Source organism: Hippichthys cyanospilos, chromosome 10, assembly GCF_059441005.1.
Source record: "Hippichthys cyanospilos isolate Australia breed blue-spotted pipefish chromosome 10, RoL_Hcya_1.0, whole genome shotgun sequence".
Classification (NCBI taxonomy): Eukaryota; Metazoa; Chordata; class Actinopteri; order Syngnathiformes; family Syngnathidae; genus Hippichthys; species Hippichthys cyanospilos.
Window position 1 is genome coordinate 7585880 of NC_142378.1, and position 141744 is coordinate 7727623.

The 141744-nt window shown below is 39.7% G+C and overlaps 8 protein-coding genes across 18 annotated transcripts in view; 4 read left to right on the forward strand and 4 right to left on the reverse strand.

Annotated features, from left to right (window-relative positions):
- Nucleotides 1-7198, reverse strand: part of tab3 (TGF-beta activated kinase 1 (MAP3K7) binding protein 3) — an 8833-nt gene extending 1635 nt beyond the window's left edge. For both annotated transcript variants that reach the window (XR_015867006.1, XM_088426050.1), the window contains exons 1-7: nucleotides 7023-7198; nucleotides 6231-6423; nucleotides 4360-5605; nucleotides 2886-3046; nucleotides 2684-2777; nucleotides 1576-1659; nucleotides 1-570 (exon numbers count right to left, since the gene is read on the reverse strand). The exon at nucleotides 1-570 is cut by the window's left edge. Coding sequence is in view for 1 of the 2 variants with exons in the window: in XM_088426050.1 (XP_088282176.1) it covers nucleotides 425-570; nucleotides 1576-1659; nucleotides 2684-2777; nucleotides 2886-3046; nucleotides 4360-5605; nucleotides 6231-6332 (1833 nt within the window). In the remaining variant the exon portion in view is untranslated. The remainder of the gene's footprint in view (nucleotides 571-1575; nucleotides 1660-2683; nucleotides 2778-2885; nucleotides 3047-4359; nucleotides 5606-6230; nucleotides 6424-7022) is intronic.
- A 2684-nt stretch (nucleotides 7199-9882) lies between these two features.
- nexn (nexilin (F actin binding protein)) lies at nucleotides 9883-23486 on the forward strand. Of its 4 annotated transcripts, XM_088426485.1 has the most exons (15): nucleotides 9883-10015; nucleotides 10938-11240; nucleotides 11328-11525; nucleotides 13051-13135; nucleotides 13209-13357; nucleotides 16221-16421; nucleotides 16500-16670; nucleotides 16797-16988; nucleotides 18143-18334; nucleotides 18791-18835; nucleotides 19484-19678; nucleotides 19825-20046; nucleotides 20622-20810; nucleotides 22085-22442; nucleotides 22558-23486. In XM_088426485.1, exons 2-15 carry the CDS (start codon nucleotides 10968-10970, stop codon nucleotides 22569-22571), a joined length of 2484 nt encoding a protein of 827 aa, XP_088282611.1. In that variant the 5' UTR covers nucleotides 9883-10015; nucleotides 10938-10967; the 3' UTR covers nucleotides 22572-23486. The 4 variants fall into 4 exon arrangements, with proteins under 4 accessions (XP_088282611.1, XP_088282610.1, XP_088282612.1 ...); XM_088426484.1 differs by having other exon boundaries at nucleotides 22085-23486; XM_088426486.1 differs by lacking the exon at nucleotides 18791-18835 and having other exon boundaries at nucleotides 22085-23486.
- A 437-nt stretch (nucleotides 23487-23923) lies between these two features.
- Nucleotides 23924-38018, forward strand: mindy4 (MINDY lysine 48 deubiquitinase 4). 3 transcript variants are annotated; one of them, XM_088426430.1, is made up of 19 exons: nucleotides 23924-24185; nucleotides 24476-24595; nucleotides 25118-25205; nucleotides 25329-25347; nucleotides 25419-25674; nucleotides 25740-25933; nucleotides 26005-26057; nucleotides 27021-27127; nucleotides 27201-27317; nucleotides 27398-27489; nucleotides 27650-27751; nucleotides 28273-28336; nucleotides 33417-33482; nucleotides 34268-34335; nucleotides 34447-34510; nucleotides 35389-35550; nucleotides 35938-36118; nucleotides 36858-36930; nucleotides 37183-38018. In XM_088426430.1, the coding sequence occupies exons 1-19, from the start codon at nucleotides 24126-24128 to the stop codon at nucleotides 37229-37231; spliced, it is 1935 nt and encodes a 644-aa protein (XP_088282556.1). In that variant the 5' UTR covers nucleotides 23924-24125; the 3' UTR covers nucleotides 37232-38018. The 3 variants fall into 3 exon arrangements, with proteins under 3 accessions (XP_088282556.1, XP_088282554.1, XP_088282555.1); XM_088426428.1 differs by having other exon boundaries at nucleotides 25118-25347; XM_088426429.1 differs by having other exon boundaries at nucleotides 25118-25347; nucleotides 36022-36118.
- A 7600-nt stretch (nucleotides 38019-45618) lies between these two features.
- On the reverse strand, nucleotides 45619-59074 carry alkal1 (ALK and LTK ligand 1). 2 transcript variants are annotated; one of them, XM_088425944.1, is made up of 6 exons: nucleotides 58485-59074; nucleotides 58093-58365; nucleotides 51579-51632; nucleotides 50985-51065; nucleotides 48936-49006; nucleotides 45619-46116 (listed from the first exon to the last, which is right to left on the reverse strand). In XM_088425944.1, exons 2-5 carry the CDS (start codon nucleotides 58361-58363, stop codon nucleotides 48942-48944), a joined length of 471 nt encoding a protein of 156 aa, XP_088282070.1. In that variant the 5' UTR covers nucleotides 58364-58365; nucleotides 58485-59074; the 3' UTR covers nucleotides 45619-46116; nucleotides 48936-48941. The 2 variants fall into 2 exon arrangements, with proteins under 2 accessions (XP_088282070.1, XP_088282069.1); XM_088425943.1 differs by having other exon boundaries at nucleotides 50985-51068.
- A 1297-nt stretch (nucleotides 59075-60371) lies between these two features.
- Nucleotides 60372-70099, forward strand: LOC148416929 (dynein regulatory complex subunit 11). 2 transcript variants are annotated; one of them, XM_088425807.1, is made up of 20 exons: nucleotides 60372-60394; nucleotides 61230-61293; nucleotides 62148-62475; nucleotides 62558-62677; nucleotides 62889-63068; nucleotides 63158-63229; nucleotides 64617-64822; nucleotides 64902-64986; nucleotides 65055-65144; nucleotides 65228-65303; nucleotides 66180-66286; nucleotides 66357-66434; nucleotides 66526-66590; nucleotides 66734-66816; nucleotides 67111-67218; nucleotides 67299-67498; nucleotides 69060-69146; nucleotides 69242-69419; nucleotides 69515-69753; nucleotides 69843-70099. In XM_088425807.1, the coding sequence occupies exons 2-20, from the start codon at nucleotides 61283-61285 to the stop codon at nucleotides 69957-69959; spliced, it is 2430 nt and encodes an 809-aa protein (XP_088281933.1). In that variant the 5' UTR covers nucleotides 60372-60394; nucleotides 61230-61282; the 3' UTR covers nucleotides 69960-70099. The 2 variants fall into 2 exon arrangements, with proteins under 2 accessions (XP_088281933.1, XP_088281932.1); XM_088425806.1 differs by lacking the exon at nucleotides 60372-60394 and adding an exon at nucleotides 60447-60612.
- Nucleotides 70100-75772: 5673 nt separating this feature from the next.
- Nucleotides 75773-119923, forward strand: obscna (obscurin, cytoskeletal calmodulin and titin-interacting RhoGEF a). Its single transcript, XM_088425546.1, has 82 exons — nucleotides 75773-75812; nucleotides 75890-76156; nucleotides 76307-76468; nucleotides 76551-76655; nucleotides 76822-77088; nucleotides 77580-77849; nucleotides 77948-78214; nucleotides 78299-78562; nucleotides 78636-78902; nucleotides 78981-79250; nucleotides 79339-79605; nucleotides 79749-80015; nucleotides 81435-81707; nucleotides 81785-82048; nucleotides 82114-82380; nucleotides 82854-83120; nucleotides 83219-83488; nucleotides 83623-83889; nucleotides 84014-84289; nucleotides 85298-85564; nucleotides 86353-86619; nucleotides 87271-87537; nucleotides 87726-87992; nucleotides 88933-89199; nucleotides 89810-90076; nucleotides 90149-90415; nucleotides 90881-91150; nucleotides 91676-91954; nucleotides 92154-92411; nucleotides 92484-92750; nucleotides 93244-93510; nucleotides 93575-93841; nucleotides 93919-94185; nucleotides 94285-94551; nucleotides 94758-95024; nucleotides 96031-96297; nucleotides 96389-96655; nucleotides 96742-97008; nucleotides 97093-97359; nucleotides 97449-97715; nucleotides 97850-98116; nucleotides 98591-98857; nucleotides 98965-100998; nucleotides 101722-101889; nucleotides 101962-102074; nucleotides 102638-102838; nucleotides 102943-103025; nucleotides 103107-103280; nucleotides 103410-103569; nucleotides 103665-103766; nucleotides 103840-104004; nucleotides 104104-104262; nucleotides 104346-104523; nucleotides 104623-104736; nucleotides 104811-104978; nucleotides 105072-105174; nucleotides 105736-105865; nucleotides 105968-106073; nucleotides 107941-108046; nucleotides 108401-108519; nucleotides 108604-108716; nucleotides 109593-109761; nucleotides 110041-110128; nucleotides 110199-110399; nucleotides 110492-110552; nucleotides 110638-110715; nucleotides 110818-110990; nucleotides 111061-111087; nucleotides 111184-111336; nucleotides 112111-112156; nucleotides 112245-112322; nucleotides 112408-114091; nucleotides 114182-114298; nucleotides 114371-114493; nucleotides 115344-115511; nucleotides 115581-115686; nucleotides 116051-116290; nucleotides 116400-116623; nucleotides 116706-116720; nucleotides 116932-117028; nucleotides 117532-117681; nucleotides 118413-119923. The coding sequence occupies exons 1-82, from the start codon at nucleotides 75773-75775 to the stop codon at nucleotides 118579-118581; spliced, it is 19407 nt and encodes a 6468-aa protein (XP_088281672.1). The 3' UTR covers nucleotides 118582-119923.
- Nucleotides 119273-126937, reverse strand: guk1b (guanylate kinase 1b). 2 transcript variants are annotated; one of them, XM_088425547.1, is made up of 9 exons: nucleotides 126628-126937; nucleotides 124394-124508; nucleotides 123898-123939; nucleotides 123297-123410; nucleotides 121599-121695; nucleotides 120408-120546; nucleotides 119673-119757; nucleotides 119504-119589; nucleotides 119273-119397 (listed from the first exon to the last, which is right to left on the reverse strand). In XM_088425547.1, exons 2-9 carry the CDS (start codon nucleotides 124503-124505, stop codon nucleotides 119365-119367), a joined length of 708 nt encoding a protein of 235 aa, XP_088281673.1. In that variant the 5' UTR covers nucleotides 124506-124508; nucleotides 126628-126937; the 3' UTR covers nucleotides 119273-119364. The 2 variants fall into 2 exon arrangements, with proteins under 2 accessions (XP_088281673.1, XP_088281674.1); XM_088425548.1 differs by lacking the exon at nucleotides 123297-123410 and having other exon boundaries at nucleotides 126628-126932.
- Nucleotides 126938-127049: 112 nt separating this feature from the next.
- LOC148416932 (E3 ubiquitin-protein ligase RNF220-like) overlaps nucleotides 127050-141744 on the reverse strand; it is a 38396-nt gene continuing 23701 nt past the window's right edge. Inside the window, exons 3-16 of one of the 2 annotated variants that reach the window (XM_088425794.1) lie at nucleotides 137788-137917; nucleotides 135947-135989; nucleotides 135765-135857; nucleotides 134047-134089; nucleotides 133692-133781; nucleotides 131782-131825; nucleotides 131395-131482; nucleotides 130587-130683; nucleotides 129945-130004; nucleotides 129574-129632; nucleotides 129396-129480; nucleotides 128816-128924; nucleotides 127668-127742; nucleotides 127050-127528 (exon numbers count right to left, since the gene is read on the reverse strand). In XM_088425794.1, the coding sequence (XP_088281920.1) occupies nucleotides 127457-127528; nucleotides 127668-127742; nucleotides 128816-128924; nucleotides 129396-129480; nucleotides 129574-129632; nucleotides 129945-130004; nucleotides 130587-130683; nucleotides 131395-131482; nucleotides 131782-131825; nucleotides 133692-133781; nucleotides 134047-134089; nucleotides 135765-135857; nucleotides 135947-135989; nucleotides 137788-137917 (1088 nt within the window). In that variant the 3' untranslated portion in view covers nucleotides 127050-127456. The remainder of the gene's footprint in view (nucleotides 127529-127667; nucleotides 127743-128815; nucleotides 128925-129395; nucleotides 129481-129573; nucleotides 129633-129944; nucleotides 130005-130586; nucleotides 130684-131394; nucleotides 131483-131781; nucleotides 131826-133691; nucleotides 133782-134046; nucleotides 134090-135764; nucleotides 135858-135946; nucleotides 135990-137787; nucleotides 137918-141744) is intronic. The other variant, XM_088425795.1, reaches the window with a different exon arrangement.

The following is a 141744-nucleotide window of genomic DNA, read 5'->3' on the forward strand; positions in this document are numbered from 1 at the left end:
CAATTCCTGGATTTAAGAGCATTTGGAGTTCAGGAATGGACGCGGTTGTGTAAACATGGCAGTCCCTCTTTCTGCGTGGAATGTTTGCAGGAGAACCGCAAGCTCTTCTCACTCCTTGCGTTGACCTTTCACATGCACAGTCTTGAGCTTGTATGTCCTTTTCATTTCATTAGCCATCGGAGTCGCCAACCGCCCTGAAATTGAGTTTTTAAAAATCAAAGTGCACAGGAATAGCAGATAAAAGCAGGACGGGTGGGCGGGGAGGTATGGTGGCTCTTCCTCAGCAGGTAAAAGGGTCCTATATGATTGAGGTGAGATCCTCAGGGCTGGCGGGAAAAAAAAACACCCTGCAGATGCTAGAAGGGTGGACCAAGGGCTGCGTTGGAAACAGGCGGGACCGGGACATGACGGTGCAACATCAAGCTCAGGTGTAGCGCGGCATCTCGCATTGTTCACAGCGGTTGAGAGCAGGATGGTTGAGGAAGGTGCAGCTATCGCAGCTCCACTGGGCACCTTCAAAGTCCTCGTCCCTCTGTGGCCCCGGCACTGGCTTGGGGCAATGGTCCCCTTCTGACATACCGCCCCCCCCAAAAAAAAAGATCTTCAGTATCACAGTAAGTCTTTTTTCTTTTCAGATTAAGAGTAAATGAAATGGAACATGAAGATAGCGTTGAAAAACCGGTTCTGTGACTTTCTTTGCATAACGTTGAATGACATTTTCTTAACAGATGCACAATGTCATTACTGATGTAATAACACAATCCATTTTCTGGGGTTTCCGAATAAAATATATCTAGAGTTACCACTGCAAATGTAGTTGCAATACTTAATTTAGCAGATATGCAAAGCAGCCTTTCTTTCCTTATTTATTTTTTTAACGTAAAATTCAGTTTTTCCGGAACGGAACGTGTTGCAAAAATGCAAAATGTATCTTTTAATCCTTATTGAACTTTCTACAAAGTAAAAATGACTGCAATACACATTGCATTCCATTCATGACTGCTAACAAACAATGGATTAACATGTTGAAGTTTCACATCTAGTCTTGCAACAATTTGCCAACAAATATGTATATCTGTTTTGAGGGTTGCGAAATTTTACAAAATACGGGGAATTCACGGGAATTAACCCATTTGCCAGCAATGATGGCTATCAATTCTTATAAAAATCAATTCTTACTAGGCTGGCAATGAAAATGAGTTGACAGGAATTTATGGGAAAAAAACTAATCATTTATAAAATTGAAGCTTGAACTTCAAACAGACAAATCAAGTACACTCCTCACTCACGTGCACGGCTTACTGCGGGGCTATTGAGGCCCCGCCCCCTTCATTCACCATACCCAGAGAACAAAACCATCAAAGTAACACAGTTGATTTTTTTTCAGTGCGTAAGTATAGGATAAACAAAGGTATAGGAAAGGGGTATCTTTGAATTTCAAATTAGGAATATTTCCAAAACTCCCCCGCTCAACTTCCCATGGAAAATTTCACTTTTGCAACCCTAATCTGGATTAACACAAACCGTTATAAACAAAAGTGGCCAATTTAAGGTTGTGTTTTGCACATGGCTCACCTTTCTTCCCTGGCTTGGGCGGCACCACCGGGCCAGGCTGAATGTTGTCGTAGAAGTTGTTCATCGCTTGTGGATCGAACTTTCCTGTGGATCAAGAAGATTGCCAAGTAATAAACATATACACAGTATAAAGTAAACCTTCATTTTTACAAGCAATGACTAGGTGAGCAATGCAAGGAAGTTAGACAAAAAAATAGACCTGATGTCACTAGTTACACATAGCCAACAAAACCATAAAATCATGAAATGCAATAAGAGGAAAAAAATCTTATTTTCTTTATTCTAATTGATTTTCTTTTGTTCAAAAAAAGGGTATTAACCAAAAACATCCTTATCGTTTGGGCCCTACTTTTTAGTGTTTCATTCACCCATGTGCGGCATTTTCTCCAATCCTTTGATCTTTACATCAAATGTATTTCACTTCAAAGTGAAAGCACCAAAAGAAGACACTAGGGAGCTGAAATTTCACCCTAGCGAGTACAACATATCAAAGTTCAACGTGGCCCGACAGCTTAGTTATCACACTACCAGGAAATGCTACGTTTAAAAAAACTGTGATGCGAAAAAAAATGTTCCAAAAAAGGCCAAAATAAAAGTGTGCCAAATCCATTACACATTTTAGTGCCTGCTATTTGCCATTGAGGCAAATCAAGCCCTAAAATGGCAACATCATGTAATGCTCCCTATAGGTTTAGCGCAACAAACAAGTACCGTGAACAAATGTAGAAAAGTGCTCCTGTCTGTGAGGAAATTAACATGAAGAAATGCATTGAAAAAGCCATTCATCATATTCAGGTGGGTCGCTCTTTACACAAAAAGCTGTGGCTGTTATTTCACCACCCTGTGATTAAAAGAGCATGGAGGGAGTGGTGGCACACATCAACCACACGCTGGCCACTGATCCAGTAAGCAATCACCCGTGGAGCAGATTAATTCTGTTTACGGATCATCGGAACACTTTGAGGATGATGCTTCATCCATCACTTTGGACAAAATTGTCTGCTTCTGGGCTTGGCTGTTTAAACATCAATGCTTCCAAATAAATCAGACTTGTTGTTCAGGGTTATGGGTAGCCTTGCACATTTGGTTTGTGTGCTTGCGCGTGTACCTCTGGACTGCAGCAAATCTGTCTCCTTCAGGGTGCAGTCGATATCAATCTGAAGCTGTCTGTTAAGACTCCGCAATCGAGTCATCTCCTCGGGCTGCGGCAGACAAGAGCGCAAACAGATATTAATTACACACAAACATTCATTATCCGCGTTAGGAAATCTCCTTGAAACACGAGTGGAATAAGGTTGACCGTTGCTCACTCTGGGAATTAAGCTGGTGGAGCTGACTCTTCGGAATCGTCTCTGTATAGCGTCGTATTCCATGCTGTTGACGTCCGACTTGAGCTGCTCCAGTTTCTGCCTCTCCAGGAGCAACTCCTTCTGAAGACGCTCCATCCGGGCTCGCTGATGGAGCAAGAGAGCTTGGAGGGAAACAATTGGATGCGGCGGAGAATTAAAAAGAAAAAGATATTGTCCAAAAAAAACATACTTATATGTGTGATGATCAACCATCATATCACCACCTTTTTAACTCATTCACTGCAATTGACGACTACAGATGTCAAAGATTCATTTGAAATTGGCTGAGTTCATCATCTTTTATAGAGCTGAGTTTAGTTAAACCTCCAAGCTACACTTATTAGGGACACAATAAAACAACAAAATGGTACAACTATGCACTCAAATGGCAATAATGCTGGGTAAGATGATGTGAACGCAAAAAAACGGCTGGAAGGAAAAATTGAACTACTGTAAGTCAGATATGTCAACACAAAAGGAAATCACAAAAATAGAATACAAATGAAAAAAAAAGAAATGGGAAAAAAATCCATACAGAGATGAGTATACAAAGTACAGGTCCAGTGCATTCAGATTCATTGCCAATCAGCACCCACATTAGTGGAAAATTGCTATCAATCAACCATCAAATGAAAAATTGACAGAATAGTTTCTAAAAATAATTCAGTGGCAGCAGGGACATAAAAATAGTAAATTCTGATCTTTGCTATGCTAAAATAGAAAACACACTAATTTGTAGGTCTTGAGTGTTTTTTTCAGGTCAATGTCAATGTTTGGGAAACTTAATTACCAACTAATCTGCATTTGTAGCAATTGTTGGCATTTGTTTCCTGCTAACGAATTTCAATATGCATTCACTATTCACAGGCCGTCTTACACACTCTTCATGAATAGAAGGGGTCAACAGTAAATACAGTAAATATATTGTTTAAAAACAATGTTTTGGGTTCCAAGAATGGGTATGTAGATGAACGGGTGTAATATTTATCACATTTATGCTTAATTTATGTTGCACTATGTTTTTATTTTTTTTAAACAAACTGTGACTTTAGGTTGCGTGTAAAGTGATGACATCCTGCTCGATTCTTTGTGCAACTTCCAACTTTGCAGAATAAGCGTCTCATTAAGTTTTATAATCCAGTATATATATTTAATACATGCATTTTTATGCATGTGTGACATTTAGTACACAGTTATTGTATGGAATGATGTGTAATACATAATGGCATGATTGTTGCCTGTTCCCATTTGTTTCAAAAGTTGAGAGAACATCAAGGTCATCGTTCAAATAATTGGCAAATCTGGCATGAGGCCGATTAATTATGGATGATGTTGGAAGGGCCATAATCGGACGACCTAATCGGACAGCCAATCGGTCAAAGCCTATATAGGGCATACATTAGCAATTTAACAATTGAAACAATTTATCCCATACCTTGAGTGTAGGCATAGTCATCAGAGCCTGAACTTGAACGTCGAGGCATCTGTTGCAACTGACTGGCCACGTTCCCCGGTAGAGCCGAGATGGGCAAGATGGGCGGCGGGGCGGCGCTGCTGGCCCCGTGGTCGACGATGTTGAGCAACGATTCCGCCTCGGCCACGGGAGGCGAACTGGATGGTTTCTGGGCCTGCCCTCCGGGAGACACTTTGATTTTGAGGGTGTAGGCCGACTGACCTGGCTGGGGCGAGGAGGTGGGCCGAGGCCTGATGGGGGGATGATGCGGCAGGTATATCCCGGGGTGGAACGACGATGCTGCCGCAGGCACGGTCATCGAGACACCCTTGGAAGGGGAGCCGGGTGACGTACTGGTGGTCATATAAAGTGCTCCCTGGGGGAGAGGGTTGTGCACGGGGGAGTTGCTGCGGGGCCGTGGTCCCTCCAGGGTAATCTCTATCTGGTTCTTGAGGGGGGTTTTGGGGTGATAGGGCCTGTACACAGGGTTCTGCTGCTGGGCTTGTGGCTGGTGATGGTAGGGCATGCTGGGGAGGGTTGGCGAAGTAATGGGGTGGAAGACATATTGCTGGTGCTGGGATGCTTGCTGCGGTTGGGGTTGATGCTGCGGGGAGCCATAAGGTGAGCCGTAAGTGGGGGTGCTGTAGGGAGACTGCTGATGGTGATAAACGGAAGTGCCCGAGGAGGACCACGGTGACGGCTGAGGGCTCTGGGAGGGTGAGGGTCGAATATAGAGGGTGGTGTTGCTACTGTTAGCATAGTGCCCAGGGGGTATCTGCAGAGCCTGCGGGGCATTGGGTATACTTTGCGAAAGGGTGACCGTGATAGGGTTCATAGTATACCGGGGGATAGGGGAGAACGTTGGGGACATACCCTGAATTGTGGGTGGGGGAGTGGGAGTGCTGGCTGAACGGTTGTGGTCATTGATGAAAAAGGGATTGTAACCCGGAGAGGGAGCCATTGTGGCGGGGGCCGACAGCGGCTCGGGGTAATTGGGTCTTTGGGGGTCAATGTGACTGTCACTTGTGCTGTGAACAAGAGCGCGCCCCCCTCCGGCGCCGCTGCCGTTCGACTTGCCTGCTTCCGAGCCCGGGTAGCCCAGGCTTATGTGCAGCATGTGATTTCGACCCAGGCGGCCTTCCTCTGGGCTGTGATGGAACTCTCCATAGAGGTAGCGATTACTCTCCTGGGCCAGCAGGTAGCAGCAGAGGTCCACGTTGTTGTTGTTCTAAAACAGTAATCAGTAGCAATCTTCATTACGGCATGGAAGAAGGAAATATATAAACCCATTATGGTAAATCATAAAACTGGTACACACTGGTGGGCCATTTGATTAGGTACACCTGCAAAACCAACAATTTTCTCAGAGATAGAGCCACATCTTTTTTTGACACTATTTTGTAAATCAACAACTTTAAAATGTTCTAAATCGTGGAATTGAGGTTTTGCACAAGTAGTAAAATTCTAGATAGGTGGTTTACACGATGTTTGATATCAGAGGTGGAATAACTGATTCAATCAACCCAAAATATATATTTTTATGTCTAAAAGCCCAGACATTCAACGCCAGGTCATTCATTTAGTCACAGCCATTTTTAGACCCTTCTTTTGCCAAGCACTTTTACCAAACAATAAATAAATGTACCTGGGAATAGAATGTCTGGATTCAAAAAATAATCCCAAATAAAATGTTCAATGAGCCCATTCATCTCTGAATTATGGAAAGATGAGTGAGTACATTAATATTGAGGAGAAATTGAGACGTGCCAAAGAAAGATGAATCATGCAAATTTGATCATATATTTTGATGATGATAGATGACTTGTTTACACGTTTTGGGTTTATGCATGTACCTGCAGAAGGCATTGTGACACCACTCCTTCTGGGATCTCGGGAAAGCGTTGCTTGAGGTCCTGCAGGATGTGGTAATCAAGCTGAGAGCCACCCTGAGCCATTCTGACCCAACACACCCGCCAATCCACCGAATCAACGATGCCACAGCCGCAGACACTCAAAAGGCCGATGTCCTCTCATCCCCTAAGGAGGCTGAGAAGGCGAACAAGAGACAAACATTGTCACTGCGACTGCGTGCAGACATCACATTATAAGACCAGTTAGTTGCCTGTCAAATGTTGTGCCACAAGCAGTGAGTCAGCTGAGACTGCAAAGATAAGAGATCTTAGAAAGCCAAAAAACAGGTCTTACATCTTTTTTAGTCTCTAAAAGGAGCATTTCTCCAGTCACATGATCACAAAATTGTCTCAACCCGTACCTATAATTAGCTTGTTTTTTGTTTCACTATATAGTTGCACCAAGCAACTACGACATGCCAAAGCTAGCCAACCGGCTAGTGATCAGCACCAGCTCTTTCGCGTTTAAAAATCAAACAAAAGTGCTGTGGAACTGCTTCGCGCAAATGAATGTTTTCCTGCAACCACATCGGGCGTGATCGGTGGTGCTTTTTTTCCTGAGCAGTTTAAGCAACGCGAATGAGATTAGTCCAAATGGTTTCGTGCTAACGCCCCGGATGCTAATGCTAGCTCGGTGTGTTGCTCAGCTGTCAAATGCTTTGCTTGTTGATAAACTGGCTAAGCTAACGGCTAATACTAGCCAGCGCTGGCTAGTGACTTATTCGTGAAACTTACCATAATTAAAGAGCTTCTCTCGTGTATCGAATCATAGTAGAGTTCCGAGGGCAGTTGTGCAGTCTCGAAAACAATGCAGCGGGTGTTGTCAAAAAATAGTGAAGGCAATACAACTTGTAGTTTCACATTCCACAAGGCCCCTGCCACTGGACTGCATTGCACGCGAGCAAACTATCCTCTCGCGATAATTGATTTTCCCGGACTAGGAAGTTGTTCAAAACGTACGCTGTCAAATTTGCGCATGCGTGATGTGCTTTGCCCATTCATCCAATTATGTAGGGATATTAGAAGTGGAAGAAAGCGTTCACAAGTTAAAGTAAATAACGTAACCTTCAAATCTTTAGCAAATCACTAGTTACTTAAAAAAAAGCAAGTCGAGCCTTCACCACACTTAAAGCAAGTCGTGAGTGATGTCATACAATCTTGCTTGGCCAACAAATATTGCAGTAATATTTTTTCTCCATTACCAGCTATAAAACAACACAATCTATCTCAATGGACACAAATAATTTGCAATCTTGTTACATATTTCGACGTTATAATCTAAAATTTACGTGATCAAATTTGCTCAAGATTGCTGTGTAATTAAACGACATCTCAAGTTTGACACATGATTTAGGGGTTTGAAATTTGGAATCACGAATTCTAGATTTGCACTTGTTTTCAAAGAGAGAACAGTCTACAAATTATGCAAACAATTCCAATACTGCACTACTAACAAGATCTTGAAACTAAGTGATGAGGGAATCACTTTTTAGGACTTCCGCACAGCAAGAACCAAGCAAGTTAAGAAAAGGAAAACTTCTCTTGGACTCTCCACAGCCTGGGCACCACCTTCTCCATCAATTTCCTCAGGTAGGTGCTGTTGAACTACTGTACGAATACCTAAAGACGTTTCACCGGCTTCATCACTTTGACCATTAACTCCCTAAACAATAATTCAAAAATCCATAGTGGCATTTTTCAAATGTTTGCCAATTTGGCACATCTGTGTGACAGCATGATACATTATTTATCAGATATTCTTACTCTACAAGTTTTCAGTGAGTTTAGATGGCACCTGTTGAGTTATTTTTATTCCTGAGTAATTACGTGCCAAGCCCCCTCCCCTCCGTATTTATGTATTTTATAGTGCGTTTGATGACTCATCGAAACTGTGACAGGCACAGATATTTATTAACACGTCTGGTGTGTCCATCCCCAAGAGCCCATGGACGTCTAACCAACTGCGTCATCGAGTATGTATGTGGACTGCTCCACCGTCACAAGATAAAGAAGAAAATGTGGGGCCCGTTGGTGTTGTGCTCTAACAGCTGAGAGGAAGAGCCCAGTCTGACTCAGTTTCGCTGTCCTTACAGTGTTGATTAGTTTCCACAGCTGTGGTGCTATTTAAAGCCGCAGCCTTGTAGACCCTGATGCCCCCTCTGGACTTAAAACAGTGGAAGACGGAGTCAAGCGTGAACTTTCAAACACACTGGGGGAAACCTCAAGAGGTGTGAAAAATACCCCTTTCTTGCTCTCAGGCGGTGCATTAAATTAAAGTCACACCATTTAGTAAGACAGTAATAGAAAAAGATATGATTCATGTTCTCACTGTTGCACCTCTAAGATTTCCCAAAGTACACATTAGCTGAAGGTTTGACCTGCTTGGGGTTTCCGCAAGCCACAGACTCCTAATGAACACAATAAATTAGTACAATAAATGTGTGATGTAAACCATTATTTTAACATACGCTAATAGGTATGCATGCCAAATAAAAACCATTTAACTACCCCACGAAGAAAAACGCTGGGAAAAAAATCCACTATATGGTTGAGCAGGCAGTTAAAGAGTTAATTAGAGTTAAACAGTTAAAGAGTTAATTCATCGACTGATAGTAGTAGTTTCTATATTCTACATCTATCTATCTATCTATCTATCTATCTATCTATCTATCTATCTATATATATATATATATATATATATATATATATATATATATATATATATATATATATATATATATATATATATATATATAAATATATAAAGGGCCAGAATGACAGTCCAGGGGTGTCAAACTCATTTTTATCGTGTGCCACACTGTAGTTATCATTTCTGCCAAATCTCACCAAAATTTTTAAAAGTTGAACACAACTTGCAAGTTTGGTATTTTAGCCAGAAACTTGAAGTCAAATAAACATTTCAAGGGCCACATAAAATGATGTGGCGGACTGGATCTGGCCCCTGGGCCTTGAGTTTGACACCTGTCATAATTGCGTTAAAAATAATAAAGCGTCTGTCACTTTGTAATTTAAAATAACAGGGATGTAAATTGGGGCAGGTCATGTGATCTTCCGGTGAACTGATAAGTGAGGAATCCTGACTTGAACAGGCCAAGTGGAGATAGCAGTGCTTGAGGGTCATACTTTCCAAAACACAACTAGCCACAATGACAATGGGAGGGAGGGGTATCCAAAAAATGTTTAAGTACTGTATAGCAGTTTATACATCTGCTGGAATAGTCTTTATTCAATACTTGCACAACGTCATGGAGTCATTTAAAGTACGTTTCATATTATTATTGATTTGATTACAGTTTGCCCTTTGTGCATCACAAACATTATTTAAATTATTAACCTAAGACGAAACAATGATAATGTAATTATTGATATTAAAAGCATAAACTAATGGGGCGCAAATATGAGAACTTTATATTTTAGGGTCCACGTATTTTTGCAGCTGCGACTTCAGACTGTCGGAACGAACTGTTGTGCGCGTGCACGTGCGCGAGGCAACAGCTGAAACGGGAACGAGCGTGGAATGCGCGTCCACAAGTAAGTCGCTAACTTTTTTTTTTTTTTTATGGAAAATGTACGTCACTAACAGCGGCCGCTACACACCTCACTGCTCTACCGGACTGGACGCCTTCGGCTCCACACGAACTTGTTCCGAGGATTATTTATTTATTTTCTTCTTGGGAAATTAAAAAAAAAAAAACATCCGCTAAGAGGTAATTCTCTATTTTCGTTCCAAGTGTGTTGCAAATAGCTACTGTTCATGTAACGAAAGAAATTAACACAACTTAACTTTAGCACTTAAGTGGAATATAGAAGCCATTCAGCTAGTTACTGAAGGGAACAAAAGTAAACGTGCTAAATTGGATTGAAAACCAGTTATCCAAAGGCAGGTCTTTTTTGTCAAGGGTATTGTATCTTGGTTTACTTGTATTGTATTATTGCTTTTGTAAGTTATCAAAGTATAATAACTCATCTTCCCCATTAAAAAAAATCATGTTTGATTGCATACAATTGTAAAGTTTATATAAAGTCAAAAGGTGGCCCCAGCACACAGCAACAAATAATTTTTGGTTGCTAATTATTGGATTCCTAATAAGTCACTATATGGATAACCATGTGACTAATCCTAAACAATCAGTTATAATAATATCCTAAATAGTATTACTAAACAAACCCCACAATTTGGATGTATGCAATAATGCTTAATTTTCTGTTCATGATAAATGTCATCACACAAAAATCCCCATACTTTGGGACAAGGTATTTGTGGACACCAAAAAATAGTAGCGGTTTTAGCAATGGCTGACTGACTATCCTCAGTCATCTTATTGTCTTGCTCTTAGTCTGGCCATTTTGTCAAGGGCCTGTGGGGCGATATGGGGGTGCTAGTGTGAGCTTTGCGCAAGTGCGTATCATGCATCAGAAATAGCCATGATCACATGTCCTACCCAGCCTCCAAATTGAGCTATAAATAGCAGCTTGTACCATGCTAGTGTAGAAGTCTTCCCCAACATTGTGGGGATTGGGGCAGTTTGCACAAATGGAGCTGTTTTCATGAAAAATAATGCTTGGAAAAAAAAAAATTCTTGTTGTACCAATGAAAATTCTTTTTTGTGTCGCGATTTCATTTTACAGCTCACATTAAAACCAACTTGTGATCCAAACATGGCTGAGGTGGCACAGGTTGAGGCTGTGGTCAACGTGAAAGACGTCCCGAAGAAAAAAGAAAAACACGTTAGCAACGCAGATGGCCAGGAGAATGAGGAGAAGAAAAAACCTAGCGATGCACACGTGAATGGCGTAGAACACAAGGGAAAAGACAAAGCTAGTGGAGATAAGAATAGAAGAAGGAAAAGCGCCAAAGTTGTGGAGGAGGAGCAAGCACCACCTGACACGACTGAAGAAACCAATATGTCTGATGTTATGCTTAAAAAAGAGGTGAGACCTCCATAGAAGTCATTAGCATTCACATTAACCAATCACGTACCCTCAAAAGTTTCTCATCTATCCATTTTTCAACTCCAGAAACTGCTCCGATCCAAAAAACCCGTCGCCAGAAGCTATGTGCCCAACACCAACAAAGAAAAGGGCGACGTGACGGGAAAATTTGAGGCCATGCAGAAAGCCAGGGAGGAACGCAGCAGGCAGAGGAACAGGGACGAGCAACAGAAGAGGAAGGACCAATACATCAAGGAGAGGGAGTGGAACCGCAGGAAGCAGCAGGTCAAAGCCCAATAAGCCTACTAACCTGCCAGTATGACCCGCATGGTGTGATGGATGAAGCACGGCACGCCAACCGGGGCGCCACTCTGCGTGAGACCCTTCACCATATAACACACATTATTTGCTGTTTGTTAACACGGTGATGCGTATTTGTGATGCACTCATGTACTTATATAGTATTATATAGTTCAAATCAGTTATTTTAATGATAGTAATTGTATAAGGGTGTATAAAAGTCACACTACATTTACAGTTTTCAATCTTGTTTCAGGTATAATTCCAGCTCGACCAGGAGTTGACAACCTTTAAATACACAAAAACCTTTATTGACGATCCCCCACATGAAGAAAAAAAAACGCCAAATAAAGTGTTTTATTTCATAAATAATACTTCTAAAATGTCTATGTAAACATTTTATTTGTGAAATTAAAGCCCCACCGAAATTATCCGCCAGTAGTCACCCAAAAATGCAAATCAAAAATGTCATCTCTTTTGTTATAATTTTTTCAAATGTGGATCATAATCGGCATGCATGTTGCAACCGTTTACATTCTGCTACATTTGAGTCTAGTCCTAAGTGCTGGCTGCAACCTTTAGTTTCCATTTAGAAGGAATGTGGTGCTTTTTTTTTTTTTTTTGGAAAATAATTTTTTGGGGAAAGTAATGAATTGTTTTCTAATTATTTTTTGCAAAATAATTAGAAAACAACATTAAAATAAAACATTGTCCATGCTTTCCTTCCTCATACAGGGTTTTCTTGGGTTTAGTTTGGCAAAGAGCTCGCTATATATCATTAGCTGTGGCTGCAGTCGAAGCTGGGTGCTTTGCATTTATGTTTTAGGCTAAAATTGTGCTGCTTCTGTAGAAAACATCTCCCTACAAAAACTCTACCTTTATCAAAGAAAACATTTTGAAATGACATACACCCCCTTATAGGCTTCATGTATCCCCGTTTGAGATCCATTAAACTACTAAAGTATACTTTAATGAAAAGCAACATTTGTGCAAAGAGATGATTGACCCCCAAATAATTTAAGCGAATGAATTGTCTTTCACTCAAGAAGTCGCTATCTGTTTCAAACCTGATAACGCCTGCGGTACGTTACTTGCAAGTTAGTTTAATTGAAGACCAAGTTGTCCATAGATGTCGTATGAACGATTTAAAGCACTTTCACAGACTTAAAAATAAAAGGCCAGGGATTAGGATGTCCCTTTGACACAAGCTGTGGCTGAGATTGTCGGTGGTGAAATAAATGCATTAATGCAGCACACCGGGATGAGAGCGGATTATCAGTGATACTCGAGCAGAAGCGACGTCCATGTCTCCTGCCCTTCTCTAACTGGCCTGGCTGGACACACACAGCAACAGCCCAATCAAAAGCCCCCCTGCAAGTCACATGACTTACTTATTATCAGGGATTAGGCCTCCGTTCTTACGGAGAGCAGCATGGCTCCCGAGCGATCGAGGAGATGATCCCATCTAAAGTGTAAACACTCACCCCTTCTCCAAACTGTCCCTCGACAGATAAAAGAACTTCTTGCTTCCAGCGATGAGGAGGAAGAGGTGAAGCCGGCAAAGGTGGAGAAATCCTACGTCCCCAAAATCACAGGTGGGACGATCGATTGTCAAAAGAAGTGCGATGCGAAAGTATAAGACGTGAGCTTGTGTTCTTGAATCCTCAGGTAGTGTGAAGGGGAAATTTGCTGAAATGGAAAAGCAAAGGCAAGAGGGGGAGAGGAAGAAGATGGAAGGTGAGAGAAAGAGGAGGGAAACACAAGACAACCTGGAAAAAGACAAAATCAAAAGGGAATTGGCAAAGAAAGCAGCTGAGGTAAGGACAAACCGAGAAAGTAGAACTTGTCCAGGTTGGAAAGTAGAATTTACAAAGAATCCTATAACGTCTCTGCTATTTAAAATCACTTTTTATACTCAAACAAAAAATGACTCACGTGGCGTATTTTATAGCCAGTATAGATACAGTAAAAGGACTAATACATTTCCTGGAAAAAAATTCAAATGCTTGTGGGTGTTTGTACCTTCAGACAGTCTGCTGTGGTTATGTAATGGTGTCAGACAGGTGATTACAAGCCATAAAGTGCTATGTCTTAGCCCTCATTGTAGCTCAGGGATACTTTGTCATATATTAGATGACAGTAGTACACAATATTACAAACATGTTCATGAGAATAACTGTAGTAGGCTCTATTGTAAACTATGTGAAGCAATTTCTGGAGAAATGGTGTGTGAAAAGTGAAAACTGAATGAAAATTTATGGAAGCATGTGGAATGATGTGGAATGCTTTGGAAACAGAAAATAATAGAATGATTTTGATCTGTACGTATGGATTGATACTGAACAATGTGGAGTCGTGAAAAGATATTGAACAATGTTGAATTCGGAAGAATCGTGATTTTTTTTCTTTAGAAAATTGGGAAAAACACTTGTAGAAATAATATTGATTTGTTTTTGTTTTGCTTTTATTTATAAATTTGAGGATAACAGCTAGGAATAAATGGAACAGTTTGGAGTTGAAACTCTTGGAATCAGTCAAGAAATGTAGAAATTAAAGGAGAAAAAAAAGATATTTCTGGCTTTTCTTTTGAAAATAATGTGGTAAAAATGAGGTAGCATTTATAAAATTTGAAACATGACAATCGATCAAAATTCGTGAAATTACAGGTAAACGCAAAAAAATTGATTTTAGGTAAAGAATGGTAGGAATGAGCCGATAAGTTGAAAGTTGAAATGGTATGTATTCAAAAAGTAAAATCTAATCAGTAAACTAATGTCGAACGTCTCATGAAACAAATGAAGACTTTGTGGATTTAAAATTTCGACTATTTGGAAAAATTAAATTCATGAATTGACAAAAAAAAACAAAACTGGAAGGTGGGAATTGTAGGAATGTTCAGTATTAAAGTTTGAATGGTAAGACTGCCATGAGTAATGTAGAAGTAGTTCAAGGATGAAAAATGTAGAAATAAGAAAAATGATACTGATAAAAAATGTGCAAATTGTTTGTAAAAGTTGTGAAATGTTTGGTATGAAGGAATTTTAAGAATGCTAAAAATTGCAACGCGACGAAGGGGAACATTTAGAATTTTAAATAGGAACACATTTTTTTAATTCCATTGGGAATTATTATTATTATTATTATTATTATTATTATTATTATTATTATTATTATTCGTATTATTTAGGTGAAATATGTTGAATTTTGCGAAAACTAAAGCCAGTACTAGCCCGGGAAGCATGAATTTTCAGATCTGAAAAAACATCAGAGTTCTTTAATGTGTCACCACGGGACTGTTTTGTGCATCCAGTTTTAGCTTGACCTATTATTGTCTCTTGTGTGTCCTGCTTAAGGTTTGACCTGGTCATTGAGAAACAAGTAGAGCAGCCTTCTGGCAGAGCTGCCAGGTGTAGACAGCATATGACTGGCAACTGTTTCCCACAACTCCTGGTAGCGGGAGACCTCCTTACTGTGCCACCCAAATTAGACCGCGTTATCTTTGACTGACACGTTGCAAATGGCCACACACCGGGTCAACGGATTTGCCCTCTGACTCTAACACTCTTTATGTGACTGACTGGTGGCATTCCTCAACATACGGGAACATTTTGCAAGTTTAAATCATTGTTTCTTATTCAGTGGGAAATTAGTACTAGGCCTACGAGTACTAGCAATATTATGTGACAGCTGTGTCAAAGTGCAAAGTATCTACTCTATTTAAAAATGAGGAAAGGACTAAAGTATGTACTGCTGAATTTCTTTTTAATTTTAGTGCAAATTTGGGTGAACATACAGCCAAAAAAATTGTATCTTAAGGCATTATTTATACTTTACTCTTTCAGGTATTTTCAGCAGTAAAAGGTAGTATTTTTGTCTATGATTAATTTGATAGCTTCATTATTTTTCATGTCCAATTTATACCTTTAAAAACACATTTGAAAATGACATCATGTGTATTAAAGGCTCGAGTAACAACCTTTACTGGCTCAGATTGTCAGTCACATGACCAAACCCAGAAAACAGGTGAGCCTTGATTGATTGTTACCTGAGCCCTGACTACACGTGGTGCCAGTTTTAGTTGACTACAAGTAACAAAATTTATTTTTAAGGTAGTACTATTCATTTTACATGACAAATAATGAAGTTATCAAAACAAGTACAGACAAAATATTAACTTTTTAGGACCAAACATTGCTAAAAAAGCAAAATGTGTTGCTTATAAGTAGGGCTGCAACTCACTATTATATTAATAATCAATACATCTGTCGCTATATCAGTCGATGAATCAAATATTCTATTTTCATCCCTTTATTGAAAAAAACCCCCATAATTGATTCATTTTGTAATCAATTAAGTGTCACTTGTTGGCAAATTTGATTGTTAAGAAGCACACATTTAGAAACAGGCATTTGCTGCAATGTGGGCGTGAACACTTTCTTCCCGACCAATGGGAGTGGTTCATCTCATTGCCTTTAAATTCAGTGCAGGCGAGGCCCTTGGTCTGCACAGCAGAACTACTTCCTCGTAAAAACTCAGGAAAGCAGGTTTTTACATTTGAACTCTTAACGGCTGGGCTAACGAGCCTGACAGAATTCTGAAAAATTAATCACCCAATAAAATAGGTCATTCGATGAATACTTTGATCGACACAGGATTAAAGTTAAAATTTGTGGAATACAGGAAGGAGATGACAGCATCCTGGTGCGTGTGGTGCCCGCGAAGCCATCAAAAACGCCAGGCAAAATCCAAATGAACTTTGAGGACATGGAGAAAAGTCGAGAAGAGGAGTTGAAAAAGTCTGCTGAGGAAGAGAAGAAGAGACGCTACGATGAAAACACACGATCATTCAGGGAGGCCAAGCGGCGCTCCATTGTCCCAGAGGTTAGAACATCAACACAATAATATTCAGGCTTATCTGAGAGAACTAGCTTCAAGTCTTGTCTTTTTTTGTTCTTTTAGGACGAAGAGAAACCTGTGGAGAAGGCGCAGGTGTCTCCAGGAAAGCTGAAGATGACGTTTGAGGAAATGGAGAGGGAAAGGCAAGAACAGAGGAGAAAGCAGGCTGAGGAGGAAGCCAAACGCCGCCTCCTGGAAGAGAAGAAAGCTTTTGAGGAGGCCCGACTGGGAATGGTATCTGCTTCCAAATCAATTATTACTTTTTGCTTTTTCTTGTCCAGGGTCTCATTATGTTGTGGCCAGTGACTCATATAATATATCCCCCACCCCCTGCTTAGTAAGATGTTTGCGCCTTTCCAGGAAGAAGATGAGCAAGGCGCTCACGCGCAATCTCCAGATGACAAGGAAGACGTCCGACCTGGAAAACTGAGGTTGAGCTTTGAAGAACTTGAGAGGCAACGAGTCGAGGAGGAGCGCAAAAAAGCAGAGGAGGAGGCCAAGAGACGAATGGAGGAGGAGAGAAGAGCTTTTGCCGAAGCCAGAAAGAGCATGGTAAGTATTTATTGCAATTGAATACGACTCAAACGTTATCGATTGATTCTCACTCACACCTTAGAACAGTTGTTCCATGTTTGTAGAATTGGACTTCTTTTTGGGAAGATCCTTTCCCCAGTGAATCAAGGTTTCATAAATGCTTGGCTGAGTTTGGTACAGAAGAACCGGACCAACAAGCATCTTTGGAAGCAATTTGAGTAGATATGTCGAGCCAGCTGTAACGTCTCACTTTCATTTTATTCTGCCCCGGGTCTTTCAGCTGGTTTCGTTCGGAGCTGTTTTTGACCACAATTCTTTAGATGCGCCTGCCAAAAATGTTTTTCCGAGCAATAAAATTCAAAGAAATATACAGAGGCTGCTAAGACTTGATCAATTAAGAAATGTGTCCAAGTACTTTAATACATCTGTTAGACCAGTAGTTCTCAAATGGAGGCACATCTGGCGGTACATTTAATTTGAACAGGGTTTCTGCAGTTATCAGCGAATCTATAACGCTTTGTAATATTGTAGCAGCAACAGTACAGTCTTCTTTTCAAATTGAGAGCAAAGTAAATGGAACATGACACCACATAGAGCTAAATTGTGTTATAGCGACTTGCAAAACGTGGTATGGCTTTATTTTGTTTGGTTTTATACAGATGTACATTGTCATTAGTGAGACAATTATCTAAATCAGCAATAAAGCACTTCTGGAGCTGCTAAATGAAATTCACCCAGAGATACCACTCCAAATGTCGTTCCAAAGTTCAATAAATAAGACACAAATGACACATCTTTTATTTATCGTCTTTTTTTTTTCCATGCAAAATTGCTGTGCGCTTTTTAAGGGGGTACTTAGTTGAAAAAATATTTTACGGAGGCTTTATCATTGGATGGAATAAAAAGAGAACCATTGTGCTCGGACAGCGGTTCTCAAACTCTTTTCAATAATATAATCCCAGGTGAAATATTTTTTTTCAGCCAAGTAACCCCTGATTGGCCAAAAAATTGGAATGGGGAAAAAAAAGACCTCAAGCTGTGCCATCCGTGTCTGATTTATTAAACTCTGGAACTACATTTTTAGTGGTATCTCTAGACACATTTATTTCAACTAATACAATAAAATTCAAATTAAGACTTACTGTTTAAGTTTCTCGTCTGCATCGTCACAGCTTGTCGACGAGGATGACGAGGCCCTGATGGCCCTCCTGAACTTGGAGGGCAGCAAACCTGGAAAAATATGTGCAAGTTTTGAAGAGCTGGAACGCCAGAGAAGAGAAGAAGAGCAGAAGAAGGCGGAGGAGGAGGCCAAGAAAAGATTGGAAGAGGAGAAGAGGCTCTTTGCCGAGGCACGCAAAAGCATGGTAAGTTCTGGCTGTGTTTGGAACCGGTCTTTCATTCTTCTCTCGTAAATCACTAAAAAGTTATTGTTACATTGTAGACTTTTCTCTCATCGTTCAGTAAGAGTATTTTTAAGCACTACTTAGGTCTGCTTGCTTTTGCACGATTACAACTACTCACTATCTGGGGCTCTATTTAGTGTTTTGGGAGGGCTTCCAAAAATAAACTATTGGTGTGTTTTGCTGGTACATTCTCATTATGTTTTTTTTTTTATCATAAAGTAAACCATTATCAAGGAAAGAGCAGAGACTTCATTAATTTAATACTAATAAAAACATAACGTGATCACGCTGCAAATTAATACATTTCTCATCCATTCTCACTAACTCTTTTCAAGCAAGTGTTTTTTTTTTTTTTTCTGTTGGGCTGATATGGCCTTCTTTGTATTGCTGCTCCCTTGTCCAAATTATTTCTTTAAGAGCCCCGACCTGGATCATGACAACGCTGCATTTGGAGATGAAACAGTAAGATTTTTCTTCCAAATTTCCAATGCATTTTGACCCTAATAACCAGAAATTTAAAAAATGGGATGATTAGATTCACACTGATATGATTATCATGATTTATATAACGATAATTTCAATATTTACACATGCAGCCATTTGATGCGCTTGTGGTACTTTTGTTACATCATTTCATGTGACTCACGAAAGATTGGAAATATGCAATGCGCACTTTTTTTGAAGTTATCGTTAAAGTATTTTCGAAGGAATTGCTCAATACAGATGCATGTCATTATATTAGAATATTGTAGAGAAGCTGTGTTTTCAGTAGTAGAAATCCTTCAGTCTGTGTTTGTTTTTCAAAGGAGTTAAGAAAGGAGTGTTTGATGCTAAATCTCAATCTTAGTAACAATCTTCCTATTGTACAATCGCCAGTAGATGGCATCAGTGCCCCATTTTAGATGAATATTCAACACTATCTTGTGGATCTTAAAAAATGTCAAAATGCTCTCAAATAGCTGAATGAGGTAATACTGGATCTGGATTTCACTTTTTGAGCGCTTTAAGATATTTTTATTTCAAAATTATCTTTTATCTATGTGATGGCGGGGCAAAATCCGAATAATCAGATGCAGTTGCTCACTTTTTGAATTTTAATAATGTGTGTAGGTTCTCGATGACGATGGTGAATTAGCAAGGACAGAATCGCAGGAAGCGCTTCACCCAGGAAAACTGGAGATGAACTTTGAAGAGCTGCTGAAGGAAAAAGAAGAAGCCGAAAGGAGACGCAAGGCAGAGGAGCGCAAACAGAAACTGGAAAAGGAGAAGCAGGAGTTTGAACAACTTCGACAAGAAATGGGCGAGGTTGGCCGTAATCAGAATTGAAAATATTCACCTACAAACTATATTTTTTCCTCTTTTAATTCCACACATATGCTTGAGTGCTTTGTCACCCCATTATTTTCGTCCAAACATGAGTAGCAAATAAATATTCGTTGTCTATTTGACAGGAAGAAATAAATGAAAGCACCAACATCGTAAACAGTGAATACGAAGAGTTGACCAAGCTCAAGCGGACGGGCTCCATCCAGGCCAAGAACCTGAAGTCCAAGTTTGAGAAGATCAAGCAGCTGACTGACGAGGAGATTCAGAAAAAGATAGACATGGAGCGAGCACGAAGGAAGGCCGCCGATGACGAAATTAAAGAGAGAGAAGCTGAACGCTTCCAGGAGGTAAATATTTGTCCTGTTATTAATTTCACAAATTCACGTTTAATACATGTTTAATATGTCTCCAAAAATGACATGCTCCCGTTCCACACTTAATTCCTTTAAAATGATACAAACATTGACGAAGTGACAGCAGTTTGAATGCTGCCAAAAGGACACAAGAAAGTACCTGAAGGACACAATCTCTTTATTTGTTGTAGAATGACAACAGCTGGATACATTTTTTGTTTTAATCTCTACTAGACAACAACTAATCGATTACCATACTATTCGGTAAATATCTTGATAATGAATTACTCCTTTAGAAACCAATACCTGAATTACTCCTTTAGAAACCAATACCTGGTCAGCTGCATCACCTGTTTTTTTCCAATGAAAGAAGAATCCCTAGAGACCCTCGTCCCTTGTAGGGATTATTTGTATGCTATATTGTGAAAACCAAGCTGCACTGAGTGCATCAGTCAAAACAAGACATACTAACAGATAAAATATAACACTTTATATTCGGGTAGTAGTGCAGTGGCGGTACCATGCAATGGAAATGAGGCATAATAGTTGTCCTGGTTGTTGTTTTTTAGGAGGACGACGAAAGCCAAGAAACTTTGGCAAAAGGTGAGGAGTCTCCATTTAAACAGAAGGTGGACATGCGAGCCAGATTTGAACAAATGGCCAAAGCCAGAGAGGATGAAGAGAAAAGGAGGATAGAGGAGCAGAAGCTACAGAGAATGCAGTTTGAGCAACAGGAGATTGATGCCGCCCTTCAAAAGGTTCCATTTAGAAACTCTATTTATCAAGAATGCTTTGACGCTTTTTTCCCCCTAGAGCTGTCAAAATTAATCGATGAATTGTATGTTCACATTAATCGACAACTATTTTAAAAATCCCATCTTAACAGTGATTCTCAGATTTTTTTTCAATCATATTTTTGTGTGTGTGTGGGGGGGGGGGGGGGGGGCAAAGGCATACAACGCTTTGCAAAGATGCCACTCCAAAACAGAATTTGGCAATATGTTGTCATGTTCCCATTAATTTTCTCTTAATTTGAAAGAACACTATATACTCTTGACTGCATTAAATTTAATTTGCTGATACCTAGTAAAAATCCCACACACCCCATGAAATGCCTTCACGTTACCCCTTTTGAGAACCAATGATCTACATCAATGCCACAAGTTGAAAGGACTATTTATTTCTTTATTTACAGAATGACGTGGTGCATTTGTATAAAACTTAATATGAAGAGGTCACTCTAACACGTTGCTTCATGTTACAATGAATTCACTCTCAATTTGAAAAGTATACTGTTCCTGTCACGGCATTAAAAACCATTCACCTAGATTTGCTTAGACCTGTAGAAACCCTGTTAAAATCTCACACACCCCTGAGGTACCTTCACGTACCCCCAGGGGTACCAGTAGCCCCATTTGAGAACCCCTTGTACTGCATAAATGCCAACAGCAGCTTGCGGCTAATTGCAATGGTTACACTTCTTTAAATACATTTCGGCCCCAACAAAATTGTGTTTATCCTTCAGGGGCACATGTACCCTCACATGCGTACCGTCTTTGAAAAAACAGTTTTATAGCCATTGTTTAACACAAAAAAATCGGAATTCTCAGATTTCAGCCTCTCAGCAATCCTTAATAGCTTTTCATTGATTTTTGCAGTCCTTCATAGAAACAGACTGTTTATTGTTTGTTTAATCAAACTAAGATGTTTCCAAATCTTTTTTTGTGGTCTTTTTAACACATTTACAAACATCTGCTTTTACTCTGGAAAAACAATGATCAAAACAGATCGATTAGCGTTGTGTTGAATGAGTCCCAAGAAGTTTGGTGTAAACATCAATCCCTCATGTAATATTGCTTTATTGATGTTTTTTTTTTTTAATTGCTAACCGCTACCAAATTAACAACAATAATTGGTAAATAAACAGTAATTGAGAAAAATTGTTTTGTAATACACTTTCAAGCAAAGTAAATTTTTGTTTTAAAACTATTCGCTAGTTGACAGCTCTATTTTTTTTAAAATTGAATTGCAGAAAAAGGATGATGACGTAGAGGACGAGGCAAGCATCGTCAATGGCTCCTACGAGGACGACGAAGATCACGCCAGGTCGGGCGCGCCGTGGTTCAAGAAACCTCTGAAGAACCAATCCGTGGTGGACTCTGAGCCCGTTCGCTTCACTGTCAAAATCACCGGAGAGCCCAAACCTGAGGTCACCTGGTGGTTCGAGGGAGAGATGCTCCAGGATTGCGAAGATTATCAGTACATCGAGAGGGGGGAGACATACTGCCTCTACCTTCCCGAGACCTTCCCTGAAGATGAGGGCGAGTACATGTGTAAGGCGGTGAACAGCCGAGGCACGGCGGCGAGCACCTGCATCCTCACCATAGAAAGTAAGACCACCCTGGTGTGACTGCATGCCTGCATGAAACGTTCTTCTGGCAGTACGGCCTCATTTCCAAGTGGACTGCTTCTTCAGGTAACAGCGCCTCTGTCTCTCTTTTACAGCTTATGACTACTAAGGCTCTTCCACCTGCTGGAAACTTTTCCTGTTGTCTCTCTTGATATAATTACATCAAAAACTCATTTGTCCCTCAACAACAGAGGGAGGCAACTGGCAGTATGCTCAGCATTCCTAAGGGAGGCATACACAAAACCACCAAAATGCAAAATGTTTACTTGTTAATTGCTTGTGAAACTACACTCCCCGTTAGAGAGTTAATTTAGTCATAGTAGCTAATAAAATATAGTATGACTTGTGCCAAAATACTGACATGATTCTTGTATAAGTCAATAGTCTAATAGGTTTGCCATGTTGATTTAATTTTCTGTCATAATCCCATGCAATTTAATAAATAATGTGTTTGTGTGTCTCTTTCAACATACCAGCAAATGTTGTTGTGATGCCCCCGGAATTGATAAGGACAAGAATCAGCATTTAAGTATAAATCTATAGCAATGAGTCTCACCAAGGGCATGATGATGACAATGTGAGCATCATTTAAATTACAGGGTTCAGTTCTACAACCATCCACTGTCATGCTCTTTTTGTCATCTTAAGTTATTTTTACATGTAATAATCGTTACATTCGATATGCAGTTGTGCTGGACGGTAGATAACTATTTGATCGTTTGACAATAAAGCAAGCAAAGGCTCACCTTCTTATTTGTCATGCATTGTGAAAGAAAATGTTTTAATAAAATGAACAATAACAGCACTTGGTGTTCTTTATTATATGCATGCAAACTACAGTATACTGTACTCCATACAGGAAAGTCACAGCTAAGATTCAAACCCTGAACCTCAGAATTGTGAAGCAGAGGTGTTCAGCACTTTTCTGCCATGCTACCGTGATTTTAAAAAAAAGGCACAAATCTGAATCAACCCATGTGTATCTTGCCATGGACTTTTTGTACCATTAAAAACTTGAAATTTGGGTGTGAGTGGTCTCATTTATGTGGAGCCCTTTGGGAAACCAAGCAACCATTTTATAGGGAGATAAGCTAAATAAAATAAGCCATTATTTTGTTTTTTTAATTTTTTTTTACAGTATTGATAGGCGTCAAACAAAACATGGTACTGCACTGTACTTGTTAGCTTCATTTTTTAACGTTTTTACGACCGCGGCCATATTATCATCACCATGGTAACGAACGTGAGCGCGCATCAGCCGGAAACAGTCGAGCGCAATCCCTTAAAAACTGCATTCCATTGTTTTGAATGCATTACAGTGCATTAATAATATGTATTAAGATAAGCGGGAACTTTTTAAAGTTTTCCATATCGTATAAAGACGACAGGCGGAAGTGTTTGCGAAGCTGACAAGGACGCGCACGTGCTGTGACGCAGTACGCAAACGTTCGTCACCACAAAACCACGCCTACTAGACTTCTTTTCCGAATGTACGAGAGCGGAGTTTTGTTTTGTATGTTTTTTTTTTCAAATTTGTGAGACCTATTGAATGATGAGCGTGTGTGATTTCGCACTTCACACGGCCCAGTATTAAACGCCAAGCGAGTCGTCTGCCTCTTGTGTGCTATATCGTAGCAAAGCTGGCTCCGTTTTTCCCACAGCGATGGTCATTTGTGTGGAAGAAGTGTCCGCGTCCCTCGTGCGGGAATATCTGAGCAGAAAGGTACATTAGACACCTCCTAGAGACACAAAAAAAGACATTTCTACATCACATATAGCCACCAACGTTAGCCATGCTAAATTGTTGTGATGCTAATTTTAATTCTGCGTTCGCTTGTCTGGGGTTCGGTTCTAATTTGACGTGTCATTAAAAGCTTGGTAACTCAACAAATTAAACGTGGAAGTAGCCGTGATACTGTGTGTTATTTATAGTAAACTGGAGAATTGAATTGACAGTGGGGGATTTTTACGTTATGCATTATTATACGTACACACTGTTCAATTTACGTGCAGGGACTCAAGAGGACGATCGCCTGCATGGATGAAGAGCGTCCACGCACGCAGTCCAGTATCAACAATAGATCTCACTTGAGACAAGTTCTGCACATTGAGGAGCTGTACAGAGCAAACAAGGTATAGACCACAATAACGTGCTGAAATCCTACAATTAGTGACTAGTATAAGCACGTATTTAAACAACTCATCTAGAATTGTGCCACACAAAATCTCGATTTCGCCAGTGAGTACATTTACAAATCGTATTTTTTTAAATGAGGAATAAATTGGAGTCCTAGGACATTTTGCATATTTATACGGGATGTAACACGTTTTACAAACAGCCAAACCATTAATGAATATATTAACATTTCGCAATGTTAGATTCATTCCATTTTCAACTTTGAATACGATTTTTTTTGCACCAGACTTGAGCAAATATCATCAAGGTAGAATAAATTATGCAGGTTAGGTGAGAATTGCATTGTGTCACAAGATTAATGAAAAATCAAGTACAGACATAATCCTCTGCAGGACACTGTGGTGGCAAAAAAAATACAAAGGAATCACACTGACAGATTCCTCTCCATGCACTGCAGAACTGGTAGATTTAGAAGATCATTTGCATCCATCCATATAACGATGTATGTGTCTATACAGGTTCAAAATTCGCCTCTGAGGACGTTACTTGAGATCATTGTAAAACATCACGTTGAAGGTCACAAAGATAAGAAGATGGCCTGTGAAGGTGATGAAAGTGATTCTCCGCAGTCTGCTTTAATTATCAGCCCAATTTGTCATGCTCCTGCGAAAACGGCATCGGAAATAAATGAAAGTTACTCTGAAAATAGCACGATGTCTTTAATTTCAGGTGACCACAGCAAATTAAGGTAAATAATGAAGTTGTTGATTAAGTTTCATGTGTCGTTTGACCAAAAACTAAATGCGAATTCTCTCACAGTTCACAGGACAAAGAAGCGTCCCCCCCTTGTTGGGTGTCACTTGATGAAGAGAGACTCATGAACCAAAGCGAAACCAGCTCATGGTTAAATGCCTCTGCAGAAAATGGCCATTCTAAGATGTCGTCTATGCAAGGTAGTCATCGCCTTATGAGTGAAACTGAAAAGAAGCCTCCCATCAATGAAGTCCTTCAAAGGAGCCGGCCAAATCCACTTAGACGCGGAATGATGACTGGGCCGATAGCCAGCACCCTCCCGGTAACGTCAAATGTTAAATGAATTTTCTAATCGAGACGCATTGATCATGATCACTTTTGTTTTAGGAGTCGACCAAACAAAGGCAGAGTCGAAAAGTGGTCACGCCCCAGCTGCTGCTTAAGAAAGACGAAGAGGCGCACAGGCCGTCTTGGGATGCACTGCCGGGGAACAGTTTACAACAAAAAGTATTCAAATATGAGGCTACAGAAAAAGCAAAGAGCTTGGACAAAGAGGGACAAGGCAGATATGACAGAAAAATGTACATCCCTTCTTTTCAATTGCAGGTTGTTGAACTATTTTCTTTGCTGATAATTCTGTTTTCTTTCTCAGAGTTAAATCTAGGACAGAGCCAAATGTGAAAAAAATGTCTGAGCTGGTGTTAGGTAAGTGTTTGTATCAGTCATTTGTGTTACAGATGAAACATTCTGGGTTCAAATTTTGGCCATAGCGTTGTGTTTGGAATTTGTCTTCTACCCAAGCTAGTGTGGGTATTCTCCAGTAATTTCAGATTGAGGTCAGTGTCAGTATTTTCAGACTCCTGTTTACACTGTAATTTGAAATATAAATAAACAAACAAATACATACTTGGGATGAAATGTCTTGAATAGGTCGACTTATAAATATGTCTTTGGATTTTGATGAGTTAAGTCTATGACCATGCTTTTAGCTCAAATCATCTTCCCCAATTGAAATAAATAGAAATGAAAGCATCTGTTCCCGGCTCCACAAAAAAAAAGATTAATTCTTTTCTAAGAATTATTTTTCCCTTTTTTATTGTATTGTATAGAGAATAAAGATACACAATTATAAGTACAATTTTATATGTCTATATATGTTGTTTCGCCATTTGTGTTCAAGTATCTATTGCTGTTACAAAGCTGGTATTATTTGTTTCCCTTTGTTTGTTTCCTATTTTCTTTGCAATACTGTTTTATGTGTCCCCACAAATCTAAACACGGTATTCTGAATAATATTGTGTTTGTGGGTAATAGTTGAGCAGATTAAGCCACCTGCTTTCAATATTCACAAGAGCACCCATTTTAGAATTATATCGTCTTTTGCCGTCAACTGACATTGACGTCAGTGTCCTCAAGGTCACATTGAAAGTGTCACAAAATGAAACCCAGAAAACCTTCGAGTACTGTCATATAAATAACTCAATTTTTTGCTTACAAATCAAAGCAAGAAAAAAACTTGACTGTGTACTTAACTTTCCCGCCACATTTGAAAAACATGAACATTAAGATGCTAACCTGTCCACAGGTGTGATTGTGATTGGTTAGAAGGATGGATAAAGCTTTTTGATCTGTCATTGCTGATGGCACATTTATTCTTTTTATTTTCAGATGACATTGATGATGAGCTGCCAGAACTTTCCAAAATGTCCTTTGAGAACACCACAACTGCCGCGAACAGCTACGCAATCCGTCCAATGGAGCAACACACTGCCTCGGTTGTTGATTTAACATAAAGGCCGAAGATGCATTCATTCTTTAATGATTTATTTTTGCTTTTGCTCTTTCCAGGAATTGAAATCTGTTCTTCTTGGCTCAAGTCTCAAAATTTTCCCCGTTGAGTGGAGAAATCAGGGTTTCACCTTCTCTGAAACGCATGACCTAAGATATGGAATGGTGCAGAAAAGGGTAGCCATTTCTACTTTTATTGACACAAAATATGTTTGTTTTATGCTGTGTTCTTAATATGTTGTGTGTTTGTTTTCTAGGGTGGTCCTTGTGGGGTTCTGGCTTCCATCCAAGCTTTTGTTCTAAAGAAACTTCTCTTTGAAAACATAGACAGTAATAATACAAGACTACAGTATGTTATTACCCTTCAATATGTTTTATTTTGTTATGCTGTGTTTTAAAAAACTGCTACTCATTTTGTAGCTATTTGCCCTATTGAACTTAAGTATTCGATTACAATGACCCAGAAAAGCTTTTTCTTTTTTTTAACTCATGCAATACTTTGTTCTCAGGGGATTAAGACCGACAAATGCAACCAGAAGAAAATGTCTGGTCTTAGCTATGGCCGAAGTCCTGTGGAGGGCCGGTGAGGAAAAACAAGCCACGGTAGCAATGTAAGAACCTACTTTTTAATTCTCTTTTAGCTAGGGGCTGAAACGAGCAGTGTGATACAGCGTAACAGCTTCACTAGTCTTTCTACTGCAACTATTGGTCCTACTGGATCCTACTGATCAATTTTTAACAAATCATGCTGGTTCAAATGTGTTGTTTCAGCAAACTTTTCTCACAGGCTAAAATTTATGGGGAGAGAGGTAGAAGAATGTAGCGTAGTGTCAAGTTTAAATTTAAGTTAAAAAAAATGTTGATCAAAATTCCTTAAACTTAGTCATTCGTAGTTAAGTGGAAATGTGTTATGTGGTCTTCTGTGATATTTTTCAATTTTACTCAAATTCTTGCTTTTCGATTTAGATTTTATGTTGGATATCCAAATACCAAAAACACTCCATTGCTGCAGCCCTAGTTGCACCAATGCCTACTTTGCAGTATTTGTAATGCAAAGTGGACATTGGTTCTAATGATCTACCACCATTTTAGTCTGAACATGAACTTTTCACAATGTTTTGTTTGAAAACAGAAATTCAGGAAGGATGCTTTTCACTCCAAGTGGACAGTATAAATCTGAAGGAGTGCTTGAAAAGGTAATAACGTGTTTGGGACCATCCCTATACTATTTATGGTAAAACTGACTTTTGAAAGCACAAACATTGGGCATTTTGTTCATTAAAAATATTAGAAATTGTTTATATTAGTTCTTAAAGTGACAATATGTAAGATTTAGACCGTTTTTTATTAAAAATGAATACATTAAATGATCATTACAGAGGGGGGGGGGGGCATGTTATAGCTACGGACAGCCGGAGGAGGAGTGTAATTTGAAGGACAGCAAGTTTAACGCTAACTCATGTCCTTGAAGACCAAATATTATCTCTCCAAATAGAGATCGATGATCGTACTTATTTGCACAAAGAACACGGAGGTCACATTACAAGTGGCCACTGGAGATCCATCTGGAGCCAATTGTTGAAATGTGAATGGCACTTTTGTGGCTAAAACCACCAAAGACGTGTCTTACTGGAGCTTTAAAAAGCGCCAAACTGTCATGGTTTGTTGGGTTGTGGGTTTATTTTGAGGGGTTCTGTTTCTGTTTACGTTTATAGTTCCGGTTTCTGCCCCTGTCGCGTCTGCCTGCGTTAGTTTTGATTTAGTCCACCTGTCTGTTACCTGCGCCTCGTGTCCTCCAATCTGCTCCCTTTGCCTGTTGTCCCTGCCCAGCTGCCATGTGTTAGTTTGATTAGTTTGTGAATGTATTTAAGCCTAGTGTCTGTTACAGCCCGTGTCGGATCATTGTCTCTGTCGTGTCAGGTCATTGTCGTCTTGTAGTCCCGTCTCGTCTCGCCCATCAGTTTCGTGTATTCCTGCCAGCCTGCCCGTAGTGTTTGTTTTCCGTTTTTCCAGCTTGCCTGCGCCCTTAGTTTTTGCCGTTCTGTTTTTCCCGCTTTTTGTTCCCGTTCGTTGTATTAATAAACATGGATTTCATCAACCTCCTGTCCCGACGCTCCCCTGCTTTTGGGTCCTCCGCAACCACGCCGGCGTTCACACCCGCCGTGCACCCCCGTGACAGAATGATCCGACCCGCACAGGACCCAGCGGGAAGTCCGCGTCGGCGGACTCGACGCCGCCGCCCCGCCCGCATCCGTTCTCAGCCCGCCGGTCAGCCCCGTTCCCCCAGTGTGAGACCTCTTGTTTTTTCTTCCGTGTTTCTCCCCTCCGAGTCCGCGTCTGTCCCCGCTTCTGATCCGCCCCCCGCGTCTGTTACTTCCGCGTTTCCCTCGTGTTCCTCCGACCTCCCATACGACACGATTCTGTCCCCGCACGTTTTTTGTAGTTCCGATTTTTCTGATTTGCGTAGTTCACCTTCTGTCCGCACACCCGATCACCCTTCCTCTCCTGCTCGCGCTCCTCACTACACGTTAGAGTCTAATTTTTCCGACATCGAGGATTGCCCTCCCTTCGTCACGTTTCGTTCCAGTACCGGTCCTGATTTTGTTTACCCGCGTCCCTCTTCCGTCAACACTTTTTATCATATTCCGTATTCGAGCCCGTGCACCTCTGATTATGATTTTGATTCAGATTTTGACTATCAGTCCGGCCAGTCCTTTTACAGTTCGTCCGAAGACTCCGATTCAGAGCCCCTATTTGACCGTGACCTTTTCGTGGGCTCCCGGTTGGCATTTCGTGGCCGCCGGTGGAGGGGCCCGCGAAAAGGCCACCGCCCCAGTGACCACCAGAACCCATCTGTTCAGCCTTCCGATCCGTTCCCTCCTGTCTCTGTGTCCCCCTCTTGCCGCGCCCTGCCTACTTCCTCCTGTCCTGTACCACCCTCTCCTTGCACCCTGTCCCAAGCTCCTGTCGCGTCTGTACCACCGGTCTCTGTTCCCCAAACTTCCTGCCGGCGGGCTGAAGCGGCACCCGCCCCTGTCCCAGCGCCAAGGCGGCTACCCGTACCTGTCCCTGCGCCAAGGCGGCTACCTGTCCCTGCGCCAAGGCGGCTACCTGTCCCTGCGCCAAGGCGGCTACCTGTCCCTGCGCCAAGGCGGCTACCTGTCCCTGCGCCAAGGCGGCTACCCGCCCCTGTCCCTGCGCCAAGGCGGCAGACCGCCCCTGTCCCAGCGCCAAGGCGGCAGACCGCCCCTGTCCCAGCGAGCCGGCGCCCGGCCTCTGCGAACCCTGCGAGCCGGTCCCCGGTCTCTGCGAACCCTGCGAGCCGGCCCCCGGCCTCTGTGAACCCTGCGAGCCGGCCCCCGGCCTCTGTGACCCCTGCGAGCCGGTCCCCGGCCTCTGTGACCCCTGCGAGCCGGTCCCCGGCCTCTGTGACCCCTGCGAGCCGGACCCCGGCCTCTGTGACCCCTGCGAGCCGGACCCCGGCCTCTGTGACCCCTGCGAGCCGGACCCCGGCCTCTGTGACCCCTGCGAGCCGGACCCCGGCCTCTGTGACCCCTGCGAGCCGGCGCCCGGCCTCTGTGACCCCTGCGAGCCGGCCCCCGGCCTCTGTGACCCCTGCGAGCCGGCGCCCGGCCTCTGTGACCCCTGCGAGCCGGCCCCCGGCCTCTGTGCACCCTGCGAGCCGGACCCCAGGCTCTGTGAACCCTGCCCGTCTGCCTCCCAAGCCAGTCGCCCGTCTGCCTCCCAAGCCAGTCGCCCGTCTGCCTCCCAAGCCAGTCGCCCGTCTGCCTCCCAAGCCAGTCGCCCGTCTGCCTCCCAAGCCAGTCGCCCGTCTGCCTCCCAAGCCAGTCGCCCGTCTGCCTCCCAAGCCAGTCGCCCGTCTGCCTCCCAAGCCAGTCGCCCGTCTGCCTCCGAAGCCAGTCGCCCGTCTGACTCCAAAGCCAGTCGCCTGTCTGCCTCAGTCATCCCAAGTCAGTCTCCTGGCATCCCCGCCGTTTCTGATTGGCCCCCAGTGGCTGTCTCTGTCCAGCCTGCCGTTCCCAGTGCTGCCAGCCACGGTGCCGCAGCCTCAGCCTGTTGAGCCACCAGCCACGGCGCCTCAGCCTCCTGAGCCGCCAGCCTCTGCGCCGCTGCCTCAGCCTCCTGAGCCACCAGCCACGGCGCCGCAGCCTCAGCCTGTTGAGCCACCAGCCACGGCGCCTCAGCCTCCTGAGCCGCCAGCCTCTGCGCCGCTGCCACAGCCTCCTGAGCCGCCAGCCTCGGCGCGGCAGCCGCAGTCGCCTGAGCTGTCAGCCATGCCACCATTGCCGCAGACGACAGAGATGCCAGACGGTTCCCTGTGGTCGCCCCTGTCCCAGGTCAGTCTTGTGCTCTCACTCGTGTCTGTGGTCTGCACCCAGTGGCTGTTCCCTGATGGCACCCCGACGACGCCTCCGCACCTGCCTGACGGCGTCCAGCCGACGCCTCCGCACCTGCCTGACGGCGTCCAGCCGACGCCTCCGCACCTGCCTGACGGCGTCCAGCCGACTCCTCCGCACCGGCCTGACGGCGTCCAGCCGACGCCTCCGCACCGGCCTGACGGCGTCCAGCCGACGCCTCCGCACCGGCCTGACGGCGTCCAGCCGACGCCTCCGCACCGGCCTGACGGCGTCCAGCCGACGCCTCCGCACCGGCCTGACGGCGTCCAGCCGACGCCTCCGCTCGGGCCTGACTGCGTCCAGCCGACGCCTCCGCTCTGGCCTGACTGCGTCCAGCCGACGTCTCCGCTCTGGCCTGACTGCGTCCAGCCGACGTCTCCGCTCTGGCCTGACTGCGTCCAGCCGACGCCTCCGCTCTCGCCTGACGGCGTCCAGCCGACGTCTCCGCTCTCGCCTGACGCCGCCCTGCTGACGTCTCCGCTCTCGCCTGACGCCCCGCCTGCCGATCTTCAGGGGCAACCGGGATACAAGCCTACCTGGGGTGGCTTGCTGTTCGCCATCGGGCGCCCAGGTCGCCCGCCTGACTCGGCCCGCCGGGCACATCTGCTCTGGCGTCCTGGCCGCCCGCCTGATTCGCCTCGCCGGGCGCCTCTTGTCTGGCGTCCGGGCCGCCCACCTGACTCGGCCCGCCGGGCACATCTGCTCTGGCGTCCTGGCCGCCCGCCTGATTCGCCTCGCCGGGCGCCTCTTGTCTGGCGTCCGGGCCGCCCACCTGATTCGCCCCGCAGGGCACCTTTCGTCTGGCGACCGGGTCGCCCGCCTGACTCGCTCTGGCGACCGGGTCGTCCTCTGGACTTTCCCCCTCGGGTGCATCCCGTTTGGCACCAGGGGTGCCTTTGGACTGTTTTTGTTTTTCTCCTGTGCCCTCCTCCGGTCCCCCTTCCGCCCACCCTGCCTCGGTTTTGGTTGCTTGTCGGTTTGTTTTGGGACGTCTGGGATCCGTCCCTTGAGAGGGGGGTTCTGTCATGGTTTGTTGGGTTGTGGGTTTATTTTGAGGGGTTCTGTTTCTGTTTACGTTTATAGTTCCGGTTTCTGCCCCTGTCGCGTCTGCCTGCGTTAGTTTTGATTTAGTCCACCTGTCTGTTACCTGCGCCTCGTGTCCTCCAATCTGCTCCCTTTGCCTGTTGTCCCTGCCCAGCTGCCATGTGTTAGTTTGATTAGTTTGTGAATGTATTTAAGCCTAGTGTCTGTTACAGCCCGTGTCGGATCATTGTCTCTGTCGTGTCAGGTCATTGTCGTCTTGTAGTCCCGTCTCGTCTCGCCCATCAGTTTCGTGTATTCCTGCCAGCCTGCCCGTAGTGTTTGTTTTCCGTTTTTCCAGCTTGCCTGCGCCCTTAGTTTTTGCCGTTCTGTTTTTCCCGCTTTTTGTTCCCGTTCGTTGTATTAATAAACATGGATTTCATCAACCTCCTGTCCCGACGCTCCCCTGCTTTTGGGTCCTCCGCAACCACGCCGGCGTTCACACCCGCCGTGCACCCCCGTGACACCAAACATGACTTAATGAAAACTCTGTTGTGAAAAGTTGGATATAGTGTTATTTTTGGATCCCTGCAGGCATACTGACAGACATAGGGCGTTCCTGAAGGTGTGGAAGCCAATCTAATCAGAATTTACTCGGGGTAATTCAGTAAAAAACAAAATGAAACAAAAAAACATTGATGAACTAAGTCAAGGGTATTTCATTATCATGTTGTATTCGTAAGTTTACATACGCTTGCAGGATTTGTACGATGTGTACTATTCTTCGGTCAATCAATCCATTTTTTATTAATTTTATTATGTTTCTTTTTTTTTTTAGATAAGCTGTTTTACAGTGGACAGCATTACAAATCTGCAATTGCTACTGGAGCAAAACATTGAGCAGGTGAAACATTTCTTAAGTCATCCAGCTATCTACTTTCTACAGTACTCAAAAGGGTTGCAGGTTGCTATCCCAGCTGATTTTGGGCTGTAAGCAAGGGACATCTTGAACTCATTGCCAGCCAATTGCAGGGCGCACATAGACAAACAATCATTCACGCACCCAATCGCACTTAAGGACAATTTAGTACGTCCAGTAGACCTGCCATGCATGTTTTCGGAATGTGGGAGGAAGCCGGAGTGCCCGAAGAAAACCCATGCGGGCTCGGGGACAACATGCAAACTCCATACTGGAAGGCTGAAGCCAGGTGGATTTGAACTCTGGTCTCTGAACCATGAGGCGGACGTGCTAACCACTGCCCCACCGAGCCGCCGTTTCTTAAGTTATGTCTCCCGTAATTGAGTTCACATTTTTAATTAAAGGTAAATAATGCACTTTTTCATAATTAAAACATTGGTTTCTTACTAAATATAGAAGGTATGAAAACATTATTTTATCAAAAATGATTGTAACTTCAAATAACACACTTTGTTTGCAGAAATACACCTTTTCTTATCATTACAACCACGACAAAGCCAGGGCAAAAAAAAAAAGTCTTTACTTCTTCACCTGACATATACTTTATACACGTACCTTCTGGGCAGTTTAAATTCACCCTTCAGAGGAGGACAGACTCTCCACAGACCCAACTATTGTTATACATTTAATTAAAAGCTCACTCGTCCATAATGTGTTCCTTTCAAATACTGTATACTAATTTACTGTTATCGCTTGCATTATTCATGCAGTTTGAGTCAGGGGAGCTGGGATGTCTGCTGCTCACCCTATCTGCTGTCCTATCTCGATCTATTGATAAGTATGGAAAACTAACATAAGAGTATAAAATACAAAACATAGTATAAAAGTATGCATACTATTTAAAAAAATACATGTTGTTTAAAACTAATAATACGCTGTCTTTTGGCAGACTGAAAGAAGATATGGACGTGGCCACCACCACGCTCATTGGCGCTCATGGCTATTGTACTCAGGTATGACATGATGTGGAATTTTTTGTCCACAAACATACACAGTTTCCTTTTTTTTAACCGCAAATATATCAAACTCAGTTCAATCCGGTATCCATACATAAGGAGTGCCTGATAAGGAGCACTGTTGATTTTTGAGACAGTTAAAGGTTTTTGATTGCACCTCATGAACTGAATAATACAGTTATTAATTCTCATTTTATTCTCCTTAGTCTTTGCCTCAATTTGTATGACTGCTGCACAATGACAATAAAGGAATTTTAGGCTATTGTAATATATTCTAGTCCTCATTAGTGCCTTTCCAGTGACATCTCATGTGTTTAATGATTTGGAAGTTCATTCCCAAGCAAGTGTTTTGTTGTAAACAATCTAAACTTAGTGTGCCAAAATAAATTTGGTGCCTATTAAAGGGTTAATAACAGATCCAAATCAATACCAGTCACCAAACATACACAGTGTTCCCTTAATATTATAATACTTAATAATTTTCCAATGTGGTGCTGTAATATACATTTGCCCTGCAAGGGTCAATAGGAGTCAATTATAAATAAAAATTAAATACATAAATAAGGGCATTAATTCATGTCGTGATTGTTTCTAGTAACATCTTTAACACATGTTTGCTTAATATATGTTTCGAATGGCAGGTCCGGATAATGGTCCGCAAATTTCTCAATGTATATTTAAGAATACTGTATAAGATTATGGGTATTTACGTGTAGTAACGGTTATGTGTAATGGTTATGGTTAGTTCCCATAAAGGTAAAATCAAATATTGTCCATTTGGATGATTGTTTTTGGCCAATGTTTTGACTAATCATCAGTTAGGCCTTATTTATTTGTCTGTTGTTTGTTTAGCTTTTGGTGTTTGTGTTGCCCAGGAGCTTGTGAACCTGCTGCTGGTGGGACGAGCGGTTTCAAACGTCTTTGACGGAGACGTGGAGCTGGACTCGGGCAACGGCAACTCGACGCTGCTCAAGGGAATCAAAGCTCACTCTAATATTGGACTTCTGTCCTTGTTTGAACACTATAACATCTTTAAGGTGAGCTACATTAACTCAACCACCGCCTGTCACGTTGTATGATTTACAAACACAACTACCAAATACTATATTATAAATATAAATATTAAGATACGAGAAATTTGAAAGTCAAAGACCTCACTATTTTTTTGCTTCACTTTTCAAACTGGAAACATTTGCCCTATCATGATCATCTTCAAAGAAAAAAAAGAATTGGCACTGTTATTGTTGGCTCAATGCAATCAAGCAGTGAATGATGCAGGAATGAGAAATTTAAGATTATTCAATTACTGTAATCAGTCAGTGATTGCTGTAATGTTCCCATAAAAGGCTTCCTAAGGGGAGCGCTTTTCAAGCATGACATTATCATCTTCATTTTTTGTTTTTTTTTCATGTCTTTTCTTTCAGGTTGGAGACTATCTGAAGAATCCCCTTTACCCCATTTGGGTTGTGTGCAGTGAGAGCCATTTCAGTGTGCTCTTTGGCCTGCAGGGGGAGCTGTTAACAAATCAGGATAGCGGTGCTGAGTTTGACTTGTACTACTATGACGGATTGGCCAAACAGCAGGAAGAAATCCGGCTCACTGTCTGTGAGTAAACATCTTTATTTTTTCGTTAGTTTTAACATTTTATTAATTTGAACGTGTCCTAAGATACCTGGATCCCCATATGTTTTGTATCTTTATATCTTATAACCCTGACTTTTTTTTCATGGCAAAATAATCTAATAAATCTTCAGTATTTGAAATACTGTTAGCCCCTTCCCAAGTGTACTGGGATCATACCTTGTGGTATGTTTATAATTCAATCTATTAAAATAGGCCAGTCATTCTCAACTTTTTTTCCCGAATGATGTACACTTGTGTTTTATTTCTTTATTTGCCAATTACCCCCTAACCAGCGCAAAACAATTTCTGATAAAAGCAAATAAGAAAGACTTGCTGTGCCATCCGTGTCTGATTAATAAACTGCATTTGTCGTGATATCTCCAGGCATATTTTATTCCGGAAGGTAGATCGCGTAACATCATCTTTTTTGTTTTGGACTCATCTGCTGAATGGCATCGTTAATGACAGTGTACATCCATACAAAACAAAATAAAGATATTTTTGCACAGAAGTCACTATAACACAATTAAGCATCAAGTTGCTTTACTGTACATTCCAATTACTTTGCTCTTAATTAGAAAACAAAGCTGTGCTGTTTTTGCTACGGCATTAAATTAGATTTGATAATACATAAACTCAGTTATTGGAGTGAATCGCATTGTTTTCACAACATCTTTGAAACACAGATGTAAACATTGTTTGAATTTCTTTCTATTTTTAGCCGTTGGTAAAACGGCTTTGACTTGTCAAGATGCTGATCTAATCCCCCCTCTGGACCTCTGCATTCGAACGAGGTGAGCTTCTTTGTATTTGAAGTAATATACACTGTTGTGGATTTTTTTAGGATTTAGGCAAGATCAGTAAAACAGTCTGGAAAACAACTTTTGGGTTTCTTTATATTTGAAGCTTCAAATTGAAACAAGTCTTAACTGAGCAGTCACGTGAAAGAGAAGATACTTAACACTATGGAGGGAGGAGTTATAAGAAGGCAGACTTAGCTGTCAAAATTTCTTACAATTTCATATCATTTATTTTGTCTTTTTCAGGTGGAAAGATGCATTTGTAAGTTGGAATGACACAGAGCCCATTCTCTGAACTCTTGAATGATTTGATAGTGCTTTTCTATAATGAAAAATTCAAATCCATCTATTTTTCATCAGCATGCATTATTAGTTATGCTCATTGGTGCCTGTGTTTTTCCTTTTACTTAATGCCCTGGTTGATCATGTGATGATTCATCATATGAGTGCATAACTCACCCTTACTTGAATGACGTTGTTGATTAGGAAAAAAAAAAAACACAAACTCATCATTTTCAAGTGTTATTAACACTAAGGGGATACAAATGCATATTCATGAATTTATTTCTTTTTTATCAAAAGTATATTATAAAAAAACATGGGCACATATTAACAACCTTTTGTGCCATGAGAAAAACTATCATTCTGTTACGGATTTGATCATTTAATCATGTAAAAAGAAAAAAAACATTTGTTTTAGGGATGTTGAAGTTGACATCAAACTATACAAATGCATTTTTTTTCTCTATTTTTGTAGTTAGGGAGCAGCTTTTAAATATCTTATTTACCTCAGTGGCCTTTAACTGGATTTCTCACGCTCAGATAATTGTTTATAGTTTTCTGTAAAATATGTAAGATATATCTCATCTCTTCAGCATGGTTGGAAAAATGTACATTTTCCCATGTTGTCAATGTCTAATATTTTTTACTTTGTCTTAATATATGTACAACTCATGAACTACATGTATTGAATACAGGAAAGGGAATGACAGATGATACAACTACTCAAAGGGTTTGTTGACGTTTCTGTCATTATTTTCATGTCACTGAAACGCACACTGTAATAAAATGAATAAATCACATGTTGAATTTGCATTTCAATACACACCGATACACCATCTTCAAAACAATAAACAAAAAAAACATCCTGATGCAGTCATACTTGAGATTGTTTCAAATAGAGTAATAAGTAAATACATTGTATAGTAGATGAGTCACTTGTTAAAATAATTTCAACATACATTGAGCAGATCTCTGCGCAAGCTATTGTGATGTGAAGAGCTGTATCAGGAATTCTGTCTTTGCAATTTTCAATCATGCTTCTGATTGACACCATCAGAGAGGGAAAAATGGCTTTTATTTCCTGTACTGGAGATCATCGTGCAAAGTTATGATTAAGACATACAAATCCTTTATATGTATGTATACTATATATAGTGTATTTGTGTGTGTGTGTGTGTGTGTGTGTATATATATATATATGTGTATATATATATATATATATATATATATATATATATATATATATATATATATATATATGTGTATATATATATATATATATATATATATATATATATATATATATATATATATTTTTTTTTTTTTTTTTTTTTTTCTTGAAATAAAATATATATTGTTAGGGGGTGCGGGTAGCAGCTCTTTTTTATCTCATCGGTCTCATACAACATTGTTATTCTTCTTAAATTGTTGATTCTGAAACAGTCTTGTTTTTCACTTGGCAAGGAAATGTTTAACATGATTTTCCTTGCTACAATTGAGAATGTTTCATAATGTTCTAAGAACAATTTAAGAATATCATAGAAACAGTCTTAATTGTTTTACATGTGGCAAGAACATTTTTATGACTTTCCTTGCTTAATGGATTATAAATCACATTAGATTATAGGCCGCAGGGCTCAAATCATGAGAAAAAAGTTACGGCTTATTGTCTAAAATTTATGGTAAATGAAATCACACTTTTCTACACATTCATAACTATAAACATTAAACTCACTCTGCATTATCTTTATAATGAAATATATTATCAAACACTTGAATTGGCTCTCTTTTGACTGTGCAGGCTACTTAACTTGGATGATAGTAGTTCTGTAAAGTCGTTCTTAAAATTTGGATAAGAGTTGTGTTTCCAAAAAGAGAGAAAGAAAATTAATTTACTATGCACAGATGCTGGCTATATGTGTCATTGTGGGGCACACAGAGGGGGTGGTGAGAAGACTTGGTGCCAACACCTCCAGCTCATGGGATCAAAGACGGTGCAGCTGGCACATGCATGCATGTTTCTTTTTTTTTTTTTTTTTCCTCAGTGCACGAGCTTCCTGAGTACATTTGAGATGACAAAAGGTGCTGTTCATGCGTTTCCACTGGAAAAAAAAAACACATTATTTGAAAGTGGTAGTAATGTTGAGTGATTGTTTATTATTGGTGAGTCACGCAGATATTGTGCTAGGAATTATTGAGAAATGCTGTATATCAATAATGGGGCTACGATGACTTTACAGCCATCAAAGCTCTAATGTGATTGCTATAAATAAAAATGTCACGCTCGAGGGAGGCTTTGGGCACTATTAAATTGGATTAAAGTGTTCAGATTTGCCTCAGAATTTCTGGTGCACATTACAGGAAGTGGAATATACGTCATGAGGATCCTTGTTTAGGTTTGAGGTCATATACTGGTGGTAATCTCGCCAGAAACGTTGGCGTGTCAAGTGTTTCAGGAGGAGCCAAAATAGTTGACCAAATTACAAATGTTTGTATGCTTTGGAAGCCATTAAACAGCGAGGTTTATTCATATGAGGAAAGGATTTGATAAACTCAATATAGGGCTGGGCAATGTGGCCCAAAAATAAAATCTCAATTTTCTCCAATCATTCGACACAATTAATCAAAGAAATAAACCCATCAAACATTAATTAAAGATTTGTTTCATTTAAAAAAAATCTTGTAGAAGATATTCAAACAAAAGTATTGAATACTGATCTAAAAATAGATCTAGCGTAAACTTCATATTCATAGCTTGTGGAAAAAAATAAGAAGCTTGTACATAATTTGCTGAACTCATTCAATGCTAGGGACATATTTACACTTTTTTTTTTTTTAAAGATTCCAATCTTAGATATTAACTATCGATTTAATATATAAGTATTTGGAAATGAATGTCCTAAATGTACTTAAGTATCGATTTAATACTTAAATATCTGGGAATGAATGTCCTGACTGTTAAAAACCCTAAAATACGTCAAAGGCATAGTCCATTTATTTTGCCATTTTTAACAGTAAAAAAAAAAAAAAACCATAAAACGAAAAGTGGCTATCCCTTAAAATGCCAAATTTTTGTTGCTTGCACCAATTGTAAGAATGTTGTGTAAATCATCCATTCAGCATTCTTCCACTTTTGTAAGATCTGAACTTAGCTAATTTTCAGATCTTCCATATAAAAAAGGGAAATTATTCAAATTATTTCAATTCATTGCCCAGCTTTAACTCAATATTACTTCACTTGCTTTTTTTTTTTTTTTTTCTTCACAGTGGAGTCTCAAAGCGCTTCATGAATCAGTATGTGGCGCAAAAATACGACTCAAACATAAACAACATGCATGTTTTGCTACTCTGGAGGAAGTACATGGAGCAAAAATGAATGAAAAAAATGCAGCTGTTGTTGATGGGGGCAGGATAAAGATTTGGTGCTGCATGGTGCAGACTGACAGGAAGGAAATGGTTTCTATGGACTATTTATTGCGCTGGTATTTCTCAGTGGTACCAGAGGAGGTTTGATGCTTGTGTGTAATTGTGTTAGAGCCCTCCCACATGCTCTCCCCAGCGCATCTTCTGTCTCCTCTCCCAATCCGGGCAGTTTGTCTCCAGATAAGCGATATCCTCAGATTACCGCCGCGTATCCGTGCCCCGGCCGCACGGAGGGGAAAGGGATCCCAAGTGTGTCCCCATGAGGAGCAAGTTGTATTTTTAGCTGTCTAATCCTTTTATAGCTGGAGCGGAAGCTACCGCTGCTGCCTGCCTATGGTCCCATGTAATGGTCACGTGGCGGAGAAGAGCTTTGATGGAGGTTAAAGTTGAGGACAAAACTTTGGTGATTAAGACTTTTTGGAATGGTTGAGCAGAGTGGTTCGAAACCTTTTTTTCATTGATGTATTACCCGTGAAATATCTTTGCAGCCAAGTACGCCTTCACCAGTGCAAAGCATTTGGGAGTAGAAGTGTCTGATTTGTTCAACTTTAGACCCTTTCGAACTCCATTTGTACTGGTCCACAAAAAAAAAAAAACCTCAAAGTTTCCTCGTTTGGATCATAGAAGAAATTTGCTATCAAAAAGAAATTGCTTCATTATTAATAAATATTTTTCCACAAAAAAAAAGAAATAAAACTCTCAAAGTGTCCTCTTTTGGATCATAGAAGAAATTTGCTGTCAAAAAGAAATTGCTTAATCATTAATAAATCTTTTTCCACAAAAAAAATCAATATAAAGTGTCAGACCTGTTTTTTCAAAAAAAATTGAAAAAATACATTAAATTAAAACAAATAAAAATTTACCTTAATTTCAAAATAAAATATTCTTTAAAAATAATGCAAATAATCGAAATTCAAAGTTAAATACAACAGAACTGAACCTAGAAGGAGTTGAGATACCGCTTAAGGAATCACTTGGCCTACGATATTTGGTTTCATTTCTGTCGGAGTTCTTCCATGTACAAGCCCTAAAATCAAGTTATTTTCTCTTTAATTAACGGAATGAAATAAATTTGCTATGACACTTTCACTACTGATTTTTTTTTAAACAAAAAAAACAAACTTTAGGAATACTTGGAAAATTAATTAAAAAAATTCCCACTTCCATTGATTGGGTTTTATAATAATAATTTAATAATAATAATAATAATAATAATAATAATAATAACAATAAATAAGAACAATAATAATAATAATAATAATAATGATAATAATATAACATACCAGAGAAATAAATATTGTGTCCAAACGCCTACAATATGTAGCAATCTAGTCTACAGTAACACACATATATATGACATATTGTCAATATATTAGCGCAGTACTAGATTTTTAATTCCTGAGAAATTGTCCACCTCAATTTACCTTGTTGACAGTTGGTCCAGCACTGACTCGTTGTGTATGGAAACGTTATTTAATGCCACTAGACCTTCTAGACAAGTGTGAAATGAACTGCTAGGATGCCATTCCACGTTATTGCTACCATTCTTACAACCACTGCGATTTTTTTCAAAGCGGTCCACGAATGTAAGCACATTTCCATGGTTCCTTGACCTGAAGATTTAATCTAACAAAGTTTTAAAAAAAGCCAGCTGGTGATGACACACCAGCATGAGAACCGAGCTGTTGTAATCTTGGGCTGAGCCTTTGTTTTCGTCTTTGCTGTCACTTTTCCGATGTTTGTCTCTAAATAATATTCCTGCCATTCAAAAAAAATACAAATCAAACCCAAGAAAAACAGCGGATAGCCACTGTAACTGTTCCCAAGGCGCCAATCTCAGCACAAGACAGATGAACGGGATGAAAAAGAATGGCATTGTTTTCTTGTTTATGTTGAATTTTTTCAACTTGAGATACTGTGATGACATCATCAAAACTCCCCGCTGACCTTGACTTTCTACCTTTTGGATTGAAAACGCAGCCTTGCTCTGTTCAAATTTTGGAATGCTTCAAAAGCAAACATGCAAGATTATTGATGAGTGAAAACAAGTACTTGGCCCAATTTTAAGACGTTCACTCCCAGTTTTATTAGGTGCGTGTTGATAGGCTTAAAATATGCAATGCGAGATATGTGCCAGTAATTGCGGGGCTCATGAGTGAGGGAAAAAATGTTTCACTTTATCATTATCGTGAATGGGAATGGATTAATGAAACACACGAAAGGGAATAAAGCGATGTGAAATCAAACGCAATCTCTTTAGGACTCATGTTGTTTCAGAAATATTTTTCTTAATATTTTCCCTCCTGTTCTGATGTTTGCAAGGAATAGCAATTATGTAACTGGGTCACGTTGACCTGAGGAGTTTATCTTAGAAATGTGTATAATCCAACTTGATTTTTTTATGGTTTGACCAGTGACTTATGTTTCTTTCTTGAGAACGCGAAAAACTGTCTCTGGGTCAGTATGAAAACTCAGTTTTTGATTGGTAACTCACTCACTCACTCACTCACTCACTCACTCACTCACTCACTCAAATCAATAAAGGTAATACTCAATTCATACACATGCAATACGTTTCTTTCTCAGGAATAGTAATAACATCCCGGGTCAATTCGACCCGGGGTCATGCAAAATTATCGAAAACCTTCCGAAAGCTTTATTTTTCTGTATAATCTTGCAAACTGACAAATCTTTTGATTCCCCTTTTTTCCGCCTCAAAAAAATAGCAACAATGATCTTGGGTCATTTTGACCCAAGATTTACTTCTCCAAAAAGTTGCACAGTTAAAAAAAAAAACAAAACACATTGTAACATGGATTTGTCGATTATACATAAGCAAAGCAGAGGTACTGAAAAACTACTTTAAACATTTGCTTTAACTTTTAAATGGGTCAGTTTGACCCACAACATAAAAACAAGTATTAAATCTCAACAAAAGCTATTTAATTCCTCGATGCCCCCATCTGGGTGGTACTCCCCACATAATATAAATAGCGATTACGAAATAGCGACCTAGGAATATATATAAAAATATATGTTGGTTAGATAGAGCACATTTATTTACACCTTATCTAAATTCATAGCGGGTTTACAAAATGAATAACTACATTTTATTACGACTGGGGAAGTCAAACCCAAACGTTTTCTATACATGAATGTTCTATGCATCCCTACTAGTATATACAGAACATTCTGATAAATTCTGTATTTTTGGTATATGAACAAAGAAGCAAAATCCCCCAAGTTTTTATCTATCAGGTGATGGCAATTTTGCCATTGGCTGTTGCCTGAAAATGACATCAGTTGACCAATAACGACACACTTGTTTTCTGGGTTAGGTCATGTGATGTAAGATGAGCCATAATTGGTCCTTAAAGTTCAAAAGACTGCATTATTTATATTTAAATTCCACTAACACAATATTAGGAGAGCTGTGTGAAAACAATTGGGATTGACTTCCCCTTTAATCGGTGCAGTTTTGTGCAAAGTGACTTCTATTGAACATGAGGTTAGATATTTTAGGTTAATTCTGACACGACCACAGGCAGCGAACACAGCAACCACAACCACATCATTTCTGTTACTTATTCATCTTTTTTATACTTGCCCTCTCAAAAACGTTTTTCCCCTTGTGTTCGTTTTATTATTACATTAATGTTAGAATTATAACATTTGAAATGATTTATTAGGATCGTATATTTTCCTATCACAGAAATCACCTAACGGGGGTGTGTAGACTTTAGTGGCTATTTATCTTGCTACAATTTAGTATCAAGGCGCTCATCCAAGCCACTGATTAATAAATTAATAGACGAAAACGTGTGTCATAATACTTCAGACCGTGCCAATAAAATGTGCTTTATGCTCTTTTTCAAAGCGTTAGCTTAGCCAACTTTCTGCCTAAGCCAAATTGCTCAACCTCCTCTGAACTCTGCCAAAGATAATAACAACACATCTGCCAGCATGTTTGCAGTGAGAATGAGGAGTGGCTATGGTTTGGAGTAACACCTGCAGGTTACTGGAACGGCGCTGACACATAGCAAGTAAAAAATATTTACGCCCATGTTAAAACTTTTACACTTTACCACAATTAAACCCGGATTAAATCAGATCCCTTGTTGAGACCACCGTAAATGGCGTAAAATCCCGCACAAATATCGCAGTGAATTTTCTGCGGTGGAATATCCCTGAGGTAGTGCTGCACAAATTGGAATTGTGCCCAAAGTGTTTGGGAAAATATTCCTTTGATGCTGCGCATAGCTTGGGCGGACCCGTCGGTGTTATGCACAAGATCGAAACATGAATCGCAAGGGCATTTTAGGATTGTTCAACTTGTCGTTCGGATTCAAAACTGTGCGTAGCTTATGTAGCCAGTCCTGGAACTTTTCTGACACAACGTTTCATTCAACCCTTGTATGATGTTAGCGGGACATGTTTTCTGTTTTCATCAAAAGCCATGTTTGCAGTTCAAATAACTTGTAATAAGAATGAAGTAAACGTGTTGAGCATTTTAACAAAGAATGTAATGATTATGTTGTTTCGAAAACCAAAAACTCTTAGTGGGTCCAGCAGAACCACAAACATTGGCTGAGTAGCAAAAATGTTCACACCACACAATGGTTGTAGAATTGCAAGACAATGGCGCCTTGGGATGAATGACTTTACTTAAAGGGCTACTAAACCTGGGTTGCTGTTTTCAACTGTAAAAAGTTGAAAATTTGATGAACATGTGATGTCATTTGAACAAAGCAGACAAATGATGAACTTTTTACAGCTGAAAGTAGCTAAATAAGTTGAACACTAATGGTGCATCAACACATGTAGAGAGGAAATATAATACTCGTAGAAATAAAAACTATATCTGTGAAAAACAGAATAAAAAAAAAACGCTAGGATTTTTGTACTCAACATGAACTTCAGTCCATTTATAATCTCACCTGGATTTCATTTTCAAGAATCTCAATGCAGCGGTTATGCTGTGCTTCAATAGTCTTTATTGTTCAATAGCGCAGTGTTATCAATTCTGTTGTCATTCTGTGTGTTCTCAAAGTGAGCAGTCACTCAAGTGCCAAATCAAAGGTGATGAAGACAAGAAGAGAATAACAAATGGTTCTAATAAAAGGCAGGCTCATAGTTTCACAACAGTAGAGGACTTCAGTCATAAATCGAAAGGGAAAACCCTTTCTCTTCATCATCAAAACCAAAATAATCTGACTGGTGGAAATATTATATACAGTAGACATCTTCCTAAAATGTAAAATATTAAATTATTATTACATACATACATAATTCAATTAATATTACAGAACATGTGTTATCAGAAATGCTGAGGAGAAAAAAACCATGTGAATAGCATAAAATAAACATTATATATATATATATATATATATATATATATATATATATATATATATATAAACTGCTGTGAAATTGAAGGCACTTCCTTGGCAAAACGTTCTTCCATCGCGATGGGACCTGGAGAGGAAAAAGTTAAATCGATTCAAGCATTTCAGTTTAGGCAAAGCCATCATACATTTCGTCATTGTTTTCCTGAGCAAGGAGGGTCATTACTGGTCATTTTTTGCTAATCTTAAATGATGACTAAACTATACGTCACTTAAAAGTGCTCTTTAAGTATGACATAGGTTTGACAGATATCTATAGAAAAATGTGGATGTCTCAACCCCGTTGATTTTCCACTCAATATCACATAAAAGAAATCTAAAAAAAATATATATAAAAAGCAAAGCAGATGAACACTTTAGCAGCAATCACTCACCAATGGCTCTTACAGTAATTACATCCTCTAAAAGCACTTAATTGAGTCACGACAGATTCACAGCTAGACTGCTGTGAATGTAACCTGCCGTTATCATACATTGCTTAAAAAATAGCCAAGTTCTGACTGATTTTTCTTGTTCCTCTAGTGTAAAATATGAGTTCACAGTGAGGTAGCGTTAGCTCTAAAACATAGGTGACAAACTCATACTATACTATTCTATACTATAGCTATCTAACACACTGTCTTCCTAGCTAGCTACTTAGCTAGCTAGCTACTATAGCTATCTAACGCGCTGTCTGCCTAGCCAGCTACTTAGCTAGCTAGTTAGGAAGACAGCTATCAAAGTCTCTCGCTATCTACTTATCTAGTCATTTATTTAAGTATGTAGCATTCTATATATCTAGCTATTTATCTAAATATGTAGCTATCTAAGTACAGTAGCTAAGTCTGGCCTGCCAGCATTGCAAACTATCAAGTTATAGTTGTATTTATTTCTATTAAATTATATTTTTCCCACTGCATTATAAGGTTGCACAAGGTTAGTGATAGACTACGAGAGATTTTGACTTGTGTACAGAGTGGGGTTACATTTCCACAACAGGAAGATTTACTCACACGCTTATCATAAATCACGGACAATGCTACCAAAGAAAGTTGTTAGACAAATCAATGATATTTCATTATTATAATAATCAGATTGTCTATGATGTGAGCTAATAACAGTTAATACGTATTTTTTATTTATCATTATATTCATAAAAAAAATACAAGTTCCCACAAAATTCAATATACTTGTGGGATAGTTTCACCTCAGTGGCCTCAGATAATATGACATGTTTGGCTCTGCTGAACTTTTGACCACATTAAAATTAATCAAACTTTCTGGGTTGGTGAAAAGTTAAAGCTGTCTATTCTTTTGTTTTCTTGTGTTTCCTACACCGTAAAATATATTAGTCTTCCTGTCTGCAGCCAAGGCTACAGAACACATTAGAATTGTATTTCTTTTTTGTCTTGTTATAAAATAGGAATTTAGTGCTGAATCACTGGTTAACAACATCACCCAGCACCCAGTTGGAAATCATTTTAAAAATCCTTTTAGTGTGTGCTAGTCTGATACATTAATGGATGAATTTTGGTAATATTTACATGGTGTAAAAGACTTGACAATTAAAGATAAGTCTTCTGAGAAGTCTTTCTGATTCCATTTCAGAATCCAAACACTCATGCAAATGTGGAATATAGGAAGGAAGGGGTAAGGAATTACCAAGTTGAACGTGGATCTGATCGCAGACAGGAATTTACATTGAAATCCTATTTAGTATGAGGTTTATTCTGTATATTTGCCATGTTTAAATCGGTTGTGTTTATGTAGGTTCTGATGACATTTTCTTTCCCTTGGACATTGATATCTTTCCATCCCGCGTGGTTTTTGGCTCAGCGATTCAACATTCAATGAATGTTTAGATGGCAGCACGGTCGTCTAGTTTTAAAATGTCTCCCTGACAGACCTCGGGTCTTTGGTTTGAATCCCCGCCTTCGTATCTCTCCGATTTGTGCTCGTTGCGAAATCATGCATTTTCGGTTTATTGAAGACCAAATGGCTTATTGGATTAAATGTGAACGGTTGTTTTGTCTATATCTTCTGGAGATGCAGCCTTTTCACGTGCGTCCATTGTTGTGTCCATTTTGTCTCAGCAAGACAGCAGAAACGAATGTCCACTACAGTGGACAAAAATAAATGGATTGGCAACTAATTCGAGGTATATCCTGTCTCTGGTATAGAAATGGGATGGATGGAAGGACAATTATTTAAGCCTTTGGCAGAAGTCCCCAATCCCGAGGACTCATATTTCATATTTTTTTAAGATTGTTTTGGAATTTGTACTGGGCTGAAAATATGTCTGGTATTCCTGGAAACAAAAAGTTGTGATTGGGAGTGGAGCCAGGCTATTCAGGGCCACACAAAAAAAAAAAAAAAAAATCGCGCTTTGTTTTGGTAAAAACATGTCAACTTTTCTTTATCCGAAGAGATGTATCAATCATTATGCTAAAGAATGCAGTTTTTGAGTGGGTACTCATGTACTTACTTTGGAACAAATATGACCACATTTTGACAGCAAAATCCACAAAAGTTCAGAAATATCTCATAGATCAGAGGTTCTGAACGTTTTCCAATGATATACCTAATTGACTCATTAAACTGGAACTGCATTTGATTCTGCGGCTCTTGAAGAGAGGCTGTCCTAATAAAATAAAGGCATATAAAGTTTTGCAAGGATAATACAATTTAGCTAAAAGTTGCTTCGTGTTCCAATTATTTTGCTCTCTATTTGAAAAGAAGCATGTGCTGTTCCTGTCACGGCATTAAAAAGCAAGTACTTTTACCCGCCCCGTTGTCTCTCTCCCAAGAGGTTACAAATGCAGGAATGCCATTAGTAGTACTTGAACACTTGACCGTTTTCTTATAATAGTTACTTAAGAACATCGAGCCTTTTGTTAAAATGTTACTTACATATATCTATGATTGAGCGCAGAGTGGACTCATTGCTAATCGCGTCAGCAATCTGGCACATCTTTTATAATCTGAAAAACAGAAAGACAAAAAACATTAGTAAAAAGCACATTTAAAGCTGACATTTATAAACCAAGTAATCACAAAGATTTCCATAATTAATCACGATTAATCGCATTTGTCAGATATTTACTATTATCTCCTCTCTCTAGCTAGCTAGCTATCACTCTAACTAGCAAGAAAACTACCTAGCTATAGTGGCTGAATTTTTATTTTCCTTTCCTATCTATCTATCTATCTATCTATCTATCTATCTATCTATCTATCTATCTATCTATCTATCTATCTATCTATCTATCTATCTATCTATCTATCTATCTATCTATCTATCTATCTATCTATCTATCTATCTATCTATCTATCTATCTATCTATCTATCTATCTATCTATCTATCTATCTATCTATCTATCTATCTATCTATCTATCTATCTATCTATCTATCTATCTATCTATCTATCTATCTATCTATCTATCTATCTATCGTATATACAGTGCATTTATATGGTTTGATAGGTCTGCTACTATCTTATATCGATGGCTTTATTTCTTGAAAGCTTCTTTACATGAAAAATTTCCACAAATGTTCACCAAGTGAGCCCATGTTTACACGGCATACCTCAAAACCGCCAAACACTTTAAAAATGACGCAAAATGCCTTCCCCTTTCCTAGCAAAAGACGTGATCAGTAAATAGCAGTGAAATCAGTATGAACTTTTTCCACAAAAACCTAAATACATTGATTGTGATGTAACAATGGCCTGCAGCAAAGCTTCTAAGGACATAATATTTTGCACTATATGATATTTTGTACGTCTTCCTCATATGTATAGTCTTTTCACTCAATCTACTCTGTAATAAGCTCAGAATGGAAGTCTTATCATTTATTAGTGGTTCATTATTACTGCCCTTATTTCTCTATTCCTATTTTTTTCGTTTATCTGTTTTATTGCCTACCTTATTATTTGCTCGATTATGGAATGTAGTCTTCTCGGGAAAGTGAACAGAATAAGAGTTTCATTGTGCGGTATTGCTATACGTATGTCAATAAAACTCTTGAATTTTGATATGACCACTGCACATATGTTTGTTTTATAAATTCAACCTTCCACTTTTGCCTTGTCTTACACCCTAAATGGCCTTTAACAGAGTTAAAGTTTTAGTCACAGACTTTTTCCAAATGTTTTATGCTTCTCTTTCATAGAAATTAGGGTCAAACACACAAAAGTGTGTAATTTATCATACCCGAATGGCCGCTGAGCACCTCTAAATCTCCGCTCCTAGAATCGCTAATGATAGGTCCAAAACAAGAAACTCTTGTTTAAATAACAAAGCTCTACAGTTGAATGTTCATATGATGATGCGCTGATACCTACGTTTAAATCTATCATGTTCTATTTATTTCAAAATATGACACTTTTGAGCACAAATATTCCCTCATTTTTATGACCAGGGACAATTTGTTCAAAAAAGTACCCTGAGGCTTTTATTCAATGAGACCTTGACTTGACCTCCATCCTGCAACATGTTTCTATAATTTGCTATCTCTTAGAGTTCCAAAAACTTTATCTTGATGTTTTGTGAAGAAAAAAACCCCATCAGCAATGACTTTCAGATGTTATTGCCTTCTTTTTTTCAAATGTAACCATTCAGACAAAAAATGAAACTTTCCGCAAACTACAATTTTGACATCAAAAGTTCCCAATAGGACTTGATCGGCCAATTATGGCTCTTCAAACTCGGGTCAAAAATAATCAGCCAAATGGCTGATATTTTCCCATCATTTTACATATTTACCTTTATGTACTCAGTCTTTAAAAAAAAATACACATTTCTCATTCAAATGACTGAAAGACTAAAACATGTTTTCCTTTTTTCACTGCAAGCCAGTTGAAATAAATGTTGACGTCTATAGCCGTCAATGGCAGTGAATGAGTTAACCAACATCCTATTTTAGGTATGTTGTGCAAAAAAGTGAATGGAATACATACATGCGGGTCTTGAGCAATCTCTTGTGTTGTGATAAAGTCTGTCAAAATGTGTTCTGCATTCCGATGAGAACTTGACTGGTCCTGCTTAAAAGAAAAGGTCTCATCAGCCAAAATGTATCAAGTACTGTATCAAGGCTGCTCAATTTCTTATGAATACAAATATTAACAGCTCACGATCAAGCCTACAGTGAGAGTTTGTTTTTTTTTTCAGAGAAAAAAAAAATGGCACTGTGAACAGGTCAACGGTTCTTATAGATTTACCGAATCGACATTTGCAATCGAAATTTCGTTTAAGCTTACGGATTTTCACACCGCTAATGAAGTCTACCCTGGTCCTGAGACAAATAATCAGCTTAACCCCGTGTCGCTGTTCACTTAAATCTCTCAGCTTCAGACCATGTGCTGTTTCTCTACATTGCTCCCTTATAAGCCTCAAACACAGCAGCTCAACTTTTCTTCCTTAATCATTTTCCAAGTTGGCTAAGAGCAATGCAAATTATTTTGTAAATGCTCCAGGCTATTCTAGCATGAGAAAAGCGCCATTTATGCGCTGCTTGTACTTGCTTGAACCAAACAAAAAGCAAGTTTTCCTACCTGTGAAGTGTTGAATGAACTTGTGTTTCATATTTAGATCTCGAGGAAAAATTTCTGGAAAGGAAAACGAACATTTGTTAGTTTCACTTTTTGTCATGTATTCGTGAGTGATGTCATTACGCTGTCTCCCTATTCCCCCTTCTGCTTAGTGTGGAGGTTGCCTCACATACTAATCACATGCAGCCCTAACATACAAAAAAAAGATGAGGGAAAAAAAAAGGCTTTCAGTTGCAGCCGGCTCCGGAGATTCACTTAAAAAAAACAATTCTAAGAACCTGAGCGTTTGCGACTCAACGACACTTTACAATGTAGGGCAATGAAACCCAGTGACCCATGTTGCCAAGAAAATAATATAATAAGTGTAAACAAGCTTTCCGTTTGGGCTTCAGGGCAGTTCTGATCACACCCTTTAATCCAAACATGTGACATGACCATGACGAAAACAATCTGCGCAATTATAAAATAAAATTACCGCGGGCAAGCTCAATTTCTGTTGTAAGCATTTAAATTATCGGCATTATGGACGATGACTGGTTAGCACATTTGCCTCGTAGTCCGTTTCAAATCTGATCTCTGGGCTTCCTGTGTTGAGTCTGCATGTTCTTTCTTTTTGATTGTGGTTTTTCAATGGCTACTCAGATTTCTTTCGTGCGTTATTATGAAGGAGGGAGGGGTAGTCAAAAACCCACCTGATATGTAAACCGCATGTATAAATCAATTGGAACACGAAACACTTATTTAAGTTGTTTTATAGCAACTCCTTTTCAAAATATTGTATTCTTCATTTTGTTGATATAATGGCACTTTGTCATTAGTGACAATTTTATAGCGGACAGGCTACAAATAAAGCGAATAGTGTTACATGAGTTATGATGTTGTTATAGTTTTTTTTCCCATCCAAAAATGCTTTGTACTGTTTCGGAGTACAGTACTCGCCTAAAAAAAAAAAAAAAAAAAAAAAAAAATCACAAGGTTTGGCAGCCCCAAACTGGGCTAGAAACGTCCATGGTGCCACCCAAGCCATATGTTGTCCCATCAGTCATATTGATCATGTCAGGGCCGCATAAGGAGGATCTTACATTGCAAAGGTGCAACTGGGTGTTGACTTGAACTCCCAAGACGTGTTATAAGTCTTTACAGTGGCCTTTTCGGAGTAATCCACAACATTTCCAGTCGCCTTTGACCGCTCACTGACCCGGTCACTAACATTAATCAGAGAAGGTGCGGCTACTGACCTTGCTTGCTTTGAAATTTTGGGATTAATACAGAGAGCTAAAAATGAAGAAAACAGAATAATGCTTGGGTTTCTCCATGATCTGGTGAGCTGATCAAAGCAAATTAGAAAATGGATAAAAAAAAAAGTTCCAAACTAATCTGTCGTTGAGTTGTTAAATTCTGTTGTGAAATATTATAGGGTCAATTGCCCTGTAGAACTGAATTTTGCGATACTAAGAGTCGATACTGCAACCTCCTGTTTAAGCGGGTCTCTTGTAACACATAGTGCATGCTAACAGGCTAAAGAGCTTACTGCAAGGGAATTTAATGCTCATCAGAATAAATCTGTGCAAGTAGGCATGTGGCCTAACATACATGAGCCCCAACCTCAGGAACATGCTGTACGGAGAGTGTGCCATTAAAATATGGCCACCACAGTCAAATATTTTCATCTGTCTGTAAACTTGATCCAGACTTATTGAAATGAGAAAACAGTTACTTGTCCGGGATGACGGTCAACATCTGATATGCTGGGATTTCGAAACAGTTTTTAACCATAAGATTACATCACTTAAAATCATGATCATAAAACTGTGAATTAAGTGTGACTGCAATGTTGTAAACCGAATTGCAACATCCTTCAGTGATATACAGGCAAAAATATAAAATGAAAATACTGTGCCGTAGTTAGCCACTGTCAAAGTCTATTCTGCAATTCTTGCACAGTATAAAACCGAAAAAAAAGGGATTCGTGTTACAGATGGTTTTTGTGTGTTTAACTTATTGTGACAAGTGGAAAAAAACTTAAGTCCTCAAAGATAATCTTTTGTTTGGACTCTGGGACAAGGATTATTATACCCAGGAAAACTGCTTCAGAAGACATGCAAATACCGAATTACAGGACAAAAAAACAAACAAATCTGGGCTATTCTGTCTCAAACGTCACCCAAAAGTTAATCATTTGAATCTTTGGCTGAAATATGCCTATGAGCCTTGCTCATATGTGTGCTCTGACTGGCTGCTATTAAGTGCACAAAGCCAGTTTCCTTGCGATGGATGGATGGAAAATGAGAGATGATGAATTGATGGATGATGGGTGGATGATTAATGATAAATGGATAGAAAATGAGAGATGATGGATAGATGAAGGGATGTAAAATGAGAGATGATGGATGGATGGATCGATGATGGCTGGATGGAAAATGAGGATGGATGATGGATGATGAATTGATGGATGATGGGTGGATGATTAATGATAAATGGATAGAAAATGAGAGATGATGGATAGATGAAGGGATGAAAAATGAGAGATGATAGATGGATGGAAAATGAGGATGGATGATGGGTGTTGGGTGGATGACGGATGATAAATGGATGGATGATCGATAATGAGAGATGATGGATGCATGAATGGGTGGGTGGAAAATAAGAGATGGAAAATGAGAGATGATAGATGGATGGAAAATGAGGATGGATGATGGGTGTTGGGTGGATGACGGATGATAAATGGATGGATGATCAATAATGAGAGATGATGGATGCATGAATGGGTGGGTGGAAAATAAGAGATGAAGAATGGATGAAGGGATGGATGTAAAATGAGAGATGATGGGTGATAGGTAGGTGATGGATGATAAATGGATGGAAAATGAGATGATGGATGGCTGGATGGAAAATGAGAGCTGATGGATGGATGGAAAATGAGAGATGATAGATTGTTGGTAGATGGGTCGATGATGAATGGAAAATGAGAGATGATGGATTGATGGATGATAAGTGGATGATGGATGGATGGAAAATGAGAGATGATGGATGGATAGAAGAATGCATGGAAGGATGAAAGTCGATGGATAGATGGATGGAAAAAAAACCTTTCCATTTGGACAAGGATGTGAGACCTTTTAAACACGGCAACGATGAAGACTTGAAACTTTAGTTCCTTACAGTAGATTACTTTCTATCAAGGCAGCGCACCATCATCTAATCACATTACTGTTAGATTTCTCCTAGCTCTCTCATTGTGTTCAAAACATCTATCATTGCGTGACCACCGCGCTTTGCTAGCGTCACACGGATCATTTGCTAATATGCTTTATTTTGTATCCTCAAAAGATAAATTCCATCCAGTCAGTGGTCTGAGAAAGGTACTTTTCCAATTGCACGGGCTGATGTGAGACTTTGAGCCGTATGCCTGAGCAACGCCTCTCCAACACCAGCAGACTCACCGGCATGTTGGCGAGAACCTCACCAGCAAACAACGTGCATCATTTCCTTTGAATTAAGTGCACATACTTTACCAATGAGGATTTACCAGCATCTCTCAGGCAATATTCGTTTAAATTTGTTTCATATGAGGACTGAGGACATCATAAGTAGCTTTTGGTGATTGTATGATGGAGAATTGTTATTTGTGACATCATGGTGACCAGCTGAGAACTGTGAGCTTTTGAGGCAGAAATGTGCGTGACAGCAGCTAATCAGTGTCCAGCTATTCCTTCTTTACTTTGGTTTGTAAGTAGAAGAAGTAAACAATGACTAAGCAAGCAGCTAAAGAGTTAGCATTATCTTTTGACGGGTGATTTTTCCGTGCCAATTTTAGAGTTATGATTGATTCATTAATTGATTATTCTGCCATTTTTGTTGATTATTTAATGAACAATGCCCAAATACACACTTTTTTCGTGATATGCTTGTCTAGAACATCAGAAAATCGGCAGAAATGTTGACCATTTTTTCCAAAGTAAAAACAGATTTCCAAAGTAAAATCAGATTTTTGTTTTATTTCAACACAATGATCGGTGTGCTTTAAATGGATGCATTAACATATCTGAGAATATTTCCAGTTGAGAAACTGACAATTTCCGCATTTGATCAATTTTAGGCCTCAAAATTGATGATTGATTCGTTTTTGATTAATTGTTGCATCCCCAGTCAATTGAATTCCTTTGTTGATAAGATTTTGAAGTACCTCTAGTTAGCTTAGTTTTCAGTTCACATGTTTTTAACCCACGTGCAGTTTTTTTTACCATTTTTGGTCAATTTCTTTCTCGTCATTCTGGCAGTATTTTAGCCAAGGGATGACACACTCTTGGTAGTGTGATAAATAAGTGGTCGTGTCATATTTAACTTTGAGATGCTGTCACCATTAGGGTGAAATTTCAGCTCCCCTCTCCCTCTTCTCTCAATGTTTTCCCTTTGGTGTGAAATGCTTTTGATTTTAAGATCAAACGATTAGACAAAATAATGCACAAGGATTAAAGTGGCCATTTAAAATCTTATTAAATGATCACATTTTTGTAATGATTAATATTTTTTTAATGAAAAATTCTACATCTGCACCTATGTAGGGAAAGTTTGGATGATACTCTTTAACAAAGCAAGCTCCAAAGGGGAGGAATTTGGTGTGGAATACATTTGCGTTGACCGCATATAACAGGCTAGGTGTAAGACAAGTCCTCATCTGGACAAATACATTTCGGGAAAAAAGAAACCCAAAGTTCCTCTAGGGCTAAAACTCCGCAGCCACAGGGAGTAGTGGCTGGCCTCCATAGTGTACTCCACCTCACCCCCAAAGAGTGACACAGACCAAATCAAGTGATATATATGTGTTTCGTTGTCACAAAATCAGGTTTATGTCTCCAACAAGGAAAATTGGGATATTCGTATATTCTAATTCTACCCTTAATTCCCTTGAAAACTACAGATAACACGTGGTGGTAGCGCAAAAAATATGACAAAGTTTAAACAGTTTTAATGATGCCAAGTAGAACTCTCTTGTTTTGAAGAAAAACACATTTCATTCATATTTTAAATGTCCAAAGGAATCAGTGCCTTAGGAAAAATATATTGACTCGAAATTCTCAGTAAGTGTTGACTGACCATTGGAAAGTAAATATGAATAGCAGGTGAGAACATTATCTGATAATTTAACACTTTAAAATTCATGGAGGTTGGACATGTAGTTGGGCAAAAAAGATTCTTTAGCCAAAACCCTAAGCAACTTTTCCATGAAGCTTACAATTAATTCCTGAGGTATTGCTGTGTTTTCGTCTTATGTCAAATTGACTGAATAGGAAATTTGATAGAAGATTTTAGTGTCAATTAAAAGATTATTTTTCATTTTGTGTTCCCTAGATGTCCCAAAAAAGTGTTATTATGGATATTATACCTAAAATGCTTTTGACTACATCAGATATCATTACTATTCAATATGTATGAGTCACTTTAAATATGCACTGCTTGCATTATCAATCAATCAATCAATCAATCAAATTTTATTAGGACAGGGAGACAGACTTTCTACTGATTGATTCATATACCACAGTTCATATTTGATTCGAAACAAGCATAACATTGAAATTAATCTCAAAATTTGCACACGGTGTATGTGCTTTTTTTTTTTTGGTCTCCTATTCGATTCAGAATCTAGTTTTGATTTGAAACGTTTTTTGATCAAAAATTATTTGACTCAAATTTAATTACTGAGAGATTAAGCTTCACTCCACTGATGTCATCACACAATTCCATCAGCAAGACAACCGCAAAATGTCTTCTTTTTTTTTTTAATTACATTTATTTAATTTGAAACAAAAGCAGCATGTGGACCACAACTGCTACTCTTTAAATCTAAACGAGGTAAACAAGCATCCTGATTCTTATGTGAATTGATTAGTTGGCACATCCCTAACCTATATATATATATATATATATATATATATATATATATATATATATATATATATATATATATATATATATATAAACTTTCTTATCAGACCTTTTTGTTATTGAAAATAATCCAGCGAGAACACAGCAACAGTCACCATTCATGCTTTCAGATTCCATAATGAATCAGTGAATGAGTCATTCACGCAACGTTTGGCACAGTGACGCGTCTCCTTGATGAATTTATGCTTTCAATCTTCAGTCCCTCTCCATCCGTCACTAAAGCACAGCTGGAATGAGGCTGAAATTTTCCACTCAACCCAGTGGAAATTTTGTCATTATCGCAAATAAAAACATCTGTTTGCCTTCAAGTGCAACAGATCTATTCTTAACTCATTTCATTTGGTACTTAAGATCATTTGGCTCATTGTGGGCAATCGTACTGTATGTACCCTATGAACAAATGAGACGTTATAGTCAATTAAATAAATCAATAATAATAAAGCCAGACTAATTCGGGCTCCTCTAACTTAGATGGGCATTTCCCATGCCGACACTGACAGCTGTCTTCCATACTAAAATGACGGATTATGCTTTGATCATCACATGCTAAAAATAAATCTTATCAGCTTACCTATGAGTTTACTGTTATCCAGCCTGGGAACATACAAAGGCTTTTCCCGGGAGGACAACCTGAGGTCTTGAAGGGACGTGAGGAGTCCCCCACTGCAGCGCCTGGGAATATGTTTGTCCCATTGCTGGCTGTCTCTGATCACCTGTATGATTAAATCCAACAGGGTTCTCCTCTCCTTCTGCTTGACCTCCTTGTTGTCCAAGCACTGGCCCGAGGTGATGAGCAGAAGGAGGAAAGTCAGGAGTATGTTGCATTTCCTCTCCACCTGCATGACTTGGGTCCAAAAACAAACAAAAACAAGCCAATAGTGCATCTCAAAAGCAAACGAATTTGCATGATCAAATCCAGAAAAAAATGTGGGGAAAGTGCGTGGAGTGCAACTACACACTTACTAGAGTTTATTGGACGCAGTTGATTTCCTCAAATGGTTTCAGTCCTGGTGCTGGTTCTGGTCGCGAAGTGATCTTCTTGTTCAGCACCGTCTTCGGAGCAACATTCTTCCGGCTGTATTTATATGTGGAGTAGCGGGCTTCTTGGGGGTAATACAATCGATTTCGTGTGGGTGGCAAAGCAAGGTTGACATCTTTGGTGCCGTTTCATCCCCCGGCGTTCGCTCACTTTAGCACGCTGCGCCCCTCCTTTGCGCACATCACAACTTCAACAACTCGTGCACAAGTTTTTTTTTAAAGGCATCCCCCGTGCGCGACCACTCGACAGAACAACTCCAATCTATTTTACCTCAATAAAAACGACAAATAATAGCCTTCGAAAACTTGTTCGTTTATCATCACCCTATGGAAGAAAGTTGCGAACTGAGAGCAATACGCGTGTGCTTCACTGACCTGTCAACGTGTAGGATGTTTGTGTACCCGCGTCTGCTTGTCTTATGACCGCCTTAGTAGTTTTTTTTTCCCCCCCTGACGGCAAAGCAGCTGCGTGTTTGTGATTTATCGTTTTCAAGAAATGTAATCGTAAGCCTTAAAAAGAGTCATGCGACCCACTGGAAAAAAAATAATGATGCGTTCGTGCTCCGATTTGCAGTACATGCAAACAAATGGTGAAAGAATCCTCTTTTTATTAACTTTTTTTTTCCTATTCACCTGCGGAAAGTTGCTGACTCACTTGTTGCTTGCTTGCCTTACAATAGCGCTGTAAAATGTAATCATCATCATAAATGTGACCACGAAAGAGCAACTGTTCCATGTGGCAACGGATAACAAAAAGTGGAAATTTTTAATTACAAGAATTCCGTAATTAAAGAAAAGGCTTTTTCTTTCTTTTTTTTTTTTTCTTTTTCCCCCCCAATTGCTTCTGCGTATATTCTGGGGATTCACAGCAAGGAACCATGATGAAATCTTTTGGAAAATCTCCTTAGGAAATAAAAACAGATTCTTGGAAAACATACAAATAATATAAAATATTACTTTAATTTCAAGTGTTTGGCTAAAGGAGGGTCTAGAAATGGCTGGTACTAAAAATTGAGTTCTGAAATACTTGATTACTTCGGTATTTAATTAGCTGAAGTAATCAAGTACTTCAGGTGATAAATTCTAAGTTAATTAATTACTTAGGTTATGAGTACAAGATATTTAAGTAGTAACGTCATCGATTACATTAGACACTTAAGGTATGTGGTAACAATTACTGTAGGTAGTAATCTTAACCTTAGTGCCTAAAAGCAACTACTTTCGGTACTAAAGTAATTGATTCGTTGATTGATTAATAACCTTAACCCATTTTTAGACCCACCTTCAGCCAAACACTTCAATTAAAAAAACAAAGGGTGACAAATTGAATGTCTGGGTTCTTGGAAAATTAAAAAAAAAAAGTCAAAATATGTCTTTTGAAATGAACGAGGTAATTGCCATATTGTGGCGAGGCGAAGAAACCACACGTTGCTGTGCTAGTGGAGATATTTACTCTTCGCATGCCATCACAAAACTGATACAACAAAGTCCAAAACAGCAAAGACAAAGCCAACAGGTTCAAAGCATCAAAGGATCATAGCGACATGCCTACTGGGTGAGAGACATGGTCCTAGTGTCCGCCACAATATCATATATTTGTTTTTAGTAAATCAAAATGATTTATATTTCCCAATGTTGGCTTTATTTCTTTAATTTGGACTCTTTTTGGCTTATATTGTAAACGAGAAAGTTCGAAATCTTTTTATTATAGTGACTATTGTATTACGTTCCACTCCAGTTCAGTAGGTGGCAGTATTACGCCTTTATATCACTTGAAACCCCTTCAAATGAAGTATACAAGTTGTTTGCCGTTTCCTTGGCAACTTCAACACGGGGTAAGTGCCTGACTATTGACGTTATAAAGTAACGTCATAAGTAATAGTTAGATTTACTAAATCACGGTTACAATGGCTCTTTGTTGTCATTACGCTTATTATTAGGCAGCCCTTGTGGGTGTTTAACCACGTTTGGAAGAAATTGGCAATGCGTAATCGCTATCATTAACCACAATAATGACGTGCAGTGTTTGTTGGAATTTAGCAGCAGTCACGGTGTAAGTTGGACAAAACACACGTCACAAATTGTTTGCAACGTTACCTCAGCGTAAACGTCACGATAACAAAGTTTGACAAAGAGAATGAAGTCATTAAATATTGAATGTTTTGCCACATTTTCTAAATACAGTATTTTGAAATCCCGGATGACGTAGTGAATTTAAAAAACACGTCGTAGGAAGTCCCGCTTTTAATGATGTTGAACATAAAAAAATATATATATATATTTACAGTGAATGAATAAGAACCACAGAAACTAATTTCTTACACGTCTGATTTCAAATCTAATTATCCAGTCTTCTGTTATGTGAACTAATATGATTCATGTACATTTATATGGTTTCATTCATGATGAAAAACCATAACTACAATGTGTTCCGCACCATAAACGAGTATGAAATCCCTGGCTTTTTTTACATTTTAATTTAAAAATCTCAATAATTTTAGATTTAAATGTGGCCTGTGTTAATGTAGAATCATAATATATCATTATATCTACTGTCATATATTATTCATATATCTAAAAAAGAGTGTAAATCGAATTGTCCCTCTGGGGAACAATTAAATGTTGTTGTTTTCTTCCTCTGATCACAGTTTTTAATTGCTTTTTTTGCAGCTCCCACCCACAGGAGACTTGACTAAGAGTTATTCCACCGTTCCAGAAAAGAAATGTCGCAAAGGTAAAGTTCCCAGTCCTTACATATAAGTCATTTCTGACCCATACTGCCAAGATTAAATACATAACATAACATAACATAACATAACATAACATAACATAACATAACATAACATAACATAACATAACATAACATAACATAACATAAACACTGTTCTTATATATAGACAAATACAAAACTGTACATACTGATTCAATTAAAATATCTTTATATCTATCGAACTTTTCATCATATGGTATTTTAATGACCAATGATATTCATTTATGTGAAGACAATGGTCATGTATTGGTCCTCACAATAATTGGGAAATCAATATGCAACATTTTCTTGGAATAAATCTCAAAATTTCAAATGAATTCTTTTACAACATTCACCTCTTGTGCGCTATTTTAAGAGCTTTGCTCATACTGTCTTCAGAATGGAGCAACACACAATTAAATGTTAATATTTTGGCAATTCGCCTAGTAGAGTAGTGTATAATTTTCCCCTAGCTCCAAGCAATCGTATTGAGTTCAACAAAATCATTTGTGTCAAGTAAATATATTTTTTAACATGACAAGAGACAAATGCATGAAACCGATGACCAACTGAGACCCAGCCAGTTGATCTTTGCCCACTGTAGCGGACTTGTTTTTTTTTTGGTGTGTATCTTTTGACTCATTTGAACCACCCAACTAAGTCCCAGTGCTCTCAGCAGAGGACATCTTGGCCTTTCCAATGATGTCTCATGTGTTTGAATGGGATATCATTTTTTTCGCTGGACACAACAGTGGACACGAGGCTGGGGTCTCAGGAAAATATAATTTTGAAATAATTTTGCCTTTGCACTTTTGATAACGACTGATTTTCCATCCCAGGACATATAACGAACTGTGGGCAGAAGCCCAGGTGGAGTTGAGTCGTTTGTTAGTAGAGGAGATTCCTGTCCAGCCTCTTCCACCCGAAAAGGACCGAGTGGTGTTCTTCCAGAGACTGGCCATGCTGTACGTGCGCTATTTACAGACCTTCAGACAACTCGAGAAAGCCTACGACCAAATTGTGCACCCGCAGAAGAGGCGGCTTATTCTGCACACCCTTGAGGGTGTGATGGGCAGAATCTTAGAGCTGAGAAATGAAATGGTGGACAAGGAGCTCTGCGAGTATCACTACATGGATGATGTCCTGCATGACCTCAAGCTCACACCTGTAAGTTTGATTCCTAGCAGCTAGAGTGAAAAAAAACATTCTTTTAGTTGGAAAGGTGCCACCAATGAACTTCTCTTATTAGGCCGACCTTGAGATTCCCATCCCTCACTATTTTTTGACTGAACGCACCAAAGACAACCAGGAGCAAACGACAATGCTCAAAAATATCCTTAAAACGGTGGAGACTACAGGGATGCAAAAAGTGAGTGAGACGTCCTTCATAAGGAATGTACAACTCAGGGATTCATTAAATAATTATAGTAATGTTTTTTTTTTAACTTATATTTTCAGTGGTGCAAATCATCAACATAACTTTCATGAGACTGTCTCCATAAGTGGATAGTAGATTTTTACCTAATCATCTGTTCACTTGAAGTTAACTTCTATTTTGTCTTTTTCCTCCGGTACTTTAGCAAGTGACAAAGGCCATGAGTCAAGACGAGGCCATCCGAATCATTCAAGTGGCCGAGAGGGCGCGTCAAGGTCGTCTGAGGGCGGCCTTGAATGAAGCCAGCAAAAGATTGAGCAAGATCCCCTTCGCCGAGGCGCCCAGTCCTGCTGACATGGAACGAGCAGCAGTCCGCATCCAGAAGGTTCTTTGTGGTCAAGAGATTGCCCCGAAACGCTTTTGTGTGGTTTCACCAGCTTTGCGCTGAAAGGTCGTGTTGATTTTATTTTGCAGTTTTGGAGGGGCTTTGTTGAGAGGAAGAAGACAAAGGCTGCTCGCATTGAAGATAGTATTTTCCTGGGAATGGTAAGCGAGGAGGATACAGTCTGTTGATTTGTGTCTACTATAGTGGACATTTGTTTTTGATCTATATTTTGACTGTTTCGAGTTACCCTACTAAATCAAAGTGTGTTTGATAGAGGACATCCTGGCACAGCGGCAAATTTGTGAGTTTTAGCAGCGCATAAATGGAGTAAGATGTTCGTTACTACCCTCTACTGGTAATAAAATAATACAACAGCTATAACAAGATTAGTTCCACTGCGTGTCAATTAGCTATAAAGAAAAATAAACTTAACAGCAACAGTAATCTATTTCCCCTGACATTTTTTAGGCTAAAAGTTGCTTGTATAGCATATTCATATCTTGTTCATTTTTTTTCGAATGTTACCGGTATTTTTCACCGTCTTAACTAAACAGTGTCTAGATGGATGGCAATAAATTAATTACACATTAAAGTATTCAATTGCTTCAGGTAATTATGTACTTCATACTTAGGGTAATCAATTACTTTAGCTAGTTAAGTAGGTAATTAAGTACTAAAGGAATAGCTAACCAGTAGTATCATCTATTAGATTCCATTAGTATTTTAATATCTAAAGCAACTTTTATTACTTAAAGTAATAGATTACTTCAATACTTACCTAACTAATTAAAGTACACTACTTATATAAAATAACCAATCACTTTAGTACTTAAATACCTCAATTGATCAATTACTTGATCGATTGAATGATTGACTTTTTAAATTAATTTGTTAAAAAATATAATCAAAAATATGTCTGTGATTGAATGATTTAATTCTAGAAACCTTTTTTTATTTGTTAAAAAAATATAATCACGTGACAACTTTATTTACATACCTTTCAAATTAATTGCTATGAATCTTGCAGTTTGAAATATCATATCATGTTCACTTAAATATGTTGCAACTGTTAAACAAAAACTCAATGTCAATAAAATGGCACTTCAAACAGAAGTTATTGTGGCATTTGTTTTATCTTAACTAATTTAACATATCAAAAATATATGAACAAAAAATTAATCCATTTATGAATGAATGGACACTGGTTGGTATAAGTATAAAAGCGAGACGGTATTTTTCTTTACCTTCCCCTTCCTCAACAGATGTTATCGTTACAATCATGTTTCATCTTAAATAATTTAACATATCAAAAAATATGAAAACATCAAATAGATGCACGAAACGAATTAATGAACCCCGATAAAAGTATAAAAGTATAAATTGAAAAAAGTCCGACTCACCCACTCATACATTTAACTTTGCTGTCTTTCGGGACAAAATGGACACAAGAGTGGACACAAATGAACAGGATATTGCTCTTCCTCTCGAAAGTCACCAAAGCTGCTTTGACGGTCTGTTAATGAATGGTGCCAACATTTTGTATGTGAGACCCCGCATCCAGCATACCAAGCCCCAAGTGAGGCCGTCGTGGCCGCTCACGACAACGAAATGGCCGTACGAAACAGGCAGAGGGAACATGAGACCGACTACCAGAAGTCCGTGACGGAAATCACAAACCACCTTCTGGAGGTAGAGGGACAAGACATCGCCAACAACATGAAAGAACAAATTCGCCAGTGGTTCCTTGAATGTCGGTCAGTTGCAAAGGACGATTCGTGTTGAAATATTTGAGGGACTTGTTGAAGGAGATGTTTTTTTTTTTTTGCCTCTCAGAAATCTAACAGGAGCATTTCCAGAATTTCCAGATGAAGACGAGGGAGGCTCGGCTATCCTTTTTGCTGAAAAGGATTATCAGCAGGTGACACTTTTTTTTGGGGGGTCAAAATATTTGCAGGCATCACATTTGTTTGCTGTCTTTTTTTGTAGTTGGTCAAAGAAATGGAGGAAGAGGAAGATGATGGCAAAAAGAAAAAAGAAGAAAAAAAAGATGACAAAAAAGCCAAGGGGAAGGACGCGGTAATGTCTTGCATTTGTTCATATTAGTCTTCCTAATAGGTTTTCCTGAAAACTATTAACAGTGCACAAAATAAATTCTCCAGGAAGAAGAAGAAGGCTTGGTGATGTTACCTTCAGCTTTTTTGGCGGACTTAGAAATATGCAACAAAACCTATGCTGGTAACTCAATTTAAGATCATTTTTTTGTCAGGCCACTTCATAATGGAAAAGATTAGACCAGTGGTTTTCAATTGGGGGTGATAGTACCCCTAGGGGTACTTCAAGGAGCTTCAGGGGGTACTCCAGATTCTAAATAAAACAAACAAAAAATTAAAAAGTCCTTTAAAAATAATTATTGGATTAATTGTTTCAGTTCACAAAACAAATTTTATGTTCAGTAGGTTATTTAATGTCATTATTGTAAAAACTCTCCCTCCGTACTAGAACGGTTCAACCCTATTTGTCAGTGCGCTCGTTACCTGTCAAGTTACTTGTCAATTTGTTGTTGTGAACAGATCTCTACTATGATCCTAAAAGAAGACATTTTAAATTGAATAATTCTCTGTGGACAAATATTTATTAATAATTATTGGTAAATTGATGATTTATTTTTGTGACGAGATCATTACTGTAATCCTAAAAGAAGACGCTTTATGTTTAGTATTTTTCTGTGGACAAATATTAATTTATATATATTTTTAGAACAGGTCTGATACTTTATAGTGATTATTTTTTTGTGGAAAAAAATGTTAGTAATTAAGTTATTCATTTTTGATAACAGATTTCTTCTATGAACCAAATGTTGACACTATAGGTTGATTATTTATTTGTGGACCAATACTGATAAAGTTTGAAAGGGTTTAAAGATTCATAAACACACACTGATGGCATGTTTTAAGTTTTTTAAACCCAAAAACGCTTTCTACTGGTTAAAGGTTACTTGGCTGAAAAGATATTTCTCAGGGGGTACATCACTAAAAAAAGGTTGAAAACCACTGGATTAGACAATCACTTTTTCCTTTTTTTTTTTTTTTTTAAACATGAATATCCCCACAGATTTTTGGGAAACCCGCACCGAGACTCTAAATTTCAACCAGCGGCATGAGGTGGAGCTCATCAAAGAGGAGAAGAGACCAGATGTTGAGGCACAGATTCGAGTGAAGGTCAATATTTGGGAATGCAAAACATCAACCAAACAAAAATCAAAGATCATATTTATTGCCCCTTCCTCAGGTGGACGAAGAGATGAGAGAGGAACTTGCAGAGTGGAGGCAAGCTGTTGAAAAAACCCCACCAAAAATTTATAAAAAGGTCTCGTAATGTCAGAAGATCCACAAGTCACCGTCGGGAAAACCTGGCCGCCGTTTTTGTATTCCCGCTAACTGTGATACTGTATTTGCAGAAAAAAGCGGGCAAGGGCAAAGGCAAGAAGAAGAAAAAGGGTGAGAAAGATTTGACCCCTGATAGGTGAGACTTATTCAAAAATCAAATATAGAAATAAAAATACACAACTCACAACAAAAAGGACCTGGGATTGAAGTTTGGTCTCTTAAAAAAACGTAAAAATATATCTTTGGGATTGAATGAGTTAACGTAAATTTACGTTCTAGGACTCTTGAGTCTCTGTGTCAGGAACTGGTGGAGGAAGGTTTGTTGAAGCAGGTAGCGCCTGTGCGGATGCGGGACTACCTGGGTAAGTCGTTGTAATCGATGCAAACTTGTCCCAAATTGTCAAATGAATTATTGAAATCTATCATGAATTATCATTTGTAACAATCTAGTACATTTATATACATAGCATATTAGAAATTGATCTTATATGACCGATGATTGTGTTTTTGTTATTCAACAGCATTGTGCTGCCCTCTTGTGGTGTGAAAGTTGATAACGTCAAGCTCATGCTGATTAATTTCTGTTTTCAAATCATAATCTGCAGAAGAGTTTTACTTGAAATTTACGATCCAAGCCATTTCCTTCTGTTTCAAAGGTGACTTCAACTATCTTGGAACCACACTGAGACAGAATGATATTGAACCCATGCCTTCGTTGGCAGATGTGCGGCAACTCCTATCGCTGTATGGAATTCTACCCTTAGGTATATGAATTCACACGAATTCAAAAAACGAATTGATTAGAAGGTGTTCATGGCCTGTGTGTGTGCGTGTGTTTTTTCAGGCTCACGTGTAGTCCATGAAAAGTCCCCCCTGATAAAAGCCATTTTACTAGCAGGCCCAGCAGGGGTTGGGAAGAAGATGTTGGTCCACGCTATCTGCCGAGAAACCGGCGCCACCCTATTTGACCTTTCACCTGTCAACATTGCTGGAAAGTATCCAGGCAAGAGTGGCCTCGCTATGATGCTCCACATGGTTTTTAAGGTAACACGGCACTCAGAAAAATTCATATTTTGTCTATTATTTGATCATTATTTTTCATTCACGATTAATACCTTTCAAAACACATTTTCCACTTGCTGTCCACTGGAAGTGACATCACATTTGCTCAAGGGTCAGGTAACAACCAATCACGGCTCAGCAATTTTCTGAGCTTGGTCACCCATTTTTGTCCATGTCAGGGGAGAGTCCATTTTGCCACATGTCAACTGAAAATGACAAATGGCTCACTTGTTCTTTGACTTTGGTCATGTAACGTTGGCAAGCTGAGCCGTGATTGGTTGCTACCGAAGCCCTCAGCACCCGTGGTCATTTTTGATTGACAGAACATAGAAAATATGTTTTTTCATCATTCAGTAAAAAGGGATCTTTATTGTCTATACTTATTGACAGTGAATGAGTTAAATGTTTTTTTTTTTCCTGAAATTGAAAGATTGTCAGTTATTTACTGTAAGGAATTCATTTTTAATGTTCTATTAATGTCAGCTACATATTTCGACATTCTTATTCACCACCAGTCCAGTAAATAATGACGTTGGACATATATAACCGTCAACGGTAGTGAATGAGTTGAAAATATTGTACGTGAATAAAAATAATGAAAAACAAGCTTGTTATCAAGTTAATTAGAAAAAATATTGACATTTTTATGACTGAAAATGGTGAAATTGGTTTAACATTTCTTCATTGGCATGAAAACATTGATGGAAATATTTGTTGAATAAATCATGCTAACCGGAATGTCCGGAAAAATAGAAAGAGGGCCACAGCATTTTTATTTTTACTTATGAAACATGGTAAAAAAAAAACAATCAAGGAAGCAATTACACATTGTTCATGCAAAGTAAAAAAAAAAAAAAACTGCTACGTCAAAGGTTTTGGTTTAGGGTGGTGGCAAATTAGAATTTTTTTTTTATTACACTTCTAATGCTGTCCACCATCAAAATATTTTATTACTTTTTCAAATAGCAATGCGGTCCCTGTCAAAATATATTTTTAGTGTATGCTGTAGACCTCAAAAATGTGGTTGATGGGCCACAAATAGCCCCTCGGCCGTAGTTTGGTTACCTCTGGTTTAGCTATCTCACAGTAGGCACCTTTTGCCCATCTTGGTATTTTGTCAGTCAAATTTATGATGCTTAATTACTTGAAATACCTTTTAATTTTGAATTGAATTTGAATTTAGACTTAATAACTTGAGTTTCTTGACTTTGCAACACTTTGATTACCACAGACATGAAGAGACGTCAGTGGGAACCTTATTGAAATGACTTGAACTGTTTTTTTTTTTTTAAATGTAGATTCTGGTTTGGTCATTAAGCTAGGAAAATTAAAAAAAAAAAAGATATCCAAATTCTCATAAAATAAAGGCTGATATCAATGAGATAACATGTTAGACTTCATTTGAGTTAGATTTTTTTTTTGTGACACCAGTCCTGGAAGTTATCTGACACACCCCATCCATAGTGTCTGAAAATAATTCTTGTTTTAAAATGTTTCATTTCACCCCCCAAAAGTGAGTCCTTACGTGATCATTTTCACACAGGTCGCACGATTGATGCAACCGTCAGTGATATGGATCGACGGAGCGGAAAAAATGTTCTACAAGAAAGTTCCCAAGGATGAAAAACCGGTATGTCTGATGAATTAAAAAAAAAAGTTGAGTGCCGCATATAATAAATTCACCCGGCATTTCCAACTAAAAAAAATCACTCGACGCATGTCCAGTTAGATCCTAAACGCTTGAAGAAAGATTTGCCCAAATCACTCAAGCTGATCAAAGAAGATGATCGCGTTCTCGTAATTGGAACAAGTAGAGATCCCATTCCTGCGGACATCAAATCGCTGTGTAAGACTTACTCAAAAGTCATCCTCATCCCAAGACCCGATTATGGCTCCAGATACGGTAAAAAAAAAAAAAAAAAAAAAGCCCATTTGATGACTAAAACTTGACAAGCGTGTTCATTTCCAAATGTTTGTATCAACATGAAATGATTTCAGTTTTGTGGAAGCAACTGATCCAAAAACACGGAGGCAAAATAACGTCGGCGTTGGACCTCAGCTCCCTGTCAAAAATTTCAGACGGCTACACCCCAGGTCACATGATCCAGGCAATCCAGCAAGTGATTACCAAGAGACGACTCCTTTTGCAAGAAAAGCGGCCTATGACTGCGATTGAGTTTGTGGCGCCGTTAGCCAAGTTCAGTCCCGTCTTTCAGAGTGAGGAAGAGGCCTTGAAAGTACGCTGGAATGCTTGCTTCTTTTTAATGCAGTGTTTATTATTTGGGAAAATATCTTAAATTTGTGTGTGTTGCGTGTGTGTGTCCAGAAATGGTATGCAAAAACTCCCTTGGGAAAAAAGCGGAGTAAAGCTGCTGCCGAGAGGGAAGAGGCAAAACAGGCGGAAGCCAAAGCGCAAGCTGCACCCAAGAAAAAAAAGAAGTAAAATGCGTTGGAAACAAGTGTATTGTGGTTATTATACATATAAGAATATGGCTATGAAGATCTTCCTTCAAATAAATATGAATTTTTAGGACTGTCCTGATCATTTTTTTTTTTTTTTTTGCACCTGTGTCCGAGATATCGAGTCCCGATCTAATTCCTTGGCAATGCATTAAGAAAAAAAATGTATTCAAATTGTCTTTTTAATTAAAAAAAAAAGTTTATCCCTTGTGTGTATTTGGTCAAATCTTCAGATCTTTATATCAAAGGCATTTCACATCAAAAGTACAGCATTGAAAAAAGACACGAGAGCTGAAATTTCACCCAATTGACTTTTAAAATTTAACATGGCATGACTACTTACCACACTAATAAGAGTGTTCCATCCTTTCAACTAGAATACGAAAATAACCCCAAAATGGTCAAATTATTACACAAAACATTTTGTAAGGGCACTGTAGCAGTGGTTTGAACCAAATAGACGAAAACATTTTAACCTTTCCACACTGTTATTTACCTGTGTACTTTTCTAGCCCTATATACAAGTAAACAAGTCACTTGTTTACTTAGCTTTAGCAAGTTTAGCAAGTCACTTAGCTTTTTTGCTGAAAGACAACTGCAGTTTTGATATTTTGGCCACTAGAGGGTAGCAATGTCACAATAATACTCCCCAAAAATGATGCTGAGCAAGAGTACCGTTCGAAGTTTGATTACGCCCGCAAATTCTTTTTTTTACCTCATTATTTACAATATTCATGGTTTTCAGTTTAATACTCAAGATATTGGCATTATGTATAATTAACGTAAGTAGTCGTTATGCAAAAATGTGTGCAATTTTCAAAAATGTAGCTTGGCGTTCCTCGCGTGATCTCTATAATGCAAAGCTGTTAGTCATGCTAATGCTGAAAGTGTTTTCCTCTATTTCCTCATCTCTGATTACCTAAATAGCTCACCAGCGAGCTCTGATCTGATCATTTGAATCAGGTGTGTTGCAAAAAAAACAAACAAAAAAAAACCTTGGCAAACACGGAGTACAAAGCCGCAGATTGGAAGTTGACTTCCGGGTTACAAATACAGTCACCAAATTAGGTCGTTTTTAATAAGAAATCGATTTTTCTCTGTGCCAAAGGTAACGTATACAAACATGTTATTATTAACCGTAAAGTTTAAAATGACATAAAATGGACTGTTAAATATTTTGAGTTCCTCTCAAATCAAAGTTTCCAAATTTTGACCTCAACTGTACATGAATTCAAATGAAATGGGATGTAGGCAGTTTAGAGAGTTTAAACAACTGGTTAAGTATTTTAACTAGTTTTCAGCTTGTGAGATGTGCTGTAATTAGACATGCAGGACTGTTGACATGCCTTAAGTCAAGGGCATCTAATGTTATTCCGCAGCTGCCAGCTATGGCACAGCAACGTAGTTTTTATCACACCTACAGGAAATAACTTTTAGTTTTAGGGTCGGATGGGTTATCAATTAAAACGCACCATTTTTTCTCTAAAATATTGTGTTCACTTGGTATTATGTCTAGATCTAAGTTTTAAAGTTTAAAGTTTTTTTTCTTCATCATTCAGCTGCAATATATAGTAGGAGAAAACAAAACAAACCTATCTGCAAATGAACCTTTGAGAGAAATGCTCTGGTGGAACTTTGGCAAGCAAGACCGGTTTGTAGGCCACCATTCCAGCCTTGCTGACGACAAGTTGTTTTTTTGTGCCACAGCAGGACTCTGCGGAGATTACCGTGTCGATAGAGTTTCACTGGATTAAGGAGTGCTCACGACCACATGGAGCTGTCCATCAAACCCAGCAAACACAATGCCGGCCTGTCTTGTGTTTGTGTTCTGTCTGCTTGTTCAAATTAGAATACGGATATTTAAATAGGCGTAAAGCTCACTTATTAAATTGGAGGCCTGTTGAGGTTTTATTCTTCTAATCCTGGGCATCATATTGAGGTTAATCTTGTCCATCCTACGGACAGAATGAAACATGTGAACGTTGTTTGTTTTTTTTTTTCTTTTTCTGATGACGCAGTGAAACGTGAGCTCATAATTGCTTAATCTCTTTATGACCTTTCAACTGTGACGGTGGAGGAGGTTCCCAGAGGGGTGGCGTTTATTTTGAGCTGTCAAATAAGATACTTAGGACAATGACTGATTGTTTCAATTCAAACAAAGCAAAACACAGTTGTAAGCATGTCATTTTTGATCTGCATTCACTGATTAGGACTACAACCAACGAATAATAGACTTATTCACAGGTGTCAAACTTAAGATCCGGCCTTCAACATAAATGCTGATTTGACTTGAAATTTCTGGCTAAAATACCAAACTTGCAATTTGTCTTTGATTTAAAAAAACAAAACAAAAAAACAACAGCCATTTTTTTTGTTATTGTTGCCAATCTCTTTAACCGTTTTTACCGGCGTCTGATTTCAAAACTAGCTAAGTGTGTGAAAAACACACTTAAAATTTAATTTGACCTTACATTCGTTTCGGCCCTCTGACACAAACTATAAATACAATGTGGGCCACAATAAAAATGAGTTTGATACCCCTGGCCTAATTGATTAATCTATTATATTTTCAATTAATTGCACAAAAACCTTTTACTTTGCATATGTTTAATAGAAAAGAAAACATTATTTCATTTAAAAGAAATCACAAATTATGATTACGTCAGAAAATAGCAAAAAAATGGCAAAAAAACATTAAAATTGATTTTATAGTAAAAAGCAGATATTTAATTTTGAATCAACACAAAAAAAAATCAGTCCACTTTCATGGAGGATGACTGAAATCAGACAGTATTTATTTTTGAGAAACAAATTCTTGGCATCGGCTTTTAACCCTTGTGCGGTATTTTATCCAATCCCTTGATCTCTGCATCAAAGGCATTTCTCATCAAAAGTACAACATTAAAAGAAGACACTAGGGAGCTGAAAATTCACCCTGATGGTGACAACATGTCAAAGCTCAACATGGCATGACCACTCAGTTATCACAGGAGTGTGCCATCTATACCTTACTGTTAGACTGACATGGAAGAAAATGACCAGGTAAAGAAATGAATGAAAAGCACAATAAAAACGGTAAATCTTTGTGCGGATGCGGACGGAATCAGTTGAGTGTTAGCAGCCAGAGGAGTGGTTTACAGCAGCTTTTGTTAGCCGAGGTTGTACTACATTATTTTCATTAAAAGAACCAAGCAGACCGAACCAATGTCTAAATCCATCCGTGTTCACAAACAGGTGCATTAAGATGAGATTTATTCTGCGATAAGAATTCTTCAAGTGCTCCGGTTTGTGTTATTTACCCATGTTATCTTTTTTTGACATAGGTGCTTTTAATCTGGAAGGCCACTCTCTACTTCTTGTTTACGTTCTTTGTTCATCTTATACAATAACTTTTAGCGGTGTTTATGTTTACCAAAGTTGTTACATTCTCGGTTTCGAGAAAAGGACTCGCATACTGACCGAACATTCGAGTCCATCCTTGTACACTCGCAGGGCCATTAAGACATTTATTTTGTGTTAAGAATTCTTCAAGCGCTTCAGTTTTTAATGATCAGCTAAATCTTACTTTGAAAACGCGTCGCTCGTTACGCCGTCCACGTAATCTGAACCAAGCATTATTTATTTTCCCAAACCACGATGAGCCGCAACATAAAGATGAAAGAGCCACTTTCGGCTCCGGAGCCGCAGGTTGCAGACCCCTTCTCTGGAACATTTGAAATAAGTGGTATAAAATTAATAAGCGGAAATGAATTGCGGCTGTATTCAGTTCATCATCTTGCGGAGAGGATAAGCACGGTGTCAAAGTAATGTCCCGTTATCTGATAATGACTACATTTTGATTGATTGCGCCGATTGTATCGATCCCGGTCACATCCAGCTTCACACGATCGAAGCTATCTTTGCCTGCATACTGACAGAGAGCTATTTGGAGGTCAGTATGTGGGGAGGGATGTGTCAGCTGTTCACTAAATCGCTCCATCACAGCGGCAACGGAGGAGAAAAAAAAAGTCGCGGAGGCTGTCACCTTCGAGTAGTGCGACTCATATAACCAATGAATGCATGCTGACTTTGTTAATATAGCGGACTTTGGTGAATAAGATGTTTGTTGTGATTTCAGTTACATCATGCCCAGCCACAGTATGAGGATGGATTTCTCTTAGAATACATCAGAGTTAAAGGTGCGTACATCACTGCTGGTGTTTTGTTTCTTGGCATGTGTCTTGACATATTTCCATACCAAAAGGGAGGGAGCGAGTCTATTAATATTAAAAGATGAACATTTTACGGCGGCGTATTTATTTTTGAATTATAAAGACACTCTCGGATGAGATTTGTCTAGTGATGTTTGGCCTAAGTTGAGCTAAATCGAATCGGAATCCAGTGGTTTGTCGTATCGAGACTTCTAACGTCCCGGTCTTATGCGTAGTAGTAAACAAGCTCCAATTTCTTAGGTTTGATAACTGTCATTTCTCATTTGGTCTCATTCTATTTATTTTTTTTAAGTTTCTCTTTCCTCAATTGAGGACATTCAGTCTGGTAGAGACAGCATCACAGCTGAGTCTATATTAGTAGTGATGAGCTAAGTCAAGCGAGGTGACAGAGATTAAAGTGCCCGTCATTACCGGGGAGGTCGAGCATGCCGCGGCGGGAATCCACCGTACCGCTGAAATGCCATGTGGACTGACTTTTACACGACCATCTTGGACTTTCTAACATTCTTAGCATTCATTCGTAGAGTCGATGTCACAAGTTTCAGACTTCTCCATTTCAACCAAAAAAAAACCCAAAAACAATGGATTTTTAAAAATTAACCCTCCTTTTAATGTTGTCGGTCAAACTGACCCATTTGAAAGTTATAATCTATGTTGAATGTAGTTTTTCAGTGCAGACGTTCCTCTGCTTGGCTTATGTATCGTAAACATACCCTTTAAAACGGCATTTGCAACTTTTTGACAAACAAAACCAGGGTCAATTGGACCCAAAAATGTTATTGTTGTGTGAAGGTGAAAAAAGAGAAATCGCATGCACACCAAAAATTCCTGAGACTTTTGGTAAAGAAAGAAAGAAAGAAAGAAAGAAAGAAAGAAAGAAAGAACGCATGAGCATGAGAATGGACAATGACTGTGGATCATTTTCAGCATGTTAGCATGAATGAACAAATGGCGAGCTTTTACTTATAATTCAGTGGTTATCGTAGCTGTTTGCAGTTTAACAAATATAATTTGAATCGGTGAATATCAATTTATTTTGCAATATGACTGCGGACATGCACAGTAAACTTAGATAAGATCCAACAATACACAATATTGACCCAGAAGCAAAGATTACGTCTATAAATTTTTGCTGTATCCGCTCCAGAGCTTTTTCAAGATGGACATGTTGGTGATTGATATTTGACTTGACACATGACGTAACAAAATATTTATTGATGTGGTTTTATGTACAATATGCCTGCTCTTGTATATTTGCATAAGGTAACTGATAGGCACTTGGCAACAACTTTTATGTATTTAGCGTTAGCATAGCATTTTTCATAATTATTTTTCTAGTGAATTTTGTTACAGATCCAGTTTTGGATCTCACCAAAGTAGATTCTGTTCATCGGGTGCTCCTTATCAAAAAAAGACCCGTGGAAATGCACAATCTAAAAGTGTAAACAATGTTGGCTAGTTCAGCTAAAGGCAAAAATAAAGAGTGAATTTAGTAGCTGCCCTGTTATCTAGAGACTTACCTGTAGCTCACATTTCTTTCCAGTGTTGGAAGAAACAGAACAAAGCCACTGAAATTGCAAGAAACATGGCTGACAATATACCAGGAGGAATAGTAGCAGCTGCAAGTAAGTTCTTCATTCAATTCAATTGCCCTCATTGATCATTGAGTACATAAATAAATCTTTTCATCTTCATGGTTCAGAGCACCGGTTGCAGGTGATCAGAGGCTTGGTTGACGTGGAAGTATCCGAGTGCGAGAGCTGCTCCTTTGAGGTGACCCTCAACTTATCATACATCGAAGGAGTTTGGAGCAGGGACGGGATGCGGCTCAAGTCCAAGCCCAACTGTCGCATCAGCGCACATGGGAAGACGCATTCGCTCATTTTAAATAGAGTGGCGTTGGCAGACGTGGGCCTGATCTCGTTCCAGGCAAACGGAATTCAGACCTCGGGTAGACTCACTGTTAAAGGTAGGCTAGGATGACCCCGTGACACGTAGTCAAATCTTGAGAATTGGGTTTAATTTGGTATGCTTCATTGAGGCAGGGACCAATTATGAAAACATCATTTTTTTTAGTAGAGTAATTCTTATGACATTTTCTTTCTCAATTTCCTACCAGCTAGGGACATCCGCATCGTCCGGGAACTGGAAGATGTTGATACTATGGAACGTCAGGCCGTCAGCTTCTCGTGTGAAGTAAATCAAGTGGATGTGGACGGTCGGTGGTACAGAGATGACTGTCGGATCCGACCAGGAGACAACATTAAGATCAGACATCAGGGTAAATCGGCCCATTAAATAAATAATGTCATGGAAAAATATTTGTTAACATGCGATTCTTTGTGGTCTGAAACCGGTTTCAGGAAAAACCCACACCCTCTCTTTTAAGTCGGTCAGGCCAGAGCACGCTGGAGAAATCCGATTCACTGCGGAACGCGTCTCGTCGTATGCGACTCTTACAGTTAAAGGTAAGATTGTTTGTGGCTAAAAATTGGACCATTTGGTCACAAGAATATTAAACTTACCCAGAAGTACAATACATTGCATAAATAACCATTACGGCGCTTTTCTGTTAGAGATGATGTTTGTAATTTCCCTAAAGTGCTTGACTGAGCCTGTGCTTCTAATCGTCAGAGCTACCAGTCCAAATAGTGCGTCCTCTGAGAGTCAAGATAGCCATGTATCACCATCGAGGCCTGCTGGAGTGCCAGGTTTCTCGAGCCAATGCTCAAGTCAAGTGGTACAAGAACAAGAAGGAACTTGTGTCCAGCAAAAAGTATCAACTTGTCAGCCAAGACGTTTATAGGCAGCTCACCATTGACGACGTGTGCTCCTCGGACGAAGACACCTACACCTGCGACACAGGAGATGACAAAACCAGTTGTCAGCTTTTAGTTGAGGGTGAGATATGCACGGGCACTGTATTCACAACATTTATTATAAGGTTGCGAGTGTATAGACGTCTGTTTTTATACACCGGGCTTCTTGTGCTTTAGTTGTTGGGAGTTGGAAAACAACAGTCAATCATACCCTAAGGTTGACACTGGTTGGCTGACATTGTGTTTGGCATAACCTGATAGGCTCCCGTTGTGGGTGAGAAAGCAGAAGGAAGCTGTTAATGGAAATACATGTGAGAGTTGTCGGTCCGATGAATGGTAAATTCAACTTAAGATAAAAACACCCCAATGGTACCTTTGATGAAAGTATTGATATGCATTTCCGTTAGAGGAGCTTGCTTACCACAGAAGCAGCTCGAGTTTAGCTTACCACATCAATACAAAGCATCAAGCTGCAGCCAAAGCTTACAATAGCAACAGACGCTAGTGCAACGAGTCATCTCGTTCTATATGCCAATAACATAAACATACTATTGGTTGTGACTGTCCATGCAGAGCAGGCTATGAGCATTGTTCGGGGCATGAGCTCAGTAGAAGTGACAGAACCAGAGCCAGCTCTCTTCCAAGTGGAGACCAGCCTGAAGTCAGGAAGGCCGCCCAGATGGACCCTGAATGGGAATGTGTTGGAGCCTAGCGAAAAGGTGGATATGTACCGGGAGGGTACCATCCACAGCCTCTGCCTCATCTCCACGGACAGCTCCATGTCGGGGCCTGTGGTTTTTGTCGCTGGAAAAAGCCGTTCTTCTGCTGAGCTTACGGTAAAAGGTGGGTGGAACCGGCCCTCCCCCGAGCACATCCTCCCTGCGATCATCAAAAGGCTGGCGGTATCACTTTCATTTAGTAAACTATATCTCTCCCTGTAGAGCGGCCCCTCCAAGTTGTTCGCAATTTGGAGGATGTGGAAGCCAAGGAGAACAGCTCTGTCACTCTGAACTGTGAGTTCGCCCCCTCCCCCAGGGTGGTGAGGTGGTTTAAAGGTCGTACGGCTCTGAAGACTTCAAATAAGTACAGCATGAGGAGAGATAGGAAACGCGCAGAGCTGACGATCCATGGCTTGGTCGGGATGGATGCAGGGCAGTATCGCTGCGTGGCGGGGGGCTCAGAGAGCATTGCGCACGTTAAAGTCGAAGGTATGTAGGTTAAGTATGATACATTGAGCTGAGAGCTGATATGTATGCGCCCCTTGTGTTGGACTCACTCTTTTTTTGTCTTAGTGCGAAAGCTGAAGCTGGTGAAACACCTTGAACCAGTGGAACTTGAAGAGGACGGCGTGGCCACTTTCGCTTGCGAGCTCAACTATGTGGTTGCCAACGTCGAGTGGCTCCTCAACAATGTCCGCCTCTATTCCAATGCCATATACAGGATCCAACACATGGGTACCATGCATAGCCTCATTATTAAGAAGCTGAGACCCCAGCAGAGCAGGGTTACATTTAAAGCTGGCCTTCTTTCGGAAACAACAACTTTAAAGGTCAAAGGTCAGCGGGATTAAGACGTTTTCCGACACTTAGAAATAGTCCCGTTCATGATCTCTACTTCTATCACCTTCAGAGCGTCCCGCGGTCTTTCTTAGACCTCTGGAAGATGTCGTCGGTGAAGAACAAGGGGAGGTCTGCCTCCAGTGTGAAATTTCCAAAGAGTCAGTGGTCCCAGTCTGGAAAAAAAACGGCATCGTCCTGACACCTGATGAAAAACACGAGTTGTGTCAGTATGGAAAGTCCATGGCACTGATCATTCACTGCTTGAGCAAAGATGATGCTGGACACTACATATGTGATCTGGGCACCATCCAGACCAAGGCCAAACTTACTGTACATGGTTGGTTAAAGAGCAGCACAAATCAAATCCCTAGACATTACATACAGTATTTAAATGACTTATTTGATCTATTTACAGATTTATTCATCACTATCACGCAACGCCTGAAGACAACATCTATATTGGAGGGTGAAAGCTGCAATTTTGAATGTCAACTTTCTCACGTTCTTAGTGACGAGCCTCTCTGGACCCTCAACGGTCAAACGGTTGACTCCAATGGCCGCTACCAGGTTATCAACAATGGTCGCAAGTACAAGCTGAGAATTAAAGATGCCATTTTGTCTGACGCTGGAGAAGTGATCTTTACAATTAAAGACTTAAGCTGCAGGACCATGCTCTTTGTCAAAGGTGACTAGCCAGTCAATGCAAAATGATTTTATATATATAAAAAAAAAAAAATGAAATGTGCACCCTAATGTATTTACTGTGATCTCAGAGAGGCCAGTGCATATTTTTAGGGATCTGCTGAATGTCAAGACCGTGCCAGGCGAGGATGCAGAGCTGAGTTGTGAAATCACCAAACCTGAAGTGAGCATCCACTGGCTGAAAAATGGCCACATAATCAGGCAGAGTCACAAATATAAGATGAGTGTGGAAAAGCACCTGGCAAGACTGATAGTCAAGAACACAACAATCAGAGATTCGGGAGAGTACTGCTGCCAGGCCGATGGGGTTGCTTCCCGTGCCAAGCTTGAAGTCAGAGGTAAGTACTTGGATTGTCAAATGTTTCCTCAAAATTGTGAAATTTTTCCTCATGGCATCTCTAATTAAGCATTATATCCTACTCTACAATGCTCCAGGATTGGTAGGATTCACGCACAATCTCTAAAATTGATCTCATTCCAGAATTGCAGCATTCATTTGCAAGGGAGTTAAAGGACACCCAAGCAGAGGAAAAGAGTAAAGTGACCCTGGAGTGCGAGACCAGACAGCCAGCCAAGCAAGTGATCTGGCTGAAGGGAATGATGGAGCTGAGATCTAGTAGGAAGTATGTCATGAGGCAGAAGGGTGTGGTGCTGTCACTCACCATCACTTATCTGGAGAAGCCGGATACAGATATCTACACGTGTGATGTTGGGACCATGCAGAGCCGGGCACAGCTCACTGTGCAGGGTGAGGAAAACACTAAACTCTCAATATAAGCAACAGGAGTTTTGAGCATATGTCTTTTATAAAAGGAGAAGAGTTTGTCTTGTCAGATGGCCTGGTCAGACCGAATTGATCAAACCTGGGCTTGGCTCCTTTGGTTTTTTTAGTCCTTCTATAACAGGAGATGGTTAACAACCTATGTGACTCTGGAATGTACCTTCAGGAAGTATACTTAACTTCCCAGCTAGTCAGGGACTGCCTTTGTTGACCATTGGGACAATTTGGTGTATTGAGGCCTTTAAGCCCAAGAAACAGCAAAGCCAAAACAGACTTTACTGGACAATGTTCAAGAAATTAGGTTGCAACTGACACTTGGACACCGACCTCAAACTCAGGCATTCCAATAAGGAAATTACGCTTTGAAGCAGCGTCAGTATTTTTTAATCTCAGAAAAACAAGAAGATTCTACTGGCTATAATAGATATATTTTACTGTTGACAGAGAAGGAAATGAAGCAGGGATGTTGTTGGCTTTGAGAGTTGAGTGTTGTGGTTCTTAAGATTGGTCTTGAGACTGATTTCAGGACCACTTTTCAAGACTGGTGTTTTTGTCTCAGAATCAAATGCATTTTTACTTGGTCTTTCTCTGTTTCAGACAGGCGGGAGTCAGGATTTGTTTGATCATGAATGAAGTTGTTTCAACAAATAAAACATAACAAAAATCTTTCATTCAACTGTTTCTGAACCAAAATTGCAGGACTCGTTTTTATTGCTAACATAATCCAAAAAATATTACTGGTCATTTTGTTGTGTTTCTTGTGATTCACTTTTGTATATATTAGTCTTTGTCTGATCTTGGTTTTGACCTCTTAAAGACCTACACAGTATGGTTCTTGTCTGGATATCTACCACAAAAATATTGGTCTTTTCTTGATCTGGACCGCCAAAACTCTAGGTCTTGTCTTAGTCTTGGTACTCTCTAGTCTTGATAATTTCTCAGTCTTTGTTGGTTTGACCTTGACTACACCACTATGTGAGGCTGAAGACAGTGATGGCCCCATTCACCGACTTCATGATTGCAAACATTTGTTCCTTTCTCCTTGAAAACATGGCTAAACGATCATGTGATATGAGCATTTTGTAATCAAAGCCAAACTTGTTGCAGGCGGTTGGCAACACATGAAAACCAAGCCACTGAATTATTCAGTATCATTTGTTCAAGTCACTTGCAGCTGGTTTTAGTTTTCTCTGTAAAAAATCACTTATGAAGGTTTGGGTAGCAGCCGAGGAAGACCTCAAAATTTTAGTTCACTTCAGGTCAAAGATATGAAATTCGTATTTAAGCTCATTGTTTACTGTCTCAAACTGAGTTTCTAATTTTTTGGTAACCTCATTAACATGGGAACCCTGTGTGATTTCTTGTCCATTTTTCTTTCCCTGCCAGGCCAGAAGGTTGTGATCCTGGATGAACTGGAGGACATCGAGTGCCTTGAAGGTGACACAGTCACATTCAAGTGTCAAATCTGTCCTAGTGACTACACTGGGGTGAAGTGGTATTTGGACGAGACCCTGCTCTACAATAATCAGCTCAATGAGATCCAGATGCTGACGGGAGGCTACCACACACTGACATTCAGACAGCTGGCCCGCAAAGACACCGGTACCATCTCATTTGCAGCTGGTGACAAACGATCCTATGCCTCACTGTTGGTCAGAGGTGAGGGATTGTCTGATTCTTGTTGTCTCGTTCCATTGCAATTGGTTTTAGTTGTTTTTTCTTGTCGGCATCCCCAGAGAGACGTCCAACTATTTGCAAAGCGCTTGAGGACTGTGAGGCTATCGAAGGAGGGGGTCTAGTTTTATACTGCGTCACCTCAAAGCCATGCCACATCCTTTGGTACAAAGATTGCTGTCTGATGTGGAACTCGTCAAGGTACTTTGCAAGTTGTTCGGGATGTGAAGCTCGGCTGACAATTCGAGAGGTCTGCCAAAGTGATGCTGGGGTGTATGAGTGCAGCGCTGGATCTGTTACAACACGGGCTGTTGTAACCGTCAAAGGTATCAATGGGAATCCTCCATTCAAATGATTCGGTGAAACAATCACTTGAATTTTTTATTTTTAGCTATCCCAGCTGAGTTCACAAAGCCTCTGCAGAATATAGAATCCAGAGAAGGTGAAACTGCTACCCTGACCTGTGAGTATTCACTGCCGGGAGTCCAGGTCCACTGGAAAAAGGGGGTTGAGAGCCTCAGGCCTGGAGAAAAATATATGGTGAAGCAGAAACAGACCATCAATTCACTCATAATCCGATCTTTGAAGCCGGAGGACTCTGGGGAGTACACTTGTCAGTGCAGAGGCCACCAGACTACAGCAAAGCTCAAAGTACAAGGTAAAGCCCTATTCCTGATCTGACTCTATGTAAGTAATGCTTTGCATTGATGCGATAAACTAGTTCAACTACTCTTACATTAATGATCTTCCATTTTCATGTGGTCCGTCTGCTATTGAACATGCCCTAACCCGGCCCTCCCACCCACAACAGGAGCCTGTCAGGTTAAGCCAAACGCAATGACAGCTAATCGGTGTCAAACTTCAGAGGGGCGGTGACCTTTGTTGTCCGAACTCCAAGAACATAAGCACAAGAAGCCCGATACATAAAAATGAGTCCAATCATCATACAAAAAGCATAAAGAAATTAAAAATCGATCAACATGATTAAGAAAAATTGCTTAGCTATGACTGTAATAAAATGAATGCAATTAATCTGTTAGTTTGAGCCACCTACTTATATTGTTCAATGATCATTTCCACTTTTTTCCACTTTCAATGACATACTTTTCTAATTTTATCCTTGATTCCCAGCCATTCCAATTACATTCATCCAGCAACTGAAGAACATACATGCAGAGGAAGGGAGCAATATTGTACTAAGATGTGAACTCTCCAAATCCGGAATACCAATAGAATGGATGAAAGGCCAGGAAGTGTTGAAGAATGGAGTGAAGTACCAAATGAGAAGATGGGAAACAACTCTAGAACTCTTGATATGGAAAGCTCTTCCTGAAGACAGTGGGTTTTACAAGTGTTTATGTGCTGATCAGGTCACATCGGCCACTGTCAAAATCAAAGGTAGCAAAAAAAAAAAAAAAAATCTATTGCCAAAGTACATTTAAATCTTGCTTCATCTTTCATTCATACTATAATCAATATTTCTGGACGGTGCTCAGCTCTGCCGCTGAGCTTCAAGCAGAAACTGCGCAACGTGACCTTCGAGGAGGGCAACACTGCAACCTTACGTTGTGAGCTTTCCAAAGCGTCTCTCTCTGTGGAGTGGAGGAAAAGAGGCGATGAGCTCATCTTGAATGGCGACAAATATCACATTCGCCAGAGGGACACGCTGATTGAACTGCGGATCTTGGATGTGACGCCAGAAGACAGCGACATCTACACCTGCATTTGTGGGAGCATCGAGACCACAGCGACTCTCACTGTCAATGGTTTGTTCATTTGACCCAACTTTTTGCGATAGTCACCCAAATGGTTAATAAACTGTTGTTGAATTACATTTCATTCATATTGTCTGATTAATTGATGCAATAATTGATAGACATTTTTCCAATCCAATTTTTAGCGCTCCCGATCACCTTCAAGCAAAAGCTGAGGAATCTTCAAGTTGAGGAAGGACGTAACATTACGCTGTCTTGTGAGATCTCCAAGCCTGGTGTAGCTGTGGAGTGGAGGCTGGCCGGTGAGCTTCTGGAAGATGGAGAGAAGTACCAGATAAAGCAGAGAGGCTCTGTACTTGAGTTGACCATCAGAGATGCTCGGCCCGAGGACAGTGGTATCTACGCTTGTCTTTGCAGAGACCAGAAGACAAAGGCCACTGTTAAAGTCATTGGTATGATATACAGTCTACGAAGCTTGTTGTGACTCTTGAAACATCCATCCATCGTAATCATCCATCGTAATCATCCATCCATCCACCCGTCCATCTATCCTCCTAACTCTTTGTTTTTGTCCAGCTGTTCCCGCCACTTTTAAGGGGAGTCTGAAAAGCCAGGAGGCAGAAGAGGGCAAAAGTGTGACACTCCGCTGCGAAGTATCAAAAACAGATGCCCTGGTCGAGTGGCAGAAAGATGGACGGATGCTGTCCGAGGAGATGTCGGGAAGGAAATACCAGCTGAAGTTTGAAGGGAAGATAGCAGAGTTGATCATCGTCAATGTTCAAGCAGAAGATGCCGGAAGGTACAGCTGCATTACAGGAGATGAGAAAACGACTGCTGAGCTCAAAGTCAAACGTAAGTATAAATTTTATGTAGGGCTGCACGATCGTTATGATAATTGACTAATCTGATTATTTTGTTGATTTTTTTTTTTTTTTTCTGAAGTTTAAATTTCCATTCCTTCATTCCAAAACCAAACGCTAATTCAAAATAACAGTGAAATGACAAATCAACAGTGAATCAGTTATAGGTTTGATCTGTAATGTCATCCAAAAAAGGTAAAAATGTTTCATTTCTGATTTAGGGATTATTTGCCAATTATTGTTATTTATTTGGATCGTTTAGTGATGAAAAACAATATTCAAGCATTTAATACTACATGAGGGATAGATTATGTATTCACTAACCTTTTTTAAACTGATTCAGTCACTGCTTCGGTCATCGTTTTCCCAAAGTAAAATCGAACATCATATTTTGATTAGACACAAAAGATAAATAACTAAATTTCATGGACTACAAATTTAGAATTAAAATAACTGTTGATAAGATGGAATTTGAAGTTTTTGATTATTTTAGTTCAACAATAGCTGTGACATGTTCAACTATTAAAATAGTTGTCAATTGATCAATTAATTTTGGCAGCTCTAGTTTTTATTCAACACAAAGATTATTTCTATTTACATGGAGAACTACAGAAATAGGGGAATACGTGTGAGAGTTTGAACAATTTTAAGTTAAACTGCATAGGATTAATCCATGGATGTCCAAAATTGGTCTTCAGGGGAAACTACGTTGCATGTTTTTGAAGTTCCCATGCTCCAACACACTTGATTTAAATGATCAGCTCATTCGCAGGCTCAGCAGAAGCCTGACGATCCTGATCATTTGCATCAGGTGTCTTAGAAGGTGCAAATATCAAAAACATGCTGAATAGGGGCCTTCAGGGATCGGGTTTGGACATCTCTGGATTAGTTGATTATCAATAATGTTAACTGGTTAATCATTGGAGTTCTATTGACAAGTCAGTGCATTTCAAGGAAATCATTATGCTATTAACATGAATATGTGTGCTCGGCCAAACAGCACTTCCTGTCACATTCAAACGCGAACTCCAGAATTTGGAGGTGAAGGAAGGCGGCAATGGGATTTTCTGCTGCGAGCTCTCCAAAGCTGGCGCTCCTGTCGAGTGGAGGAAAGGCCGTGTGCTTTTGAGCAGTGGAGGCAAGTATGAGATGAAGCAGGAAGGGCCTTACACCAAGATGATTGTCAACAACGTGCAAGATAGCGACGCTGGGAAATATATTTGCAAGACCAATGACAGCCAGTCAACTGCAGAGTTGTTGGTGCAAGGTGAGTTGACATAAACCTATAAAGTACTATGTTAAAAACTTACCTTTATATGCTCAATAAATCAAGAAGATAATTGTCATCAATAACCCACTAATGTAATCCATACGAAACCAAATAGTTGTGCAAAGTGTTTTCTGTTTTATATCATTTCTTTGCTGCACCACAACTTTAATTTGTTGAGTTTTGTTCAGATGTGTATTGTCAGTCAACAGCACAAAAAGCACAAAATTATCCGTCAGAAGTGCAAGAAATAAAACAGATGACGCATCCTGTCTTCTGATTTTGTCGAATAAAATACCACTACTAATGTAATTGCAAAATTTAATAAATCAGACATGGATGACACTACTGTTTTGAGGCTTTAAAGTGACACTGTGTAAGATTTATACTGTTTTTCATTAAAAATGAATACATTCAATTATACATTTCAAAAACATGCAAATAAATGTGTTCTTATGTTTCAAATATGTAGGTCTTGTTATCATGAAATGATATTACATGGGGGGTGGCACTCCATGTCTGGTATAGCTACTGACAGCAGGCGGAGGAGTGTTTATCGTTTTTATTGCGTTTATTGCATTTACCGTAATGCCCCGGAAGTTCCCACAGAAGCATGCTCTCTCTTTAATCCTCATCCAAAAATCTATTGCGCTATGTTGTGGGTATTTGGCTAAAAAAAATTATTTCACAGGGAGGTATATCATATATAGAGGGTCCAAAATTCCAGGCAGCAACCTGTCCTCAGTTATTCTGGTTCCTTTTTTCTGTAAGACTTTTTCCTGCGACAGGTTTACCTCCACGTTTCACACTCATGCTTGCCAACCAGGAGGTGGTTGAAGGCAACAGCGTGTTTCTGCGCTGTGAGCTTAACAAACCTACCCACTCAGTGGAGTGGAGGAGAGGAGGGCTGCTGTTGAGGCAAGGAGACAAGTTCCAGATGAGAAGGAAGGACTTGCAGCTGGAGATGACTATCAGTGAAGTCTCTCTTGAAGACGCTGGTGAATACGCCTGTATTTGTGGCGAAGAAAGTACTACGGCTTGGATTGCAGTCAATGGTCAGTATATACGAGTGCATCGGACGTTATGTTTTAAAAAATAAAAATTCAAATTGAAGATGAAGCAATTTCTGGAGAAATTGTGTGTGAATGTGGAAAGCAGAATGAAAAACGCAGAAATATGTGGGAAGGTAGGCTGGTATCAGTATAAAAAAATGTATAAAAATATTCTATAAATATGTGTGTGTATATATATATATATAATATATATATATATATATATATATATATATATATATATATATATATATATATATATATATATATATATATATATATATATATATATATATATATATATATATATATATATATACACATGTATATGTGTGTGTGTGTGTTCATCTTTAGGATGAGGAAATGAAAAATCTGGAAGGTAGCTGAAGGACAAAAAAACGAACCATGAAGAATAATATCGGTGAAAAATTTGCAAATTATTGTTACAAATATAGAACCTTTACTATGCGGGATTACAAAACATTGCCAAGTTGAATTGAATGAGGTCAACATTCAAAATGTTAAATATATAACATCAAAACACACAACATTCAACAACTCATGAAAAACAAGTCAAAGCTTCATGATACCTATCAATCACTCATGATATTATAATGTTATACCTCCGGTAATGTATTTTATTTTTCCCTTTAGAACGACCTGTGAAATTCCTTCGTGAACTGAGTAATATTGAAGTGCAAGAGGGCAATGGGGTCACACTCAGCTGCCAGCTGTCCAAAGCAGGGCTAACCGCTCAGTGGATGAAGGGAGACGACGTGCTAACCAACGATGAGCGCTATCAGCTGAAGGAGAGAGGCGCCACGCTGGAGCTGCTCATCAGAAAGAGTCAGCCCGAAGACAGCGGCGTTTACAGCTGCATTTGCGAAGATATTAAAAGCACCGCCACGATCATAATCACTGGTGAGAGACCTTGTGCCTCACGGAATTTATTTTCAATACGATTGCTAGATGAATCAAAAATGAGCTGTACACCACCGGAAACTATAACAAAAATAATAACCACTGATCTGTCCGGGGTTTTTTCGCTAACCTGGCCTTATTATCACCCAACTTGGGCTGACTTGAAGTTTACATTCCCCTTGCCACAGCGATTCCAGTGACGTTCAAGCAAAAGTTGAAAAACCAAGAAACGGTGGAGGAGAGCAGCGTGACGCTCCACTGCGAGCTCTCCAAACCGGGAGTTGCGGTTGAGTGGAGAAAGGATGCTCAGCTCCTGAAGGAGGGAGCCAAATATCAGATGAAACAAGAGGGCAGGATGTGTGAGATGCTAATCACACATTTAACCCTCTCGGATACTGGTGAATACAGCTGCTGTGCCGGTACAGCTGTGACTTCAGCTGATATCAAAGTAAGAGGTAGGCTGCAGTCAAAGTAAATCAAGTTAGGAGAAAAGTCACCCTTTACTTGGTGAGTTTATGTGAAAGCCAAGCATGAGAAATGCTGTTCCACCCCACTATGTACAGTAAATGGATCCAGCATAAGAGCTTTGTCAACGCAAGAAATAGATAACATAAAGGTACTAATAGTCACTTTGATTAGTGAAGAAGCATAGTCCATGCACCTGAAAAAAAAAAGTTTTTCTGAGTAATTTTGAGCATTTTTTTAAATGAATTTTTTATCATTTTTTCCCCCTGTTTTGGGAAGTATTTTTTTCATTAAAATATGTTTGGAAAATGTGAAATGGGCTTATCCAAAAACGAGGAAAAATATTCTGGAAAACAAAAAATATTCCATAAAATAGAAAAAGATATTTCAAAATAGAAAAAATAAATAATCGAAAACAAATCTGCATCAGCTTCTGAAATATTTTGCTGCCCTGTTTTTTGGAATTCATTTAACCCCCCCCACCCCATCAAAATGGAAAGATTTTTGAAAAACAGAAACAAGTTCATCAAAATAAAAAAAAAATCCATTAAAAAGACAAAAAAATTCCAAAAGTGAAACGCAGATAGAAAGAAAAAAAGAGAAAAGGAGGGATAGAAAAAACAAAGAGGAAAAAAAACAGTGAACAATATTCTGGGGGTAAAAAAATAGCCCCAGCTTTAGAAATATTTTGTTGCCCTGTTTTTGGAATTATTATTTTTTTTGTCTATAAAAAAATTACCCAAAAAAATACAAAACAGGGTAAAAATTCTGATCAAGAGAAAAAAAAATCCTTTCATCAAACAGAAAAGTGTTTCTCAAAAAAAAAGAAAAATCTGCATAACATTTTAAAGAACAGCAAAACATTTCAAAACTGTTTTTGGAAATCTGTTTGATTTTCATGTTTTTTATTCATCTATTTTTTTCCCGCAGCCCTTCCCATTACATTTAAGCAAGAAGTTCAGAATTTGGATCTGAAGGAAGGTGACAGTGGAGTTTTCTGCTGTGAGCTGTCCAAACCTGACGCACCGGTGGATTGGAGGAAAGGAAGAGTGATCCTGAAGCCCGGTTACAAATACGAAATGAAACAGGAGGGAACTTTCACCAAACTGTTTGTCAACAATGTAGAAGAGAGTGACGCAGGCAAGTACACTTGCAAAACAAAAGACAGCCAGTCCACTGCTGAGCTCATCGTGAGAGGTGAGTGATCTCACATTTACTATTATGCAGTGTTCCCTCGCCCCTTGCGATTCACGTTCTGCGGCTTCAATACTTTTTTTTTTCCAAATATGGGTCATATAGTGATAATATCATAGATGCAATGTTAACGACATTTTACGTCACTGGTTTACAGCAGCGCCTACCTGATATACTGCAATAACACTCCCGCACTCAGTTTTCTTCAGCCGCAAATAAAGGAACTTTTGTGGTTAAAACTTAAACCACTGCATTGGGAAATCTGCCTCCCTATTTTTTTTTTGTGCTCCAGTTTGGTTGATGTGCGATGGCCACTACCCCAAGGGCAAATTCAGCTCTGGATAGAGGATCTCCCATGTCCCCCGACTATAGCTAAGTCTTTCAATTCGGCAAATGGACGTTGTGGTTTAGTATGGTGGCGAAAGTGGGGATAGGGGCTGCAGAAACTCGGGGAGACTTAGTGGCCGTTCACCACATTCTGGCGCACTGTATATTGTGTATTGTCATGAAAAAAAAAAGGTTGTTTTTCGGTCCCCGTTAATTGCGGAAAACGAGGGAACACTGTAACATGCAAAAGTCAAATCCAGATGTTAACAAAAAAAAATATTTCCAGCACCTCCCATCACATTCAAAACCAAATTAAAGAACCTGCAAGTGGAGGAGGAGAACAGTGTGACGTTAAGATGCGAACTGTCCAGGCCCGGCCTTTCTGTCGAGTGGAGGAAAGGCCAGGAACTGCTGAAGAATAATTTCAAATATCAAATAAGAAATCGAAACAGCGTGATGGAGCTGACCATCAAAAACACTCAACTTGAGGACAGTGGAGTCTACAGCTGTGTGTATGGCGATACCAAGACCGTAGCCAACGTCACTGTTACACGTAAGACATGATCACCGTGTAAGCATCCGTGTCAAGAAAGAATACAAATTTTCTCTATCCCGCACACCACAGCTATCCCCCTCACCTTTAAAACGGGTTTAAAGAACCAGGAGGCAGCAGAGGGAGGCAACGTGACCCTCCGATGTGAACTGTCCAGGACAGGGGTATCTGTCCAGTGGTGGAAGGGTGAGGACCAGCTCCATCATGGCGGGAGGTACCAGATGAGCCTCAAGGGGAACATAGCTGAGATGAGCATCAGAAACATCCTGCCAGAAGATGTCGGGGAGTACAGTTGTGTTTTTGGCGAGCAGAGGACGACGGCTGAAGTAAACGTGAGAGGTATTCAACATTTCCACTTTAATCAGGTGTGTTGGTTGAAGGGAAAAAAACAAAAACAGGCTGGATTGTGGCTCTCGAGGATCGGATTTGGTCACTCCTGACCTTAATGATCTGCATTTATCCTCTAATTTACCTGGAAATAATCAATTACCTGGCATGTATTTTTTTTTACCTGAGTTAAAGCACTCTTTGACAGCAAGAAAAAAAAATGTCTTTTTAAAGTTGTTACCTATACATAAAAGAATATTTCGTTTAAGTAATTTGAGTGTAGACAAAATAATGACATTTTACTGCTGAAAATGGCTAAATAAGTTTAATGCTTACCATATACTATTTACGAAGAATGTCTTAATAATTGAGTAGAATCTATGAGAGCACTATGTCACCATTATGCCATAATTACGATAGTTTAATTGTCGTATCCTCCCAACTGACAAAATATCCTTTTTCCTCCTTTTATGTTAGCGGCAGCATCTGTGTTCTTTGAGAAGGAACTGGAAAGCCAAGCGGTGATGGAGGGCAAGTCTGTGCTGCTGTCATGTGAAGTTTCAAGCGCCAATGTTCCAGTCACTTGGAAGAAAGACAACACTGTCATCGAAGACGGGGGACGACTATGTATTACGAAAAAGGGAGCCATGCATATGCTTGAGATCAAGCAGCTGAACCTGGAAGATGCTGGTGAATACTGTTGCATCACCAGGGGCAAGAGGACCACCGCCAAGTTGATTGTGAGAGGTAAGAATGTCCTCCTATTATGAATGGGATGAGACACAAATCCCACAAGATGAGGTGTCTCATGACATTGTGTCCAAACGAACGAGAGAAGGTGAGACCTGGGCAAATTCATTTTCTTGTGCCCTGAATTAGTGATTGAACATGAGCTTTCGTGACACCGGAATCACTTTGCCATTGAAGAACAGTTTGTTCAGTAGAAAGTCAAGTCACCGTTATTTGCAACATGCGTCCAAAGATTATTTGGTATGATAAGGTTTATTTTGAAACTTTGGTTGGCCTTCACATGACATGGCAGCGTATTTTACTTTCATGCAAAGCACAACACACTGAGCATTCTCTGGTGTTTTCCACTGCACTCGTGGACCTACAACCCAAGTCGTTGTGCTGCACAGGGCCGAAAAATCTCAGGGCGTTCTAATCTCACAAAATCTCGTGGTACGAGATCTCGTCCCATCCCTACCTGCCATATGATACAAATCTCCCACTATATTGCTACAAAGGTATCTTTGTCTTTCTTCTCCACAGAGCGAGTCCGAATCATCACAGAGCTTAAAGACATCACTGTGACGGCGGGCGAGGACGCCATGTTTGTTTGCGAGCTTAGCCACGCCAACGTGAATGAGGGTGTATGGTGGCTGGGCTCCAGTCCGCTGCAGAAGAACGAAATGAACCAGATGACTTGTCAGGGTCGCACACACCGACTTGTTCTCACCATGACGACACCTGAGGAGACGGGCATCGTGGCATTTGTGGTCGGGGAGGAAAGGACTTCAGCAAGTCTTCTGGTGGTACCAAAGCCCAAAGGTGTGGAGAGACGGCTATGTAGTTCTTTGGTTATTTTTTCTTCTTTTAACGTCGGAGAGCAGGAAATCCAATTCCTGTTTGTTTTGTCTTATCGGAAGTAAAAACGAATAGCCCTAAAGGTACCAAGATGGAGATGAAATGTATTTATCAATCACCTTTGTGAGGACTTGTTATTCTTAAGAGATGTTTTAATTTTCAGTTTTGTTTGAGAAGAAGCCTCAAGATGTCCTCATCTTGGAAGGAGAAATTGCTACTTTGTCCTGCACAACCTCTGACTTCACCACCCCAGTCACTTGGCGGCGCAACCACATCCCTCTTCGAAACGGCGAGAAATTTGAGATTCGGAAAGAGGGAAAAGTCAACTTATTGCTCATCCATGCCGTGGAGCCTTCAGATGCTGGAGTTTACTCCTGTGACACAGGCGACGAACAGGCCAGTGCCAAACTTACTGTGAAAGGTAATACAGGAAGTAGTATGGCATCGCCAGATGAAGTTGTGTCCATGAGTGTCGTTTTGTTTTGTTCTCCAGAGCTGCCCCCGTTCTTCCAGGAAGAGTTGCAAAGTGTTGAGACTGAGGAGGGAAGCTCGGCCGTGCTCTACTGCGAGCTGTCCAAATTGGGGCTGCCGGTACAGTGGAAGAGGAACGGTTTGCCGCTTCGGACCGGCAGGAAGTATGAGATGAAGCAAGATGGCTGCTTCCTCCAGCTTCATATCAAGGAGCTGAAACTTGAGGACAGCGGCAGCTACGCATGTCAAGCGGGAAATGCAGAAACGACTGCAATGGTTATGGTCAAAGGTAAAGTCAAGTTCATATTGCATTCAAGTGCATTAACTATAAAGGAAAAAGTATTTTATTACAAAACGTTTTATAAGATTCATCTCTGGGCCAGCGTTAGCATAGTTTTCATTAGTTTGTTTTTACTTGTCACTTTTTTTTTTGGGGGGGGGTAGTTATATTGTGTGATTTCTTTTCAAAGATGTCTTGTTTTACCTACGATTTTAGTTATTTTTGCTGTTTTTTAAAACTCATTCAATTCCAAATACAAATGTATACATTTTAACTGATTCCAAACATTCAATCCCAAGTACTTATTTACAATATTTCTTTTCAAATATGAGGGTAACGTAGGGTCTGAAAATAACTGACGCTGAATAGTCATTGTATCACAAAGACATATACGTCTTTACAGAGTCAAAACATGACAGAACAAGCTGTGTCAAAAGTGAAAGATTACATTTTGTTCTCATTATATTAATATTTTGGTCATTTGTTATCCATTACCACCCAGAGCTCCCACCATTCTTCAAGAAAGATTTGCGAAATGTGCGGATGGATGAGGGAGGTTCAGTTCTTTTCAGCTGCGAGCTGTCTAAACCTGGAGCACCGGTGCAATGGAAGAAAAATGGATTGACTTTGAGAGCCAACAGGAATATTGAAATGAAACAAGATGGCTGCCTGCTCCAGCTTAATATTGTGGATCTCAAACCTGAAGACAGTGGCAGCTACTCATGTCATGTAGCAAGTGTAGAATCAACTGCAACTTTAACAGTGAAAGGTTGGTAGAGTGTCTTCTTACATTTTCTGTTGCTGGCTTCACCCTTGAATGAAATCTTTCCTAGAACTACCACCAATTTTCAAAGAAAACCTACAGAATATCAAGGCTGAGGAGGGAGGTATTGCCTCCTTGTGCTGTAAGGTATCCAAGCCAGACATTGCAATACAATGGAAGAAGAACAAGTCGCCATTAAGAGCCAGCAAAAAGTATGAGATGAAGCAAGATGGTTGCCTCCTCCAGCTCCTCATCAAGGATCTCAAACCTGAGGACAGTGGAAGTTACACGTGCCATGCAGGAAGCATAGAGACCACTGCAACTGTGTCAGTAAAAGGTACCATTTGTGTCTCTTCATTGCTTTTTGTATTTTTGTGTCTGATCCTAATTTTAGGCTGTTATGAACTTCCCCAGAACTGCCTCCATCCTTTGTTACAAAGTTGCAAAATTTCGAGGTGGATGAGGAAGGTTCGATTTCCCTTTTGTGTGAGTTGTCCAAACCTGGAGGGCCGGTGCAATGGATGAAAAACAGGCTGCCTCTTAGGGCCAATAAGAAGTATGTGATGAAACAAGATGGCTGCCTCCTTCAGCTCCAAATCAATGACCTCAGACCTGAGGATAGCGGTAGCTACACATGTGAAGTAGGAAGGTTGGAGACAACTGCAACAGTTTCAGTAAAAGGTGTGTCCCCGCCAAAATCATCATTAATCACTATTGTGTTCTTTCCTATCGACTTGTATTTTAAATATCCATAAGCATATTTGTTTAATCTTTCTCCAGAACGCCCAGTTGCATTCAAAGCTAACTTAGAAAATATGGAGGTAGAGGAAGGAGATACTGCCATGTTGTCATGTGAGCTGTCTAAACCCGGAGTGGCGGTGCAATGGAAAAAGAACAGAGTGTCTTTGAGGGACAACAGAAAATATCAGATGAAACAAGATGGCTGCCTTATCCAACTAGCCATCAAGGACCTCAGACCTGAGGACAGCGGAAGCTACACTTGTCTTGCAGGAAGCGCAGAAACATCTGCAACTGTATCTGTGAGAGGTACCACTTATTTTGTTGACCTGCAAATTTTGTATTTAATAGAAAATTTAACAAATACAGAAATGTGTGCAGTTGAATTTGCTTAATTGCAATATATCTGTGTCATTTTTGTCAATCTGTTATGCTTGTAATGCACAAGGTTGTTTCTTTCTGTTTTAATTCAAAAGCATGCATCTAAACTTGTTCTCTTATATGCCAATTCTCAGAGCTTCCAATATTCTTTAAAGAAAAATTAGAAAATGCAGAGATAGAAGAGGGTGGTTCAACCTCTCTGTGCTGCGAGATATCTAAACCTGGAATGTCAGTGCAATGGAAAAAGAACAGACTTCCTTTGAGGGACAACAGGAAATACGAAATGAAACAAGAGGGTTCCCGTCTACAACTCAACATCAAGGATCTCAAACTTGAGGACAGTGGTAGTTACTCATGTCAAGCTGGAAGTGCAGAGACTACGGCCACGTTGTCGGTGAAAGGTGCATTTATACTGTATATCTTTGGTAGGTGGGTGCCTTGCATTTGGTCCATGGACCTTCAGTTAGGATTTACCTGACCAAAAAAATGATACATAAATGCTATCAATGTTTTGCAAGTTTGGCTCTGACCAATCAATCAAAAATATTGACATCATCAGAGGCCAAAGCTTGTTTATTAAAAAAACAGTCCAGTTGCTGATACATGGAATCGAATCAACCAATACTACTGATTTTGAAGACCTGAGGCAGAGGAGATTTGCTTAGCAGCGCATTGAGACTGAAATCTTTTTGGGTATGATCCCCAGAGCTCCCACCATGGTTTGTGAAAAGTCTACAAAGCATAGAGGCACCTGAAGGAAGTTTAACCTCTCTGTGCTGCGAGCTGTCTAAACCTGGAGTGCCAGTGCAATGGAAAAGGAACAACCTGCCTCTGAGGGCCAACAGGAAATATGAGATGCAACAAGATGGTTGCTTTCTCAAACTCAACATCAAGGATCTTAAACTTGAGGATAGTGCTAGTTACTCGTGTGCAGCAGGAAGTGCAGAAACTACAGCATCTTTGTCAGTGAAAGGTGTGTATGTTTTTTAGTAATCAAGTATTTCACTGTTTCACCTAATATTGTCAGTCATCTTGATGAATTTCCCCAGAGCTGCCACCATTGTTTGTGAAGGACCTACAAAGAACAGAAGTAGATGAGGGAGGCTTAATCTCGCTCTGCTGTGAGTTGTCTAAATCTGGAGTGCCAGTACAATGGAAGAAGAACAAGCTGCCTCTAAGGGCCGGCAGGAAATATGAGATGAAGCAAGACGGCTGCCTTCAGCAGCTCGACATCAAGGATCTCAAACTAGAAGACAGTGGTAGTTATTCGTGTCAAGCAGGAAGTGCAGAGACTGCAGCTACATTGTCGGTGAAAGGTGTGTAAATCATTTAGTAATTGAATATCTCACTCTGTGTCATCTAATTCTTACCAATCATCTTCATGCCATCTCTTGATGATTCCCCCAGAGCTGCCACCATTGTTTGTGAAGAACCTACAAAGTATAGAAGTAGATGAGGGAGTCTCAATCTCTCTGTGCTGTGAGTTGTCTAAACCTGGAGTGCCAGTGCAATGGAAGAAGAACAAGCTGCCTCTACGCTCCAACAGGAAGTATGAGATGAAGCAAGAAGGCTGCCTTCTCCAGCTTAACATTAAGGATCTCAAACTTGAGGACAGTGGTAGTTATTTGTGTCAAGCAGGAAGTGCAGAAACTGCAGCTACATTGTCGGTGAAAGGTGTGTAAATCATTTAGTAATTGAATATCTCACTCTGTGTCATCTAATTCTTACCAATCACCTTCATGCAATCTCTTGATGATTCCCCCAGAGCTGCCACCATTGTTTGTGAAGAACCTACAAAGTAAAGAAGTAGATGAGGGAGCCTCAATCTCTCTGTGCTGTGAGTTGTCTAAACCTGGAGTGCCAGTGCAGTGGAAGAAGAACAAGCTGCCTCTACGCTCCAACAGGAAGTATGAGATGAAGCAAGAAGGCTGCCTTCTCCAGCTTAACATTAAGGATCTCAAACTTGAGGACAGTGGTAGTTATTTGTGTCAAGCTGGAAGTGCAGAAACTACAGCAACTTTGTCAGTGAAAGGTATGGATTTTTTTTTTTAGTGTTTGGGTATTTCATACACTGTCTTGCCAGTCATATTTATGCCATCTCTTGATGAATTCCCCCAGAGCTGCCACCATTGTTTGTGACGAATCTACAAAGTATAGAAGTAGATGAGGGAGGTTCAATCTTGCTCTGCTGTGAGTTGTCTAAACCTGGAGTGCCAGTGCAATGGAAGAAGAACAAGCTGCCTCTAAGGGCCAACAGGAAATATGAGATGAAGCAAGATGGCTGCCTTCACCAGCTCAACATTAAGGATCTCAAACTTGAGGACAGTGGTAGTTATTTGTGTCAAGCAGGAAGTGCAGAAACTACAGCAACTTTGTCAGTGAAAGGTATGTATTTTGTTTTAGTGTTTGGGTATTTCATACACTATCTTGACAGTCATATTTATGCCATCTCTTAATGAATTCCCCCAGAGTTGCCACCATTGTTTGTGACGGACCTACAAAGTATAGAAGTAGATGAGGGAGGTTCAATCTTGCTCTGCTGTGAGTTGTCCAAACCTGGAGTGCCAGTGCAATGGAAGAAGAACAAGCTGCCGCTAAGGGCCAACAGGAAATATGAGATGAAGCAAGATGGCTGCCTTCAGCAGCTCAACATCAAGGATCTCAAACTGGAGGACAGTGGTAGTTATTCGTGTCAAGCAGGAAGTGCAGAAACGTCAGCAGCTTTATCAGTGAAAGGTATGAAAATAATTTAGTAATTGAATATCTCACTCTGTGTCACCCAACTTACCAGTCATCTTCATGCCATCTCTTGATGAATTCCCCAGAGCTGCCGCCATTGTTTGTGAAGGACCTACAAAGTATAGAAGCAGATGAGGGAGGCTCAATCACTCTATGCTGCGAGCTGTCTAAACCAGGAGAACCAGTGCAATGGAAGAAGAACAAGCAGCCTCTGAGGGCAAACAGGAAGTATGAGATAAAACAAGATGGCTGCCTTCTCCAGCTCAACATCAAGGAGCTGAAACCCGAGGACAGTGGTTGCTACACATGTCAAGCAGGGAGTGCAGATACAACCGCAACTGTTTCTGTAAAAAGTGTGTATATTGTTCCAATTTTGTTAGAACTCCCAAAAGTTTTCACCTGACATAAATGGAAATGCCTGCTTTTAAAATGCCATTACCACGGTTTTGTACCGTTATTATTTACTAATATCTGCCTATTTTCGCAGAACTCCCTCCATTGTTTAAGAAAAAGCTACAAAATATAGAGGCAGAGGAGGGAACTACAGTTGTCCTTTCTTGCGAGTTGACAAAACCTGCAGTGTCAACACAATGGAAGAAGAACTCACTTCCATTGAAAGCTAACCAGAAGTATGACATGAAACAAGATGGCTGTTTGCTCCAGCTTCATATCAGGAACCTCCATCCTGAAGACAGCGGAAGCTACACATGTCAAGCAGGAAGTGTGGAGACCACCACAACTGTGTCTGTAAAAGGTGTGTTGAAATTTGTATTGAAGATAGTGGTACTCAAGTGGAGCTTGTATGAGCTTCCTAGTTGGGTACGCAAAAGCACCTCAGGGGCTATGAGAGATTTCAACAGGATTTTTTTAGGTATCAGCCAATCTGATTAAAAGCTTTTTAATACCGTGACAGCAATAATGCTTTTCAAATTAAGACCAAATTAACTGGAACATGAAGCAACACTTTGTATAGTTGGGTTGTTCCTAGTTGGGTACGCAAAAGCACCTCAGGGGCTATGAGAGATTTCAACAGGATTTTTGTAGGTATCAGCCAATCTGATTAAAAGCTTTTTAATACCGTGACAGCAATAATGCTTTTCAAATTAAGACCAAATTAACTGGAACATGAAGCAACACTTTGTGTTCCAAAGTGCCCCGGCAAAGGTTTGTGTGTGCTGCAAGATATTAGTGTTCTTAAGTTTTGACTTCTTTTTCTAATGCATTCCAGAACTGCCTTGCTTTTTCAAGAAAGAATTACAAAATACAGAAACAGAAGTGGGAGCTACAGTAGTCTTATGCTGCGAACTGTCCAAACTTGGAGTTTCAGTACAATGGAAAAAGAACGGTTTGTCACTAATAGCAAACATGAAGTATGCAATGAAGCAGGATGGCAGTGTGCTGCAACTTCACATCAAGGAGCTAAATGCAGAAGATGGTGGAACCTACTCATGTCAAGCAGGAAGTGCAGAAACCACTGCAGTTGTGTCTGTAAAAGGTTGGTACATCTATTTTATACAGTATACTTGAAATAAATGTATAACAGAAAGGTATAATAATGTATTAGCCTGGAATCGCCCCTCACCTTCAAACTCTCCTTTCTAGCACCCAAAACTATTTTACCCAAGGAAGAACCTCCTACGATACTACCACGAACAAGGAGTACCACTCCCAAACCTGAGAATGTGGACCTCCCCGATGCTCACCCGATTCCTCCAGAGCCTAAGAAGAGGACAGTTCGAAAAGCATCAATCACTGCTTTGGAACCGGATGTGGAGCCCATGTTTAACATCAAACAGTCCATACAGTCTTTGCAAATAGAATCTTTAGACCAAAAGGAAATCCAGACTGAAAAATCCATAGAGACACACTTTGACAATGCTCAGAATTCAAACCAGCGGAAGGATAATATGGACCAAGGTGTGGATGACCAGCAAAAACCAGCAATGTTAGCTGAGAAGGAGCATGTGATTGAAAAAGTTGAAATCAAGAAGCCGCGACCAGCAAAGCAGCAGATTGAAGAAGAAGTTAGCAGGACAGGTAGAACTCATGAGGACAATAACGTTGGTCAGCTGAACCAGTTATTTAAATCTCTGGAAACGGATCCAAACCAAAAAGGGAAACCTTGTGAAGAAGGCATAGATGTTGAAAAAACAAATGACTACCCAGAGACAACATTGTGGGAGAGAGTTGAGGTGGAGAAAAGGGCTGTTGAACCATCAGTAACATCACTTGGGAACATAACATTGGAACACAAAGTAAAGTCTACTATTAAAAATGGTGAACTGGAGAAGACGCTTGAGGATGTGAAACCAGCTGTGAGATCAAAAGGAAAACTAGCAGGAGGAAGAGAGCCTACTGAACGTGTCGGTAAAGAAACTGAGGAGGTCATTGCATCATCAAATGCTACAGTCCATGATCCTAGGGCAGGAAATGCACAGCAAAACCACATGAAACAACTCGCGACCATGGAACGTGTGGAGGAGCAAGTGCCATCAAAAGTACCTCAAAGTATAACCACTGAAACGATTCCCCCAAGACCACCTGTGAGATCAAAAAGCAAAACAAGAACAGGAATGGAAAAACACCAATCAAGAGACACTGAGACAGATCAAGATGAGCAACTGATAACACCACCTAAAGATCACCCACCAAAACGGACAGCAAGATCTTTGACGGACGAGGAGCCAAGACTTGGGAAAAAACAATCAGTACCATCAGATGCTGATCTGGCGGAGAACCTGCTTGTCCCCAAACAGCTAATCAAACATCCTGTCAAACCCATGAGGAAAGAACCTCTAACGGACAAAGATCTAGCCCCTGAACCAATGGGAATTAAGGACGAGCAACAAGAAGTGCAAACGGAAGAAATTCCTCTCCTTTACATCTCCGAAGATGAAACATTCTCAGAAGCTTTCGCCGAGATCCCCTTAATCGAACCTGGCAGCTTCCTCGATGAACCCTCAACCCATGCTTACATGCCACCTACCGCTTTCCAGAAGACATTCCAAGATGCTCCACCGGATATTTACCTGAGTGCTGACGACGAACCGCAAACGCAAGACGCTAGCGCCAAGACTCAGACTCCCGGCAAAGGCTACGAAACGGACAACAACGCACGGCCAGTCTTGAAAGAGGTCTTTAAGAACCAGTGTGCAGATATCGATGATACCGTCAGTCTAGTGTGTACCGTCGAAGGACATTTTGACAATGTGCGCTGGCTTAAAAACGGACAACAAGTCTGCGAGGATAAACGACACCGTACCGAGGCCACGGAGAGTGGCGTCTGCTCTCTGGTTATCACTGAACTCACCCCTAATGATAGCGGGATCTACACATGCGAGGTGATCAACAAATTTGGCACCACGTCCTACAATGGAAACCTAACGGTGGTGCCTGCTCAGACGGTCCGCAGGCAAATGCACCCACCTCTTGCCGCAGTCACCCCGCTGCAGTTGGCTCCAAAGACGCCCGAGGAAACAACACAGATTGAAGATCAAACAACTTCAGCGACTGATGCCGATAACTATGTAGAGGATGTAGACGTCTCTTTGTGGGAGGCCTACAACCTGACGGAGAAGCACATGCAGTCGAGCCTGCAACAGAGGAGACCATCGTCTCTCATCGCCACCAGCTCGAGTAATATATACACAGTTCATTCTCCACTCTTCCTCAAATGATTCAAGCCCAGACATGTATTTTTTTAAGTTTTTCTTAAGAGTCCGTCATTCATGGATATTGATATATTCAAATCCCACATTTAATTCCATTTAAAATGATATATAATACGTGGAAGTAGCTTAAAATATCTCAGTTACTGCAATGTGATTGTTGCCAAATTGAAATCCTTGATTTTGAGAAAAACACATTTAAAATCTCGTTGCATTTATCTTTCAACGATGCGCATTGTTTAATAATTCCTCATTTCCATACACTGCGATTGCAATTTGAAAACTTTTGGCAGCTGGTAAATGAAAGTCGAGACCTTAAGGAAGTTGGCTTTGTAAAAATTCTTACATGGACATCTCAGTCAAAAATTTGACGTTTCGCCAATTCACCTCATATATATATATATATATATATATATATATATATATATATATATATATATATATATATACATATATATACAGTGCACATAATAGACAGACAGACAGACAGACTTGGAAAAAACATAGCTGTTTGTTTTTAACCTTTCATATAGGAACAATTTCATTGAACTTTCTTGTACGATCTCTATGAATAATTATTTCACTAGTCTTTTTTTAAGAATGTAAGCACCTGAAATTGAACATCTGGAGTCTTAAAAAAAACTTAATGATCTTTTTGGGATCGAACGAGTTCAATGTCTTTCTCTGACAGTGTCAAGCCCGTCTGATTATGACACCGCACCAGACGTGATGGAACCCGAAGAAATCAAGACCACTCCACCGAGGGAGCATGCTGAGGCAACCGACCAAATGCCTCCAAAGGACCGGGACCAAAACGTTTCTGAGCCCTGCCTTCCTAAGAACCTTTTACAAGTCAAAGGTTAGCAGTGGTCTGCTTCTTTTCAGGTTTCCACCAAGTATACCATTACTTTTATGGGCCTCTCATTCATAGGCACCCAAGAAGTCCAAATGAGGACACCATCTCCTAAACACCACAGGGCCCTCACACCTTTAGCTAGCACTGTCTCTGGATCAGAATCTGAAGGAGAAGAGGATCAACGCGAGGTTTGGGCTTTTGATTTGAAAAAGTGCAATTAGTTCCAACATTGCGAGCGGAGGCCTGTTCCCGGGCAAAAATGCATACAAAAAATTGATACAAGGGATGGGACGAAATCTTAGCATGAGATTAAAACTGCACTAGATTTTTTGTTCCTGCACAGCTTCAGATTTTTTTTCTTTTGGCTGTTTTTGTGTTTGCAATGGAGCAATGGAATACTACAGATTACATGACAGTAAAATACGCTTCCAAACATTATGACAAGCCCAGCTAACTTCAAAATAAATCTTATCGTACCAATGATATCTGGGCAAATAGAATGGGAACACTTACAAATCTTACATTTTATGTTTAATTAAAAAAAATGTTGATTATTAAAAAAAACAAACATCGGTCATTCATAATTAAGTGAAATTGTCTTCTGTGTTTATAATCGTAAAATATTCAATAGCTGCAGCCCTGCAGGAGAAATAAAAGATGCTCTGATTGCTTTTATTTTCAACGATACAGTAAAAAGAAAGATTTGTTTATTGTGAAACCTCTTAACATAATCTCATTTTTATTCCCTTAGACATTCGAAATGTATGTAACCGGAGCTGACTGCAACCCAAACAGTGGAAGCAAGGACAGTTTTTTACTGAAGGAAGGTCAATTTGTAGAGGTTTTAGACTCTGTCCATCCAGACAAATGGCTCATAAGAACCAAACCCACCAAAACCAACCCAGCTCGACAGGGTTGGGTTTGTCCGGCATACCTGGAGAAAAAGAGAAAGGTTCGAGTATATTCTAACAGTTTGTGAAACATTTAAACAGTTAAAGGAGTCTGTTTGGAATCCAGCACTGTTATTTTTTTTTTTGTGTGTTTATTTTCTATCAGGAGGCCTTCACACAATTGCGGGCACCTCAAGAGGATCTTGATGGAATCGGTTCCACAGGAGAAGAGTACAGAAAGGCTTTGAGGTATTTTCATATTGCGAGGCACTGTTAAAATAGTCTGTTATTGAGAAAAAGTGAATTTTCCTTCAAATTTGTGTTTTTTAGCCAACTGATCCAAGGTCTGATTGATGGTGAGGAAGAGTTTGTGAAGGAGATGGGGATGTTTATTTCTCATCCTCTAAATTACTTGGACTCCAGTCGCCATGTTCCTGTCAACATCATCAACCAAAAAGATATCATCTTCAGAAACATAAAGGACTTAGTCCTTCTTCACGAGAAGTAAATACACAAGACTGCCTATGTTTATTAATCACATGCAATAATAAGTCATAAGGAACACAAAAAGAAAACTAGAACATTCTACCGTCATCCTGAGTCTGATTTTGACGTTACGAGCCGCCCTTTCAGGTCCATTCTCCCTGGATTGAGAGCGTGCACCACAGACGATGACGTGGCCATGCATCTGGTCCGTCATTTTGAAGACCTTGAAAAGTATGTTCATTACATGCTGGGGCAAGCGCAAGCAGAGGCCTGCATTGCTGATAAAGCAACTCAACAATATTTCAAAGTAAGCCTTGTCAGCATTACGTTGGATTTCAGTAAACATTTTAATAGACAACAATAAAATTATAACGGGCATTTATTTTTTAAACTAAATTCCAGGAGTTACCAGGATCTGGTAGACCTGAGGATCCGATCATTGATACATTGACCTTCCTCCAAAGACCCGTTGAAAGGATTCAGACATATCAAGCATTGCTTAAGGTCACTTTCCCAAAGTAGCGAAAAATTGTCCACAAGATGTCAACATGGTTTTGAATGTCCATTTCATCTTCAGGAGTTCATTAAGAACAAAGCCAAAAGTGGGCAGAACTGTTGTCTTTTGGAGGATGCCTTCTCCATTGTTTCCTGTCTTCCCTGGAGGTCTGACAACCTCCACCAAGTCTCCCTGATTGAGAACTACCCCGCCTCTTTGACTGCCCTGGGGGAGCCCGTGCGGCAGGTCAGTGCCCATTTTCAAATTTGATCATCAGAAAGTAAGAAAATATCATGATTAAGAAACATTCCGGTTTTCTGTTGTCGTTTTTTGTTTTTCTCTTAGGGATCGTTCACTGTGTGGGATGAAGCTCCAGAAACAAAAAAGTCCTCTAGAGGGCACCAAAGACAAGTCTTTCTATTTAAAGATTGCATTGTACTATGCAAACTGAAAAAAGATGCCAATAAGAACTGTGATACGTACATCTTCAAGAACAAAATGAAGGTAATGAATGATCCACAGTGCTACGATTATATCACGTGTTTACATACAAATATTTCTTAATGTTTTGACTCTGCCAACCGCAGCTGAATGATGTAGAGCTAAAGGAGACAATGGGAGGCGATGAGAAGACTTGGGAGCTGTGGCATGAGCACAGGGGCTCTGCGCGGAAATATACACTGCAGGCCCGCACGCCATTGGCGAAACTTTCCTGGCTCAAAGATTTGAAGGAGCTGCAGCAACGATCCGTGTTGCCCACAAACTGTAAGCCTTTCATAGTAGGATTACGAGAGATCTGTAAATTCCTATTCTTATTAATGTTGTCGTCTTTGCCCGCTATGTTTGCGTCTATCGATCTTTAAGCGCCCCCTGTGTTTAAATCACTGCTGTCGGACTGCTCAGCAAAGCTCGGGCAAACCGTCAAACTGAGCTGCAAGGTTACAGGATTTCCTCAGCCAGCCATCACTTGGTTCAAAGGTCGGAATAATAATGATAATAAAAAAATAAAAGATGACTCGCATTGCATTGGTTCATACATTTCGCCTTCTCAGATGGCCTTGCGTTGGAGGACGACCCTCGGCACATCATCACAGCCGACAGGTCGGGCGCGTGCATTCTGATCTTGGACTGTTTGACTGCAGAAGATTCCGGACAATATGTCTGCTACGCGACCAGCAGCATGGGCAGCGCTGGCACTCTGGCTACTGTTGTAGTGCAGGGTGAGTCCTCTCAAGGATTGCATTTAAATATCGCTTTTTAAATTCATACAACAATGTTCAAACTCCCTGGAATTTAAAATGTTGCTCCCTTAGCCCCGCCCAGATTTGTTAGTCGGCTGGAAAGTACTTGTCTGATGGAGAATGAGGATATCCACTTTACTTGTTCCACTCTCACAACTCCTTTGCCCAGAATAAGGTCAGTATATATTTTTACCACCCCTTTATTGTCATTGTGTAGCTGCTATACAACAATAAACATACAATTGACTAACGGGGGGACAGACAGTATGCCGCGCTCTGTGATCCTACGAGAGAAAGACATGAGCGTGACGAAAAAAGAAAAACAATCTTTGACCGTGCCCCAAACAAGGGCATAGCATAAGGCTGGAAAAATAATCCTCGCACATGCTCCAACCAAAAATACCACATATCTCAAACAACATGGAGATGACTGGGGAAGGGAGAGAACACTTAAGAAATGTTTATGTTTTGACACTTAAATAATGTAAAATATGTCTTTGGGATTGAATGAGTTAAGGAGATGGACAAGAGAAAAATTGCCTTTTCATTTTTTTGATTGGATAGTCTAGATTTACTAACTTTTTTCAAACACTTATCTCTTAATTTTGTTTCAAATTTTGGTCTCAAGACGAGTCAATTTATTCCACAACTGTACAGTATATATCTGTACAGTATAGTCTGCAGAATATCCTGTGTTTGATCTTAATGTATGACATCAACTCTTTTGACTTTGCAGGTGGATGAAAGATGGCAAAGAATTGACTGACAAGCAAAAATATTCAATCTCGAATGACCCTCGAAGTGGAATTTTGTGTCTTACAGTGATCAGTGCCACAGAGGCTGACATTGGCCTGTATGAGTGTGAGGTATGATGCGCTCGTAACCTTAAGTTTGTCTGTCATCTCTACTGTCCCAGATGTCCCCTGAAAGACATAGAAAGTGTTTGTTTTTTTTGATTTTCGCCACAGCTTTCGAACGAGTTTGGTTGTGTCAAGTGCAAGGCCGGACTCTGCCCGTCTTACGTGGCCCCGAATGACTCTGAGGGTGAGCCGGCGCACGACTTGCCACCTAAAGGTATGGCGATTCCATCTATGCAAGGCAATTATGCCGTACAGGAACACATTTCCTCATATAAGAAGGAAGTAAGCACATGCCATCGTTCACAACAGTCCATTTGTGTTCCCATCTTGACAGTCCTGTCCATTCTGTCATGTTTTTTGCATTTTCAGACATTCCGTTTTTTTTTTCTTTTGTCCATTTCATATGATTACATCTGGAGTCGTTTCATACCATTTGCCAGTTTATTAAACCGAATGCCTAATGCCGAATGTCCAATTTGTTCACGCTGCTATTTTAGTCGCCACCAGGGGGCACGCTTCACTAAGAAATGCAATCAGACACATTACTGTTGTGTCGATGCTGTATTCTAACAATCAGAGTGTGGCATTGTTATGCCATATTTCTGCATAAATATCGGATGTTACAAAGTGTGGTCTATACAAAAATAGAAGTTTGTTTTTTGTTCTTTTTTAAACTTTTGTTGCTTGCTCTAGATTTGCCACTGCTAATGTAAAAACATTCTAAAAAATGTTAAATTTGCGCTTCTCTCTGATGGTGTTAATTGTGTCAACTGAGCATTATTTTATTTGAAAAGGCATGTGTTTGATCAACTTTATTTACAGATCCATCTTTTTTTAAATAATTTTGCAAGTGTACCTAATGTTGAGGTTGGTGAGCTTAAAGGGACATACTGTATGTACAGTGACGCTGGCACAAGTGCAGTATAGTACATTGACTCATTCTATCCCAAGGACATAGTTTTATGCTTTTTTAATAGTCCAGACATTCAATACCAGATTTTTAAAAAACTGTTTCATTTATTTATTTTCAATTTTCTTACATATGTTTGGCCAAGGGAAGGTTAAAAAAATGGCTGGTGAATTACTCTCTAATGCAGTGCTTCTCAAATAGTGGTGTGAGCCCCCCTGGCATTTTTAGTTTTCAGGCACTTTGATGCACTTGGTTATTTGTTTTCTGTTTTAGACTAAGCAAAATATGATTGAGAAGCGCTGCTAAAGTAATTGATTACTTTAGTACTTAAGTAACTAAATTAATTCATTATTTTAGATGTCACTTTAGGTACTAAAATAATTAATTACTTTAGGTAATTGTTCTTAAAAAGATTCTATTCTTTTTGTACATAATTGTTAAAACAATTGATTACTTTAGTACATTAGTTGCTCAAATTATTGATTATGTCAGTACTTTAGTATCTAAAGTAATCTCTTCAATACTTGATTACTTAGAAAATCCGATTACTTTAGTTTGTAATTACTATAAGTAATTTATTATTTTATTATTATTTTATTTTAATACTTAATTCATTTAGTACCAGCCCTTTTTTTGACACTTGAAAGAAATTACTGAAAAAAATAAAATATAATTACCTTGTGTTGAATGTCTGGACTCTTTAAAGTATTTCTTTGGGATTGAATGACAAGTATTTACATTTAAATGCTAAATACGAGTTTTGGTATTTGATTCTTTCATTGTCTTCAACCTTCATGTTTTCCATCTTCCCTCTACTAGTCCAAAAGCAGAAGGTTCCTCATGCGGACCGCTCCGTGTAAGTCATCATTGTCACAATAACATGTAACCTTCAGTGTTCCCCTTTTCCCCCTCTCTCGTCAACGCATGCCCGGCTAACGCTTCACCACTACAAATATGAGATGGCCATGTGCTGGGCAGATGTTATCTTACAAGAGTGGGCGCGTCATGCCCATATCTTGTTGATATGGTGGGCATTTTAGTTTCACTAAAGCTTGAAGCCAGCAGGTAAGAGACACACATTATTTTTGTTCTTTGTAATATCAGGTAATGTATGTTTTACTCATGTCTGTTTTAAATCATTACTTTTATTAACAGAATGGTATTTTTCTAGATACAGACTCAGAAGATTGGTCCTCAGCCTTTGTGAAGAAATGGCTTCAAACTGATTTCACCCCCTCCTCTATTTCAAAGGGGCCTTTTCCACCTATTTATGAAGAGTAAGTATACTTTTTTAATGTCAATATAAAACATATTTTCTTGGCAGAGATGTAGCTAGGTCAAAGAAAAGGGATCAGATCACATTTTAAAACAGCTAAATTTAGCAACCCTTGTGCAGTATATTGTGCAATTCTTTAATTTTCACATCATTTCGCATCAATGAGAAAGCATTGAAAGAAGAGACGGGGTAGCTGAAATTTTACCCAGATGGTGACAACATGTCCAATTTGAAGAAGTGTGGTCATTGGCGAGAATACTGTGAATGGTCAAAATACTGCACGAGTCATACGAGAACATACGAATAAGACGCCAGGACTTCAAACATGAACATCTAATTGCTTGTTGGTCTACAGAGCAGAGTGCAGTACTGCAGAGGTTCCTCAGCCTGCACAGCAGCAGCCTCCACGTTACTTGCAGGAGGAAGAAGAAGAAGAACTTTACATTTCAGAGCAAATGCAGGAAATTACAGACGGTGGATCCTTTTTGTCTCTGTTAAAAATTTTGAACAATTATTGTCAAATAGAAAACCTGACACTTGCTTTTCATTCCTGTTCAGTCCCCCCCTTCATTCAAGTACCCCCTGAAGACTTGTGCGTTGAACCAGGCCAACCAGCCACATTTACCGTCATCATTACTGGAAGACCGATACCACAGATACAGTGGTACAAGGTAGGAGCACTGTGGGTGTGAGATTCAGAAAATTCAATAAGAACTCAAGCCTTTTTTTTTTCCCTTCTTTTTGTTTTTTTTGTGGTGGGTCATTTAGTCTGATTTGTTGTTGGGACTAATTGATTCTCAAACTATTTAGCCCCACCATAATTGGCACAATCAATTTCAGACCCTTCTTTTTTTTTTTTTTTTTTTTACCCAAATGTTATGGAGTGTATTAGTTTAATAAATATTGTTTCCACTCTAGAAAACAGTTGGCTAAAATATAGCTATTTATTTCAACCCAGAAATTGGGCCGAGTTCATTTTTTCTGTAATTTATATTGTTTATGTGTATGTCTGTATTTGGTACATGCAGCATCCACTTCAACCTGTGGGCCTGGAAGGGGGCTCCTCCCACCTGTGGTCCCTTCTGGAGGTTTCTGATTTTCCCCTAATTGGGGTTTTTGAGTTTTTCCTTCCTCTTCTGGGAGCTTTGACAGGGGATGCTGTTGTGTACCTTACACTGAAAAGATGTCTCGTACGACTTCTTTTATCAAAAGAGGTCTCCACATGACCTCTTTTCATCTGTGAAGCCCTTTGAGACTTTGGTGATTTAGGGCTATACAAATAAAATTTGATTGATTGATTGATTTTAAAGTACTGTATTTGTTGTCAGGGGTATTTTTTAACCTTTTTTTTTTTAACAGCCAAAGTACAGTTGGGTCAAAAATAATCCAAATCGGCTCAAAACCGGATAAACCCAACTTTTTAAGTTATTCATTTTAACCAAGTTTGTTAGTACTTTTTTTTCCCTACTATTTCTGAGTGTATACCATTACAAATGATTTCCAAACCAAAGTTTCTGATAAGTCCAGTCTATGCTCTCTTATTGGAGGACGGAGAAGAACTTCGAGCCAGTGACCACGTGGAGATCGTTCAGCATGCCGCCCGCTGCTCAGTGACCATCGTGTGTCCAGAAAGTGAAGACAGCGGCATTTACACTTGCTTCTCCTACAATGACTCTGGCCACGTTTCTTGTCAGGCTCAGCTCACAGTGGAGGAAGGTGAGGCGATTTATAACCGCAATAACTATTTTGTCCATTTTTGGGTCATTTTCTTCCACATCATTCTCACAGTATTTCTGCCAAGGAATGGTACACTCATGGTAGTATAATAACTAAGTGGTCGTGCCATGTTGAAATCAGATATTTTTGTCATCATCTGGGTGAATTTTCAGCCCCCTAGTGTTTTCTTTCAATGTTTTCCCTTTGATGTAAAGATTAAAGGATTGGACAAAGTATCACACAAGGGTTACTACAACAGCTGCACTTTGTTCACTTTAGGTCCATTGGGGTCTCAGGAGAGAGAGGTCGAGTTAGGAAAGAGAAGGAAGCTATTCACCGTCTATGATGTGGGTGAAGAAATTGGAAGGTGAGAACCGGTTTCACATCCATATTGTCCCACCATCTCTTAAGATTCATTGGAGTGTCTTCTTCCCTAGGGGAACGTTTGGGGTGGTGAAACGGGTGATCCACAGAGGGACCGGTGAAGTATTTGCTGCCAAATTCTTACCCCTGCGAAGTAGCACTCGTACTCGGGCTTTCCAGGAGAGGGATTTGCTCTCCCGCCTGGCTCATCCCAGGGTGGCTTGTCTACTGGACTTTTTTTGCACTCGGCGCACACTGGTGCTTATTACAGAAATGTATCCTTTCTTTAAAAAAAAAAAAAAATCTCCCATACAATAACCCTTTTGTGTCCCAATCGATGAACTTCTTTAACGTATGCAATCACTAGCTGCTGCTCTCACAGCCTTGTAGACCATCTGTTACTCAGAGGATTGGTCTCAGAAAAGGAGGTAATAGATGGATTTCACATTAAAATTGTCATGCAGTGTATATGTTTCGTGTTAATTTGATGCCCTTCGAATGGCTTTATTTCAGGTACAATCATACATCCAGCAAATCCTCGAAGGAGTTGGACATATTCACAGCATGAATATTTTGCATCTGGATATCAAAGTGAGATTTGTCTTTATTTTCAATACTGACAAAATGACTTGTTTTTGTATCGAAACATATCATGTCTTCATGTCTTTTTTTTTTTTTTGTATAAACACTCAGCCAGAGAATATCCTCATGGTATACCCACCCAGAGATGAAATCAAAATCTGTGACTTTGGCTTCTGCCAGGAAGTAGACACATCCAGACATCAGTACAGCATGTATGGTACACCGGAATTTGTTGCGCCGGAAATTGTTCACCAAGAACCCGTCGGTGTGGGCACAGATATTTGGTGAGTCAAAATCCATTTCAGATAGAAGTACTGTACGTATATTTAACAAACATCTTTCAATCTGTAACAGGTCAGTGGGTGTGATGGCGTATTTATGGTATGGGAAGTATTTGGCCACACAGCATTCTGTACAATAGCATAAAACTAACTATAATATTAATTATGGTTTCTTTTCTATTCCTTCCTTTGGCAGTTTGTTATGTCGTTGCCCTTTTGTGGGTGACACGGACCGTGCTACACTGCTGAGAGTGGGTGAAGGGACCCTCAACTGGGATGCCCCAGATGTCATGAGTCGAAGTCCTGAGGCCCGGGCCTTTCTTCGCAGTCTTCTTCAACCAGACCCTGAGTAGGCCCTGTTCCATCTATAATTGTTATTATTATTATTTACAATGTACTTGTCGACTAAATGATTAAAACGTAGCATTTGCTTCCATAATGCCAAGGGTGTTAATGAGCATGAACTGTAAAAAAATCTGGAGTAAAGCAAACAAAAAAAAATGGAATTTATTTTTTCCACTCAGAAACTCTAAGTTAATTTTACAAGTAGAGTTTTACATGGTATTTTTTTTTAAACCTATTTAACTGACCACCACAGACGTGAAATAATGTAGGAAATGCTAATGAGGAGTGCCATCTGTGCTAATTGACCTCAACTGTTGGGTTGTCTTTTTGTTTTGTTTTTTTTATGTGAATGGGCAGAGAAAAGTTTTGGGAAAATTATATTTTAAAAAAAGAAAACATTAACTATGGTCAGTCAGAATGCTTGAAATTGGCTTTTTTTTTAATGCCTTATGGGAAAAAAACTAAGGGTCGGACCAAAGAGAGGGCCACTCTAAATAATCAAATAAAATTCACTCAATCTCTCCTTGTAAAACATACAAAGAATTTCCGAATGAAAAACGTTTTTTTCCTGCAAAATTTTTTTCTTTTTTTTCATAATGGAATACAGGAGAAAATGCTATGCATTTAAAATGTAGCTTACAAGTACTGTACATGCAAATGTCAAAAATGGGGACTCCAAATTGTTAGTCCTATGCATCTACAAAAAATAATTAGGATTAAAAAAAAAATCACTTTTAAAGTGCAAAATACTATTTAGATTTCTCTTTACTCTGTTTAGGAAGCGTCCATCTGCCTTTGAGTGCTTGAGCCATGAATGGTTCCAGGTGAGACTTAAAATTTTTATATCAAACCCCTTTTTTGTATTTTTCAACTTGACAATAAAAACATAACAAAGTTGATTTTTTTGATCAGGATGAAAATGCAGGGGAAGACACGGATGAAATCAACACAAAGGGTTTAAAGTCTTTCATCTCAAAAAGAAAATGGCAGGTGAGTTGGTGCCTAGAATTCATCCAACTAACAGTGCAAATGAGCGATTTGTCTTCAGTGACATCTTCTGCTTCTTCACCTGCAGCGTTCCCTGACTTGTGTTGGATCCGTGCTCACATTGAGGCAAATCCCCGAGCTCCTTGATGCTCCTCTCAGAGATACCTCAGTGACCGTTCCCCGTGAACATCAGCAGAACAGCAGCACCTCAATGAGCAGCGGTTCGTCATCCGAGTACGACGAGGCTGACTCGTGGGACTTCTTCCAGCACTGCAGCCCAACCGAGGAGGAAGAAGAAGAAACGGAGGATGACTATGACCCTTTGAGCGAGAGAGCGCAGATCCCGGAACCCTTTCCTAAACTTTATCAAGGTCCACATGAAGGTGAAGAGGTGACATTTGGAGAAGAGGAAGAGGATGAAGAGCTGGTCGGTCGACGGAGCATGAGTAGACAGTCCGTCGCGTCATCTGAGGTTTCGTACCTGCAAACACCTCAAAACGAAAGGCGCTTCAACAAAGGCAGCAGTCCGTCTCTCAACCTTTCCGATGGCGATGAAGGTTCAGGAAGCGACGCGGGTCGAATTCCTCGAGGCAGCGTGATCCGGAGCACTTTCTACAGTTCGTCTCATCAACTTTCCCCCATGTCCGCCAGGCACATGACACTCCGGGACAAGTTTCAGGCCAAAAAGCAAGAACGAGGTCGCAAGCCGCTCCGGAGGAGCTTGTCGGGGCGCCTGAATGAACCTCTCATAGAATACGTGGAGGACGACACGGAGACCAATCGAAGCCAGAGACGGGGCTCCGGCCAAGCCGCCATTCACAAGTCGACTTCATTTGACGGCAGCGTCCCCCGCACCAATGCTCCACCCCACAGAAGGAGCAGGTCTCTGGATGAGTTCTCTCGGCGCTCCCCCAGCTCACCTAAGCCCTCGAAGCCGAGTGACGAAGAAGGCACTCAAAGTCTGAAGGAGGATCTGACGGACGATGAAGTTGGGGGAAAGAAATTGCTGGCGATTCCGATCCCACGGAGACCCACCAGAAGGAGGGGTTCCACTGTTCCTTTGCAGGTTGGTGGATCTACTCCATCAAGCCTCCTCGCGGGGGATAGAATGAGCCACAGGATTGATCATGCGCGATCGGAACGTGAGGTTTTCGCAGGCTCCCAGGGTTCCTTGGCTGAGTCCTCTAATTTAGAGCATGGTGGCTCTGAGTCCTCCAGCAGACTCGGTTCCTATGAGGAGCTCAGAGGCAGGTACAGATCAGAAGAGAGCGAAGGCTATGATGACCCCATGGAGCCTATGATGTCATCATACTCTCGTTCGTTTCAAGAACTCAAACCCAGACGCCAGTTTCCTCAAGTTCCACCACGAAACCGCACACGCTCCAACCCCAATATTTCTCACTTCCAGACATCGTCAACCCCCAGTCCAAGTCCTAGCCTTTCCTCCCTCCAGGCCCCTGAAAGGCCTCCCAGGGCCAAAGACAAGAATTCCAGCCACGGCCTTCAAAGACACGCATCTGCGCCAGCTCTGGAAGTTCAGTCACCTGCAGGAAAATCCCCCAAACTGGGATTGCTGAATATTTTCCGCAGGCAGTCCTGGGCCAGCCGTTCTTACTCCCAACTAGACAGCACAGAGTTAGGACCAACATTGGGAGAGATCATGAAGCCAGATACACCTAAAATGTCATTCAGAAAGAAAATGAGGGCTTCGGCTTCAAGTTTGACCAAGCTGTTTTCAAGGTCGTCCAGTAAAGAGGATCTAAGTAAAGGAGGTATTTTTATTGCATTGCTGACTGATTGAAGAACAGTGCAATAATTTACTTTGAATGAGTTTTTTTTTTTTTTTGTCGTTGTTCCAATAGGGCCAATCGTTAAAGGCTCAATTTTGCCAGAAAGTGAGCATGGACTTGAGAGTCCAAAAAAGAGGACCTCCAAGCGCTTGCCTACTTTAAAGATACCAGCGTTCAAAAAAGCAAAAGGTATCAAAATCCCATTATCTAAATTGTCTCTTACTCATAATATGCTTATTGCCAATAATTTTATTGTGTTAGATCTTCTAGTGCGTCCCAGCAAGGCTGATGTGCTTCAGCTGGACGGCGGTGGAATACTGATAGTGTGGAAGCCCGTTCCGTCCAGTGACCCGGTTACTTACTGTGTACAGTACTGTACAGATGGTAGGTTCGCAGCTGAGATTTTTTGCCACTTACAAATGCTCTTCTGTGCTTCAAATTGAATTAAGCCTTTGTCAAATTCTGAAGCAAATGGGGCTCGCTGAGATTTGAAAAAGGATCAGCACATCTAACTTAATGATTGTTAATGCAGAGACAGAAACTGTTCATTTTTCTTTTAAATTAAGAGCAAATTAATTGGAACATGAAGCAATTTATTAAAAAGTGTGTTATTGCGGTATGCTTTTATTTTGTCAAGTTTTATACAAATGGATATTATCATTCGTGACATGATTCCGAAGGAATGATATCTGCTTTTGGAATAGTAGTAGAATATTATTGATAAAGATAACTTTTTCTTTTCATGGTCTCAAATATTATATGCATCAGAATCCCTAAAGGTGATGCTCAACACCACATTTGTCTCGCAGACAACCTGTAGTACCTGTAGTAATTTCAGCATTTAACATTAATGTAGAGCGGTGGTTTTCAAGTGAAGGTATCTGAAGGCACTTCCGGGGTTACAGGAGATTTTTTTAGGGTTCCTGCGGGTGTCAGCAAATATAACGTCATGACAGAAAGTGTTCACTTTTCTTTTCACATTAAGGGCAAATTAGTTGGAACATGATCTTACTGCTAAATTGTGTTGCAGTTACTCCTTTGCCAAACATGCAGAAAACCCAAGATGCATGTTCTATTTCTTGTCGTAGCTGAATAAAAAGAAGTGATACCAGATTTTTTTTTTTAGTGCAAAATTGCTTTTTGCACTTTTAAAGTGTACTTTGCATATGTAAACATTTTACAGTGATGAAATCATTTAAAAGAGGTTCTAAAAGTATACTTAATTGCTGCTCAGGTGGTGATTGGACAGTCCTGTCAGAGGATGTGAATGACAGCAGCTACGTGGCAAAAGATCTACCCAGAGGAGTATCTTATGTTTTCAGGGTGGGCTGCATCACCCAGACAGGAGCAGGACCTTTCAGTGATGCTTCCTCCCCCATCGTCATGGCGACTCACCCTGAAGGTGAGGTCAACATGAACTTTTCAAAAGCATCCCTTGAAAGAAACTTCATTTTTTTTTTTTTTTGTGCAGATGCTAACATTCCTCTCATCCAGACCGAGTTCCTTGGTTCAAAGGTGACTGGGGCAGAAAATCAAGCAACGCAGAGGAATTACAACTTCCTCTCAGAGATCAACAGGTTGGGTTTTTATGAAGCTTTTTGAGGTTGTGTTAACGCTTGTGCAATATTCTGTTCAATCCTTTGAGCTTTACATCTAAGGCATTTCACATCAAAAGAAAAGCATTGAAAAAAGACAATATGGAACTGAAATTTCACCAAGATAGTGACAACGTGTCAAAGTTCAACATGGCATTCCCATTTAGTTATCACACTAGCCGGAATGTGCCACCTATTGGCTAAAATACTGTGAGAATGATGTGGAAGAAAATGACCCAAAAAGATCAAAATTCTGCACAAGAGTTCAACAAAGCACAATCCTTGTGTCTATAGTTTCTATATCTATATAATTATATATCTATGTTCGTTCTCGTCTTCGCCTCAGGGGTCGTTTCAGCGTGGTCACCTTATGTCGCAGTGCTGAGACCAGCCAAGTGTTTGCCGCCAAGATCACGCCCTACAGAGCGGAGCAGAGGCAGTTGGTCCTGAGGGAATATCAGCTGCTGAGGAGGCTTCATCATAGCCACCTGGTGCAGCTCCACACCGCTTACATCACTTCCTGCTACTTGGTGTTGGTGGAGGAGCTCTGTCCTGGTAAAGAGTTGCTCTATAGTCTAGCTGCAAGGTGAGCCATGCTTGAAAATGCTTCAGCACTGAAGAGCATTTTGACTGAAAAGGTTCTGGCTGATGATTCACAGCGCATGCTAGTTTAGCCACTTATTTTTGTTTTGCAGAGATGTGTACTCAGAGGCTAACGTTGCCGAATTGCTGGGTCAGATCTTGAGCGCGGTCGACTACCTTCACGGCCGACGAGTGGTCCACTTGGACCTCAAGTCCGACAACGTGATGGTGGACGACGGCAACCGCTTGAAGATAGTGGACTTTGGCTCGGCTATGTCTTTCACGCCCGGTCAGCCCCTGCACACCGAGCACTTGCAGGGTCAATCGGAGAGCAAAGGTGACGAAAAAAATTCGACTTGGTGCCGTGTTGATGTAAATCCCTAATATACTAAACCTTTGACTGTCACGGCCTTCAACAGAGCGCCGCAGCAAAGGTACACTTTCTTTGCTGGAAGATGGATGAGTGGGAATAACTTCGCCTGATCCTAACATCCATAAGCACAACAATCAAATCCCCCCCTTTTTTTTCTTTATTATTCTTACTAATAATATTCATTTTCAATAACCCACGATGCGCGAACGTTCCAATGTCAATAACTGCACAATATTTTATGAACAAATTCACATTCCTGTCTGTTTTGTCAGATTATATTGTCCTTCCTAAAGCTCCGGAAATCCTGGAGGGCCAGGGTGTCGGGCCCGAAACCGATGTTTGGGCCGTTGGAGTTCTTCTTTTTATTATGTAAGCACACTAATGTTAAAGGGATACTACATTTATTCTGCCATTTCCCAGCATTATAAGTTAATATATTGTCTGTATAATCATGGATCATCTTGCAAACGGCGCTTGACCAAACGCAGAAAACAGTTGAGCCGTGATTGGTCGTTCCACAAGCCTTGAGCACTGGCAATATCATTTTACTTACTAAATACTTAATAATATTTAATAATTTACTTCATAGTATTTAGTTTTGTATAAGTATCAATTTTAAATGTTATTAATCATTCTCATACCTGCCTGCACAGTGAATTTTGTTAAGTCCATTTTGCTCTAAAAATATTGTTTTGTCCTTGTCTAATTTATAAATTCCCAAAGTAAAATTTACACTAGGAAGACAATCAAATATTCTGGGAAAATCCAAGTGTAAATCTTGCTCTGTTTTGTCTGGAACCAAATGTAGTCTTTTTAGAGTAAAATGTAAGCTCAATATTTGCTGCGTGATCTTTGTCATTTCTGTCTTCCAGGTTGAGTGCCGACAGTCCGTTTCATGCCGAACTGAGCTGGGAACAAGACAGAAACATCAAGAAAGGGAAAATCCAGTTTGGACGCTGTTACCCTGGTTTGTCTGAAGGGGCCTTGAATTTGATGAAGAGCAGCCTGAATAATAAATCCTGGTGAGTTGCTGTGCTAAATGTATGATATCCATTTTCCTCTTTCCACAATTCCACGTTTTTTCAGTTTTTCCCTTGTATCTTCTACATTATTTGGCCTATTCAAACCGTTCCAATCTTGTAATATTCAAAATACCGTATTTTCCGCACTATAATGCGCACCTAAAAACCTTAATTGTTTTTAAAAAGCTGATGGTGTGCCTTATAATCAGGTGCGCCTTATATATGGATCAATATTGGGATTGGGATTGGTAGATGGGGAATGAAGTGATAAAGTAAGCTTCACCTGTTTCTTTTGTGTGTTTACAGTTGAACAAGGTTGGTCATATTGACATTGAGTTATTATGCTGTTGAGAGTTTAGTTATTATTTGAGTTACTATTGTTATTACTTCTAGTATGACAATATTGTGATTGAAAACGTTATAAAATATGTCATAAATTGAGGGTGCACTTTATAATCCGGTGCGCCTTGTATATGCAAAAAGTTTTAAAATTTGTCATTAATTGAGGGTGCGCCTTATAATCCGGTGCGCCTTATAGTGCGGAAAATATGGTACTTCACAGATTAAAGCCATTCAAACATTCCACATCATTCCACCATTCAACGCCTCTCCCTGCAGCGTTTTCGCTTCCACACGCAACTTCAATACCTAACAAAATCCAGCGAGCTCACTTCAAGTTCATCTGATTGTTTATTCAAGCTTCTTAAAAATGTAATTGTCTTATTTTTAAGGGGGAGGCCCACTGCTGCAGAGTGCCTCCAGAATCCGTGGCTGCGCATTCATCGATCGCGCCACTCCAAGGTGTGTTTCTCCACCGATAAGCTCAAAGAGTACCTCATGCAGAAGGAGGAGAAGCGAGACCAAGTGCGCACCAAGCTTCAGGGTCCCTTCTTCCAGTAGCCACAGAAAACAATGGAAGGGTACAGTATAGCAATAACGAAATTGAGGAAACTGTCTTAAAAAAAGCTGTGTATCCCTTTCGTTGAGTTAGTGTTTCAAGTAGTTAACATATCAGGGATAATGTTCGGCGAGTGAATTTGGACTTGATAATGTTCCTCTGTGCATGTCATTTTAATTTAAATATCACATTGTTTTCACGTGTAAATGAGAATCGTTCTTTTTTAGGTCGGATGGCTCAGTATTACAATTTTATTGTGTCAGCCACCTGCTTGGATGAGTTATCGGATGACGGGTGAAATAAATGGCGTTCAATTGCTGATTGCTGATTTATTCAGCTTTATTTTTAACCCCTCACAAAACATGCACACTACCGTACGATCAAATGACCTCCAATTCAAAAGAACTCGAATGTAATAGTACTTAGTACTTTACTCATCACATTGAAACATGCTTCTAAATTTAGAAACACCCTTTTAGGATGAAGCAGAATGATAGATATAACTCAAACGTATTAAACTTGATTTGATTGGTATACCTAATGCAGTGGTGTCAAATTCAGGAGAGCTCCTGGCAGGATTTATGCCACAACTGAATTTTCCTCCAACAACAAAAAAACAGCATGGACTGGAATGAGCTCCATTGTTGAACTCTTAACTCTCTCAACATGAAACACAGGAGGTAAAAGCCAACATTTCGCCAGCACAGATTTTATTATTTGCCATTGACACAACTTGATTATGATTGACCATTTTGTCACACTGAAATGCTGATGAAATTCCCTGTTTAGGATTTGGCCTCTTGAACCTTTTGGATTTCCTGTACAGAAAGCGAGATTGAGATTTAGGAAGAAATTGAAGAAATTTCAAAGATTTAATATGGTTGGAACAATGTTTTGATTTCCAAACGGAATGTCTCGACTCACATCATTAAGGATCTCCTTCAGCTCCTCGTAAGCCCGTTCTAAGTCGTCATTGATGATGACAACATCAAACACTCCTGGCTCCTTACCTGGAGAGAAAAACAATCACTTAAATGTAGTAATAATTACCAAAAATCTTAAAAAAAAATCATATGTAAAAAAATCTTCTTACTGAGCTCCATGTCAGTACGAGCTGCCTCCAGTCGTTTCTGTAAACTTTCCTCGGACTCGGTCTGTCGGTCTCGCAAACGTTTTTCCTAAAGAAGTAGTTCAAAGACAAAAAGATTTATAAGTCATGTTTTTCTTTACAATGCTTGCACATCTATATATTAGATCAACAGATATCTAAAGATATCCAATTCAGGAATGTTTATAATATAATATTGTGTTTTTATTGGCACTGTATTAAATTATTTGGAATGATTTGGAAGTGCAAGGCATTTATTTTTAACTGTCATTTCATTTTTTAGTAAATAAATAATGGGCGGCATGGCGGAAGAGTGGTTAGTATGTATGTCTCACAGGGCGGAGGTCATGAGTTTGATTCCGGCTCTGGCCTGTTGCGTGTTCTCTCCGTACCAGATTTTCTCCGAATACTCCATTTTCCTCACATTCCCAAAAACATGCATGGTAAGCACATTTTATAGGACAGTCCAAATTACCCTTAGGTGCGTTTGGGAGTGTGAATAGTCGTTTATATAATTGCTATTATATTAAACATACCTTTTTGTAATGTCTCATTTCTTATACTTAAGTCTAGTACATTGTATTTTAATGCTGGTCATAATGGTATTTTTTTTTCTACAGGGATTACTTGAAGTAAAATTGGAAAATGTTGGTGTACCAAATTCTGTGGCAAAAGGTTGCCGACCCCTGTTGTAGAACTTTACAGTAGCGGACCGTTTACCAGAATCTCCATGGATGGAGGCTGGATGGAGATGTAGATAGGGTTCAGGTCCGTCTCTTTAATCCTTCTCACACCTTGGATGTCCACATCCAGGATGCAGATCAGGTTCTTGGCCTGCACGTCTTCTATGGCAGCTTTACTATAAAACACAAACAGGCACTTGTTGATTTCCCAATAGAAGTGTCCGGGCTAAGAGGATCGCTACGTTGATCCGAGCTGCTCACGCTTTATGCGCCCACCTCACAATAAGAAGGTGGGATTGAAGGTGACACACACACACACCTATACGCACATACACACACAGTCGAGTGTTGTGGCATCAGGGGTTAAAGCGCCATCTGTCTCAAGAGGTTTAATATCCTCTTGATCCTCTTGAACCCAGTGGACCAGTTTTTTAAAGTGCGCACTTATACAAGGCAACTAGCCTCTATTCATAGTATGCCTGACAAGAGATAACACACTGCTCCAAAAACAGGAAGTGACAACATAGAAATACTTGGTAAGAAGTTTTTCAGGAGTTTTACTTGAGTATTTTTCTCTGCCTGCGTTTTACTTTTATGCCATAAATTTAAAGACAGCGTTGTCCCATTACTTTTGTCCAACTTCGCATACAGCTTGGTCTCAACGTGTATTTTGTCATTACATTTTTATTTTTACACCTGCAAAAATGTACAAAATGTGTTTGTCTGTTTATTTATTGATTTATTTGTTATTGTAATTATAAATAATTTCTGAAACGGAACTATTCGGATTCCATGATAAGCTATGGAGACTTCAATGAGCTGTTGCCTGGTAAATTAGAACATTGTGGAAAACTTTATATATTCAGATGCATGATTAGGTATAAATGAGTTTTTGAACTGAACCATAAAAAAACGGGCATTTCCATGATACTGCAATTCAGTGTTTCTCAAATGAGGGTACATATTTCTGCAGATCTCAGCAGATTTGATTTAATAAAGTGACTGGAACAGTACAGGTTCCTTTTCAAATTAAGAGCAAAACAATTAGAACAAGAACAATTTATTCTAAAGTAGTTAATAGTGACTCCACAAAACATTGTATGCCTTTTATAAAGTTCTTTTTTTTTCTCCTCCAAAAATAACTTGCGCTGGTTCGGGGTTGTTTGCTGAAAACAATACTTCACAGGGGGCACATGAGGAGCATCTTTCAGGGATTTTGGACTTTTACCTTGTTCCATAGAGGTTGCCAGAGAATTCCGCGTTCTCAATAAAGTCACCGCGTTGGATGCCTTCCTGCATTGCCTCTCGAGTAGTGAAGTGGTAATCTGTGTGAAAGGAACATATATCATGACGGCCATAATGGAAATGCATTGAACATGTTCAGCGTGGGGGACTATGTGGTTCTAACAGGATTGTATACGATACTTAAACATGCTTCTTTTTTTCCCCTTAAGGATACACCTACTGCAATCTATCATGAAACTCAATCATTAGCAATGGAGGAAAATTGCAATTAGCTACAAAGATAGTTCATCTCTAATCCTGAGATTTATTTAAGTTGTGATACAACAAATGCATACAGTATTATAAATATAGGGTGTGCCAAAAAAATTGCTGAATTATTTAACAAAGGTTTTAAACCCTCGTATAATATTGTGTCCATTTTCGGCCACATTCTTCTACATTCTACTTGTAGTATTTTAGCCAAGGAATGGCACACTCCTGGAAGTAGTCGTGCCATTTTTAAATTTAACTTAATGTCACCATCCGGGTGAAATTTCAGCACCCTAATGTCTTTTTGGAATGCTGTTCTTTTGATATAATACATCTATGATATAAAGATCAAAGGATTGGACAAAATACCAGAGAATTATAGTCACCAATGCAAGTTTGTTGTCATGGTGAGATTTAAAGTCATCATAAATTTTAAAGTTGTCTCGATGAAATTTAAAGTAATCATTTAGTGAGCATGACATTTAGTTTTAACTAAATGATACATTTTAAAGTCCATGATGAAATCTAAAGTAATTGTGATGAATTTTAGTCATGTCAAGGCTTTAAGTAGTCATGATGAGATTTTAATTCATCATGATCTGATTTAAATTCATCATGACCTATTTAAAGTCACCATAATTAGTTTTGATGTCATCCTGACAAGTTTTAAAGTTGAAGAGATTGAAGAGAAGTTCTCGTTATGAGTTTTACTCATCATGGCAAGGTTTAAAATCGTCATGACGATATTTGAATTTGTAATGATGAGATTTAAATTCATCATGGCCTGATTTAAAGTCATAACTAGTTTTGATATCACCATGAGACGTTTTAAGGTCGTTAAGGGATTTAAATTCATGATGACCTGATTTAAAGTCGTCATGGGATTTAAAGTCACCATGACGAATTTTAGATTGAACCTCTGCATGGAAAGTGTTTTTTAGTCATGATGATTACAGTCCCGCTGTTTTAAATATAAGCCATGTCCAAAATAACCATAAAAAGTAAACATTAACATTTAATTCACACATACAATAAAAATTATTGCGGCTTTAAAGCTTTAAATTTTACAATTTAACAAAATTAGGTACTAGGAACTAGATTCTAGGAACTAGGTACCCCATTCCAATTCTTAGTGGCTCAAATTGACCTTGAATGTAAAAATATAAAGGTTTTCCATGATGCTAATGATTGGTTTCGGGTCAGGACTACAGGAGTCGCTACGGAGGCATCACGGGGGGCTATTTTCAAAAGCTTTTTACTCCAAAGTGTACTTATGTCTCAATGTGATTCCCAAAATAGGCTTCTCCTTCTTTTTTTCCAGATCCAAAGAGCACCTCCGACATATCCAAACAGAGCGTTCCAGGGTGATGAAAGTAACCCCCATCCCTCTGCCTTAGGATATACAGTATATACGCATCACACCGGCGGTCACCTTCATGTGTGGTTTCAGATTCATTTGGACACGAAAATGTCGTGTCTTCTGAGGAAAAGACGTCTGCTACGGGCAGTAAAGTAGCCCCCAGAAGCATGGGGAGCCTGTTGAGGCCTACGGAGAAAGCAGAACAGGCACACACATGTTTGTACGGCTGCACTTGTGAGGACATCCGTTGAGGTAACGCATTTCCTGCCCCCTGACCCAAACCATACCCATCAGAAATGATTGCCTAACCCAATTCAAACCAATACTCGAAAAACAAGTCTTGATCCCTGAAAAGACATCTGAGCAAGTGAGGACCGGCCTAAATGTCCTCATTTCTCCAAAATGTCCTCACTAGAAAACTCAAATTGGTTCTCACAAGTATAGCCGTACAGGAACACGCGCACACACACACATACACAAAGCTTTATCCCGGCCTACAGGAACGGAGACGCTGCGGGAAGTAACGGACAAAACCAGTTTTTGCAGTTCACTTGGGAGTAAGAAATAATGTGGGTGCCCCGGGGCAGGCTGGGAGATGTCGTACAATGACGTGCTAGCTTCTAGAGTTTGTTCAAAAACAGTAAACCACGCCACGGCTTTCAAACCGAGCTACCTTTGCCGTTTTCCTCTCCAGGGCGAGGGTTCCTTGTTGTGTCTGTAAGGAGAACACAGAATCAAGAATTCATCCATTTTCTTTGCCACTTCTCTTCACTGGGATTGCAGCTGTGCTGGAGCCTATCCCAGCTGTCTTAGGGTAGTATGTCGGGTACATCCCAAAATTGTTGCCAGCCAATCATAGAGTACACAGAGATAAACAAACACATCTAAGGGCTGTTTGGAGTACAGTAGCTACCATGCACGGTGGCTGGTAAATGGAATACTTTGAGAACAGGCAAACAGGCATGGGGAGTGCATGGAAACTCCACATAGAAAGGCTCAAGCCGGAATCAAACCTCTGCATTTTTTGGCGGGTGTGCTAACCACTCTTTCATTAAGCCACCCAGGATCAATAATGGTGTTAAAAAAATGTAGTGGAAGGATTTTTTTTTTCATTTATATATCCATGATGTTAAAACAAAAGAGAGGGACTGCCCGTTTGTTCCACTTACGTGACACGCTAAATCCAAACACTCCTTCGTGATCATTCATGAGCCTCTTCATCAATGTGCTTTTGCCTGCTCCGGAAGGGCCACTTAGCACCACGGGTCTTGGGCCTGACATTGTCTGACGTAGACAAACACATAAAGCCGTGATGAGGAATCTATCTACAGTACTGTGTACTAATTTACCAAATACTGTTATTATTTTGAATGACTAAAACTAAGAAACCCACCCAACATGGGTTTTTGTCAGATGTGGTTCTTGGTATTTGCTAGAGCAATGCATCTGTTGTCTTTACCATCAACATTTTCTCCAGTTTTTCCTCCCGGCTTTGGTACTTCTCCAGCTTTTCGTGTCTTTTTTTGTGATGTTTCGATCACTCGGGCTTGCTATATCTATAACGACTGCTGTCTTATGATGTTTACCCAACACTATTATATAAGGCTGGTTGGCTATCGCCTGTTTGTTGGTCTGGATGTGGAAGTCCAACAGGATTTTGGCCTGACTGTTCTCCACCATCTTTGGCGGTGTCTGCCATCTGCAATCTGTGACCTCTAATCTATATTTAGACATATCCGGTACCTGTTACATGATTATGCCGCTCCACGTATGTCTTGACTGCCAGCACCTTTTGCTGTACTGTTTCACCTGGACCTTTAGTGATCTTGTATTGAGGGCCTGATTTTTGTGCTGCAAGGATTAAGGCCTCCTTACTGTCTTTCAGACCACCCTTTCCAGTCTCTGGTATGTTTTTAGTCAGGCACCTTTTGAATTCGACGACTGTACGTGCCATGCAAGAGCATTCCACTGACAGTCCATCTGGCTCCTTCTTATTATTAGGCTTTTGTTGTCTGAGGCGTTTTAGTAGTGTACATGAATTCATAAGTAATCAGACTTCTAGGAGGGGCATCGTTGGAGGTCAGTTTCCAAAGAAACGTTACTAAAGCGGAAGTCTCGATAGGTCAGCTGTGCTAATCTCTTGATCCCTTGCCGCTCCTCTTATCCACCTCACCTCCACACACATAGTGTACATGCACGGAGACAGACAAACATACACACAGTTTTAAAAGTATAGCCCTTCTTTTTTCATCCTGACACTTTAATTTCATCCTAAATTGCTTGTCCCTGACAAGTGGTGCTGCCAGAACTATGAAAATACGACCATGTACAGGATGTGTAATAGTTTGCGGCATTTTTCTTAAAAAATATATACAAAGGCTTCCTCCAACCCCAACGATCATGTATAGTCAGGTAAATTATATCTACATTCAATTATATCCATAATTATTATGTCTTTGTGACATGGTACTGAATGGCCCAGCAACCCCCCTAATTCTCGGCTCCTTTGAGGTCAAATATGAAAACATGCTCCTCCACATAATTAGTGGGCCAAGGCCCACAGGTTAGCATGCCAAACGCTAATAAATGAAGTAATTGTGAGTCGGTCAGCCGGATTAATTAGGTCTGGCCAAAGGTGCAAGGGCAGGTATTTAGGGCTACTGTGCCACCAGAGTTTATTTATAATGCCCAATTACACAAGGATTGGAATGTCATTATAACTGCTTTTTAAGTATATTTTCATATGTTTTATCAAGAGCTCAAGTAACATATCAAAAGACTTCATCCGTCAATACTTTATTAGGTGAACGTAATAAGTTGATTACGACACTAGATTTTTCTTTTCCTCAATTATTGCATGAGTACTGCATTTTCTTTTCCTCTTTATAAAGTGTCTCTGGTTTTATTGTTATATCAGCTAAAACATGCCAGATCTTGTTATGTATTTGTCAATATGACTTAAATCCATTTAGAATTTCCCAGCAATTTTTTTCCCCACCAACTATGCTATCGATGCTATTGTAACATTAAGATAAACATTATCATTCAAATTAAATTACGGTACAAATGCATATAAATGATTACAAAATCAGATTATTAATATTATTTAACTCATTCAATGCCAGGGACGTATGTTCACGTTTTTTTTTTTTAGAGTCCAGACATTCAATCCCAGATACTTAATACCTAGATATCTGAAAATGAATGTCCTTAATGTACGCAAGTATTGATTTAATATCTAGTTATCTGGCGTTTAATGTCCAGACTCTTAAAAAAACGTAAAAATACGTCCCTGGCATTGAACGAGTTAGTTGTATTAATAAAACATAGAACATTATGAGCTGTACTTTTTCCGATTGTGCCGTTTCCCCCCAAATGACTGCATTTTTAGGCATTTCCTTACCTTTGTGCACCTTTGAGGAGATGAGGAGTGGCCCGCTCCGTCAGGCGTGATGTTCACTGAGGGATTCGCTGATCAGCTCACTGTCAACCTCAATTAACGCCGTCTCCCCTATGCCACGCCCGCGAACCAATCACACATCTTCCTGTTGGGTCGTCATGTTTCTATCCGGCCCATCCACACCTGTAAGTGTCGGCGGGTAACCCTCGCCCACATTTACATAACTGGAAGTTTCAACCAATCATGAAGAGATTTTGACCAAAGTGCGATTCGTCCTCATGTTGTTGTAATCTTTCCGAGTAAACGCACAGCGAGGCTCCTTCGGCTCTATTTGAGCCATGCCCGGGTTTGACTCGGCTAATCCTGCGGCGCGCTCTTCTTAAGGTCCACACATTGACAGCTTAACCCTTTCGTAATTGGCCACAACCTTTATTATCGGAACATTAATAAAGACAAAAGGTGATGAGGTTGTATGAGAAGAGGAAGAAGAGCCAAACAGACTTTGTACAGTGAATAGTCAGTTCTAATCAACATCATATACAAACATCAATCCAAACACAAAAACTTATATACATGTGCTTTGCAGGAAAACAAACAAAAAAAAAGGTTAGAAAATTGATAAATATGTTTCAAAGAGCGTTATACGGCTGTTTCTACCAAACGACTTGCAGGAATTGTCAAGAGTTTATGCTGAAATGTCACTGTGGAGATGTTCTCCGACCAGCGAGTGGATACGCTGACTAAAAAGTAGGTCCAAAGTGAGGGGAGATTGGGAAGAGGGTGGGAGTCAGGCCAGCTGCTCGCAAGTCCACCCCTTGTGACGGTCCTGGCGTCACAGATACACCCGCCGCAGGTCGCCTGGCGAGGTTATGGTGTTGCACTGAGGGCACAGCTTCTTTGCTCCCTATTGCAAAAAAAAAAAAAAATCACAACTTCATCAGTAAACTCAAAATCTAGCTCGAATCTCTCTCTCTCTCTCTCTCTCTCTCTCTCTCTTTCTATCTTTATTTATTTATTTATTTTTGGGGGCGGGGGGGACATACCAGCGTTCTGAGCCAACACTCCTCACAGTGAACATGCCAGCATTGGATGGAAGTGAGCGGAGTTGAGTAAGTGTCCTGTGAGATCAAACACAAGTCAAAACCTTACATCTGTAATAACCAATCTCGCCACTAGATGTCCATAAAAACTTGGTCTAATGGAGATTAAAGCGTGTTTTCCTCTGCACATGACTATAAATACATTATACTGTGTGTATATATATATATATATATATATATATATATATATATATATATATATATATATATATATATATATCCACTTTTGTTCAGTTTTTATTACCAATTTCAATCTTTTATAAAACCTTTATATATATATATATATATATATATATATATATATATATATATATATATATATATATATATATAAAGGTTTTATAAAAGATTGAAATTGGTAATAACAACTGAACAAAAGTGGAAAAAAAACGAAATTGTATTTATTTAAAATATTGAAAAAATATGTTTTTTAATTTCTAATAAACATATTATTTAAAAGCTACACAGTTTTTTTTTTATCTAGAAATTTAATTTCAGGTTCATTTAACCAACAGAGGGAATGTTACACAAAAGTAAGATTGAAATGACATATTTTTTCTAAGTTAAGAATTTTCATGTTAGTAGTACAAAAAGCAAGAAGTCCGAAGTTGTCTATTATTGTTCATCAACTTTTACTCTTTAAAAATTCTTTCCAAACATTTTCTAATGTTGCTATCCCACTGAACACTAAGTAAAAACATCACATTCAATAAAAATGAGGCAACAGATTACAAGCAATATTATTAATTAAATGTCACCATACTTTCTATTGAGTAAAGATTGAGACCTTTAAAATTGATTAAATATTATTAAATATGTGTAGCTTTGAATACAAGACAAAAGCAAATTATCTTTAAATACATTTTTGATAGGTGTAAGTACAAATATTTTTTATTAATACTACTTTCACATTTAGAAGTTTTTTTTCATGCGAACGGAATATTTTAGTTTAGGTGTTCTCTAATTAGTTCTCTAGTAAAGCTACTCAAATGGATACATAATCTGTTACCTCATTTTAATGGAGTAAATCTGATATAATAAAGACTTATAAACACTTCCCTGTCAACAAGCGACCCAAAATGAAGACTCACCATGCAGATGAGACATTTAAATCTGTCTCCTTTACACAACTGTTTCTCCAAATCCCGTATCCGAGCTTTAAGAGCATCCAGGGATGTCAGTGCAGAGTCTTCTGAAAGCCTTCACGCACAAACACCACAGACCACCAGTTAAACACTGCACGGTCATTTATAAATGGAAGACATATTAAATTATTGGCTGCATGCGCTGTCATTTATCATATTCTGAGAGGTGGGTGGGGGTTGCGGGCATTTGCATACATTATGTCGTTACCGGGTGAAATGAAGTTTCGCATCACCTCTGACATGGCAAAATCAACTTTTGTTGCAGGAATTGGAACAAAATAATTAAAAGAATACATTTGACATGGCGATTGACAAATGAAGCTTCATGAAGCACTTGTGGAGATGGCACTCTTGGAAGGGGGGGAAATGATACATTTCCACAATTCAACTGCACTAATGTTTATCTGTAAACCAAGAGCACCATGATGAGGAGCTAACAAATATCACAGGTGTGTCACGAAGCTTCATTTTCTTATCACTAATTTGATGGGATAAAGCCTTGCAATCAATTCATTTTTCAGCTTACATGTCACCGTCATTGTTTTTGCAGGTTTTCGGGACGATAGGTGTACTTCCATCCACTTTATCTCCGCTGCTGGTGGACGGACTCTCTATATGAAAAAAAAAAAAAAAATGCAATGTAAGACATAGGTGACGACTAAAAAAAAAAAAAAATACTAAAAAAAACAAACATTTGAATTCACCTTCATTTGACCATTTGGAAATTTCCGGCTGTGCTTCGGAGTCAGGCAATAATTCTACACTGTTACAAAAAAAAAATATATATATATATATATATGAGTTCAGTCAATGTAAAATTTTAATAGACGATTTTACACTCTCAAAACGCACGTTAAAAATAACCCAATTAATAAGCCAATATTTGGGCTGATTTGACCCAACTTTCTGGGTTGGTTTGTACAAAACACTGGCTTGTTTTGTACAAAATTGGGTTATTTTGTATAAAATTACACGCAAAATTGCATCAAATTGACATTATTGGATCATCCCTTCTTATTGACCCTTTTTTTTTTTTTTTTTGGCTGTTTTCAGAGAGAGATTTGAAGAAACTCACTTAGTTGTCGTATCTTTGCTGTTTTCTCCAGAGCACTTGATCACATCTGTCTCTGTGTATCTAAAGTCAAAGTTAAGGGGAAAAAGAGAAAATCTACAAAAACATTGAATGAATGCAAGTTTACAAATCTGCCAGCAACTTACTTGGATTTCCTCTTTTTAGGTGGGATAAAAATCTTTCCGATTTTTACTTAAACAATTCATGATGGTAATACATTTTTCAATGCATAAGACATGAGTCTTGATTTTGTTTGTGTGAGATTTTATTACTTGGATTGTAATTTTTGGCAAAAACCTTGTTATATTATTATTATATTATAGAGTAATTCCCTGTCTGATTTTCCGAAGCTGAAAATTTAAACCAAACTAGATTAAAAGGAATGTAGGTGAACTTGTGGCTCGAAACTAAGTCTAAAAATCGAAGTCAATATAAACTGGGATTTGGGAGCTATAAACACATTATTAAGGGTTAGAATATTGGCACCGTATATAACATTATTGTAAAGAAGATTTTTTGACTTGATTTGAAAAGATGTGGGCAGTTGCAGGAACCCTCCCACAATTTTAAAATCAATCTGTTTGTTGATCTTTTTTAAATGTCATTTTTACCATTTTACCCTTGATTTTAAGATGGAAAGGATACTGTGCTCGGCCATACTCTAAGGTGTCGTCTCCATCCACGTCGAGGTCTGCGTCGCTGTCCCGGCCTTCTTTGGACGTGCTGCTCACCAACATTGAACCTGAGGACGCATCGTGGACACATCAGGAAGGACGTCAATTTTGCCGATGGTGACAACATTTGAAAAACAATAAAATAAGCCCAGCGGAAGAGTAGACTCCATCCGTCATTTGAATCTGTCATTGTAATCATCACCATCTAAATATGATTCGACTGAATAAATCGCTTACACAGAGTTGAGCAAAGAGTGAGCACATGGGTTAATGGCATTTTTTTCAGCGGTGTAAACATTTTTATTTATTTAGTAGGATAACAAAGGTTACATTTTTTTTTTACTCATATGAAATATGAGTTATTTTGGTTGTTATTTTTCTAACCTGGAAGTAAGATTTCTTGTTCGGTGAAGCTCCCCTCTACCCTTGTGGATGCCACGCCCCTTTCAAGGCATCATCCTAAACTGCTAGTCCACAGAGCGGTCTTGCCAAAGCCCTATTTATCCAAATTTCTCCCGTTCATTTTTTTCAATTGTGACTTAGTCTCAATTTCACAAAGGGAAAACCAAACAATTGAAATCGGCTTGAGTCTCGTGACGAGTTTGCATGTCAGAGCCCAGTCATGGAGCGGATGCTAACCTCGGAGGCATGCTCTTCCGCTGTAATGTGGATTGAAAAGTTCAGTGCTTTTTCAACAACTGCCACTCACTCATGTTATTATCGTCCAATGCACAGCGTCACACACACACTCACACACACAAAGACAAGCGCACACCTACCTTTGAACCCTCCGACGAGCGACATCATCTGTATCTTCCTCCTTTCATTGCACTCGTCCTCTGACGGCGTTGTGTCTGCGGGGACATCCTAAGAAATACACACATTTAAAAAAAACTTGACACACATGAACAACACACACACACACTGATTGTCTTTATGCTGGCAGTAGCCCCTGGCGGTGTTTTCATAACAAGTGTTTTCACGTGAATGCACGCTGACATGACAGTGATCCTGATGCCGCATGGACAAAGGCAGCCGACAGTGTCCTATATCAATCTCAATGCCATGATATTTGGATAGCTCTCGTGACAATAAAAATGTCACCATGTATGGTTTCATCTGTCTTTTATTTGATGGCAAAAAAAAAGACAAAAAGTCAAGCATACCTGACCATCGTCTGGTTTCCTCCGCTTCATTTTGCTGATTCTGACTGAGGACACAAGAAGACAAAAACAGTTGAAGACACATTGGTCATTGATTTTTATATTAGGAATCAGGTGAGAAACTCAATGCCATTTCACACTGGTAAATAATATATTAGGGTGAGAAAAGCAGAGGGTTTGTAATCTAAACATCTGGGAAACATTACCCCCTAGTGGTAGGACGACAAAGTGTTTGAGATGATGTGTAGTGAAGCCAGCTTTTTAAATGTTAATATCACCGAGGATGAACTTCCTAAATCATGGCAGCCAATATCGCGATTAAAATTCAATTAACTGTGCAGCCCTACTTTGAACCCAATTTGGGTTATTTTTGAGCCAACGATTTTCAGAAAGTGGGTTTTCATTTGACCCAACTTTTGAATTTATCACCCCCAAATCCCTCTTCGATCCAAATAGTTGATTCAATTTGTTATTCTCTTTTGTTTTTAAGTGTTAGTTTCTTTCAAATAATGACTGATTCAGCAGGGCAAAGAAAATCCATTGCGCGTAACAATCCTACCAACTTGCGGATCCAACCTAAGAACTACAAACCTGTTGCTCTGATTACATAACACACATCTCCCAAAGGGAAATATCACATACAGTAAAGAGCCCGGTGACAGACTCAAATCACTAAAGTGTGTGTGTGTGTGTGCACCTCCACTTTTCTCTGTGATATAAAAGTTAACATGGCGGAACAGCGGCAGCCCCTCCTTCCCCAATGGGACCACACAGACTGCAGATTGCAAGCAAGGGACATTAGGTTTTAGGGCCCCTTAATTTCTGCATGACAGTGGCTACTGACAGTGGAGTAACGGAGCACACACACACACGCACGCACACTGGGGCCGGCAGCCATGACCCCGTGCGCCGCCATGCCAGCAAATATAATGAGGGTTAAAGAGGCGGTCATAGATGAGGAAGAGCTCATCAAACAGGAAAGAAGAAGAGAGGAGGAAAGTGAGAGGTTGATTAATCAACACGAGACACACACACACACACACACACTCTTCTTCCTCTGATGTGTATTTAGAAGCTCATTACGGCGTCCTCTTAGAAGCCCAATAAAGGCTAACAGAGCTCGACAGCGTTGGCAGTTTGAAGAGAAGCTCCAAGCTGAAAAAAAAACCCGCCAATTGTTCCATGTGGGAATTATCCCATTAATCCGCTTATTAGCGCCATTTTGGAAATATACGCGATGGGTTTGAAGACATTTCTCAACATATGGATTGTGAAAACGGCTTGCTTTTGAAAGGAAAAAGTGAGAGCGAAAAAAAAAACATTCAAAATGACATTTCACTTTGAGTAAAAGGTGAAAAAATTGTGATGATGTTCAAATACTGTGTGGCTGATTTTCTATGATTTTCACACACGCGATATTTCAATTTATATGGATGCTCATAAAAACGCTCAAGGTAATTTTATAAGGTCAATTATTTCTTATGACGTAATAAATATATATTAAAGTTATTCTTTGCTGTTAAAAATGTTCTTGAATTAATACTAATGTTTTTAAAATGTAGGATACATATCGATGGGCTCAAACCTCTGATGCCAAAACTTGGTAAGTGTTCTATTTTTTCAAATTTCTGTAATATGTGGATGTTTTATCATGTGGTTCACCGTGAATTTTATTTATTCATTTTTAACCAAAATTGTATGAAATATATATTTCATATATATATATATATATATATATATATATATATATATATATATATATATATATATATATATATATATATATATATATATATATATATATATATATATATGTATATATATATATATATATATATATATATATATATATATATATATATATATATATATATATATATGATATTTTCTTGTATTTATATTCTCTTTCTTACCAGCTTGCGTGCAGTCTAGGGGGGCTCCGGCGCTGTGGGGGCGTAATGGGGCAGATTTGACGTAGCACCTGCACCAGCAGAGGTCATCGACTGTTAACATATCAAGAGGTCAAAGTTGAAAGGTTAATAACTCCTCTGCTCGTGTGGGCGCTAGGCCAGTTTGGGGGGGGCTGACCTGACACAACACAAGACAATGGCCACATCAAAAAGGGGAGACCACTGCATTTCGAGGGAAGCTATTAAGTGCAGAGCTGTGAGTTTCGCACGCACACACGAGTTTTTTTTTTTTTTTTTTTTACTTGAATCAGCATCAATAAAACCAAATATTTGCTTTCGTGAGCATGCATCAGCATACCGTTTAATCTTGTGTGTCTGTTGGCCCGCACACGCAGAAACGTCTACCAAAGAAGAAGAAAAATACGTCACAATTACACATGATTAATAATTAGACCTGGAAACATACAGTATAAATTGAAATGAAACACATATGAAGCAGTTTTGTACAACATGGCTTATTTTTACATCATCAAAATGACACAAGCGTTCTTATTCATTTGGAATCAGTTAAACATGCAGTCGTAATTTTGGCAAAGCAACAACCAGCACAGGAAAGAAAACGTGACATCTGCATTTAATTTCTTCCATTTCCGTTCACAGTTAGTTTGTTAGGAGCTGAGCGAGCGGCACCGCTGATGTGCTGGCTGCAGCGTGTGATCAACGCGGAGCCCGTAAAATTGCTGAGTCACTGGCACCACATCAAGAACAGCAACAATGTTTATGATGTCGCTAACTACTAACTGCGCAACTTTTTTGGGGCTGCATTAATGAACAGATTATTTGGAAGCACCATCTGGAATCGCAGTTAAACCTGTTGACTTTACCCTTTTTGGCCACCATATTTTAATGAGACCCAATACAAGGGGTCTATTGAAAAAAATCAATCAATAAGAAAATCTGCAATTATAGAGCAAAAATGGCTGATTTAAAATTAATGAGAGAGTTGTATGAATTCAACATCATGTTTACGATATTGGTTTGTAGTGGCACTGGATCATAATACAGTGGGCCCCGTTTACGAGATTATTCCGTTCCACGGTTGTTAGCTAGCTAATGCGTGTAAAATCCCAGATAAAAAAATTGGTATCAAAATAGTATAGTAAGTGCTACTTATATATAATATTCATGTATACAATTGAATAACATCTTAAATAAAAAATATATAGAGGATTTATTTACCGTTCAGTGACACTTGTTATGGCCATATTTCCGAGTGAGGGTAGCCTAGCCTAGGCTATGCTAGCTTAGCCTTCTTTGTGTTTCTCGTTTTCCTCCATTTTCGTTTCCATATAAATCATTATTTTAGTTGTCTCTTTACCATCACTAACAATTTTGGGAACCATGGCTAACCCATTCAAGTTTGAATTAGGCAGTAAAATGCACAATAAATACTTTATTTTAAGCACTCAGACGAGAGCCAGTCTTTAGCATGCGGCCATTTTGACTGTGACGCCGACCAAAAGCAGACCAGCATTGTAGTGACGTAGGCGGTGATGTGTGTTTAGACATATTACAGTGGACACATCCAACATGACGGTCACACACACTGGCCGCCATGTTGGATGTGTCGTAACCTGAAAAAAAATGGCGTAAAGAGGGGACATAAAAAACGTCGCGGTCGATGTTGTAAGGTAGAAAAATCGCAAGGCCGGAACGTCCTAAACCGGGGGTCCACTGTACTTCCAACATTTTATCATTTCCATTGTTTAAAATAAGCATTTCAAAATTATATAATACACACCTTATTTAATTCGTCCAAGGAAGTTAAAAAAAACAACACATTTTTAGGGTGATTGCAGCTCTGATATTTCAATTAGAGTTTCCCAAAGCATATTAAAAGCCAGGTGGGCCGCCAGGCTTTTCCTCCCCCGTCGCCAGGCTATGGCCTGGGATGAAAAATAATCACTAACTGCCATACGAATTTCATTCTCACGTTAATGAACAGTGAATACAGATGTTTGCTCACTCTCCCCCGTCAAAAACCGCATCGCAAAATTTCGCGATGGCCGACTTTACCTGATATCGGTCGGAGTGGATGTCGTCAGCCGGTCGTGGGGGCGAGGTCGGAGAAGCTCCTTCGCGTTTGATGTGCAGAGAGAATGAAAGCGACTAAAAAAAAAAAAAAAAAGAGAGAGGGTGGAGTTTTGAGGAGATATGGATTCAAGCAAATCATGAATGTATCATAAAAACGTGTTTACCTTCGGCGTCCTCATGAGGTGGTCATGCTGCACCGACGTGACGCTTGTGAGAAGAAAAGTAAATAACATACAAGAGCACCCGTGCAAATAAATAATCAGAAACATATACATACGCACACAAATCCAATATGCTGTAAAATAAACACAATTTGCTTCTGTGAATATCAACTGGCGAACAGACGCCTTTATCTCGTCTACATTTGCATGACGGGTAACCTGCTTTCAAATCTTTCTCACACGCATTGGCACACATACATGATATGATTTATATATATCCACACACACACACAGGCGCACAAAACCACACACAAAGTGTGTCCATGTGGGATAAGGTCAATATGAAACCATTAATGTCCACCAAGTGGTCCATAAGCGGATTTGCAGTGTAATGTCTTTATTGGACAGATCCTTCTTGTGGTCCAAGCAGCAGCGTGCGTGCGTGTGTATGTGTGTGTGTGTGTGTGTGTGTGTGTGTGTGTGTGTGTGTGGGGCCTTGGTTTTTGAAACAAGCTAGGGACCATATCATTGGGTTTACTATCCATGTGGGGACCTCTTGCACTTGTGAGGACAGTTTTGGCGGACTCCACAAGTTTACATCTTTTTTGAGGGTCAAGACTTGCTTTAAAAGCAGGGGTAGCAAACATAGGGCCCGCGGGCCGAGTCCGACCCGCAAGGAGGTTTGATCCGGCCCACAAGAAGATTTTGTGAAGCATTAAAAAATATGACTAGGACCCATCAGGTGTCCATAATAATGTAACGCCCTAGCGTGTGATACAGAATTTACTCAGTTGTGGTTCTGTTCGATCGATTCTTTAATTGAAAGAAATATAGAACAAAAAATGCGTCGTCCAGAGCTGCATTTTCCTTCCTCTTGATATTTGTGTTTTAATTGTATTTAGATTTTAGCATATTTTATGTATTCTACACAAAATGTGGATTTTACTGTATGAACAAATGGTAAAAATATCATAGAAATTCCATTAATTTCAAGCAACTTAAGAGAAAAATGCAAAATTTTCAAACATAGCGGACCAAAAAGCTCAAGCTGCTTTTTCCAGGATATTTGTCTTTTAATTGTATTTATTTGTTTATTTACTATTAGTCCATCTCATGTGATTTTTTTTATTTTATGAACAAATGTCAAAAAGAAAATGTTCAATAATTTCATGATATTTGAGGAAAAACGCCATATTGTGATGTTTTTACTTTATCTTTATTTTTGTTTAAATTTACTTTTAACCAACATATTCACAGTTGAGCCCTGCTATTCACAATGAATTGGGACCAGGACAGTCCACATATAAAAAATCTACATATAATTGAAACTCTTTTAAAGCATGATTTTACCTGTCCGATCCCACTTGAGGTTCGAGTTTCCTCCATGAGGCCAATGAGCTAATATGAGTTTGACATCTTTGTTTTTGAGCATAGATTTGACCTGGGTTTTGATTGTGGGTGGTTTAGCTTTAGCGTTAGGCAATCTATTGTACTGGTGAAGTTAAGGGTTGTGAAATGCGTTATGTCAATGACATGTCCCCACTATCATTGAAAATCCGAATCTGTGTGTGCATGTGTTCATAAGATATGTGGCTTTTTTTCAGCGAGAAAGCATTTTAGCATCATCGCATCTATTAGAGGGACATTATTTGCCCGCTGTAAAACGTCGCCTGGAGGCCGCAGCCTGCAATATGAAATATGTAAGAAACAATGAGGCTGCTTGTAAACGTTGCACACGTGTGACAGCGAAGATGGGATGTACCACTTGAAAAAAAAAAACTTAAGATGATTTTTGCATGAATTATCAGCGCTCTGAAAGGGAAAATCTGTTGAGATTGCGGTACCTGATTTGAATCTGGCTGAGTTTGGCTAATTCCTGCTCCATGTGCTCTTGCAGCTCGCCCGGTCGCAGAACGCTCTGGCACACCGGACACACGGGCGCCCCGGCGTCGTAGAGCACTTTCACCTTGCCGCCTGCACAATTTCAGGTGGGTCCACTTAGAGACACAATCCTTAAAGGGTTTGAGCATTATATTGTCATTGAAGAACATCTTCAAACAATGAGGCTATCTCAAAATGGTCTTCCATAAATTTAAATTATGTATTATGTATTATTTAAGACGAACAATTGAAATGGAAACTTTTTCAACGGGTGTTTCATATTCCACAGAAAATATGGTATTATTCAAAAGTAGAAAACGTTCTCTAAATCGCATTTGTCATCATTCAAAAACTCCTGAAAAATAATAAATATGATGGAATTATTTGATTCTTGAACCAAAATTGTGTTTTATATTTTACCCTCTAAAAACAACTGGGTAAAAAAGAATCCAAATTGAGTCAAAAATGGACTGACACAACTTTTTGGGGAAAATGAACAACCTAAAAAGACTTGGGTTATTTTTACCCCGCTGCTTATTGAAGTGTAAAAAATGTTTATAAAAAAATTATAATTACACCCGTAAAGCGCCAACGGCTCAAACATGGACCCACACTACTTTTTGGGTTAAATTAATAACTTTAAAAATGGAATTGGTCCTTTTAAACCAATTTGGATTGTTTTTGAACCAACTCTTTTGACAGCGTAAAAAAAAAAAATAGGGGTTATAAAATTACTCAAAATTAGATGTTTCAAGACAAAAATGAAGTGACCGCACTAAAAAAGTTAATTTAATAACTTAAATAGTTGGATTGGTTCCCCTTTAACCTGATTTGGGTTAGTTTTTACACAACCACTTTTAGAGTGTGTTTAAAAATATTCGGTTTGGGTCAAAACTGAACTGATCCGAGCTTTTGAGTTCAATGAATAACTAAATAAGTTGGGTTGGTCCCTCCTTCAACCGATTTGGATTACTTTTTTTACCCAACTGTTTTAGGGTATAACAATGCTGGTTAAAAAATACACTTTAAAATACTCTCGTTTGGAAACAAAAATTGGACTGAGACAACATTTTGGGTTAAAAAAAATAACAAAAAAATTGATAACTTTAGAGTACAGGTGTCAAATTGCAATCCTTGAGGGCCGGTATCCTCTCTCCCAAACACACTTGATTCAAATGATTAGGATCATTTTCATGCTCCTGCAGAGCTTGCTAATAAGCTAATACCCTGGGGAGAGAAAACCTAAAATCAGGCAGGATACCGGCCATCGAGGACTGTATACATATATATATATATATATATATATATATATATATATATATATATATATATATATATATATATATATATATATATATATATATATATATATATATATATATATATATTTCTCGATTTGGTTGTGTGTGTTCCGTAGACCAAAGTATCCTATTGAGCGATAATGGCGTAGAGAGTGGGACGGGCCGGCACACACACACACACACACACACACACACACACACACACACACACACACACACACACACACACAAACACGGCAGTGTGTCGCCGCCGTCAGCGTGTTGACATCATAGGCTGTCAATAGGAACATTACCCAGGAGGAGCGCTCGGCCCATTGGGCCCCGCTGATGGATTACTGCCATAAGCAGCCAGCTGGGATCCCGAGGAGCTCCACTATATCAAGATTTTACCTAGTAGATGAGGTGATTTACTCCTGAAAGCCATCCATCACCGAGCGCTAGTAGGCAAGATGTATGTCATTTGCCATCTCGGGACACAAGAGGGAAAGCAAATACTTAGCCTTTAGAAACTAGATTATAACAAGCGGTGTTGAGAGGAAGCACCTGATTATTACGTGGTCCGTAGAAAAAGTGGTCATAAGAAAAGGGGTGACTTGATTAATTTTAAAAAATGGACCCCACAATTTGGCGGAAAATGTAATTAGCAAAAAAGTCTTACCAGGAACCATTTCAAACAATTTTTTTGTTCTTGTGTTTTTATCTAAGGCTGAATGCTATTTTGCATGGCTGTCCAAAAGTGCTAAACTGACCATTTTCCAAATATTTTTGCCCTATCTCATTCCTGGGTGGTAGAATTTGGATCCCCTGACCCTGCAAATTGAGCTGTTAGTATTTTGGGTTGTAAAATAAATTAGCAAATGTACACAACCTGTAACGGGCTCATGGATTAGTTATTGCTGTTTAGTGCATTGAATGAGTAATTTTTAAACATGTCTGAGATGTCCTACTGTGTGAGTGGTCTTGAATGCACCGCCAGTCAACTCTGAAAGTACATTAAAGTGTTCACTCGCTACGTCATGGTTCAGTTTTTGCAAATTTTCATTTAAGACATTAACTTTTTCTAACGCTGGTTTGCATCACAATTTTTTTTTTTTGCAAAATTTCTTCTTTTTGAGTCAAACCAGTTAAAAAAAGGCAATCTTATTTATTGTAAAAATAAATAAATAAATCTACCTAAAAAAATCTCTATTCTCATTTTTGACTATATTGTAAGGTTACATTGCCATTTTGCTTGATATTTTTCCTCTTTCCAAGTCAACAAAAGAAACAACAAGAAAAAGTTCAATCAAAATTCAGTTACTGCAGGTATTTTTGGTCAGTGATAAACGAGGGAACGCCGCACTCTCTTTTGCTTCTCAACAAAGCTATCACTGAACGAAACGCTTCTTTTTTTCAAAATCTCGCTCATTAAATTGAAAATAACTTGGCAAAACATATGTTGCGGTCCCACTTTGGAAACCAGAACTTCTGAGCTCGCTATAGTCTGTCTACATTTCCCATGATCCTTAGGTGCGGCGGCAGGAAGTAGTTCTAGTTCCAGTTACGGCAAACAAAAATGCCAAAGTTAAGCCTTTTTAATTGTTTTTTCCCCTGAATCACTAGGACAACTCTGTAATTGACAAACACATAACCCAAACAATAAGCTAGCTAGCTGGACTAAAATAGAAAGGGGAGGTCAGAACGCAGCCTGTGTATAACCAGGAGAAATCTAACCGGCGAAATCCGTCAGGGTGGAAGGTTGAAAATCGGTCAAATGTTTGGTCACCCAACATAAGAGGTATCCTTGGATATCAACAGCGCTACGTGCCCTCAGCTAAATAGGACAAAATGCTCTCTAAATAAAACATGAAGTAGAGAATAGAAAGCGGTGTCCTTGGGAGAGTGACGGTTCTCCTTGTGCCCCCCCCGCCCTCCCATCACCCCTTTTTTGCATCCCCTTGTGGAAGCCTAAATGACTTTTCCCGACATGCATCGAACGTTCCGGCGCTTTCTGTGCTCCTCCGCCCGGAACATGTCGGCATCAGTAAACAATGAAATCTCAGGGCTGAAATTGAATTTATAACCACATTACCTGCACAGATAACGTCTGGGAATGGCGCCGCGATAAGAGCGATGGGATTTGATTTTCAGGTGTTTTATTGGTCCACTTTTGGGATGCCCCACCCCTAAACTGAAGCCTCACCCCGCATCCTTCACCTCTGATCCGCACCAACATCTGATTAAATGTGCGTTTTTGTTGGAGTGTGTTTGCTGAGTCGATGCTTGTGCATAAGTGACAGCGGCTTCCTCACGGCCGCCGCTTTTTTTTTTTACACGTTTCCAACCCCCTTCCCCTGCCCACATAAACGCTGTCACTTTCAGTCAGATTCAGACCCTCTTCAGCCTGGGGGGTCTCAGACACACAACGGGGGGCCGTAAAACCTGCTTGCGGGGCTTGTAAACTGTTCCCTCACCACAGCAACCGGCTCGGATGGATTGTTGGCGCGCTGTTGTTGGGTGTTGCCCAGTTTGAAGGGCCTATCATCTAATGGGTTCACCGCATTAGTGTCTGTGATTGTTTCCTTTCTCTTTCGGCGAGGTGTCTCGCCAGTTCTGAGCCTCCTTTTTTGGCTGTCTGGG

Coding starts and splice junctions, on each gene's coding strand:
- LOC148416929 (XM_088425807.1), top strand. Junction 62,476..62,557: donor ATGACCTCAAGCTCACACCT/GTAAGTTTGATT, acceptor TTCTCTTATTAG/GCCGACCTTGAGATTCCCAT. Junction 69,147..69,241: donor TTCCCAAGGATGAAAAACCG/GTATGTCTGATG, acceptor ACGCATGTCCAG/TTAGATCCTAAACGCTTGAA.
- alkal1 (XM_088425943.1), bottom strand. CDS start 58,363: ATGCAGGTGGAGAGGAAATGCAACATACTCCTGACTTTCCTCCTTCTG. Junction 51,633..58,092: donor GGATAACAGTAAACTCATAG/GTAAGCTGATAA, acceptor TTTCCTTTCCAG/AAATTTTTCCTCGAGATCTA. Junction 49,007..50,984: donor AGATTGCTCAAGACCCGCAT/GTATGTATTCCA, acceptor TCTGTTTTTCAG/ATTATAAAAGATGTGCCAGA.
- nexn (XM_088426484.1), top strand. CDS start 10,968: ATGGCTGAGGTGGCACAGGTTGAGGCTGTGGTCAACGTGAAAGACGTC. Junction 19,679..19,824: donor TTCGACAAGAAATGGGCGAG/GTTGGCCGTAAT, acceptor TCTATTTGACAG/GAAGAAATAAATGAAAGCAC. Junction 20,047..20,621: donor AAGCTGAACGCTTCCAGGAG/GTAAATATTTGT, acceptor GTTGTTTTTTAG/GAGGACGACGAAAGCCAAGA.
- mindy4 (XM_088426428.1), top strand. CDS start 24,126: ATGGTCATTTGTGTGGAAGAAGTGTCCGCGTCCCTCGTGCGGGAATAT. Junction 25,348..25,418: donor GGTGACCACAGCAAATTAAG/GTAAATAATGAA, acceptor ATTCTCTCACAG/TTCACAGGACAAAGAAGCGT. Junction 25,675..25,739: donor CGATAGCCAGCACCCTCCCG/GTAACGTCAAAT, acceptor CTTTTGTTTTAG/GAGTCGACCAAACAAAGGCA.
- obscna (XM_088425546.1), top strand. CDS start 75,773: ATGGCTGACAATATACCAGGAGGAATAGTAGCAGCTGCAA. Junction 78,903..78,980: donor GGCCAAACTTACTGTACATG/GTTGGTTAAAGA, acceptor ATCTATTTACAG/ATTTATTCATCACTATCACG. Junction 84,290..85,297: donor TGCTGAGCTCAAAGTCAAAC/GTAAGTATAAAT, acceptor TCGGCCAAACAG/CACTTCCTGTCACATTCAAA.
- guk1b (XM_088425547.1), bottom strand. CDS start 124,505: ATGTCAGGCCCAAGACCCGTGGTGCTAAGTGGCCCTTCCGGAGCAGGC. Junction 120,547..121,598: donor GGCAACCTCTATGGAACAAG/GTAAAAGTCCAA, acceptor TGTGTTTTATAG/TAAAGCTGCCATAGAAGACG. Junction 119,758..120,407: donor CTCCATCCATGGAGATTCTG/GTAAACGGTCCG, acceptor CTACTTCTTTAG/GAAAAACGTTTGCGAGACCG.